The sequence below is a fragment of the Asterias rubens genome, chromosome 1 (genome assembly GCF_902459465.1).
Source record: "Asterias rubens chromosome 1, eAstRub1.3, whole genome shotgun sequence".
NCBI classification, from domain to species: Eukaryota; Metazoa; Echinodermata; class Asteroidea; order Forcipulatida; family Asteriidae; genus Asterias; species Asterias rubens.
In genome coordinates this window covers 16,068,804-16,173,366 of record NC_047062.1, presented here as the reverse complement: position 1 = coordinate 16,173,366, position 104,563 = coordinate 16,068,804, and the positions used below count along the sequence as shown (strand labels likewise).

The following is a 104,563-nucleotide window of genomic DNA, read 5'->3' as shown; positions in this document are numbered from 1 at the left end:
CACGTAAATAAAATTGAGCCTAAAACAGTTTCAAGCTGTGATATAAAACATGAACATTTTAGTTGCTCTTGAATGGAAAGCCCTTGTACTCTTTTCTGCAAACCAATGGTGTTGTATCCTTTGTGAACAGTCAGTTTTGTCATTGACAATGAATTCACACTGCCATCAATTTAAACTTTGCAATGTTATGTGGGGGTTTTTTCTTCAAATATTGATCTATGGTCTGGTCTGTCTAGTGTGCCGACTCAACTCGGTTTACTAGAACAATCGAATTGACATTACCCTTTAGAGACGGTCATTACATGGTGTTATCGCAAACTCTTCTATATCTTATTTCCACCATGCAAAGTTTCAAATCCTACTTACTGACATTACCCTTGTTTTTACCCTACACATGTTTGGTAAAAAAGCTCTGCACTCCACCCCAAAAAAGTCCTGCAAGGAAAATGAACCGGAGTAGTATGCCCGTGGCATTGTTTTGGTAGGACTCGGTGAGTTAAAAAGACCAGCTGAATAGCCTGGCCAATCGCCACAGATTAACTATTAGGGTCACCATTGCTGGAGAAAAGCACGATAAAAAATACAAGCAAGTACATGTAAAAAATCTAAATGCACAATGAAATATGACACATATTTCAGAAAGCGGAAAAATATACTTGTAACCTAAGACCACATTTCGGTTTGGGTTTACAGATGTATGATCCATTTAATAAATTTTAACTTCAAGACGGCTAACTTTCTAGTATACACAATTAATGTCAAACTCTGTTTCTCATTATTGGACTTCTTCACTACGTGCTTTTCCTGAATCAACAGTTGGAAGAAAGGGTACAAATTCATATTCTAGATTCACCCAAAAAAAAGATACTTGCAAAAAAGGTCTTTGTTATTAGATTTTGTAAAAGGACTTTTATTCACATCTATATTAATTGAGTATAATTTCAGAATCTATGTTTAAAAAATGGCATTTGTAACTGAGGAATAAAAAGCAATGGATTGTTTGTATGTGAGAGGTAGCTTTTTAAAAATTAGCATTTCATGTACTGAATAACATTTATATTAATATCAGATTTGATTATCTTGCAGTTTATAATCACAATATTTTGTGGTTTTGTTTCCTTCTCACATCAATTCAAGTTATGATTAACGATGATGTTGCTTTATGCAAAAATTGTAAAATGTTTCTGTATATATAATCAAAATTTAAATGTATATTGTTTTACATTTTAGCAAGTTTACCATAATGTCACAAAGGGGTGTTTACGTTTACTTTTTTTAACATAAAATGTTATCTCAAGATTTTGTTCAATTTAGTGGCAAGAAGTATGAAATAAAGTAAGCGCAGCTTTGTCTGGCCCAACGCACATTGTTTGTCCCGTTTTCCCTCAGTAGTTTACTCAAAAATGTATCCCTTTAAAAAAAAATTGAATGAATTTTTTCAAGATTCAGATAATATGCTTGTATTATGCGTTTATGTAACATCAGCTTTCCAAGTATCAAGTACAATAATGAAAGTGTTGAATTTTGAAACTTAGAGCACATAAACTTAATTGCGACTGACTCCCACACACATACTGGGATCGAGAGTGTGTGTACCATCCCTGTAAACTACACCGCGCTTAACAATGACTGTCTTGACTTCAAGACTAACACAACATTGGTTTAAAGGCAGTGGACACTATTGGCAATTGTCAGAGACTAGCCTTCACAGTTGGTGTATCTCAACATACGCATAAAATAACAAACCTGGGAAAATTTGAGCTCAATCGGTCATCGAACTTGCAAGATAATAGTGAAAGAAAAAACACCCTTGTCACACGAAGTTGTGTGCGTTTAGATGATTGATTTCGAGACCTCAAGTTCTAAATCTGAGGTCTCGAAATCAAATTCGTGGAAAATTACTTCTTTCTCGAAAACTATGTCACTTCAGAGGGAGCCGTTTCTCACAATGTTTTATACCATCAACCTCTCTCCATTACTCATCACCAAGATGTCCACATCTACGAATTTATGGCATATTCAGCAAGTTCTTTCAAAGAAAGTTTTTATACCATCTTTATGCGCAAATCTGTGAACATTTCTATTTTTCACAAGTCTGAGAAAACCTGTAAACGGGTTGCTATGGGAACCAGAAACACATGTCAACCCTTACTCATCCACGATAAGTGTTACAGCTATTTTTGTACAGAAGACCTACATCTTTATGTCGCATCCAATGGACAAAGCAATTTTCTAAAGTATCTTGCTCACGGACACAAGTGCCATGATGGGACTCGAACCCACGGTTGCTCTTTACCGCTCAGCCACAACTTGCCACGATAAGCAACGCTTCTTGTAATTAAGGCACACTTTAAACTAGAAAAAATACACTGAACGAACTGATACAAAAATAAATACTGAATTATTCTAGTTAGTATAAATTAACTTGTTTACTGTACATATTTCGTTTTATGCTATAATTATATATATCACAGAGTTCATAAACAGTACTGCACAACAAATACTGGATACAATGATTGTCAAAAATAAATGTCAGTGAATATTACAATAAAAACATCCTAAAGACTGAACCACTTTATGAACCACTTTATGTGGTGAATATACAAACTAGATCGAATATTACACCATATTCTTACATATTATATTTAAACTAGCTTTGGCAAATAACCTCTTAACTTATCGTACCCCATTATCAGACATGTGTGATCTTTTTTATGTCCTCAAAAAAAAGTGTCATCGATCCCACATGTACAACCCACAATACATGTTTATCACAAGAGGGCAGTATCACTCAAGAAATACTATTGACATGGGATGTAAAAAGACAACTAAAATCAGCAAGATATATTTTGTTTGGTGACAAAGACTTATTTATTTGTATCATACAGAAATTCAAAAAATCACTGAAGGGGTTATAATAACTGTGAGACGTCATCTCAGAGCCAGAATGATGGCTGTTTTTGATATGAAACCCGTTTTCTGAACTCCTCTGGTGTTAAGAAGTGAAGAGTGCATCGTGGTCGACCACCACCATCCCACCTTGGGGTACAGGGTTCTGTAGAATAGTTAAAGAAGAGGAGATTGTAAGGCCACCACAAAACTCATTCATTTGAAACTATTCTTGGCAAGTTTAACAATATTATACAGTTCAAAATCACATCAAAATAACACTATAGACTGGTTGTCCAAATTTGTCATATACTAAGCCTATCGTACCTAGGGCTACGCAAATGCATAAAAATCAAAATATCAAACATGCAGATAACTTTAATTGTGTGCAGACTATATAATTAAGTGACTATGAGCAGACTGAAGAGCTTTACAATAAAAACCGCATACAAATTGGTTAGTACAGTATGTGAGGGAGCTCCAACTTTCTAGTTCAAATGGATAAAACCTCACAAGTATGACTGTCACACATCTTGACATACTTAACTCCAAGTATACATTATGGACTCCCTTGTATATTTTGTCATGCAACTACTTAGTCCATTACATGGTATCCAATCACACAAAAATTACTTCATGAACCAGCCATTCAAATGGCCGACATATTGCTTTAAAAAACACACAAACATTACATTTACACTACAATTCTGACCCACACATGATATTTAGTCCAAGGAGAAAAAATATTATTGATTACAGTGGCTAAACCTACGTTTACACATGGAGAAGGTTTGATAGAATTTTCAGGCTATTAAATCACAACTTTTCTAATATTCCAAGGAGAAAAAAAAATCAGAAATCAGAATCAAGTAGAAAGAATAACACCATGCCAGCATGCAGTGACCATCAAATATTTGGCACAGCATGAAGTGATGAAGTACAGTGAGATGTCAAACTGCATAATTTGGACAAGCAGTTTCTACAATCACAGTCCTGTATTTATTACCCTTTTCTATCGCCTCGCCCCGGCTCCTGATGTCCAGCAAAGCAAGGCACAGGAAAAACATTCAGGCATTAATATTTCAATAGGAAGCAATGTAATAGGGTTAAAGGTTAACAAATGACTTTGTTTTTTAAAGGGTCACAGGGTGCTCACATTTGTTGGAAAAAAAAATATTTGCAGGCAAGCTTTTTAACTTGATGTATAAAGTCATATATGACTCGAATCTGACCGTTATCACAAAATTACAATTAAGTTGTTATTTTGAAGGAAAACAAAACAACCATATGATAATTATAAGATATTGCAACTTTATATTTTCATTTTATGGGAGCTGGGGTTGATTTCACAAAGAGCTAAGATTGATACTTTAAAGTTGTGAATCAATCTTAATTGCTGATCAAAGTGTTATGTCACAATACAAATGAAGACTCATCATGATGAATCTTAGTGCTTCCTGAAATCGACCAAAGGAAGTAAATATGAGCATATTTTGAAGAGAAAATTATTTAAAGGTACATGTTGTTACTACAACTGGTATCAGTTAATTAAAAGATTTTAGTTAAAAGAAGAGAATCTTACTTGATATCATTATCAAATAAAATTCAAACTTGATATCATAATTGAACAAATATGGAAAAGGAATATATGCCTAAATATATGTTAAGAGACAAGAGTCAAATCTGCAAAGAAAATCATAAAGATGGCAAAGGTTAGTGAGTCAATCATCTCCAAGGCCTATAATTCAATGCAAAAATCTAGGGGCCTGGTAATTATGTCATGTTCTTATTTAGCAACTCACATCTGCTAAGGAAGTTGGCAAATTTTCAAGGGGTGTTCTGATAATTTACCGAAGGAAAATAAAACATGCAGAGACATTGACACTTGGGAACTGAACTCCTTGGAAATGGTTCCATAAACATGGTTCATTACTTTGAGCTTTTGGACATTTCTGTTAATAAATTTACTCTAGTGAATGAGGTCATTTCTTCAGTCTCTGCTTTTGGTGTGGCGAGTCAATAAACTATATCATAATCAATTGTATATGGACAGGAAAGTGGACAAACCTGGGAAAGAAAAAAAATAAATTAATTTGACTAATGGCTTTTCAAGCAAATCTACAAGTCTGAAACATACTGACTTAGGCAGTGGACACTACTGGTAATTTCTCGTGTGACAAGGTCGTTTTCTTCTTTCACTATTATCTGGCAACTTTGATGACCGATTGAGCTCAAATTTTCACAGGTTTGTTATTTAATGCATATGGTGAGATACACCAACTGTGAAGGCTAGTCTTTGACAATTACCAATAGTGTCCACTGCCTTTAGTCATGGCTAAATTTTGTAGGTAAAATCCACAAGAAACAAAACATTTGGACAGATTTGGACGGATTTTATTTTACAAGACCAGACTAAAAATGAATTGCACAAGCACTCAGAGAAGATCTCTCTTATTATTCATTCGGTATACACTTTGAAACTCAACAGAATTTAAAGATATTATTTTATATAGCTAATATAATAAACAGGGTACAAGTTAAAACGACAATAGTTCTCTGATGTGAATACCTAATAGTGTGTAATGTAATACTTCTCCATGAAGTCTTACCTTTCAAGTCGTATATGCCCTCATATTCTCTGATCTTCATCTGGCTTGCGCTGGGGTACATTGCAGCTCTGTTTAATTCTCCCATCCTCCTACGGAGTTGAGCTTCCTCATGACCACTGAGTTGGCTCTCGTTGCTTCGTCTTCGTCGAGGCTCTGGCTCTCTGCAAGGAAAAGTCACTCAGAAGTTGTAACTTGTATAAGGTTTTGTATGGTTATTAACGGTTTAGTCAGAATAAAAAAATCAACCAAATGGCTGACACCATTCAAAATTACAAAATAGAAATTAACAATAAACGGGTAAAAGCATAAAATTACATACACATTGTATGAGTTAAGAAAAAGAAAATATCATTAATGGGAAAAAACATGCATCAAATACACACACACAAAATAAACCACATTTGCCAACTCGGCCCTACAGAGGGGCTCCGAAGTCAAATTCAGATCTTGTTGTTCTCTAAAACAAAATTCAATAGAGCCCTTATGAAAATGGACAAAAAGAGCAGGTCTCTAAACTCACAATAAATTGGTGGAAATGCAACTGTGTTTGATACCCTTAAAATGATTTTTGTTTTTGGTGGGTAGCCTGGTTAGTCAAGTAATTGAAAAGAGGAATGTAAAATGTATAGCACTTTAATGACTAAAGTAATAAATAAATATCTGCATTTAAGCTTTTGTAGCAACAACTACGTCCTCATCATCGTCTAATGCAATTTGAAGTTTTTTCTTTATTGCATCTAATTTCATTGCTGTTGCTACAAAAGCTTATGCAGAATTACTAGTTAGCCATAATAATAAATAATAATAACAACAAGCATTTATATAGCGCCAAAATCTGCCTAAAAAACAACACTCAAGACGCTTTATATAAATTAAAAGAAGTAAAACAGGCAGCCAATAAACAGACCGAAATGTATGAAACAATGTTAGGCATAAACAGGAATTTCATGAACCACTAAAAAACAACAACAAAAACCCATGAAAGAACATAAAACATTAAATGATTCCTAAGAAGGAGGAAGAAAAAAAAGAACCGTTAACATTCCAGTAAAACACTTCAAGAATGTAGACAATGACAACAACATTTAGTAAAAAGCATTTAAATTATAGTCATTAAAATGCTACAATTTACTTTCCTCTTTGCAGTTGCAATTATATAACTGATGATTGATGATTGCAGCAGTAGATAAAGCTACACACCACGGCTGCACAAAACCATGATCGACTGAACTATTTCTGACATCTAAACCTACCTTAGAGGGATGATAACTTTAGCATTATATGGTGACTTAACAGTTCGATGATCAGGGATGGAGTGGCTACGCCTCATTGGTTTGGGGTGTCTTCTACTCCTGTGACCAGCTGGAAGTAAACAAAAGCAGTCTCTGTTAAGGCAGTCTTTAAGTTAGTGTATAACATCTGTTGGTTGTAATTGAGAGCATTATTTTTCATTGTTTTGACTATGGCTGGTTTTTCTGTAAAGCAACTGTTTTATTATTTACACACACCGTTTTAAGGGTACTCTCTTAATGTAAAAGAGTGAAAAAGCACTCTTTGAAGAGCCATATGAAGGACAACTCTTTTTGGAGTGGTCTTCCCCTCTTTTAGATTGAAGTTTGCATCTTTTTGAGTGATTTTTCACTCTGTCCTGGAGTGAAACCACTCTAAAAGAGTGAAATAACCACCACTCTTTTTGAAGAGCCATTCGAGGGACAGCTCGAAATGTAAAGAGTGGTGTTTTTCACTCTTTTACATTTAGAGAGTAAAAACAAATTGTACTCTTTATCCCCGATGCAAAACTAACATCTGTTAAAGCAACATTCTCAAGAATACAACTCTACAACCATGAATTCTGTTGGCAAGTCATGGTGTATTGGAACCTGACAAGCCTGGAATTTCATCTTTTAACATGTTGAAAGGGCATGGCAACTTTCATTTGGAAAATCTTATGGGAACATGGGAACATCGACTGAGTGTATTGACTTATACCCTTACCCATCTTTGGGGAATTCATAAGCTTCATGCTCGATGACGCTTGTTGTATTCTTGTCTTCTGCAAATGGTCTTTGTTCTTTTTCTCCATCCATGCTTCATTATTTTGCTGGCTCGAATCAAACCTGGAGGGTACATTTCAAGTACAAATCAACATCGTTCCACATTTACCCGACACAGAGCTAAATACTTTGGCCAGTGATATTGGCCTTTCAATGTGGGTGCACCACCTGGCATTCAACACAGCACTTCATATGCCTGCAGATGGAGCAAGTTATCCAAAGAACAGAAACATATGTAAAAGTGAATGATATCTTAACATTATTTACACTCAAATACTCCCAATCAATTTGAGCGAACTCATCGACAACTCAAAACCACAGCGAATGATATACATATTTATAGTATAATTATTATCAAGTGATTGCAATTTGAACACTCTGGCCCGAAGGCCAAAATCGCTTCATTGTTTATAGTTAACGATATAAAATTGTCAAATATGACAAATAGACAATTACAAAAAAACAACAAACACAAAAGCCAAGTGGCTTTAGCAGTCTACAGCAAATTTAAAAGAATTCAACTTGAGACTAGAAAAATACAAACAAGGTGCAAGCAAGACGGTCATTGTTGTAAACCAACCAGGCCCGTCTTTGGCATTTATGAGTTCCGTTAGAGCAGGTATTGCGGAATGTTTGTATCGGTCTGTATTGCAAAAAGGAACGATTTAAAGGAAGCTTGTGAACGGTCTGAGAGTAGGAAGGTTAATGTACAATACATTGTTTAAAAAATAAATAGTCCATGTGGAATCCAATAAATTCTGACGCAAATTCTGCATATGTTGCTACATTATTAAATAATAATTAACCATTCTTATATAGCGCATAACACATAGAAATCAAACATGTCCCTAAGCGCTCTTGAGAAAAACACAACAGAATACAAAGACAAGATGTACTGGGTAACAAACAAAAACAATATTAAGGCCCTCTGCTAGTGTCATCACCCTCCTAGATCTCTCCGCTCCTCCCAAACTTCCTGACCACCACCACACCTAGGGCTAAGTCATATGGCTCCAAGGCTTTTTCAATCACCTCACCCAAATTGTGGAATGCCCTACCATCTTCACTTAGAACAGCTGCTACCCTCGACCATTTTAAATCAAACCTCAAAACCCATCTGTTTCAACTTGCCTCTCATTCCTTGTAATTTTAAGTTTTAGTAAATCGCATCAAGGTTTCTTCCAGTTATATTTCGCGGAATATAAGATTGTTCTAATATTATTATTATTACTGACCTGTTTCCATCAGGTATTGATTCATCACCACTAGCCTGATTCTCACCCTCTCTGTCTCCACTGTCTGATACCTTAAAGTGTGATGCACGGAACTCATCCAAGCTGGCTGCTGCTGATGCATTAGCTCTCTACACACACAGAGAAGAGAAGTCTGACCATATTATAAATACCTTCACTCATGAGTCTGAATTTCTTGCGACTGACTTAATTGTGAAACAAGTTGCCGTGTGCTATCAAGTAAGCAGAACCTACTACCACCTTCAAGCGCCAACTCAAACCTCAACCATTTCCCAGCCTGGGATCTGTTAGTTGTAATGTTTTGGTTTTTTTTCAATCCGGAGCAAATATGTTCAAGCAGGAAGAAGAATAATCCCTAATAGGAATACACAATCTGATTCTCAGATTCAAATTTTGGGGCATAAAAACTTATACATACTTTTTAAATAGCCACATTGCTTCAAAGTGAAATGTTTCTCAAAATTCTGCGATAGGGTTTCAATGGCTTTTATTGCCAATAATTTTAAGAGTGATAACAAAATTTATACCATCAGCATCACACAAGGGGCTTGGACGGAATTGCTTTTGCGAGTGTCAGGCGCACCACAGTTGGTTATCTAACAATGGTTCTTTCAAGTCATGCTGATTGATGTGAGAGTATTCGGCTTGGTAACAAACAAAGACCCTTAGTAGATAGAGTTGAGTTATACCTGAAATCTTTCTTCGATGTCATGCAGTCTCCTGACTACAGCAATATCTGTCTGGGTGCTTTCTCTCTTGCTCTCCTGAAAACCAAAAAACCAAAAAGTGTTTAACTTAATTTTTGTATTACTTCAATATGCAACAAAGAACATACAAAGACAACAAATCGCAGAATTAATATTCAATTAATGAGAAAAACCAAGACAAAAGACAAACGAAAAAATTGAGGAAAAACCCAAAGATACAAAGGACTAGACATTACCAACCTGATACAAAGCTCTTGCTGAATGCCCTCTCAGAAACATTGCTATTTCATTCTAACATAATATTTCATTTTAACTATACTTTTGAAGAAAGTGTAGATTATTTTTTTTACAATTCTACAGTTTGCTGAAGAATTGTTTATTTATCTCCCAGTATGAGAACTGCCACGAATCTGTAGAAAACCATTCAAAATATACAAAATATAAATTGTTAAAAATACAACAAAACAATCAAATATAAAAACAAAACAATATTTAAAAAAAAACCAATTTACAAAGATGATTAAAACGGTAGTGTTCCAAGAAGTTTTAAATCTATAAATAGCAATTGACAAGTAGAAGAAGCTAAGGTGTAATGGAAAATAATTTCAGGTTTAAAGAAATAAATTTAAAATTTAAAATTAAAAAAACTTGGAACCAAGAAAGTACATTATTAATCTTTGACCTGTAGGACAAAAAATAACCTTAAACAGTTAAACAAAATGTTCATTAAGAAGCCGCTGATTAAAGTTATCCATGTTGAAAACTATTTAGTTCTGAAACTGGCTTAAAAGTGAATTTCTCTTGAAATTACCACCAAATATTTCCATGGCCGAATTGGCAAAGCGCTCAGTAATTTTTTTTATTTTAACTGCTTTTGCTGGTCTTTCTACATTAATATGGAAGTGGCCGAGCGGTTAAGAGCACCGAATTCAAACTCTGGTGTTTCTGATCAGCAGAGTGTGGGTTCGAATCCCAAGCCGTGACACTTGTGTCCTTAAGCAAGACACTTCACCATTGCTTCGGATGGGACGTAAAGCCATTGGTCCCATGTGTTGTGTAATGCATGTAAAAGAACCCAGTGCACTTATCGAAAAGAGAAGGGGTTAACCCCTGTGTTCCTGGCTGTGGCTACTGTATCCCCTGTAGCACCTTGTAAACCCTAATAAGGTGCTTAAATAGTTGGGTCTCAGAATTCATCACTGCAATAACCTATCTTTCTGAAAGTTTGTATATATACTCAGCGCCTTGAGTACCTTGTTTGGTAGATATGTGCGCTATATAAGACTTTGATATTAATATGAAAAGGAGATGATTTCAGCTTACATTTTGTTCTACGTCTTTATAGAGCCTTTTGCAGCTTCTCTCCAGTTCTGTCTTGAGTTCCTCTAAACGGCCAACAAGTTCTTTCTTCTGGCTCCTGGCTTTTTGCCTTGCCTCTGACAGCTCTTGGGCTTGAGAGTTGATGACTACATCCAAGAATTCCACGTTATCTTAATTGGAAAAAGGAGGAGAAAGAAATCTTATGCAACTATGAACAATCTTTTAGGCTTTCAAAATCTGGGACCAATTTCTTAAAAAGAGTTGAGAATGTCCCCGACTCCCTGCCCATAACCTTTCATTTAACAAACAATTTGGGTTAGACCTTACACTCCACAAAGACACAAGGAATTCTGTAAAATAAGACAGAAGTTTTAAGGAATTTCATTGCAGCTAAATATCAGCACATTTTTAAACAGCTATTAAGCCAAGCATAACAGTATTATATGTGAGGTTCTTACAAGTTCATGCTTTTTTAGAGAACTTTTACAAGATATGTTTTAGTAGGCCTGCACTCCAAAACTCTAGTGATTGTTCCCCTGTTACTGAACTTGAAATATTCTAGAGGTTAAAGACAGTGTACACTATTGGTAATTGTCAAAGATCAGTCTTCTTACTTGGTGTATCTCAACATATGCATAAAATAACAAACCTGTGAAAATTTGAGTTCGATCGGTCTTCGGAGTGGCAAGATAACTATGAAAGAAAAAAACGCCCTTGTCACACGAAGTTGTGTGCGTTTAGATGGTTGATTTCAAGACCTCAAGTTCTAAACTTGAGGTCTTGAAATCAAATTCGTGGAAAATAACTCCTTTCTCCAAAACTAGGTCACTTCAGAGGGAGCTGTTTCTCACAATGTTTTATACCTTCATTCTCTCCCCATTACTCGTTACAAAGTAAGGTTTTATGCCAATAATTATTTTGAGTAATTACCAATAGTGTCCACTGCCTTTAAATTCTTGTGACAAAAGTGTCTACTAAAATAAACCACCAACCTTGTAAATATGTATTCCAGTTGGCTAGTTTTGTCTCCAATTCTTCAGCATTTGTTTTGTTAGGGCCGCTTTTACACTTGCTTTGAGGTTTCTTCCTAGCTACCCTGTCCTCATTCGTCTTCAAGTCCTGGTCTGACGAGCCCTCTTTACTTTTGGCCTCATCTTCCACCTCTTCTTTGACAGGAGGCTCTTGTGTTTCGTCTCGTTCCTGGTCTTGCTCCTTATCATCACCCAAGTTTTGTTCTTCATCCATCTTCTTGTGTTTCTCATCTTCGTTCAAATTATGAAGTGCAATCTCCTCTCCCGAAGCATCTCTTCCATCTTCTTCTTTATCTTTTTCTTCCTCCTCACTTTGCCAGAGCTCCTCAGGGATTTCGGAGCCATGTTTAGCTCCCAGGGAGAGTAGGTATGCGACACACTCCCTGCTGTTTGACTCCTCTGCACAGTCAAGGGGTGTACGTGGTTTCCCCTAAAAAGAAGAATGAGGTTACGATGGAGAATTGGTCATCTTTTTTTGTTTTAAATGGTGTTATTATTATTGTTTGTTTAGCACTCACTGGATATGTACATGTATTTTGGTGTTTACATTGTCTCTGCTTGTGCCTTGAACATCTGTAAAGATTGATTTGGCGCATTACAAATACCTACTATTATTATTATTATTATCTTACAGGTACAAATAGAATTTCAAGTTCATTACTCGGAAAAGACAATTGACACATACAAAGGAGAGGGGAAAGCATAACAAATATATATGTACAGTGCTTGTTATTAGTATTAATTTTAAAAATCCTTTTTTGTTTTCTACATTGAAACGAACAAATTCACAAAACATTAAAACAAAATTGGCAAACGGCAATTAAGTAATTGAACACAAGGTTGAAAGCATTACTGATGATTCAAGCTTATCTCTACCACTTCAGATAAACTCGACACACCTCAAACTAAAATACAGAATGGTCCCAAGAAGCCAACGTACCTGTTTAGTCACACAGACAGAGTTAATATTTGCCTCATGCTGATGAAGAAGTGTACAGAGCAAGACACTGTTATTGGTTGCAGCGTGATGCATTGATGTCAGTCCACTGCCATCCCTGGTATTCACTTTACAGCCATGCTTCAATAAGAAAGACACAGCTTCTGTGTTGGGCAAAATAGAAAGAAAAAAAATGATGAGAGGAACAAAATGAAACTCACATGCAATGGGAAACATTTTGTTATTCATTTAGTAAAATCAGTGAAAGGCAGAAAATGAACATGAAAGCAATTCAAAATTAAACCAAAAGAGAAGACGAAATAAATAATAATAAATTAAATATAAATGTTAATAAACTAATAGATAAACTAAAATACCAACCACCACATTAATCACATAGTCTTTAGGTTAATACATTTTTGAAATTAATCATTTTGAAAATCTATTTGCATAAAAAATCTCATGAAGAAAACCTTCAATCAGCAACTTTAAGATTATACTATACTGATGTCACTAAAGCACAGTTAATACTTCAAGCGAAAGCGATGACGAAGCACAATCTGTGATGCAAATAATACCTAACGAGATGTTTTCTTCTTGTGCCGCAAGGGAATTCACTTTGCTTTTGCAATTTGTGCAATAAAAAAACTTGAACCACACTTTACTCATCTGGAGTGACCATTTACGCTGTTAACAGTTCATATTAACATATGATTTACCTATATGTTGAGCTTTAGCAGCTTGAGTTAGTGGAGTATCTTTGCTGATAGTGCGAAGCTGAAGTGAGCCTCCATAATTATTTAGTAACTTCAGGATCGGTACTGAACCTCTAGATGCAGCACAGAATGCCGGACTGATGAGAAATTCAGAAAGTCAACTTATTTATTATTATTATTTTGTGATCGTGCAACTGCATAAAAGTCCTTGATTTCAACAGATCATAGACACCATAGAAGTTGAATATTAACTAGCAACGGTATACCTTTGGTTTTGGGAACCGTTTGATTGTTTTAATCCTATATAAATGTAGATATGCACAATAAAATTAACATTTCAAAACGTGGGTGCGCTTTTGAGATATTGCCCAAAATACAAAGTGGTTATGTCCACAAAGGAAGAATAATCCGTAACCTGAAAAAGCTGCTGTAGACTTTAAACAATAATGAGTTTTTTTTGCCATTATAGTTTTAAGAATAATTACCAAACACACTTTGCCTTTAAGCCCTTTTTTAGTATGATGAGAATTACAATTCATAATCAATATTCCACACAGGGAACATGACTGAACATATTTTTAAAAAAATGCGTATTTTATTTTATAGTTACCAATCCCATTCCATTGACATTTGCATGAAAGTACTTTTACAACTTGCTCTTAGCCCCTTGGAATAGCTGACAAGTTACAATGACAGTCTGAATGTTGAAAGACAAGGTCAGAACATTTGTAATATTTTTATTCATTCGACTATTCTCAAGTGAGAACTTCAGACAAAAACTGAAGACGAGCAGAGTATACTGTTTGAAACTTCAAGACCAAACCAGCTCTTGTCGGAGCCAACACTCCCTCAAAAGAGATTTACACATGGTTGTATAGTTGTACCGCAAGTTGACTTTTATTTACAGTTTATTCCTATTAACACCACACAGAGCTTAAAAGATCACTTTATAAAAACTTACCTCTTCCCATCTTGATCTTTCCAGCTTGGCGATGCTCCATATTTCAGCAGCGTGAGGGCGCACTCACCGTGATCCATGGTGATAGCGTAGAACAGTGGTGTGCAACCCCCTTTGTCTGCTGGGTTCGGTTCGCAGCGACAGTCCCTAAGTAATGCCTCTAAACAGGACGGGTGATTTCGACATACAGCACAGTGTAGAGCTGGTAGTAGAAGAAAGAAGAATATCAGCATATAACGTTTGTATGGCTTCTGACTGGCACCCCGATCAAAGATATTGACAAAATAGTGACACTGCCAACATAGGGCTATATATAGCTCAGTTGGAAGAGCGCCGGCACGTTATTTAATCCGGAGGCCGTTGGTTTGAATCCCACTCTAGTCAATTCTTCGTTCAACCCCCAAAATCATATAAAATAAGAACACACACTGCATTCAAGCCTTGAAGATTTGGGACACCCCACCAAAATAAGACACTTATCAGTAGTGAAAGTGAATACAGCCAAAACATTACTGTACCTTTAAAATCAGTGTGAAGTCTAAAAGGAACTGTACAGGGGCCAATTTCATAGAGCTGCTAAGCACGAAAATTTGCTTAGCATGAAATTTATTCCTTGATAAAAACAGGATTATCAACCAAATTTCCATTTGTTGCATATTGCTTGTATTGAGCTGTTGTTTGCTTACCCTGAAAATCATGTGGAAATTTGGTTGGTAATCCTGTTTTTTTTTCAAAGAAGAAATTTCATGCTAAGCAAATTTTTATGCTTAGCAGCTCTATGAAATTGGGCCCAGGATTGGTAAGGATACAAAAATATTACAGAGGATACAGAATTATTTCCCTCTGAAATGAAGTTCAAGAAAACTGTATCTGAAAATCTTTAAAAAACACAACAGCTAATTTCAGTTGTTACAACCAAAGTCCGGAGGTCTTTGGTTCAAATCCCGCTCTAACCACTGTTTCTTCGTTCAACCCCAAATTATTGAATACAAGAATGACAAATACCTGTTAAACCATTGTCATCAGAGAGGGTTATATCAGCTTTTAAGTCAACCAGCAGTCTACAAGCTTTGATATTACCAGCAGAAGCTGCCCACAATAGTGGCGTCTTGCCGCCTTTATCCACACAATTAACAGAGCTGCCACCTTTACGGAGTAGAGCCTGTAGGCATCTCAGCCCAGCAGTAGCCATGGCTGGATCTCCACACATCTGGGTGGCGTAGTGGATTGGGTAGGCTCCGTGGATGTCCGGGGTGGCTGGAGTGCAACCACTCTCAATCAGGAGAGAGATACAGTTGTAGAGACCACACACTGTGGAGAAAAGTCAACAAGAATGGATGTTAAGTTTGCATTGGGATAGAGAATAATATTTTGATTTTACCCATTTTTGTTTACACAATGCAAAGCTTCAAACATCACCTATACTGATGTGTGTTTTGCACTGTATACTCAGTACTTTCTCAAGTCATGAGACCAAACAAATCCATGGGAATATTATTCGGGTGGGATCCGAACCCACAACTTCAATCCTTATAGGATTCAAACTGCCACTAGCTACCGGGCAATCTCGGGGTCTAGTGGTAAGACAGCTGCTGTAGAACAACAGGGGTCATGACCTTTAATACCACCTAGAAAAGAACCTTTTTTCTTATGACTTGAGAAAGTAGTGAGTGTACATTGCCTAGCACACAACTGGTTGGATAAAACACAAATATTAGTTAAACAAGCATGATAAAAATTGGTGGCTTGCACTATGCCCTATACGCATGTACCAAAAATGCCCTAAAATGCTACCAACAACATTTGACCTTGACCCATTTAGCCAAAAAGGGTACAGCTAACAGCTAAGACCACACCTTGAATTGACTATTAAAACAACTCCTATTTCTACCTTCATGCTATCACAAAATCCTCAATCTGTCAAAGACATTTCCATTGTCAAGAATGTTAGAAAACAAGCAAATCTGCCATATCTCTGATTGTATGGTTATGTTTACTCAAAAAATAACACAGTTTCACAAACATCCATTTTCAAGCATACCTTACTTAACCCACCTGCGTACCTCTCTTTCAAACCCATCAAAAAATAGTTCAATAAAAGATCCTACTAAGGACTACTTGACCTCATAAAGAAACACTGTTTTAATACTAGGCTGTTAATGTTTACACAACACCTGTATTTATAAGGAAGAGATTAAAATATCCATTGATTTTTGAGGGACTACAGCATTGAATCCCCCCCCCCTAAATTATCAGAGTTGCCCAGTAGCTCAATGAAAGCAGAAAGTCAATATTCAATCACCGTAAACCTTAAAGCGTCCAGCCTATTAGGTACTAAGCTGTTTTTTAATTGACACCTTTATAAATGTAGCCTTCACGTAAAAAAATTTCCGGAAGCAATTTTCTCAGTTGAGAAAAAAAAAAGGTTGTCTATTGTTGACAGCCTTTTGTGCCAGTAGTGCCAAAACTCTGAGACGCATGACAATGCATTCTCTACACATATACAAAATAAAAAAATTAAAAAAATTAACTCAAGATTCAATTTGTTTTTATTGTTGTAATAAAGAAACATGAAATATGTGTTCCCTGTGTATAAATAAGGAGAATAAGTACAAGTAAAGGCATTCACAAAAATAGAGAACAAGAATTAAAAATTAAAAATTTAGACTGACCATTTCCAGAAAAAGTTCCAGGTGAAAGATAAATGGTTGGTTAAGAAAATTTTGTTAAGCAACTGTTTTGCTTTATCCTACAGTTCCCTCACCCCTCCCATCCATTCCGCCCTGACCTACTAAATCAGGTATAGAGTTTTCATCTTTAAGGGGAAAAGTTCATTTTATATTTTGCAAAAGGCAGTTCCACTAGTAAATGGGTCACCAAGGGAGGAACACCAGACAGCCTGAAGAAAAACCCTCATGTCATGGGAAAGAACCAAAATCACATATTGCCTTCGCCGGGTATCGAACCAGTCGTCGACTTCACCAAACTCTTCCTAACTTAGGACTAATCTTAATAAGACTTAGGACGAGTCCCAGCCCTGCACTGTGGCATGTAAACACTAAGATTAATCCCGAGTTACTTACTCGTCCTAACTTAGGATGGGTTCAATGCGTCCTACGCCTTTGGATACGGAACTTAACTCCTCCTAAGATTATTCCTAAGTTAGGAAGAGTTTGGTGAAATCGAAGGTCACATTGGTGAGAGGTGAACTTTACACAAAAGCCAACCATGCCTTTACTCCTACCGTCGATTTCACAAAACTCTTCCTAACTTAAGATTAATCTTATGACTTAGGACGAGTCCCAACCCTGCACTGTAGCATGTAGACCTTAAGATTAATCCTATCATCCTAACTCGAGATAAGACGAGTCCTAACTCTTTGTGAAATCGACGGCTGGCCTGCTAAGTATAGCCGGTATATCTACCTGTTGCCCAATGAATAGCTGAGTGTTGTTCATTATCCATCGCGTTGATATCTACATGCGGCAGTACCAGCTGGATCAATTCAATGTCGCCATCTATAGTTGCCAGATGTAAAGCGTTGCGTCCTTCGGAATCCGTCAGAGCAGCGAGTGATGGATCTGCTTCAATGAGCATCTTAACACAGTCGTTGTGGTGGTGCTCAATGGTGTGGTGCATTGCAGTCTTACCCGACTTGTCAGTTGCTTCAAGGGAAGCCTGTTGCCAATTGAAAAAAAAACAATTTAAAGGCACTGGACACTATTGGTAATTGTCAAAGACCAGTCGTCTCACTTGGTGTATCTCAACATATGCATAAAATAACAAACTGGTGGAAATTTGAGCTCAATCGGTCGTCGAAGTTGCGAGATATGAATGAAAGAAAAAACACACTTGTCACACGAAGTTGTGTGCTTTCAGATGCTTGATTTCGAGACCTCAAATTCTAAATCTGAGGTCTTGAAATCAAATTTGTGAAAATTACTTCTTTCTCGAAAACTACATTACTTCAGAGGGAGCCGTTTCTCACAATTTCTTGTATTATCAACAGCTCCCCATTGCTCGTCACCAAGTAGGGTTTTATGCAAATAATTATTTTGAGTAATTACCAATAGTGTCCACTGCCTTTAAAGGCACTGGACACTATTGGTAATTACTCAAAACAATTGTAATTGTAATAGTAAAAAACATTTTGAGAAATGGCTCCCTCTAAAGTAACATAGTTTTTGAGAAAGAGGTAATTTCTCACTCAAATGATAAAAAATTCAGCTGAAGTCTTTTATTATGCATCTGAAATCACACAAATTCGTGCAACCAGGGTGTGTTTTCCTTCATTATTCTCTTGCAACTTCGATGACCAATTGAGTCAAATTTGTACAGGTTTGTTATTGTATGTTGGGATACACCAAGTGAGAATACCGGTCTTTGACAATTACCAAACGTGTCGCAGTGCCTTTATTTATCATTGTTCAGTCAAATTATGATTGATGGTGGTTTACAGCCACACAAACAAAATCAGTGAGTTGACTGAACTGGCAGATCGTAATTGCAACATAATGAAACAAAATTACTGTACTGTATGCTCACAACTCTTGATGCGGGTATACCATCAAATAAAGAAACCACCAAAGCTGACTGGCCAGGCAATTTGATGCAACATAATTATGAAAAGAAATAAACAGCATTGCATGCTCACTATTTAACCCTAGAAATGTTAATATTTACTCTAATGTGTAATCTGCTCTTTGTATTTTTATATATCCTGCCTTTTGTATTTTATGTAAAATTTGTGATGTAATTGTCATGTTTTTACACTCAATTTTGTCAAAGGCGTTTCCATTACCAGGGATGTGAAAGGCTGTTGAGGAAAAAAAACTGAACTCTGTGAGCAAAGCGTGAAAGCATGCGAGCTTGAACACTTGCGAGCATGAAGCCCAATTGTTCACATTTATCTTTGGTTTTAAAAAAGCCCTACTCTGCAATCTGGGGAGTAATTGGTTATATCTCCATTTCTTTTAGAATTTTAATTTCTTTTTGTTAAAGGTGGAACACCGTTTTAAAACGGAGGAATCACATCCCTGCAGTGCAAAAAATGTTTGGTGATAATTGTCAAAAAAACTGAGTTTCACAAAAACGCATTGTCATGCACACCTTACTCAACATACCTCCTTTTTTCAAATTCATCAAAAAAATCAAATAAAAATCAAATGCTCTTTAGAGAATGCTTGACCTCACAAAGACACATTCCTGTTAGGAATGTAATTGTAATATTTTTACCTGTAAAATAAAACATACAAAAATGAAATCAATGCAACACTCACCCCAAGATCTATCAACATTTCAACGATTTGATAGCTTCCTTTCCTACCAGCAATCATCAACGGAGTGACACCATCATCGTCAGAAATGTCTAAGATCTCTGGATTAATCTTATCTCCTTCTTCAACAATCAAGCTGAGGATCTCTGGGTTGTGTGAAGCGCTTGCTGCTGCGATGACAGTGACCTTGCTGTGATCAGTCAGATGACTACAGGCTCCATTCCTGCCATCAAGACAATCAAATTTGTGTTTTTTAAATAAAAGGCATTTGACACGTTTGGTAATAATTGTCAAAGACCTGTATTCTCACTTGGTAAATCCCAACATAATATGTATAAAATAAAAACCTTGGGCTCAACTGGTCATCGAAGTGGCAAGAGAATAAAGAAAGATAAAAACACCCTTGCTGCACAAATTTGTGTGCTTTCAGATGCTTTTATTATTTGAGTGAAATTATCTCTTTCTCAAAAAATTATATGTTACTCTAGAGGGAGCCGTTTCTCACAATGTTTCGTAATATCAACAGCTCTCCATTGTTTGTTACTGAGTTTTTATGCTAACAATTGTTTTGAGTAATTACCAATAGTGTTCCAGCAGTGTTTGCATTTGGCATGACGCTTCACACTGGGCCCAATTTCATAAAGCAGTTTTAAAAGAATGCTTTGCTAAGCAAAACAAATGAGTGGGACACCAGTCGCAACAATGAAAACTTAAGGAATTTTTGCTAGTAACCTGTTTCTGCTTAACCAGGTTTTTCTGTGCTTAGCAAGCTTTTGCACTTAGCACTGTTTTCTTCTATAAATTATGTCAAATAGTCCTTGAGACAGAACAGGACCCAATCTTCTTACCATGGAACTCTATGTTTACACCCCATAGAGTTATGTGCTTTACACAGCAACAAACCCATAATTTATGGGTTTGTTGCTATGATAATAATTTAGTAAATTTATATTGTGCTCTCTCCAGGACCAGCCAATTCAAGTAGCACCATAAGCACAGAATTCCCATTACACATCCGAACCATGAAGAAAACTGTAAAATGTAAAACCTTGAAATGTAGGCTATATTGTTGTATACCATTCCACATCAACCCAGACCACTGTCATTCTTTTGTACTATTCTTCTTGTTTGGATTCTAATTTGTGAACCGACTGTAAAAAAAAGCCCCTGGGTGTAGTAGAAACAGTAATACAAAAAGGAAAACAATACATTAAGAGACTGGATACTCTGATAAAAATAGAGACAATGTTAGGCAGAACCAGGGCCCAATTTCAATAGAGCTGCCTAAGCAAAAATAAGTTGCTAAGCATAAACAAATTCTTCTTACCAGATTAAGATTACCAGCCAAACTACCAACTTACAAGTGAAATTTGTGACTGGTATCCTGCTCATTTCTTAGCAGAAATGTGTTATAATTTTTTTTCTGCTTTAACAGCTCTTTGAAATTGGGCCTAGGTGTAAACGCATGCACGTAAGTCAGAAATAAAATTTCTATTTTTAGAGGAGTTATATTGCCACTTGTGCCATTGATTCTTCCAGTTGACAAGGCGCCTTGAACTCGCTGTGGACGCCGAGTATACCAATTACACACATCTGTTTCCATAGTTTCATTACGGCATTTTTCAAAATGAGAATTGGGAACAATGAACATAATTAGTTTTCCTGAGAGCAAAAAAAAAATGTCTCCTGATGTTTAAAATATACAGAGAAAAGTATTTACACATTTTGGCACCTGCATACATTTTTTACAATTTAAATTAAAACATTCAGCGTGCACACTGTTTGTAAATTTCTGTCCAAAATTTCCATCTATGTATATTTGTTGTACATAAATTGTTCACCCTTTTTTGTTTATCCTAAAAATGACTTTCAAATAACACTTGTGGATAAAACTTAGTGACAAAAGACAATACGTTACAGGCTTACAATTTAACCGAATGGAAGACACTGTGTAGGCTTTCCATGGCATGTTTATAGTATTTCTTCTGTTTCACAAAATTTATGTAAGTTTATACAGTGTCTTTCATGATAAGTAATAATCTTTACCGGGGTATTTGCAAAATCATGAAAGTATTCCGTGATTTCCTTCAGATTACAGTTTATAGTGTGTAGCCACAACGATTCATTATTCTTCAATGTCTTTGTTTACCACTTAATTTTCACCCATTTTTAAACAAAAATAGTTTTAAAATGGAAACAAGTTCCAATGTTGTCATGACTTGTTTTTAATTTATTTAAGCCCACCGTTCAATTTTCCTTTTACAATTGGTTTTATTTTGTTTATCATGTAGGGCCTAAAGACAATCACAAACAAATATTTTCTTATTTTTAATTATAAATTTCATTTCAAAATAATGCTTGTTCAAAAAGATGTTATAACATAGAGGTAAAGAGATAAATTTTGCAACTAAAAAAAGAAACAGGGGAAAAATAGAAAATTTAAAACATCAACCATAGAAAGCAGGTTTCTTGATTATCATCTAAGAAAATGTTAATTTGCCCTCATTTTAGTACTTACCTTAAAAGAAGTTTCAGGATGTCAGTTCGTTGACCCCAAACAGCTATATGTGCGGCCGTCTGTCCCTCCCTGTTTGAGGAGTTTGGTCTTACACCACATTCTAGCAGAATTCTAACAGCTTCTGTGTGGCCGAGCTGCGTAGCGTACACGAGTAACGGGGTACCGTCTGCATCGCACTGCTCCAGCACCTAAAGTGGTTAATTAAAACACTGGATTGTCAGCACGAGGACCGAGTATATGGCATAATCAATAGTTTAAGCGCTTTAATTAAATTCACTGAAAATTAAGCGGATCAATTTTAATAGAGGCTGTTGTTAGTTATTCAAGGAGAACTACAATCGAATAAATAGAAAAGAACATTATTGTATGTTAGTCAGTATTATTTGCTGGAAAAATACAAACAATAGTTCATGGCCCCGATGTTTGGACCCTGCAGAGTTCCTTGAACGCCTTCACGAAAGACTCTGCTATAGGGTCGAAACGTCAGGCCATTAACAATTTTTTGAGTTTATACAAAAAGTCGCCTTGGCTGGTTTGCAGCAGCTTATTTCATTTCTGACAAGAAGTCATTTTGACAGGCCCAATAATTCTGGGGTTAAATACTGTACCATATCATAGCAGAAACTAACGTACCTGGAACAAACAATGTTTTTCTTTTTGATTCACGTATCAAATGGAAACATTTTGACAAATGACAGCTGAATGAAAGTGAATTGTTTAAAATGATGATCCCCTCACGAGCAATTGATAAAAACAGAGTTCAAGTCAGACAAGGAAGGAAACGAAGTTTGTCCGACTTGTCAACAGATTTTCTCCCCTTTTGCAAAATAAAATTTCCCAAGATAAAAATAATACACCTGTTTTTGGTATACATGGTAGCTTCCCCCCCCCCTAACCACCTGCTCTGCTCACTCAGTGTCTAAACCAACTGAAGTGTCCAGAGACTGACTATAGCCAAGTTTTAAAAAGTTAGACCTTTAAAATGTCTCCCTTTCTTCATCCAGACAAAATACCACCCAACTCAAGCGACCTCCAGATCAGCGACAATGTAATCTAACAAGTCAAATTTGTCTATAGTATGCACAGAGTTGTACACATTCAAACCATGTAATGACACTGTAGGTGTAGCCACAACGGTCACCAATCAATGCTACTCAACACTGTTGGTGCGTTAACCATGGTGAAAAGCAAATAATGCAATGTCTTTATCATTTACATTTTTAAGCAACCAAAATGGTTTTCTTGCTGGAATTTATTCATGACTCAAATAAGATTTGGTAAACCTTAATTTCCATCTTTGTTCACCTTTTTGTGGAGCAATAGCAAAATTGATCTGAATAGATGTACTATTTTATATGAAATATCTTTTATGAGGTTTAGTGTTATAGGTGTCGTCAAGGTGCACTACCAAGAGCAAGGTAACAGGCAAACGATGCAAAAATTGTCTTTCATTTAAACCCTTTTCTACAACCAATATGGTTTTCTTTGTTTTCTTTATGGAATATATTTCTGATTCAAATTCAGATTTTGTAAAACTTTATTAATTAATAAAGAGGATTTCAGTTGTTTCACCTATTACTGTGAAGCAATGTGTACACACACTAATTTAAGTGAATTTAATTGTTGTACTATTTCAAATCTTTTAATATGGAAAAATAAATGGTTGTATTAAAAGGACTATTCAATCATGATTAAATCCGATTTTGTTTTTACTTCATCAACTTCCACCACAAAGAAACTTGAATACACTATACTTACAGAGGTTTGAGATTTATAGCTCCATGTTTGAAGCAATACTATAAATATTTTGTTTTTAGGAAAAATTTCCGTATGGCGCCACCACTTTTTCATTCGATATGAAATAATATAGTATCTTATTTACCTCAATGAGATATCCCTTTTTGTAAAAATGAGTGAAAAAGTGGTGGCGCCATACGGAAAGTTATCCTGTTTTTTCTCTGAATACAAAATAAGTGAGTTTACTTTTTCTTTAATATACTTTTCACATCAAGTCAGCAATTCATTTTGTCAACCACCTCCATGGTGACACCAATTGCTGCACACTAATTGTTGCACACTTCATGCACTTATGTACACTTGTCACTGGACTGACATGGACTGACACAGTGACAAGTTATGATGAAAGATCCAAAATTAATACCTGTTTTTCCACTCGAGCACACAGCAACTTAAAACAAGTATCTGCATTCACACGAACGGCAAAGTCTAGCACATTCTGTCCCTTTTGATCCCCGAGACTTGGATCAGCTTTATGGTCGAGAATTGTTTCCACAAAATCCACCCTCTTGTAGAAAACAGCCCAGTGCAGAGCAGTCCTGCCCAGCTTATCCCTAGAGTCCGGATTAGCACCGTGCCTGAGCAACAAACGACCGCACTCGAGATGGTTTGTGGTACGGGTGTTCCACGCGTTGTTACCCACTCGACCAGCTCCCTGAATGCACTGGATCAACGGCGTGGCCCCGTCTTTCGGACTCTTGCTGTTTGTGTTGACAGTGTTTTGATGACCCTTCTTGTTGCCGTTCAGTAATTTCTCAAGATTTTCCGGATTTCCAAATCTGACAGTCTTGAATAAGTTTTCATCAGCGTTGCGCATCTTGAAGACTGAAGCAGAAGTATGACTGAGACAGTTTCTCAACAAGAAATAAAACGGGAGAGTTCAAGAAACTTGTTAAAGCATCTTCCTTCCGTGGGTAAACAGCACTAACATAACAAAACAGCAATCTAAGATTGTGTCCACTTGTTGTTCGTTCAATGATTGTACACCACACTACCATTGAAGTGCAAAATCTGTGCTTTGCTTCTCCTTGGACTATTCCATTATTTTGAGACAGGGGTGTAACCATCTTTAAACTTAATTCATTTGCCTGATGTTATAATAATAGCAAACATTTATGTTTTTTACACAATGCCTTTAAAACATTACTGTTAAACAGATGTTTCGTTTAATTCTTGTTTCTTTCCATGTCTATGGGGTCGTCTTTATTGCTCCATGGTCTTAGAGATGAAAGACGTCGTGTCCTCCTCCTCCATACATCATGCACCAACTTAACCACTTGCCGGCAGAGGGCGCAGTACTGTTATCTTTCTAAAAAAACTTCTAAACATCTGCTCACAAGATATTTTGTTTGTTCAATTCGTCAACCGCAACGAATGGTATATTCATCAGAGATGCAAGATTGAATAAAACGACGGCAAGGCGAGATTGAAAACCTAATCCGACTTTGATATGAGTCATTAACTTCATTAAACCTTCCTATTGCATACAATGTTATATTTAATTCCAGCACTGTTAGAAAGGTTATTTTTTAGATGTTGAAGAAAACTTTTACACAATTTGGGCTCTGTGCACTAATGGTAATTATTCAAAATGATTGTAAGCATTCAGAATTGGCAACGAGCAATATTGAGAGCTGATAGTATACAACATTGTGAGAAACGCCTCCCGCTCTGAAGTAACGTAGTTTTTGAGAAATAGGTAATTGTTGGCAACGAGCAATATTGAGAGCTGATAGTATACAACATTGTGAGAAACGCCTCCCGCTCTGAAGTAACGTAGTTTTTGAGAAATAGGTAATTGTTGGCAACGAGCAATAATGAGAGCTGATAGTATACAACATTGTGAGAAACGCCTCCCGCTCTGAAGTAACGTAGTTTTTGAGAAATAGGTAATTGCTCAATCAAATAATGAAATACTTCAGCTGAAGCCTTTTATTATTATGCATCTGAAAGCACACAAAGTAATGCAACAAGGGTGTTTTTTCGTTGTTTCATTATTCTCTTGCATGCAAATTGGACGACTAATACTGGGCAAGTTGTCCTAAAGCTACTTTTTATGCTCACAGCTCTATGAAATTCGACCTTGGTTGTGGATAACAAATAAAGAACCCCGGCTGAACCCATCTCAGTGTTTTCAATTAAGTTCATCATCGGCTTCAGCTTGAGTTATGAGTATGCCTTGTAATTGAATTGAATTGCTTGATAGCCTGGGACAGTATTTAACACATTGAACTAGACTGCCCAGTCATGCATCATGCACTGAGCAATGATTAACGCCACTGGATCAAAAAGCTCATTACCAAAATGTCTTCAAAAGTGTTTTCCCGCTTCATTGAATAGTTACTTTAACATCTTTATGAGGCACTGTGTAAAGTAATTCTGTTCACTAGGGATTTTATCATACCGATTAAATTGGTTGATCTGTTTGCTGTCACTTGATAGTAATGACTATTGAGTTATGATGAAACAAGTTGACTATGATTAGCACGTCTAGCTTAACTTTAAAGTATGACTGTCTCTGATCCGAATCTTTGAGAGGTTTCGATCGGAACATTTCGATCATCTTCATAACGCATCATGCTGAAATTTCTCGGAACCGACTGGCCCACGTGCACCTGTAATACGTTTTGTAAAAGATTATAATATAGATGATGTCTATACTGCATGTCCTGGGGACGTTGGGGGGGGGGGTGGGGGCGGGGGAGGTAACTTGAAAGCAACTGTTCTGTGTCGACAAATGAACCGAGGAAAATGTTCCGCTAAAGGCACTGGACACGTTTGATGATAATTCAAAGACCAGTAATCTCACTTGGCTTATTATACATAAACAAACAAATCTGTGAACATTTGGGCTCAATAAAAATTGGTCACTGCAATTTCAAGAGAACAGCGAAACACATTGTTGCATTATGTGTGCTTTCAGATGCATATTAAAAGGCTTTAGCTGAAGTATTTGATTATTTGACTGAGAAATTACCTTATTCTCAAAAACTACGTTAATACTTCAGTGGGACCTATTTCTCACAATGTTCAACAGGTCTACATTGGTCGTTACCAAGTAGGCTAAGTGTTTTGAGTAATTACCAGTAGTGTCAAATTTCTTAATATTTAATGTGGATGTAATGATCTGCGCCCTGACTGTCCAAGTCTGACCTATAGTCCTGACCTATTTTCATTGGGTCAAGTTATGCTGACCAAGTATTAATTGTTAACTTAGGCCCAAATCCCGAATGCAGCTCAAGTAGACACGGGTCTGACATCGGGGGTTTGATACCGCGGTGCTCACCAATGCTGTTTCACATAATGTTCCTAATTTATTTACATTTAAAATAAAATAAATACAAAAACAGTGTCTATCGCCATTTTAATAATTTCTTTTTCTGGTATTATTTGTTAAAAAAAGAACTCGGTTCAATAAACAACAAAATAGTCGTCGGCTGCGCGCAGTCGGCGGCAAAGATGGAGAGCCCCGTAGGGCCTACGTCATCATCATCTGACAATAATAATATTACATGCGCTGTCGCCATTGCACCCGTCTCCGTACTCACTACTGCTACACGGCGGCGGAAATGCGCTGAGTCCTTCCCGCGTAGATCAGTTGTGTGAGGCGGGAATTGCACGGACACGAGGCGACATCCAAACCGTCCACGGTCGAACTCGCGCAATAACTGCATTGATAATAAGCTGTGCGTGGTCTCTAGTCTCTAGTCTCTACAACGATAACCCGATGATCAGCTCGCGATTCACGGCATCATCAACATAGCCGTGTAGTTGGCTGCATGAGGTGAAGATACACAACATCGACATTGCATCTTTAATATAACATCAACTATAGGAGTAATAACATCAGCTGAGGATATAGTGTGCATTGCAGGCAAGTACAGTTACTTCACCTAATGTCAATTTTTATTTACGTTATGCATTGAATATAGACCTATAATATTATTACTGTCAACTGAAAAGGAAGATACCACTGGTGTTATGTTTTGAAGGTTGCACTACTATTATGCTATACCATGGAGGTAGAAATATATTTTACCTCCATCTTTTAAAATATGGTGACACTATACAATAGGAATACACTGCAATGTTTGGGTGTATAAACAAGTTTACCCCCGAAATAGCAATGTGTCCACCATGTCTACAAATGGCTTATGGTTCTGTATCTGCATGAAACTCTTTTGAAGCATGGAGGAAAAATCTTCGGTTGTGGTAATCACAATTACGCTGAGTGAGATAGCACTGGTTTATTTACACATCGGCTATAAGGCTCGTACATATATAATAACTGGATATATAATAACTTTGGGCCAGCAATGGAAATATTGTTTGGAAAATTAGTTGTGTATACTACATCCAAAATGATGTGTGTTTTGCGGGAAGGCAACACTTATCAATATCATCATGTAATTTTGGTAAAGCTAAGTTAAAGCCATTGGACACTTTCGGTAAACAGTTTTGTCCAAGGCCCACACTTCGTATATCACAACTTCTATGTAAAATAACAAACCTGTGGAAATTTAGGCTCAATCGATCATCGGAGTCGGGAGAAAATAACGGGAAACCCACCCTTGTTTCCGCACGTTTCGCCGTGTCATGACATGTGTTTAAAACAAATCCGTAATTCTCGATATCGAGAATTGATATTGTTTTAATGTTTTCTCAAAAAGTTAAGCATTTCATGGAAAAATATTTCAAGAGATGTCTTTCACCATTACCTTCTGTAAACCCTGTAAGTTATTTGTAAATCTGTGAACATTAGGTTTTTTTTCTGTACCGAAGGTGTTCAATGGCTTTAAACAAAATATTATAGCAACGTGTCACATAAAATGACAGATTCAAAAAACGATTCACACCTTTTTTTCTTAAATCTGAAGTGAAACAAAATCTTTGGTTTATTACAGGTTTGAATTACTGAATAGCAAACGATCCTTAATGATGCCTTCATCTTGTCAGATGTTAAAGATATTCTTGTTGAACCCTCTATTCTACAAATATTAAAATGCTTTATTCTTGGACGGCTACCATGTGAAACCAGTTTCTAGCCACAAGGTCATACATTCGTTCACTGTGTATAAAATATTGATAACTTGGAGCGTCATATTTCTCTTGGGCTTTTAAATTTATTTCTTTGTTGTTGCACTTAACATCCTGAACAATCAAAATTTTGAAATTGAATCTTCTTCATACAATAATTTACGTCCTCCATGATACAATCATCAACTCTTTCAGACACTGCCAAAATTAATTATATTTTATTCACAGCTAGAAATAGCAATAGTCCGTTGTAATCGATTGAACCTGACACGATGAACAGTGTTGTATTACGCTCTGGAGTTAACCAATTCACACACATGATAGCTATACACATGGGGTTGTTGGGTTGGGGTGACAGATAATTACATGAGCCATTGTCCTTATTTACTGTGATGTATCACAATAATTCACCCAGTCATACAACAAACAGAATTGAGTAAAATAACATCGGGTTATACCAATTATTTACACACACTTCTACAATGCAAGAATCACTTAATTTCCACGACAGATAATTGCATCGGCCATTGTCCTTATTTAGTATTCTGATGATGTGTCATAACACCTTATTTACACAGTCATATTATAACAAACAGAATCGAGAAAACAAAATCTGGTTAAATCAATTATTTACACACACTTTCTGCAGTGCAAACATTTTGTCCACAACAAAAAATTTCCACAACAAATAATTCTGCTTCATAAGTGAAGATTATCGCACTGCATCGGCCATTGTCTTTATTTACTAGGGCGCATCATAGCACCTTATTCACACAGTCATAATATAACAAACTGAGTTGAGAAAACAAAATCTGGTTATATCAATTATTTACACACACTTTCTGCAGTGCAAGAATTGTTTAATTTCCACCGTTGAGTAAACGCACTGCACACGGGCATGTGCTGCCTACGCATGGAGGTCGGACTGAAATTAAATAAACTCGAGCGACCGCGTCTCGCGGTAGAGTGAAATTCGTTGTCAGATGTATTTATAGCCTGTGCAGTCGCTACCTTAAAGGTCAAGATAGAATACAAAACCTATAACAAGATTGTGCTTGGGTTTAAAGACAGAGTTCTGGTAAAAATATTAGTCTAATTTGTTTTAATCTAAAAAAAATACCGATGATATAGCGTGGCCAGCACCTCCAGAGAAACATGTTTGTAAGGCTCACGAAATCCATAGAAAGAATGTACGTTTAGACTAATGTTAATTGAAAACTATTGTTTTGATCTCGTGACTGTTTACCATAGCGGGTTTAAGAATACATGCAATTCATAATTTATTTGAACCATAATAAGCATTATTTGTCAATGTCTGTCTTTGTAATTACATTTTGTAAAGATGTGATGCTTGTTGTTGTTGCTAACTGAGTGCTTGGCCGATTTTAAACTATAGTATTTGATATTTACTAAACATTAGGTCTTCAAGTTGTTTTATCTTTGTTGAATTTTTTGCTTGTTTGATGTGTAAACCCACCCCTTGAAAACCGCTCTTGTCTCTCAGAAGAACAGACACATTGTAATTTCAAAATGATGTACCACGACTGTGTAGGGCTAATGCAAATATTCATGCTCCTTTATTACAACTTATTCATAACCAGTATTTTTTTTCTTCTAAATTCAAGCTTTATGTGCCCTATTCATCAGCAGATTAACCATCCAAGTAAAAGACCGAGTAACATACGACCCCGCAATGACTACAGACACCAAATGCACCACATCTGCCGAGGAACAGCCTGCTGTTTCCCAAATAACATCAGAAGAAGATGGCGCCCAGCCCCCTCAGAAGGAGAGAGGCCCTAGTATGAGGGTTATCACATGTTTCCTCGTCATCCTTGCATTGCCCCACTTCATCCTCGGTGGTGTGAGTGCTGGGACAGGTATCATTCTCTTTGGACGGGCGGCATCAACGTGGCTTGCCTATACTGTGGCGCCTATCTGGAGCGGTGGTTGCGTAAGTTATTACTATACCAGACCCCGTTTATTTTTCAGTCCCATCGCCTAATCATCAGAAAATTCCCCCAAATAGGGACCTCTCGCACGAGAAAGGGACTTGGATCGAGTCTATTATTATACGTGTTAGCTTTTTAATAACATAGACGTACTTTTGTCTCAAACTCGGGTATTATGTTAATACTGAAAAGGTGTTCTTGTGGTGTGACGAGACCTTGGAACAGAATAAACCTGCAGCACAGCATCATCTGTGAACGTACAGTGTTCATGTACCATGTGAACTTACACTGCAATGATCATCATGTATATCAAAACAAAGCTCCCTGAAGCGTCATTGTAAGGGCGACAAAATGATATTATTCAATAGTGTTTTTAATGGAATTGCCCCGGGTCCAATTAATTGGAGAACAGCTGGGGCAACATCATATCATGAACATTGCTCAACCATGAGCATTAACTGGAAAACAAAATACTCGCAGTTGATGTAGACAAAACCGCAGTTTAGTGGCGTTGTTTAACGCCTTATTAAAGGTGCCAACCCTTTAGCCTATGGGGTCCAAAATAAGCGTATACGTTTAATTGTGTTCACTCATCTTGTGACCTTCCTAATGCCATGTGCCCAATGTTTGCCTCCTACATTCTTAGTGGTCTGATTGTTGATGATGCCTTTTAGAAAAAATTGTCATATCTTGGTTTTTGGACCTCTGTCAACATAATCTGTAAACCAATTATTATCAAGAAATATAAATTGTCATGTAGGCCTATACTTAACGTCAAATCCATCCGGTTATGGATACCAACTTCCCCTCTTTGACTGCAGCAATCACAAACGGGTAATCACAACATTTTAGTGATTCATATTTGCCTAAATACTTTTATTGATTTCTAAACAAAAGGAGACAACTTCAGAACAAATAATTTTGCGGGATGCCATTTACCGTTGTATTTTATAAACCTTCGGATACAATATTATACATATTTTTCAGGGTCATTACAAAGTTATGATCCTACACCTTAAATTATGATCCTACACCTTTACCACCGCATTGTATTGAGTTGTGTTCAATTATAAACTTCCAAACTTGTTTATTAGAAACTCATGATGTTTGTTGCTCATATCTTTGTGTATTAGATTGTTGTTTGTGGAGCATTTGGAATTGCATCAGCGAAACACAAGACAGCATATTCGGTATGTATTAACCGCTCAGTGTCACTGCTTTTTTTGCAATAGATTCCCCTTTTGCGATAAGAGTGAACAATTCTTAACATGTACCTCAGCTCACAGGCAAAGCATACCTTTTGATTTTGAAACAGTTAGTTTATACTCCTATGTACATATCATCTTATACTATAAAACTACATTAGACACGTTTTTTTTTTTTTTTTAGATATCGTCGAATTTTTTGAGCGAATACGTCCATCACCCACAGGAAGAATAATCCCGAATATGAATACATTACGGACAGTAACATCCGCTACTCAGATTCACATTTTGTCGCATAAAAACTGATATACTTTTGCATAACCAGATTATTTTGATATACATGTATATGTTTCTCAAAATACCATCTAAATTTGTTGGAGGCTTCTTACCAATAGTTGTTATTCCCGTATACATCCTCTTTAAGACAAATTATAAGTTCATGTAAAGTGCGTACTTGACGCAACTGCATAATGGGAAAGTAAATACGAACCGCCAGAAACAAGTGGAAGTTCTTGTCTAAGGCACATAATACCTTAGGCTTGGAAAAAAAATTGCATATGCAAATGTGTCCGGGCGGACACAATTAAGCTAACAATCAAGCTAACACCAACATCAAAAATACAAACAAAACTAAATTGGATTTGTACAGTACATTATTCTGCGTCAATTTTGAACAAGATTCCCGGTCGTACTGAGCCATTCGGTATAACCCCCACGCGATCAGGGTTTATTCTGACTCCGGAAATACGCAAAGTGCCAGCGTCAGACTATCTGCAGTTTCTTCTACGCAAGAAAAAAGTATTAAGGTTTCCCAAAAGAATTAGAGTCCCTACTTGTTATCTCTTCCAAAATAAATTTCGTTGTGGCTGAGCGGTCTTGGAATATAAGTTATAATGACCTATAGTGTGGTTTCGACACCCGCTCGTATAAAACGCTTGTGTCATTGAGTAAGACATTTAACCATAAATTGCTTCTCTTAATCTAGGTGATTATGGTAACCTATGAGGCTGATGTGTTATGTTTGATTAATTCTTTGGCACTATAACCAAGTAACTTCAGGTTTTATGGCCTAATCCCCACGGAGTTGAGAAAGTTTGGGATTGGTACTAAAGTATGCCTGGTGAAGAAAGGGTTGAGACATTATGGAACATTGCTATTTGCGCCATTAGGAACTCAGATCATCATTCGTCGTTTGTTGATTTTAGTTTCAGCATCCTAAGCCCGTTCTTTCCCAATTTGACCAATTCCTAACAGATTCTGTGCTTCACCGCCGCCTCAGTCGTGGGTGTAATCGTGTGTTGCATCTGTATTCAACTATTACGGCTCGGCCTCGTAGATCACACCACGGACGGGCAAACTTTCATCAAGGAGACCATGGATACTACAGTGATGGTTGCTTTGGCATCCGCGGTCGTCTCCTGTGCGTTCAGCACTGTCTCTTCAATTACCAGCAGCCTGATTGCATGGCATCTCAAGAAGGAGGAGAAGATTAGGGGACAACGAAGGGTTCTGAATAAAGAAGAGATGATTGCCGAGAGGCAGAAACAGCTAAGACAGGTTGGTCAATCTTTATAGGTCAGTGGTTGAATTGTTATTAGATTCCAAACGTGTTTAAATTCATCCACAAAAACTACCCTCTGACTTTCTTGCTATACGCGGCAGTGTGGCGCATCTATTTCGGGACCGAAATGGTGAGAGCAAGGGCCAATGCAGACATGAGACAACACTTTGTAGGGAACGTTTAAACTGTACTTTCTTGATGGAGAAAGACAACGAATTAGGTGTAGTTCACTAAAACTTGGTTTGATCAGTAAAGGAGGGAAGACAACTTTTGGCTTGGTTTTAGCCAAAAGGGATGGACAATTCGATCTCCTCCTCTTTCGGCCGTGTTTTTGCACCAGATTCTTAATTTGTTATCCAAGAAAAATTTGTTGATGAAGAAAACAGCACAATTTAAACATTTTGAAATTTTGAAAACTTCAATTTTTTTTTATAAATTAATTTACCCAAAAAGTATAGAATTTGATGAAGTGGTGATATTGTTGTACTTCCTGTGACCATAAACGATTCAAAATCACCGAGTCTCGTGATGACGACAAAAACGCACTTGGTGGGCACCAACCGGCCACTTCCAGAACCATTGAACTTCTTCTTAGAAGATAGTTGTACAATGGTCTACCCGGATTAATTAAAACTACGATGTATGGTTTTATTTAACCCCTATTCATGTTTGATTATTTTCAGCAAAAGGAGCAAGAGAAAAAAGTACTTGACCGGATGGAAAAGGAAAGAAATCGAGCTGGACGGTACCACCGAATATGAAACAAGTCCTCCGAAAAAGGGTGGTGACTAATTTTTATTAATGTTGCACATTTCCCGAATATAAAAAAAACATTTTATACTTACACAAAAAGATTTATACAAATTGCAATACAAATATAAATGGCTGAAATTACTTAGGAATTTTTCACTCGAACTGTATGGACTGTAATTAATCGTTTTATAATACCGTGTTTAGCAATGCAGATTTCGATGACCGCAGTTTGTAAAAAAAAATTATGGTGTAGTATTTCAATACTGTGTGTTGTTTTGTAGTATTGGCTGTTTTGCAAGAAAGAGAACTGACGCACTGTAATAGAATATACGAGCCTTTATTACAAATAGATACCTTACGTAGAAACAAACTATCAATACACGTTACAAATACGAATTTCTTCAGATGAAGATATTTTGTTATTATGATTAGGCTAATGTTTGACCTTTGTAAATCCATTGTTCTTGTGTGCGCAAGCTCAGAACAACGTAAACAATCATGTAAACATAACCTGGGCCCAATTTCATGGCTCTGCTTACCGTAAGCACAGAATCGGCGCTTACAGAAGCAGGGAATTATGTGCTTACGGCAAGCGTATTTCACGGGTTAGAGGCGAATTTTGGCTTCTGCGCGTGCGTACTTCACATTAATAGGTATTCTACGCTTACAAGGCCAGGCTAGCGCAGAAATTAGGCGCTTGCACGTAAGCGGGAAATCGTGATCGTATAAGTGCAGAATTCGGCGGTAAGCAGAGCCATGAAATTGGGCCCTGGTAAGTCTGTTGCCCCCCCCCCCTTAGCGTTTCAAATTCTTACATTGAAGATGACAGTGTGAAGACATTTTGTTTATACGATTTGATGACACTGGAAGGGCTTGTCCGAATTAGCGGCTACAGCCATGGCTATCGCTAGAGTTCCACGTCATCATGCGTTGAGGTATAGGACGTCCTTAGCAACACCCTTAGCAACAGCCGTAGCCGTAGCCGCCGATTCGGATACGGCCTTAGACTGCGTATAGACCTTTCTAATGCAACGTCACTGCTCAAGTGTTAGCCAACCGAGGTTGCAAAAATATGGAAAGCCATAAATGCAAAACAAAAACAGATAGCTGTTCTTATAACAATGTTACACACGAACAATACTCAAACAGTGTTGTAGAACCAATCATAGGAGGTATTTTCTTAAATTGAAAGTTTGCAGAAACTATTGAATTTGATAAAACAACATCTGTAAACACGAGTTAGCGTTTTTACAACCGGCCGTCTAGCCAACCAGCGTGGTTTGGTTCAATGAAAATATATATAGGTTAGTTAAAAGTTAGGTGAAGTTAATATTTACAACACTAAATATAACGCTGTGGGAAAGTCACTGCTGAAGTAGTTCCAGCTTCAATGTTTTTTACTTTTCTTGTAAATATATATAAATAAAAAAAAGGGTTTAAACTCATTCAACCAGGTGTATAGGTCACATTCCAGAGTAACATAAAAAAGAAGTAAAAAGCACGTATATAACAAATAAAATCTTGAAACCTTTTTGTTTAAAGATAGCCTATAAGTAAATACAATTTTATCTTATAATGTAGAGATGCGCTATATATACTTGTTGCAAAGTTGTTAACCCCAATTCTCAGTGTTTGATAGATACTGTTCACTATTGTCGTCATTGTCTTGGATAAAATGAGTCATCAATGTCATTGTCATTGCCAACTTTTGCCACAAAGACGCAAAATGGCAAGAGTAAAGGTGAATAGTAAACGAGGTAAATTCAATGCGACCCCAATGACATGTGCCTATGGGACAATACCATTGAGCAAAATCATAACAAAAAGTATCAAAGCGATTCAATAGCATCACTTTATGAATAATACAAGCTATGAATTTCAGCCTGGTGGACAAGTCGTTAAATGTTTGTCACAGTGATACAGTAAAGACTAGCACGCCCTAAACCCACCTGCACTTTTGTTGCTGTTGCAACTATAGGAGCCAGCAGTCTTGTGATGGGAGTCGTAGACGCGTTACGAGCCGCTTCAATGAAAGAAACGTAATACGAACTGTCCACCATCTGGCAGGGTCATTACAACCTTGCTTGACAAATGTTACTGTATATAAGGACATGATTTTTACCACAATATGTACAGAGCAAACCACACAGTTTTTTACAAAAAGTAGGCGATAGCCAAAATTATCGTTTATACAACAAAATATTTTAGTGAATATGTTCTTGTCCCTCGACATGGCCAGTTAAAAGAAGAAGATAAGAAATCAACACCATCACACTAGCTGTCATTAAAAACACAATAAACATGAATTTGTCGACTGCCTTGGCGACCAACTTCCACGTCATGGTGGTCTTCCGAAGCCTTATAAATGAAGAGAACCGAACGACTGCTTTTGGTATGGGTTCGTCTTCAGGTTTATGGAACAACCTGAGCACAAACACGGTTTCTATGATGGATGCAACGCCCAGTATCACCATACTGAAGAGATATGTGGCTGTAAGTTACAAACATATATAATGTTATGGTTAGTAAAGACAATGTCGGAGGGAGCAATCAGGCAACCATTTCCAGGCAATCTAAAAAAAAACTTTAAAAAACAATACTTTCACATTTTGACGCGCATTTTGGTAAACAAGGGTCGAAGCAAACTATGTAGCATGGTGGTTCCTTTTTCCACAATACGCTTCACAGCACATTTGTATCAGTCAAAAGTTGGACAGGGCTTTTAGTTTTTTAGGACGGGTAACAAAATATTTTTTGAAGCAATATTGCATTGATAAATTATTAAGACTTACTAATTACGGGTATTTCGTCACCCTGTGGTGGCATGTTGTCAGAAATGAGCTGCTGGAAGAGTATAAACGCCAACAGATTGGTGATGCCGAGAGCAACTTTCTCACCCGACTCGGGGGGAATGGCGAGGACCATCAATGTGATAACAGTCAGCAGTACAGACGGTATTAGCATGCTATAGATGTAGAACTCAGACTGTCTCTTCAATGTTAGAGTATAGATGACTTGAGTATAGGGGTGTTTGCAACAGATATACTTCTTTTCCACACGCTTAAAGTCCAGATCGACAAATCGCCAGACACCATTTTCATTGAATATTCTCTGGTTGGCATCATCGTCATCGACGAAGGTGAGATCCAGGGATGGCATGTCGTATGCCCAAGACATAAAGGTCAGCGTGCACTGTTGGACGTCGAACGGGAAAAGTCGGGTGTGTATTTTGCACGAGACTCGCAACATGGTTAGCGTGTACCAAATCACACTACCGTCTGCGGCAATGATCAGTACCACATCTTTGTTATAGTTCGAAAAGAAGAAATCAACACTGGAAATGTAACAAGATCAATAGGAAGTTAGTCTCAGATACCATAAAGTAAAAAGCAAGAATAGAATGCACCGCTGGGAAGAATGGCGTGCACCAACAGCAGAAACGTTTTGCCGATTGTTCTCAACGGACACAAGAAACAATGTTCGACAGCACATTCAAGAATTAAAGTTCGAATTTAGAATCAAGCATTTTATTGTCCGCATCATAAGTATATATTTAGTTTCCATGGCACATAAGAATAAATTAATAGCTAAAAACAATTATTACAACATTACACAGATTAAAGGACAGAACTATACACAATCAAATAAAACAACATACGGGCAATGAGAGCTATGAGCTAAGACGGCAGTTTCATTGACAAGACATGGACTGAACATTCCTGCTCGATGGTACCCCGACACACCGCCACTTCGCAAAAAACATACTTATAACACTGAACATTTTGGTTTTAGTCCGGGTTTTCATTTGAGCATAATAATGATATTATGAAATGTCACTTTTACGAATTGTTTTATTTTATTATAAACTACTGCGTCAGTTGGTGCCGATATCATAAGAATCGAAAAACAACAAAATGCGATTAGTAAAATGATGGTTGGGCGGTGTGCACATCCAACCATCTAATCTCAAGCAGCCTATATAGGGTATCTGACTTACTTCTCAACCAATACGATGTTTGGTTTCCATATTTGGGATGGAAGGGCGTGTATCACGTCTAGTCCACCGTAGTCGTCAGGATTCCAGACCATGTACTCGTCTTTCCACGACTAAATTTGAAAAGAGAGTAACGAATAGTGTTATGTTTTGTTTAATTAAAAAAAAATCGCTCAAATTGCACAGCAGTGAAGGACAGAAAGTTGCCACAACAATTTTAAGATTAACTAATTTGGCCTATCGTAAAACGTTACTTTTATTCCAATTCCAAGCTATTGTACATTTAAAACAAATTTATACGTTTTCTTTTTTACTAAAAGGGAAGGTAATTAGGCCCACGTTTGGTGTAGCCACTCTTAAAATTACTGACAGCAAAAGCATTTGATAAGATGGCTTCATACAACAGCGTTCGATAGTATAAAGCATTATGAGAAACTTTTCACTTGGATGTAATATGGTTCTGCAAAATGATAAAAGTCGGTAGGCTATGCCCCCTAATCTGAATATGAGAAGCGTTACAGCGTAACGTTTCTCAGAGTGTGCATTCGTATCTAGGGATTATTCTTCCTGCGTGGACATATCACTCAGAATTTTCGGCGATATTATCTCAAAAACGCAACCACATTTTGGTATAATTATTGCTTACCATTTTTTGCCACGTGTTGACAATCAACTGCTGTTTAGGCTCGTCCTGTTGAGGTAAATATGACAAACAAACACGGACAGTTGAATAACACTTCTAATTCTGCAAACAATAATCTATCAGGGGTGTGCTGTGCCGCCATCGCTGCGGCAATGGGACGCTGGCAGCGTAAGGTTTTGGACAGCGCATGTGACATAAAATAACCGTTTTCTTTTGAAATCTCCGACTATACAGCTTAACAAAATGATGCAGAGCATAATATGTGTTAAACTTTTTAAACTTAAAACAGAAACTTAATCTGGAAATTCTATCGACAAAATCTTGTTGATTTAACACGTTTTATAAACAGGCAACAAATTCATTGTCTGCGCCGTCATGCCGTCATGTAAGTAAAATAGGGTAAATCGTTGAGAAAGACACCTTCTCCACAAAAACAAAGTTTAAAAAAGCAAGGGTTTGTCCATATCTTTGTTTACAACACTACTGCCAGCGTCTTAAGGCGTGCTTGGCTCGGTCTGTATAGTACAGTCACCATCAAATGTTCAATCCAAACAAAACACTGACTGATGAGAATCCAGGGGTGGATTTCACAAAACTCTTCCTAACTTAAGACTAATCTTAGGACTAAGGACGAATCCCAACCCTGCACTGTAGCATGCAGACCTTAAGATTAATCCTAAGTTAGGAAGAGTTACTCGTCCTTATTCGAGATAAGACGAATCCTAACTCTTTGTGATAATATTTTAATAATAATTATATTTATTGACCAAACCAACAGCGGACGAGCCGCCAATTACAGGAAAGGATAAAAAACAATTAGAAATATTCATATAGCCTATATAAAACAATCCTATATCTACAAAGTTTGAATTTTGCATCTTTTTGAATGATTTTATACACTCTGTCCTGGAGTGAAACCCATCTTAAAGAGTGAAATAACCACCACTCTTTTTAAAGAGCTATTTGAGGGACAACTCGAAGAGTGGTGTTTTTCACTGGTTTACATTTAGAGAGTAACATAACAGTCTGTTGAGTTACACACAACAAAGTGAGACTCGTCAGACTTATTTGACTCGTGAGACATTTTATGTTTGACTCGTTTGAGTGCTAAAAACGGATAATTATTAGTATTATGGGCACTTATCAATAGTAGTCTTGGCAATGTTCCAAATCTCATCTAAAGGCAGTGGACACTAATGGTAATTGTCAAAGACTAGCCTTCACAGTTGGTTTATCTCAACATAAGCATAAAATAACAGCGCAATCGGTCATCGAACTTGCGGAAATAATGAAAGAAAAAACACCCCTGTCACACGAAGTTGTGTGCGTTTAGATGGTTGATTTCGAGACCTCAAGTTCTAAATCTGAGGTCTCGAAATCAAATTCGTAGAAAATTACTTCTTTCTCGAAAACTATGGCACTTCAGAGGGAGCCGGTTCTCACAATGTTTTATACCATCAACCTCTCCCTGTTACTCGTCATCACCAAGAAAGGTTTTATCCCAATAATTATTTTGAGTAATTACCAGTAGTGTCCACTGCCTTGAAATGTTCATGTACATAGATGAAACGGCTAACTCAAACATTTGGCTGAAACTTTTGTACGAGTTGTAATTATTTGCAGCTCATATGATTCTGGTGACATTGACCCAAAACGTATACGATCTCAGTAAACACATTTTGAGTAATTATGTTTTCACCTATCCCGCTTACGAATTTTGTGTTGGTGCCTGCCCCATCTATCGGAAATCCCGGTTCGTACTTCCTACGAATGATAATGCGATACGAATGTTTACGTCAAAGCCCTGTTTACACTGCTCATGTTTCGCAGGAGTTGAGCACATTTCAAACATATTTCGAATTATTCGCGTCAAAATTCGTATCGCGTTTGCATTTGCAGGAAGTATGAACCGGGCTTATTATTAATATTATTATTTTATTTGCCATAACAGTACAAATCAAAATACAAGAAAATATACCCCGGGATATGCGAGGGACAGCAAAAGCAAATACATAAGAATGACTGAATATTAACTCACAATATCGATGATTTGCGCTATAAGAATACGTAGTTCCACACGTATGGTGTCCGAAGCGTTGCGGACAGGTCTGACCGCTTTACTGTGAGTTCCATAATTACTGAGAAGGTGCTCTAAGACATCCCTCTCAGAACTTCCTGAGGCTGGACTCACTGTACAAGAGAAACCATTGAAGAAATCAAAATGCATCGGTGGTGGATTTCACAAAGAGTTAAAGACACTGGACACTATTGGTTGTCAAACACAAGTCTTCTCACTTGGTGTATCTCAACATGTTATGCATAAAAAATAACAAACGTGTGAAAATTTGAGCTCATCATTGGTCGTCAAAGTTGCGAGAAAATAATGAAAGAAAAAACACCCTTGTCACACGAAGATGTGTGCTTTCAGGTGCTTGATTTCGGGACCTCAAAATCTAGTTCTGAACTCTCGAAATCAAATTCGTGGAAAATAACTTCTTTCTCGAAAACTACGTTACTTCAGAGGGAGCCGTTTCTCACAATGGTTTATACTATCAACAGCTCCCCACTACCCACTACTCGTTAACAAGTAAGGTTTTATGCTAATAACAGTTTTGAGTATTTGCCAATAGTGTCCACTGCCTTTAAGACTAGCATCTCGAGTTAAGACGAGTAGCTACTATTCCTAAACTTATGACTAGCCTTTAGTTTGTATTTACTGCTGACGAGTCGGCCACTGGTCCTCAACTAGACTTGTGGACAAGTCGTTTATGTCTGTCGCGGTGATAGCGGAGGCTCTCTCGTAAATATCGCCCGGCTCTGTTTGGCATTTTTTAGCACTTCTGCAGTCACTGGCAGTACGGCATTCTTCTTATTGCTTTGGTTTAAATCATTGGATATCAAATCTGTGAGTTGTATCATTTTTTACTCTTGGGAACATATATTTACGATAAACTGTATCATCATTCTAATGCCTCTCATAGGTGTAATCTATTTCTAAAATACAATCTCATCGTAGAGCTCTTTGTATCAAATCATCTACCAACTAACAAATGCAGCGCCATCTTAAAAAAGAAAGAAAAAAAGACCGATTATAGCCAGCTCAAAGCAGGCTTAAGATTTAAGACTGGCTATAATTATAGACCGCGCTATTGCAATCGGTCTATATTTAAAGACTGTCTAAGCGCGTTTCAAGTATAGCCGGCTATAGCGCATAGACTGGTTTAAGACCGCTTGGTGCAATCCACCCCAGGTGTGATATACAAATAGGCCTACATACGGTAGTTGATTGTATAAAATCGAAATATTCAATGCAACACTAACTACAGATAAGTCCTGGTACTGACACCACATCACATGTACATTACGCCATAATATCAAAGCTCATAAAAAATATGATGTAGGCCTACATGATGTAGTGGTGACTTTCTCATTGTCCAAAGAGGTTATATACCAATAATTTGATAAAACATTGCCGAGCTAACCCATCACTTCGACGTAATCATCAACTTACCAATCAATCTTAGAGCAATTAGTACAGCAAATATATTCATCATAAGACACTTGTAATCAGCCGCCATCTTTCAAGTCGAACGTAAATTCCTCTGTATCATATACGGCCCAATGTACAACTTATTTAAACGATGATGTTTTATGTTGTGTTGACGCGTAGAATACTCGATCCTTGGAAAAATATTGCTGGTATTTTTGGGGGTTATTTTCCGAAAGCTTTCAATCTTTTGTGAAAGCACAGAGATGGTAAGACCCGCTTATTTCTTCCATTTTCTAGTTCAGTGAATACAGAGGTTACTAGGCACGTTGTACCGTGATGGTCAGTAAACTAACGAAGAAGTCAGGGGAGCCAAATCAGCGTTGTTTAAAACCACAAAATGTAATCCAATAAGTTATTTTAGTTATTAATACAGTGGCGTAAAGGGGGAGGGGGGGGGGCCATAGTAAAAGCTTACTTTGTTTGGGTCTTTTTTTAGGGGGGGGGGGTATATCGCTTAATAACGTCATTACAGTGGCAAAGATGATCATTGTTGTCTTTTATGATGTAGTTGGACGTCCGCAGTCTGGACATTGTGGCAGTGATGACGATCGAGGGCATGAGGGATGAGGTACAATTAGTGGCAGAAGATTCTGTGACGCGTAAAGCGAAATGAACAAACTTTTCTGAAAGCGCCCTCTTTTGAATCCTTCTCCTCCATCCCATGTTGATTTCCCAGATGGGGGACAGAATCTCAGGATGTCCTTACACATGAGTAGCAGTTAGAGGCTGACAAATTTGTACAAGCAGAGCTACAAAAAGGTGATTCATCCAGAAATGTATCTAATGTGAGAGGTACTCTTAGATGGACGTACAGCATGCCTGCGAAAGCCCAAATAGTGAACAAAGGCGGGGTTCTTAAAGACATTGGACACTATTGGTAATAATTGTCAATGACTATATAGCCATCACAGTTGGTGTATCTCAACATATGCATAAAATAACAAACCTGTGAAAGTTTGAGCTCAATTGGTCGTCAAAGTTGCGAGATCATAATGAAAGAAGAAAACACCCTTGCAACACGAAGTTGTGTGCTTTCAGATGCTTGATTTCGAGACCTCAAATTCTAAATCTGAGGTCTCGAAATCAAATTCATGGAAAATTACTTATTTCTCGAAAACTACGTCACTTCAGAGGCAGCCGTTTCTCACAATGTTTTATACTATCAACCTCTCCCCATTTACTCATTACCAAATAAGGTTTTATGAAGAACGCTTGACACGCCTACCTCACCAAAAGGCAAGAATAAGTGCGTGAATAAATTGGTATGATAAGGTAAAGGACTGAGGGAATTATATAATCGCTAACGGGTAATCAGGTTGGTTTGCATGCACCCAAATCTGCTGTATTTGACACGTTCCGTCGGATGCGTCATCAAATTAAAGACGGTTTCAAGTTTCATGCTGCAAGATTATTTAAATTTTGGAAACTTACACTAAAACTGCATCACTTCGGAGCAGACACCACTGCAAGTTTCCCACTGATCTCAAATATAACAGAGACTATTCCATCCGTATATAGAATGTTGGAAAATAATTGTGGTGGGATATTTAAAGGCAGTGGACACTATTGGTAATTACTCAAAATAATTATTAGCATAAAACCTTACTTGTTGACGAGTAATGGGGAGAGGTTGATGGTGACAAACGGCTCACTCTGAAGTGACATAGTTTTCGAGAAAGAAGTAATTTTCCACGAATTTTATTTGGACCTCAGATTTAGAATTTGAGGTCTCGAAATCAAGCACACAACTTCGACGACCCGATTGAGCTCAAATTTTCACAGGTTTGTTATTTTATGCATATATTATGTTGAGATACACTAAGTGAGAAGACTGGTCTTTGACAGTTACCAATAGTGTCCACTGTCGGGCATGCACTCCATCGGTCATTTTGTAGATAAGATTTGTTTTGTTTTATGTCTTTGTTTAGTATTGCTAGAAAGCTATTGATTGTATGCCTTGTAAGGCCTTATCCAGTTATGCTGGTCACGACAATATTACAATTATTTCTTATCAATGCGAAGGGTACAATAGTCTGTTCAAATTATGGTTTTGTAGTGTATTTGCCTCGGTGTTTGCATTCCTCCATGGTGTTTGCGGCTCATTTTTAAACATTTGTTTGCTCTCCAAACATTAAAAGCCATTCAATTGTAAAATTATCAAATAAAAGTGTCTAAGTTTCAGTTCTTGTTTGAATAAAAGAACATGATCCACCTTCAGAAATGAGCAAAATGATACATTTTGTCACCTCCCTGTACTGTATCTGTTCTATTTTCTGAATTTTAATCGGCTGGCTGCGGCTTGAAATCTAGACGTCTATTATCGTAGTGGTGTTCAAGAGCCATGACTGTAAAGAAAAGAACCCGACTACCACTGTACCAGCAATACACCACGCACGTCCACAAAAATCACACTCAACTCAATGTGTATGGTTGTGAGAACGTAAGAAATTGCCTTGCTAAATACATTTCGTGTGTACTCGTTAAGTTTCACAAGGTAGGATACATTTGCAAAAAGCTCCTTCTCAAATGTAGCTCGTGTGTTTTTCTATTCGTTGTTAATTATACTGAAATGGGATGACTGCCACTTGTGGGGTTAGAGTAGCTGCTTGACACTTCAATCATTTTGTAAAAATTTGTTGTTGTCTAGTTTCCGGACATTACTAACAATACATAACTACTTCCATAGAATGGATACATTCTTCAATTTAATGATTTAACTATTTTAAACTCTAGTTGGACAATCCTACACCCCATTTTAGGCTGCATCCTAGGCTGCTCTAGGCCGCTAGAATCTAAATCCGGACCTTGGCCACACCCACCCACGGGCTGGCAGCTGGGAACACTGCCTGTTCTGTACTTTATTACGCAGCAACCTTTGTAATTTGTTCATTAAAAATACCTCTACTCATAAACAAACCACACCGTTTTACACAAAGCATTCAAAGCAGATCTCTTCAAATCACTTTACACAGCAATTCTTGAAAAGGGGGGAACTGACATTTGTGTTGTAGATGCCTTTTTAGTGTAATACTAATAAAGCCCTAAGCTGTCAAAAAGGTACCACCATACAGTGCAGTCCTCATTGTCACCTAATACTAATAAGAGTAGACCATAATAGTTGTCAGTGTATGGACATGATGTACCTGTCAGTGATATAGAGTAAGGGGTGTACTACAAATTAATGTAGTAAACATTTTGTCTACTGGATGACTAAACCAGGCCTGGAATTCTGTAAGCAGAGGCCATAGAGACCGTCTTAATGGCTTCTGTTGCTCTGGTCTTGTGCTTGGGGCTGCATCAAAACTTTCCCACAGATTCAAAGCTTTTCCTATGGAAGTACCTTAACTGCAAAAAGAAAATTAGTAGACAAATCTTAAGTTAACACACTTTCAATTTCTCAACAGTCTCCATTTGTGTTGATGGTTAGCTCAGCACCTTTTGGCCAGCCATCATGTACATGTTCGTCAGTGTCCGTCTTTCTACCATCGTACTGTTCCTCCATATTCTGTTGTCATGGTTGCATGGCTACATCTGTGAAACTCACATACTCTTGCAGACAGTAACAGGGTCTGTCCCATCGGGGAATTTCACCTACTACAAACTCAGTCGCAATGGGAACATTCGCTTCAGTCTAAGGACCCTGGAAGGCGATGCTGATGTGTACGTGTCGTCAACCACGATGCATCCAACGTATGATGACTATGATATGAAGGCGGCAACATTCGGAGAAGAAATCATTGACATCTGCCAGTCAATAGAACGTCCCGTGGGGATAGGGGTTTATGGACATCCGCTTTATCCGAATGTTACTTTATACGAGTTTGACATTTTACTGGATCAGACGTTGGAGGAGGTTGATCCATGGAGAATGGAAAGTGAGCAAGATCCGTCGGTAGGGAAGCTTTATCCGATGGATGAAGAGCCGGAAAAAGAATCTTTATTGTGGAGTCTGTTTATTGGGATCTTAAAGGTTGCATTGGATATCATGATCTGATCCAAGCATCTCCCCCACTAACTCTTTCCCTTTTATAATGCATAGGCAAACCATGAATTGTTGTTGACATGAGACGACAAAAACACCATAAGAAAGTTGTTTGGTCCACTCACTGACTGCCAATGGATCCTATTCTTTGACGTAATCCTGTCACCATCAGAGGTAAAAATGATTAGGTGGAATCGCACAGTTTTGTAAACGCCCCTCACAAGATGCGCCAATAAGCAACCTCTTTTTGAATTCAACGCAAGGGCGGCCAACTCAAATGACATCAAGTGCATTAAGGTCGATTAGACAAAAAAAGTAGGCGAACAAGCTGTTAACACAAATATCAAATTATTGACTTCCATATAGAGATTAGAAGACAAAAACAAAGATGCAACTCTGTTGTGATGAGAATTGTTTTAGAATTGAAGCTGTGCATTAAGAAAGTCTAAATACTTGAAGATCGGACTAGGATCCATCTAAGATAAAGGGACACGTTGCCTTTTGGATTTGGCACATTGTTTTGAAATCAGTATGGTTGGAAAGATGTTTTACGTGTAATACTAGAATGTAATGATTCACTCACAATCCCTTGTGTGGTTTTCCTTTTACTTTATGATCGAACGTCTTCCGCTATTTTGTGGAGTTTAACATTTTGGGACAAAATGGGGGACCCTGTTAAGGTCGCAAAGTAAAAGAAAGCCTGACAATTTCGAGGGAAACTTGTGTAAATTAATGTATTCTACTTTTGAAAGATGATAAGATCTCCAACAGATTAATCATTATGACAAATGCTGTTTTAAGAGACAATCTAGAGACTGAAATCATGCGCCTGAATGAGCATTGAGTACTCAAATCTTAGCATTGTGTTTTTTCCCCACCAAGTTCATACAAACCTGGTGTGCATTAAGGAAAGATCATATATTTCTACATATAGTCTACTGGTTGGCAAATCTTTACAAATGACCTAGAATTCAAAATGTGAATCCAAGAATTTAGCCCTAAAGATTTTTTGGCTTCTGCATCACTTCCACCCAGTCATCAGCAGAGTATAACGAAACATTTGTTTGACTGCTTGTTATAAATAGATTTGTCTCCCACCAAATTGACAGTTAAATTCCTGTAAAAATTCGCATTTAATTAATCTTATAAAGTTGGGGAGGTAGTGCTTTCTGCTCTACCAGCCAGACTTCTGACGTATGATATCCAAGCCTACATCCGTATGAACTGTAAAGGGGGTAACCCTGTTTCAGTCCCAGGAAGAATTAATTCAATGAAACAACTTTATTTGATGGCACTATGGATACTATTTGTAATTGTCAAAGACCAGTCTTCTCACTTAGTGTATCTCAACATAATGCAGCATAAAGTAACAAACCTGTGACAAATTGAGCTCAATTGGTCATTGACGTTTCGAGATAATAATGAAATGGAAAAACACTCATGTCACACAAAGTTGTGTGCTTTCAGATGCTTGATTTTGGGACCTCAAAATCTAATATGAGGTTTCAAAATCAAATTCGTAGAAAATTCCTTTTTTTTGAAAACTTCGTTACTTCAGAGGGAGCCGTTTCTCACAATGTTTTATACTATCAAAGGCTCTCCATTACTCGTTACCAAGTAAGTTTTTATGCTAACAACTATTTTGAGGTATTACCAATAGTGTATGGTTGAGAGCCTGAAAGGAAGATTCTAAGTTGCTAACAGTGATTGAAATTGTACTGGGGGGGGGGGGGAAAGAGGAATGGATTTCTGAGACTGATGGGTGAAAACTTAAAACTTTTTTTTTCTCCGCCTAAAGAAACATTATCTGTAAATAGAATCAACGGTGCCTTAATCAGTGACCAAGGATTTTCTATTCATGAAAGTTTGATACTCGTTAAGAGATTTATAGAAGTATAACTTATAAAAGCCAAGTTTGACTTTGCTTCATGTATGTTTTCCCGGCTATAAGATTTAAAGGTTACATAATCTTAAGTAGGATTTTAAACTTTGCATGGTGGAAATATGATATGGAAAGGTTTGTGGTCACAGCATGTAATGACTATCTCTAATGACTATCTCTGAAAAGAACTGTTCGTTTGAACTCGTCTTCTTTCTCCAGAAGACGATCAGAGCATGCTGATCGAAACGTCAAGTTGAACCCAACGTTTCTTTTCAGAACCACCCCAACTCATTAGAGATAGTCATTACATGGTGTCACTGCAAACCTTTCCATATCCTTACTTAACCTTGTTTCAGATTTTACTAATAATCAATCCCTTTAGTTACTGCCAATCTCCAAATATGTTGCATTTTACGATTGGGTCACGATTTTGGTGAAAATGATCTGTTAAACAAACTGTGTAATTTTTATTTGAAAGCCTACTTAGTATAATGGTAGTAAGCATTTTGCTAAATAGTTTTGTCTGGCATAGGGGCCTACCCCCAATGAAATCAATAAAATTTGATGAAAAATATGTTGCAAAATTTGAATCAGCAAAAGTTGAGATGAAGTTGGTCTGTTTCTAGTACTTGAACCTCATCGTTCTTAGTGAAAATGTGTATTTGCTTTCGCAGTTTTCAACTAAATCTTTCACAGGTGACTTATTGTATCTTGATAGTTGTGCCTATAAATATGCATTGCATTGACAAAAATTACCAAACCTTTAAACTCAGACAAACAGCTTTGTGTTTGATCAATGGCACACACTTTCTACTGTAAAGTGTTAGTTCCTTTTTATATGAATTTGTTAATGCCTCTTCAGGCAGTGAAGTATGAAGTAGTTTGACTTGATATGTACATGAACAATCAATGAGCCCACAATCATATTTAAAAAAACACTTGAAAAAACCCAACGCTTGTTGGTTCATATAATAGTATTACATGGTAATAAATTAACCATGTGGGCATAATCCTGTGTAGGCACAATTTGCCTTGGTATGCTTATAGTCAAAAGAAACGACGGACAACAACGATCTATGTGTGAGTACCTTCCAACATGTATACAAATATAGAGTTATCACAGTAAACCCTACCCAATTCACTTGGCAGCTAGGTAACACATGTACCAGTGTTTAACACCAGAAGTGGGGCGCTTTTACTCTTGTGTGTAGGCGCTGCCCAACATACGTCTTTAGTCAGAGGCACTAAAATGAACACCGGGTGTGACATTCAGTAATGGCAAACAAAAACCCCACCAAAACACATACACAGAGCATCCCCAATGGATTTCCTCCGTTGCCACTTGCCATTGCTCCAGTAGAAATTTACAACTTTCTCATAGGGTGCCCTTTGCCAAAGAGAAAATGCCTTGGTGCCCTTGCCCTTTCAAAAAGCAAAGCATACAGGCCTGACAGATCACATAATATCAAAGTCTTATAAAGAGCACGTATCTACCAAACAAGGTACTCAAGGCGCCGAGTATATCCAAACTTTCAGAAAGATAGGTTTATACTGCAGTGATGAATTCTGAGACCCAATTACTTAGCATCTTATAAGGGTCTACAAGGTGCTGCGGCGCATACAGCAGCCACAGCCAGGAACAAGAAGAGCTCCAGTAGTTTGTTTTAGAATTAACGGGCGACATTTTAGGAAAATTAACATTGCCAAACAATGCTAAGTAAGACGTCCCCAAGTAACGACCATAGTAACAGCAAAGATAAGATTCAAACAATTTCTTTTGCATATTTTGCTTTTATTGGCCGCCATAGATTCAGAACTTATGTGTTCATGGCAAATAACTTATACATGTATGTAGATGTCATCTTGTGCAGATGAAATAGATGCACAATCAAATTTGGAGTGCCTTGCAAACATACTGTTCCAATTCTTTTACTGTTTTCTCTGGTCAAGTGTTTTATGCACTTAACTCTCTGGACTACATGTATAAAAAAAAGTATTTGGGAAGATTATTTTAGGCACTGGACACAATTGGTAATTACTCAAAATAATTACTAAAATACAAACTTACTTGGTAACAAGTAATGGGGAGCTGTTGAACAGCTCCAACTAAAGTACAGACTTTTTGAGAAAGAGGTTATTTCTCACTCAAATGTTAAGACTTCAGGCTTGAAGCCTTAGGCATCTGAAAGCTCAACATTTTGTGCAAAAAGGGTGTTTTCCTTTCATTATTCTCTTGCAACTTTGATGACCACTTGAGTCCAAATTTTCACAGGTTTGTTATTTTAAGCAAGTGTTGGGATACACCAAGTGAGAATACTGGTCTTTAACAATTATTACCAAAGGTGTCCAGTGCCTTTAACTGACCTCACCTGTGCATAGAGAGTCGGTGTGATTGTAGTTTAGTATGGGTATAAGAGCATTGGATGGGTTGTGAACACTATCAAACAGAATTGGACAGCTTTTTGTAAAAATGCTAAAGCACTGGTGTCAAAGAGGAGTATATTGGGCGCTAACATAGTGCCTTTGAATGGTGCTATTTACCAATGCTGTGTTTTTTGGCAAACTGGGTTTTGTTGTTGCTGTCAGATCAAGTGTTCGAATCAGTTGCTTTCACTTTCACCACTTGAGCATTATCCAACCAGAAGTTTGTTCAGGAAACACACGGGAATACATAGCAAGTTCAGGCCTGGAATTTCATCCGAGTAAGGGAAACTTTTTAAGGGGCACCAAGGCCAAGACACGGGGGCAAAGACGCCATAATTTCAGGCCTGAAATTCTAACATCTGATGGTGTAAGGTTAACTACCACACCTTTGGACTGTTTGAACAATGGGAGACTTTCTGGGACGATAGAGGGCAGCAGACTTACCGGGTAAATCCATTGTTCTCAGAATTATGCGCATGTTCAGAACTACGTAAACAATGGAAATTTACCCGGTATGTCTGCTGCCACCTAGCGTTGGAAAGTCTCCTATTCCTTCCTCCATGGTTTGAATAAGCCATTTGCAAGTTTGAAATTATGTCTGGTAATAAAGTGACTTGCTGAGTCACAATTTACCGCTTAAATTTGACTTCCTCAAGACTTCAGAAACAGTTGCTATGTTCCCTGATTCTTGATTAGCTTTTGTGTGATAACATACATGTAGAAAGGGCAAACACTCTTGACAATTTTAAATGAATGTCTATGTCACAATGGTACTAGGGTTTGCTCATTGATTTGGAGGTTGCTACACACAAGCTTGCCCTGAACTATTTAAACTGTCTCCAATAGATCTGCCTAAAATGTGCGTTATTTTAATTTGCTTGGTTACTACTTATCTGTATATTGCTTGTAATTTGTTGTAATTGTGTTTGGTTTCAGCATTTTAAACCACCCTGATTGTCTTTTTAGGCAAACGTTTTCATTATTATAACTAACATTTTGTGACACTAATAAGTTAATTCAGAAACAATTTCAACTCGCAAATGGCTTATTGGTTTGAGCCTTTGCATTCGGTACCTGCAGTTTGTTTTTAATGAAATTTATAGGATAATTAATATGGTAAATACATAAAATTTATCAGATAAAATTTATCATTAAAAGAATGCAAATGATAGTTATAGACAAAGAACAGTGCTATACTTCATTAACTAAAATATAACTTCCTTTTCCAAACATGCATTTAGATTTACGACTGCATTGGAAGACGATGTACATTATATGTTAATTGATACCAACTATTTTAAGCAGACATTGTTTTTTATATACACTGCTACAAATATTGAAGCCAAATTGGCAATGCTAACAATTGGGTATATAATAAATTAAAATATTGGTTTTGAGTAAATACAAGGAGTGTGACTCGAGAAACAAAGCCAAACACAAAGTATGGCTACAACGGGAAACATTTTTTGGATGAATAAAAACAAAATGTGTAAGATTTTTTGGCTGTTGATAATTTTATGTAAAATTTGGGTATTTCAAAGTTTTTGGAAACATAATATACCAATTTACTTCCCTAAAATGATGAATAAATAAAAAAAGGAAACCTTTTTTGGGGGGAGTACATGCTATCTAGTAAATAAACAAATAATGTCTTAAAAAAACTATATATATATTTCTTTGGAATAGGTGCTAATTTGTTCTTATACTGTTTACTAATTTAATGTATGCTTTTATTAATGTCAAATGAAATGCAAGAGAAGTTGGATGCAGACTCAATTTCCTTGAAGACGTCAGTAAATTTGAGCTAGAATGCCAATAATTGTGATCAGTCTCTGTTGAATTTATTTGGGCAGCATATACTGCAAATTTTACATGAAATACCAAACTTATGAAAATCTGGGCAGGGAGAAGATAATGTCCCCAAATAGTTAAAAACCTTGCACATTTTCCACCATGTAACCGTGTCCTTAATTTTTGTTGTAACAAACTGAAATCTTGTTGCATTTTTGTTAAGGTTTTCAGATACAGTTTTCTTGAACATGGTGACTTTAATTTCAGAGGGAAATATTTCACAGAAAAAAAGTGATCCTTGAGCTTTATAATCTCCGAGGTTTCAGACTAAAATTCGACAATGGTGTTTTTTCATCCTTACCAATCCTTTATGATACCTCTAAAGGTTCGGGCATAGATAATGTACTCTCAAAATGAATGGGCATGAAACTTGCTTGGTAAGAAGCACTCAGCAGCTGTTGGTAGCATGACAATTTTTGGGAAAGGATTCCCTTCATAATAATAATAATAATAATAATATCAAAGTCTTATATAACAAGGTACTCAAGGCGCTGAGTATATACAAACTTTCAGAGAGATGTAGGTTATTGCAGTGATGAATTCTGAGACCCAATTATTTAGCACACTTTAAGGGTTTACAATGTGCTTCGACGCATACAGCAGCCACAGCAAAAAAAAACAGGGCGAACCCCTTTTTTTTCGATAAGTGCACTGGGTTCATTTACATGCGCTACACAACACATGGGACCTACGGCTTTACATCCCATACGAAGCAATGGTTAAGTGTCTTGCTTAAGGACACAAGTGTCACGGCTGGGGATTCGAACCCACACTCTGCTGATCAGAAACGCCCGAGTTTGAATTCGGTGCTCTTAACCACTCGGCCACGACACTTCCACTTTCATAGTAATATGGTTTGGATAACTTTTGATCCAAAAACATTTCAGTCTGAGAAACGATTCATGCATGAATCGGTTCTCAGATTTCTGAGGGTCGACTGAGAAGTCTAATTTCCTTGGTGTCCGTTTGTGAATGCTGCGCCCAGAGATGTTGTTGGTAATCACCACCCCCTCACTAAACGTGGATGGATTCAACGTTCTTCATGAAAATACCATGTTTTGTTTGCTGTACAAACACTGTTTTCAGCTGAAACTTTCACAGGTGACTGACTTTTACTTCATGTTTCTTGATAATTTTGTCTATAAATCAGCATTTCATTGACAAAAACCAATCTAAGACCGAACCTTTAAGAGGAACATTGGCTTCAACATTTTTGCACAAACGGCAAATCAAACAAAAGCAGATGTGTCATGTAATAATAATATACAATTTTCAAGGTTAAACTTCTAGATGTTTAAAAGATTATACAACAGATTAAAATATATTCATTTTGTTGATATTTATTTGGAATTTTTAAGCTGTTGCAAGTTTAAAAGTCGATTGAGCTTGAGCTGAATTATTATACTCACCTCAAACTAAATCCAGTATTTGTTTATGGGGATCTCAAGTAAGCATGGAGAGACAAGTTCATGTGACTTCATGTGACTGCTTGAGTTTCTACGAAACACACAAATACAGTCAAGTAGGCCAAATGATTGCTTGTAAACCTCAAAATATAGACATTTTTAAACTGACCAAATAAACAAAACAAAGACCCCACCAATAATCAACAATTCCCATTACAGAAATGAATGAAGATGTTTCCAATGCTCCATAGCTTAAAATGCAGCATGTTAGTTCGTAGTCTGGGTACATTGGCTCACCATGCAGCTTTGGGGAGGGGGGGGGGGGGGGGGGTGATAACCACGCCCCAACCCTTCCAATGTGCATAAGCTGCTTCTTGAAAATGGATTTTGTACAATGGAAGGCACAACCGATAAAAACCACATCAAAACATACACAGAAAAAGATATTAAGATTTTAAGAAAGAGTTGCTGATCAGCCTCTGTTGTATCTTGCTCGTACGCAGCGTTTTTGGTCGTTATCAAATGAGAAGCCAGCGTAGCACTGGCATGTGTAGGTCCCCTCCACATTGAGGCACTTCCCTTGACCGCAGATGTTTTGTGGTAAACTATCACAGGCACCTGCGCCTGAAGTTTGTTGAGAAAACAAAGGAGTATTTATTAAAAATCAAGATATTTTTGTGTGAATTATTATCATTCGTTTTTTTTCTGTTTTTTTTGTTAAGTTACTTTTATGAGCCCACAGTTTATCAATCCAATAACATGGAAACATAAACTAAGTTTAACAAAGAGTTTCAGATTTTCAAATGGCTTCCTTGAGAATCGATTTCAGCTTATAATCTGGCTGTGCTCAGGGGTCATATGGGTCAGTGTGACTGGCTGCAGCTCAAACACGTGGATGTGTCGTGCATTATTCAGCTTCTCAGTTGGGAGTAAGGACGATTTAATAGCCACCCAATTTTGTTTTCCAATTGTTCTTACCTTGCCCAGATGTGCCCCTGCTTGGCTGTCCTCCACCTCCAGTTTGAGGTCTAGGATTAACACCTTGTGGCCTGGTGTTAGGGTTGGGGTTATAGTTGGGCTGTTGTCGGCCAGGGTATGTTGGTTGCTGCCCTCCTCCTTGGTAGTTCTGCCCACCACTAGGGTATGGTTGCTGCTGCCCTCCGTAGTACGGAGGCTGCCCGCTTGGAGTTTGTGACTGACCACCTGTGTAGGGAGGTTGTCTGCCAGTGTACGGGGGTTGACCGCCAGGGTTTGGCGTCTGCCCACCGTAGTAGGGATTTGGACGGACAGGATTTGGTGACTGGCCACCATAATAAGGTTGTTGACCGCCAGTGTTAAGAGGTTGACCGCCAGCATTCTGTGTCTGTCCCCCATAGTAGGGTCGTTGGCCACCGGGGTTTGGTGACTGACCACCGTAGTAGGGAGGTTGACCGGCAGGGTTTGGTGACTGACCACCATAGTACGGTGGCTGACCAGCAGGGTTCGGTTGTTGCCCGCCTGTGTAGGGAGGTTGCCTACCAGTGTAGGGTGGAGAACCTCCAGTGGACTGACCAGTCGGATACGGTTCTCTAAATGGACGAGGACCACCTTGGTCTGGACCAACATTTGGATTAAACCTGAAAAAAAAGAGGTTTGTTATCATTATTAAGAACATTTGTAAAACGGAAGATATAACTTCTAGCTAGCTTTCGTTTTAAATAATCACATTGTTTCTTGTTGATCTGCATTTGATCCTTTGAAACTCTATTTTTCAGAACTATTTCAAGGACACAATTATCATGACTGGGAATTGCACCCACACACATCATTCAGCCATCAGTAGACTGCTCAAACAAGACATGCCCTAAAAAACAACAACAAAACAACAACAAAACCAAGAAAAAAACACTGAATGCTAACTTACACCTCCACTACGCTGGTCGTCCCTTCAGAACCGTGTGCGTATATTCCATCCTCACCAGTTGGATGATAGAAGCCGTCTGGGTACTCACGGACAGCGGCCGGTCCTGAGCCAGTTTGACCCGATGGATCCTGACCAGTCTCACAGAGAACTCCTTGTTCATCTTCATTTGGAATACATTCATATAAATATTTATTATTGATTATTGATTGGTTAATTTCAGAAATAAGTTTCACAGCCTTCAGGAGGCTGAATTGAGTTTGATTTTTACATCATTAAAAAAAGTTTTAAAAATAAATATTAAATTACACAAAAAGTAGCAATTTAAAATCGATGCACATGAGAAGCAAAGCAGAGAGCAGGATTTCTTTATATTTGGTGAGAAATTTACAAGTTTCAGTTTTATCACTATCGTTTGTGCAAAAGACAAAGTATGTGAAGTGAAATGTTTAAGATTGACTCACATCCACCGTTGGGAGGGCAAGGGTCGCAACTTGTTCCCCAACCCACTCCTTCAGAGCAGCAACATTCCTTGTAAGTCAGAGCTGTATTAACGATCATTCCACACACTGACTCGTACCCGGGATTATCTGTTTTGTGCCAGCAAAGACTCTTTCTATTGTCTCTTTCTGTACCGACCACACCGATAACAGCTGGGGGAAATTAAACATACAAGATCGATTTAGAAGTTGTTTATTTATACAAAATAATAAAAACAACTAGTTTTTATATAGTTTTTATATTTACCACTGTATGAAAGTGCTTATTTAAATTTCTTTTAAAGTCAGCTTTTTGAGTTATGAGACCAATTTAGCAGTTCTTTGAACCTCATCCATGATATTGCCATCTTGATTTTATTTTAATCCAACTCATTGTAATCAAACCAAGGCAAGAAAAAGTAGTCTGGTACCTTGTACAATGTAAATTAGCTTTCATTACTGATTATTGGATACAGGGAACTTGACCAAGATGGCGGCATCATGATAGACATTTCAACAAATCGAGCTGTTTGGTATGTACGGCCAAATGTTAGCAAAACATTAAATCGTGTTATCAGATGTCTGACAAAATTCAACACTTTTTGCAAACTTTCAAATGAATAAAACTTTCAAATAAATAAAACATCTCTCATGATTAGTTGCTTTGGTTCTAACAAATTCAACACTATATTTTTGAATAGTTGTGTGGCATTGTTACAAACTGTGGCCATCTGTTTTTGTTTTTTATTATGACTTCCCAATAGTTTTCCAACCTCAGTTGGCCAAAAACTTGGGCTTTGACGCTGTGATAGAAAGGTCTAAAAAATAAACTCCATGAAGGATTAACTACTGCTACTTACATATACATCTCCGGCCGGTGCTATCCAGGGTCAGCGGCTCTCTGCATTCACAACGGAAGGAGCCCTTCTCATTAATGCAATTACCATACAGACAAACCTCTTCCTGAGATGCACATTCATTTATATCTAGGACCGATAGAAGACACAAAATAAAAAATTGAAGAATATATTGATGTTATTTCTGGTTCAATAAAAAAAAAAAAAAAGCCTTTGTAGCCTAGGGGATAGATTGCTATAAAGTTTAAAATTTTAAAATTTAAAACCAATAAATTGTAGGCCTACATTAAATTACATATTTAGCATTTACATTTGCAGCAAACAAATTATACAAAAAACCCCAGAAAAAAACCACCCACTTTTAAAAGAGAAATTTAGACTTGTTCAAAATACTGACAAAGACTAGGCCAAACAAACAGCATTGATTAGCATACTCAACTAAAATAGAAAGTTTTTAAAGATGACTATAATAATAAATAGAACTTATATTGTGCATAACATCTAAAGCATAATAAAAGTAATAACAATATACATTTATGATTTATACAGCGCTTAATACTACCAGTATGTTTTCAAGTGCTATGGTGCTGATGTCCTAAAAGACTGATTAGTAAACCCAGGTCAACAGCACCAAAATACAGAGATACAAACTTACAAAAATAATGCAATAACAAAAGCAGAACAAAAATATGAGAAAGGTACACAATTTAACAGAAAGCACTTAACAAGGAAGGAAATAATGATCGACGGAACAAATTTAAAAAGGACTAAAACAAGCACTTTAAAACGTTAAACGAGAAGCACTCTGTTAACAAAATCTGGACTACAAAAGCTAACACAGAATTTTACAACAACAGAAACATGGAAGCCTGTAAAAGGAAACATGTGTCATTAAACAAAAAAAGTTCTTTTGTGTACATAGACGTAAAAGCAAAATGCAGAATATACAACAGATAAAACTTTTATACAGGAAGGAACCAAGCCAAAGACCAGGCCAAATCAACAATACAGATTAGCATATTCAATTAACACAGTGAGTTTTTAAAGATGGAAATAAATTCAGAAATGAAGGATGAAAAGGAAATATGTATCATTTAATGTTTATAAATTCACTGCAGGCTTTGAAATGTTTTGTGAATGAAGAAACGATTGAATAAGTGATAGACTTTATGACAAAAAAATATCAAAGTTGTTAAAATTTAACCACACAGTTCTTTACTTTCATGAAAACAATAAGTGTCAAAATGTGTCATGTAAAGGCCCTTTTTGAAACCGTCTTGGGCTAAGACCTCGGCCTTGACTCCATCAGTAAGTTTAAAAACATACACTTGTGGTGCAGGACTTCAAACTGACAAATGATCCTGAAAAGTTTTTGTTTTGCTTTTTCTGTCCCAAGTTTTCTTTCGTCTTACTGTGCTACACCTCTGCCGAAATAACACCATTTTCGAAAATAAGGCAACCTCCCAATCCTTGACAACATTTGCCCTTTTTGAAACCAAGTCAATTTTTGTTTTGAAAAGTAACATGTGACTCACCAACACATCGGTTCTCGTCCTCAATCAGTCGATACCCGTCGGTGCATTGGCATCTGAATCCTGCATCGGTATCAATGCATATTCCATCGGTGCATGGGCTGGGTGTTTGGTTACATTCATTGATACTCTCCGTGTTACCGCCGGTGAAAGCGCGTCTAGGGGGCTCTGGTAATGAGTTGGGGTCACCTGAATGGACAGAGGAATATTTGTTACAGTTGTGTTACTGTTCTTTTATGTTGTCTTTTTTAAAATTTATTCTGATGTGTGATCAGACACAGTGGGCCTGGGGGCATGTTTGGGGTTTCCCTTTTGCCTCGCATTGTATTTTGATGTTTGTGCAATTCAGAATTCTTCGATGCACTTGGCCTCATGCTAAGGGTGTTGTTTTTGGTACCAAGTCCCATCAAATTCAAGTAAAAACCATATGATGGATTTTTGATACAGAAATGAAAAAAGACATTGCATTAAGAATAAAACAAATAAGATTAAAATACATCTTTAAACAGATGTTAGATTTGCATTGGGGATAAAGAATATTACTTGTTTCTACCATAAGCCGGTTTGAAATGCACTGTTTACTCAGTATTTTCCCCACAGTCATGAGAAAAACAAATCCACAGGCACTCGGGTGGGATTGAACCTCAGACCTTTGCACTGCTAGAGCAGATGTTTACCACTGGACCACCGAGCTAGGACCACGCTCGGTGGCTAGAGGCAGTATGAATCCTATGTGGTAGCAGTGGGTACCAGACTGATTTAATGGATTATAATTTTGGTTTCACCCTAACACCGATGTGTGTTAACACTGTATACTCATACTCCTGAGTTCTGTGAAGAAAAATCCACAGGCATATTACTCGGTCGGGATTCGAACCCATGACCTTTGCAATTCTAGAAAATATTCCTTTCAAATTCTACCTGTTGGCACACAGAACATGGTGTTGTAGTCAAAGGCTGAGCGTGCAGGGCAGATGCACAGGAACCCGCCATCCTCATTCACGCATAACCCATTATTACATATGTCCTCGTTCACTGAACATTCATCTATATCTGTGGGCAGAGAGACAAAAACAGCTGAATGATTAATTTTGGAAGACAACAGTTTGGGGATCATTAATGAAACAATTTATAAAACAAAAAGAATAGTTTGTTTGGTGATGGATCGGGAAACCGTTCCTCTTAAAAGACACTGGACACTATTGGTAATTGTCAAAGACCAGTATTCTCACTTGGTTTATCTCAACATATGCATAAAATAACAAACCTGTGAAAATTTTAACTCAATTGGTCATCGAAGTTGCAAGAGAATAATAAAAGAAACAACACCCTTGTTGCACAAATTTGTGTGCTTTCAGATGGCTAATAAAAGGCTTTAGGTCTAGAGATTTTAATATTTGATTACCTCTTTCCCCAAACATCCCTCAAAACAAACCCAAAATCAACCAAACAAACGGACAACAAACTAAATCAGAAACCTGACCTAAATAGGAAGAAATTTATCGAAGTTGGGGAAAGGGGGCTTGAATAAGATAACAACTCTGCTTGGTGGGAGATGATTAACTGTAACTAACCAATACATGATCTAGATGATGCATCGTGTTCATAGCCTTCAATACAAGAACAGCTGTAGTCTCCATACTTATTGATGCAGTTAGCCTGGCCACAGATTCTAGGGAACTCTGCACATTCATTGATATCTACAGTAAAAAAAACCCAACATTTTAGATTAGAATGGTTATAGAAGAGAAATAGAGTAGCAGTTTTATTAGCAACCTGAATATAAAACCGGTTGGATTAAATACACTTGATACAAAGTACAAATTTCTTTAAAATTTCTTAAAAACTACAATGCAAAAGATTTAGCTGAACACATTTGAAAACATTGAGACAAAAAGATATGTACAAAACAATGGAAATGCGACTGGTATAAAAGTCTAAAAGGACAATGGGCATGAAATATTTAACTAGCAATTGAAATAAAGAGAGAATGGCACAATGAGATCTCAAAAAAATACATGCAGCAACAAGAAAAATACATACAAAACAGCAGAGTCTAACAACAAAACTTGAGCCAATGATTAAAAACCAATCACAAACTTTATACACAATCAGAATACAAAGATACACTTAAATACTCCAATAAGAAATATTTGTTATCAATCGAAGTGGGGGAGGGTGTTAAAAAAGGCTAAATGATTGAAGTTAGGAAGTCTACCTTTTTACCAGGGGCCAATTTCACCGAGCTGCTTAAGCAGAAAATAGTGCTTATAAATCAATTTGATACTAAGTGGTAATGATACCAGTCACAAATTGTACATATTAATGACATGGTATTTTAGCTGGCGTCCTTTTTCTAGAAAACATAACTCTGTTGTCTTTAGCAAATCTTTGAGCTATGAAATTGGGCCCAGGTAGCTAGGCAGATAAAAATATTGTGTGACATTAAAAAATATATACATATTTATATAATTTCTTGAGCAAGAACATAAAAATGCCAAATAGAAAAGACATGAACCAGCAAGATCCTGACGGACTGCCTAGTGCCTGAAAGAAACAAAGGGGGCTCCCTCTATAGCTGGAACAGACACAAATATAAAGATATAATGTTACTATAAGTATCACTGGTGGTTTTTACATCAAGTACGTTCTCTCATGGGGTGGGGGGGGGGGGGTGGGGGTTCCAACTCTACTTTGAACGCCTTAAATGGCTCTGGAGGCATTGAGTTTGAGATGATTTTTTTACCTTGACAGTGATTACTCTGCCAGCTAAATCTTTCTCCGTCCGGGCATTCGCAGTCATGATCCTCACCGTTAGGTACACAGGTACCGTTACCACAAATACCTGGCACACTGGTGCAACTATTTCCATTCTCAGCTTTAATAAGAAAAGAAAAAAAAAAAAAAAATATCAACTGGATGATAAATAATTGTTTGTCATGATTTAAGTGAGAATTGGTATTAATACCACAATTACCAGGAATGCATTTTGGCAGTCGTAACCAAAAACTGTCTTGGTCGATGGCCAGTGATTAACTAGTGAGTGGTTTTAGGCAAGTGGTTTTAGTGTCGGGCCAGTAAACTAATGGTTAAACAAGTCCGGCAGTATTGTGTTTTTCAATTGGAGAACATTGCACCTCACTATGTGTATTATATTAATATATTTCAATAGTATGAAAAAACTTCTGTTGGGTAATAAAGTATAGAGTTGCTTAAAGGGAAGGTACACGTTTGGTAATTGTCAAAGACCAGTATTCTCACTTGGTGTATCCTAACATAAGCATAAAATAACAAGCCTGTGAAAATTTGAAGTCAATTGGTCATCGAAGTTGTGAGAAAATGATTAGAGAAAAAACACCCTTGTTGGACGAATTTGTGTACTTTTTGTGAATTTGTGTAAAAGACTTTTAGATAGAAGTCTTTTATTATTTCAGTGAGAAAATACCTCTTTCTCAAAATTTATGCTACTTCAGAGGGAGCTGTTTCTCACAATGTTTTATACTATCAACAGCTCTCCAATGCTCGTTACAAAGTCAGTTTTTAAGTTAATATTTGTTTTGAGTAATTACCAAACGTGTACCTTCCTTTTAAGCACTAAGTATTGCTGAACCATTTTCTGCTTAGCAAAAATGAGCAGGATACCAGTCATGGATTGTACATGTGACATGTTATTTTGGCTGGTAGTTGGATTGTTGTTTGCATAATTTTGTCATGCTTATCTAGTTTTTGTGCTTAAGCAGCTCTATGAATGTATCTGATTGTCTTCACCATGTGCACAGACACTGAGACCACAGATCTCTAATAGGCTTGTGCAGCCGGTATCAGAGTTATAGAATAAAACAATGTATGTATAAAACTATGGGTAATGGTCAATGGATACATGTAATTTAAGATAACATGAATGATGTTGATGACGTGATGTAATGACCTCTTTCATCTGAGGTGTCTGACGCTTAAGACTGTGAGGGCCCGTTCCAACATAGTCCTTTCAAGAAAAAAACACGAAAGTCGAGGAAGGTTTAAGACAAATCCTGAAATCAGGAGGAATCTTGACAAATCACTGTCTGTTTAGAAGTAAAATAGCAGGAGTTTTTTCCCTTTGGTACATATCCGGGTTTTGCTCAATAGCAAGTTTCATTTCATGCTTAGCACACTTGCCTAACACCTTTATACAATCGGATAACGGAAACAGTGCATGTTATTATAGTGCAACATAATGCAACAGAAAAAGGCATGTTAGCCAATACCATAGTATTAGTTTGAAATCAAAATATTAATTATGAATAATCAATGGAGACAAGTATTGTGGAGGATAAGAAAATCAGTTAGCATGATCTTATGGTACTACCGACCATTTTTTGTGTTTATATACCGAAATAAAAAAATCAATCAATCAGTCAATATAAAAACCACAGAGAGCTCCAAACAACACCACAAACTCATTATAAGTAGCCCTTGCCCTAGTGAGTAGTCTCATAGTGTCAGAGTACGTCAACCCTGCTTGCATTGTGATTTCCACCAACTGCTAAGCATTAATAAAAACCAAAGCGATCAGAACAAGCTAGGCCGATGCATCGCGATGAAAGTCACGTCTGGATGAATGACGATGATGAAGATGCATATGGAAATGATTGATGATGACAGCCGGTTTCACCAAACTTTACACAACTGTGTGTAAGTCAACTTTCGCAAGATTTGTTTGTTAGTGGTGCACAACTTGGAGGGGGGGGGGGGCATTCAAAATAGTCAATGTTGAATTGCGATTAGTTTTTCTTCTTCGGAATTGTGGGTTGGTAGGTCAGAAGAAATAACTGAAAATCTAAAAAATAAAAATGAAGAAAAAACACCAAGCTGGCCATGGTCGTCAGATTAAACTACAAAGCTGTTTGCTTTTTTAAGCCAGGGAAAATCCATTGAAAAGTACTTGCATGGAGACCTTCCATCTAAAATATCTGGTTGATTTGAGGCATTACTTTGTTCATCAGTGTATAAATAACATTATGGAGCCATTGAATATTTAAAAATAAAAATTTGGGGTTGGTGGGTGGGTAAAAAAAAGAAAGAAAAAAAAAAAGAAATAATGAATTAATTTTAATGCCGACTATTCTGAATGGGGCATTCAGAAAACGTTGCACAAGAGAACTCACAAATTTGCATAAAGTTTTGTGAAAACGGCTCGGAGATGATTGTTACTAACACAACCCACCAAGGCACAATGAGAGCAGGTCATCAAACATATAGCCAAGGGGACAGGTACACAGATGGAATCCATCAAAGTTTTGGCAGGTTCCGTTGCCGCAAGTCTGGAAATCAACCTGGCATTCGTCATAGTCTGTGATGACGACCAGAACATTGTTATTGAGTACTAATAATATCAGAGTTGGTCAATGACAGTAAAAAACAGTGGGGTAAAGGGGTAAAGTTTCAACTTTCTCAATAAATGTATTTTTTTTTCCCCGCTTGAATAAAACACTTCACAATTTAATACTTTAAAGTATGAGATATCTCACAAAATAAATCTCAGGTTACCAAAATCTTGTTCTGTTCTGATTCGAGGTTGAACGAAGACAAATTGACTAGGGCGGGATTTGAACCAACAACCTCCAGAGTAACGTGCCGCCACTCTACATTTTGAGAGAATCAAGTTAAACAGTCAAACTGTTTTCTCTTACGAGTGTGGGGTAAAAATCTTTTAATGAGTTAGTGCCAGTACCAGCTTTATCACAAGGCAGCTTTTTGAGGGATTGTTTTGAGATTTGAGTCTTCTGAGTTAGGAGGGATGCAGTGCTCTTTAAACAAAATAAAAATAAATATTTCTTTTGAGCCATTCAAATAATTAAATTATGTTACTTTCTAACACAAGTGGTTAAGAGTAAAATAAGTTTTTATTGTATCGAATGTTTAAATAATCAAGTAAACTCCACCTCTTTCAGTGATAACCGCTTTGGTTTTTGGTGAAAACAGGAAAAATAATTTCAATCACTGGTTAAATAGCAACTACACACTCACTCTTTGCCAAGCAAACCACATAGATTAAAAAAAAAAAAAACTCATGAAACTTTGTATCTGCTTCGTAAAAGCACTGCAAATTTGAAGGTTTGAACTTGCTTTATTTCACAGAGCGATTTTTAATATTGTTATATTCGTTAATAAAACAAAAAATCATAGCTTCTTGTGTTCTATTTTGGTTTATCTTATTTCATTGTCTTTTCTCCTGTTGTTGTGTTTGTATTTTTGGCATGTTCTTGATGTAGATTTATCCGAATAAATTAAATCAATCAATCAATCATAAAACAGTTGTAGACTGTCACCTATTTGATATTTGCCACTACCCTCAAATGATTACCAAATACCAGAGTGCAGTTAAAGTGCCAGGGTGTCATTTAAGATTTCCACAAAAGAAAAACTACATTATATTAAAATCGAGCAAGGTTAGTTTAAACAAAAAGAGAAACTATATTTCGATGAAAACTTACCTTCGCATAAAAGAGACTCTTGATTAAAGGCGTATCCAGCTGGACATTCACACAGGTGGGAGCCCTCAAGCTCTAAACATCTTGCATTCCCACACGGTCTATCATCACATTCTTTGATATCTGTGAGTAATTGTTAACAATACACACAGTTTAAAGCCATTGGACCCTTTCGGTAAACACTATTGTCCAAGGCCCACACTTCGTGTATCACAACTTCTATATCAAATAACAAACCTGTGAAAGTTTAGGCTCAATTGGTCATCGGAGTCTGGAGAAAATAACGGGAAAACCCACCCGTGTATCCGCGCGTTTCGCCGTGTCATGACATGTGTTTAAAATAAATCCGTAATTCTCGCTAACGAGAATTTATATTGTTTTACTGTTTTCTCAAAAAGTAAAGCATTTCATGGAATAATATTTCAAGGGAAGTCTTTCACCACTACCTTCTGTAAACTCTGTAAGTAATTTGTAAATCTGTGAACTTTTTTTTCTTTTCTTTCTGTACCAAAAGGGTCCAATGGCTTTAATTTAAGTATATGAGACATTTTATCTACTCAGAACTACTATGTCATTAGTGCAATTTGTATGGGTTAGATAAACTTCATTTTACACGACCAGTGCTAACGGTATTACCGATAACCTTCAAAGCATGACGCGGCGATCCAATCGTAGTCATACCCACCAACTCGGACATGACAATATAATATTGCCTGGTTCTGCTAAGCAAACTTTTGACATGCGAAGTAAATCTGTTTAGCGTGTTTTCAAGAACAGCTCTATTAAAGTAAACAAGTATTAAGGCCAGTATTAAGAATTTGTTATACTGTACGATGCAACATGCTCAAATGATTTTAAATGGGTCTCTACCCATCTGGCAAAACCATTAAGATGCAATATCATTCCGATCACATATAAATTATCTCAGCTTTTATGTGCAAATAATATATAGCTTATTAAACGACTTATAGCTAGTTGCCATAAATGCATTCCGTTTAGCTGCTGGCTGGACGTCAACAATTAAAAACAAAGAACAAACAGACAAATAATGCACACATTTAATAATTAATAGCTGCAAAATAAATAAGAAAATAAATAAGAAAATTAAAGCAAATTACCACGGCCACATTCAATAGAGCTGCTTTTATAAGCACAAAAAATAGCTAAGCACACATAAATTATGCTTACGATTCATTACCAATCAAAATACTCTGTCACATTTATGGCTGGTATCATGCTCATTTTCGCTTAGCAGCAAATTGTTTAAAGCAATATGTTCTGCTTTAAGCAGCTCTATGAAATTTGGCCGAGTATTAAGTTCATCACATTATGGCCCGTTTAAAATTTTAAGTTCTCCCTGCTCAACCGAAATACAATTTCATCCATTAAGGAGGATAATTGTGTACTTGCAGTGGATTCAACTCATATAAACTCAGTCTTTATGATGAAATATATAACAATAGACTTACAAATATGAAAATAGACTATGAACTTCCTGTACAAAACTGATGCAATTGAAATGTTTCAATTGAGTTCCGCACAACAAATCAAGCTCGGCATGAGGGGCAATTGTACCAAATGAATTTAAGTAACTCAGGAAGAAGCAATGAACATCTTTGGTGTTACCGATCAAATTCAGGAGAACAAACATGTATACAGACATGGCCTGGGAGGAGAAATACACTGTAGAAAATGTCAGTTGCAATAACAGAAATGCCAAGGCACTGGCTTTGCAAAGGAAAGAACAAGTTGAATTGATTGAAACAACACAATGTCAGTAGACATAGACGATCGCAAATAAAAGAATACATTAGCTGTGTTTTTTGTAGTCTAGTTTCATGCTTAATAAACCGGGCAAAGAGGAAGACAGTTTATCTACCTCAATGTCTACAGTAAAGGCTGGTTCATATTCAGTGAATGCAAATAATTTTTCATTTCAAGTTGAGCTATGCACATGCACCAGTTCAACAAAGCTAACCGCTGATTTCACAATGAGTAGAATAAGTAATGTCATCTTTTTACTGAATCACAGTTTCTTGGTTTGCACAACTCATAATCATCGATGTGAAACCAATGTTTGTATGAGAGATTGGCTGTTGCTAGCTTGGCGAGTTCCCTTGCATCAGGAAGATCATCTTAAAGGCAGTGGACACTATTGGTAATTGTCAAAGACTAGCCTTCACAGTTGGTGTATCTCAACATATGCATAAAATAACAAACCTGTGAAAATTTGAGCTCAATCGGTCATCGAACTTGCGAGATAATAATGAAAGAAAAAACACCCTTGTGACACGAAGTTGTGTGCGTTTAGATGGTTGATTTAAAGACCTCAAGTTCTAAATCTGAGGTCTCGAAATCAAATTTGTGGAAAATTACTTCTTTCTCGAAAACTATGGCACTTCAGAGGGAGCCGTTTCTCACAATGATTTATACCATCAACCTCTACCCATTACTCGTCACCATGAAAGGCTTTATGCTAATACTTATTTTGAGTAATTACCAATAGTGTCCACTGCCTTTAACAAACAAAATCTGGTTTTGCTGCGTCTCAATTCGCTTTGCATTCCCATATCATATGAACCAGGCTTTACAGGCTACATCTGAATTAATAGGCTGCTTCGGGCTATGGCTGTTACTGTTATAGCTGTAGCGGCATTATTAAAGTACAGGCAAATGCGAAGCGGCTAGCCGTTAGCTGTAGCCAAAGCCGTGGAGTCAGTCAAAAAAGCCTCATTATCAGGCACTGACGCTACACACAAGCCTTGCATGCTGTAAAGGCTAGGGAGCTAAAGGCTTGAGAGGCTGCCGTCATTCACCAGGCTTGAAGACTCACCGAGACAGGCACGCAAAATCCTGTCAAGTCTAAATCCCGCCGCACATTTACAATCAAACTTGCCAACATAGTTAAGGCAGGTAGCGTTACCGCACACCCCCGCGTAGTGTACACATTCGTCCAAGTCTGAAAGAAGTTACAGTGCTTTTAGAAGGTGAGGGTACAGATTATAAAGAGAGAAACAGGAAAATAAGGGTATACATGTACCTAAAATCCTTGCCATGTTTGTTAGCAGTTAACAGTTGGAAATATTGAAAGAAAGAGTTCACAATGCAGACATGATTAATCAACAGAATGCGTAGTTTTTTCCTGCTTTCAAAACAAAACTGATAGTGCTGGTTTTCATATTTTGTTTGGCATCAGAGTTTTTTGCAGAAGATTTTTAACAACATATTCCATTACCTTGAAAAGTTAGACAGTTACATGTTTTTAAAGCACTTTCAAGACTTGAATGCAGTGATTAGTGAAAAAAAAATAGATAAAGAATCAAGATTTGATTTTGTTAGAAATTGTCAAAGACTCAAGATTTGATTAAGTCAAAGCATCAAGTTTGACATTCTAGAAATGAATAAATCATGAGGGGAAAAATTACTTCGAAAGAAGAGGAGAATTTTAAGGAGTGCAGAAATAAAGGTACATTATTGTAGGGAAGATTTATGCTATATTCTTACCAACGCAGATTTGTGCCTCGTCATCAAATATGAAACCTCGTGGACAGCTGCATGAGAAGCTACCTTTGGTGTTCACACAACCAACCCCTCCACATGGGTTGGATTCACACTCGTCAATATCTAAAGAGGAAAGAGAAAAGTTTACACTTCTAAACAAACATCTAATCAACCACAGAAATTCCACTGAAATATGTGCCGAATTTTAAATCAATTTTACCCTTATACCAGGGACTGAAAACCCACCCACATGGTGCCCCCGATGGGATTTGAACCGGGGTCCCGAGGTGGAAGGCGCGGCAAGATACCACTACACCAACCTAACCACCCACAGCGATTAAACAGAAGTTTATAGGCATTATTTAAAGGCATTCAATTGTTAACAGTGTATCTAACGGCACTTCAAACTATTGGTAATTACTCAAAATAAATTTGGTCACAAAACTTACTTGTAACAAGCAATGGAGAGCTGTTGATAGTACAAAACATTGTGGGAAACTGCTCCCTCGAAAGTTATGTAGTTTTTGAAAAAAAAGGTAATTTCTCACTCAAATAATAAAATAATTCAGGCCTAATGCCTTTTATTTTGCATCTGAAAGCACACAAATTTGTGCAACAAGGGTGTTTTTTCTTTCATTATTCTCTTGCAACTTCGATGACCAATTGGGTACAAATTTTCACAGATTTGTCATTTTATGCATTGGTATGACAAATAGTGTCCAGTGTCTTTAAACATAAGTTTCATCACTTCAGTTGATTAATAACTGTACACAATATGCTCACCGAGACAGCGCCTGTATGAGTGGCTATACTCGTAACCATCCTGGCATTCGCAGGTATAACTCCCTTCAGTGTTGAAGCATCGACCACCAGAGCAGGGGTGCTGTTCACACTCATTAACATCTATGTAACAGGACAGAAACAAAATAAGTAAAATCAGCTCATCACTTTTCTGCACTCTAGTTTTGTTTTTACCCCTACAACAAAGTGTATACTCGGTACTTCTGTGAAAATCCGGCAAATCACTGGGTTTGGATTCGTACCCACAACCTTTGCATTGCTATAGAGCAGATGTCTTTTTACTTGACCATCGCGCTAGCGGTGGCTAGAGTCAGTTTGAATCCTACGTGTTAGAAGTGGGTACCACAACGATTTAATAGATGTTAGTTTTGCATCGGGACAAAGAATGTATTTCAACACTGAAAATAAAAATTCTACAATATTTCTGTACATATAATTATCTGCAGACATTTTCTGAATCAATGAAGTATATTGGCTATGGGGATACTTGCTGTTAACTTGAAGTTAAAATAGCACTCCAAGGTGACCTACCTATACATGTAGTCTGGCGCTCATCCAGAGTAAACCCTGTGTAACATTCACAGGTGTATCCCGGTACATGATTGACACAACGACCTGAGCCGCAAATATCTGGATCAGACCTGCAGTCATTTATGTCTAGATGAAGAAATAACAGCGAGAGATCGTCAAGAAATAAATAATCATTGACAAACTTGACAAATACAGACTATATAATAGTAATTTCAGGTTGAAAAGGCAAAATTTACTAGAGCAATTTGAACCTGTGACTCCCTGGTTAGCATGCCAGCCATCAATTTCAACAAACTCTTCCTAACTTAGGATTAATCTTAGGAGTTAGGACGAGTTTCCGTATCCATTGACATTAGGGCGCATTGAGCCTACCCTAAGTTAGGATGGGTTACGCGTCTTAACTCGAGATAGGATTAATCCTAGCTTTTTATGAAATCGCCTGCTGCGCTCTATCAACTAAGCTATCTAGCCATTTGTTGGCAGCCTCCCTATTTTGTCAATATGTATGTTTGGGGGTGCCAGTCAGAATCCCTTCAACATGTACCTAATAAGACTAGCACCTCCGAACAAAGATATAGCCAAAATAGGTCTTGATAGCTCAGTTGATAGAGCGCCAGCACGTTAATCCAGAGGTCCCAGGTTCAAGTCCCACTCTAGTCAAAATTCCTTTGTTCAACACAAATTTATTTAATTGTCATACTCACCGAGACAGGTGTAGTACTCTGGTCTATATTCAAAACCTTCTGGACACACACACTGGAAGCTATCGGCAGTCTCTTCGCATGTACCATTACCACAATGACTGTTCCGACACAAATCTTGCCCTGTATAACGGCACGGTTGGTTCATATATCACGGATGTAGAAAATAATAACAGTGACTTCTTATAGAGTACTTTTCTCATGAAAATTATGGTCAGTACATAATAATAAAATAATAATAACTAGTTCTTGTATAGCGCATTTCACAATAACCGTCTCAATGCGCCTTACATTAGTACCAGTCATTGAGTCAATAACACTCCTTTAATCTTTCTCAGCTCCCTAGGGAGTATACAGCCCGGTGCTGCTGTGGGGGTCCAGTGGCTCTTTCAAACACACTATCAACCTCTACCCTTGCAGGTACCTATTTATACACTATCAACCTCTACCCTTGCAGGTACCTATATATACACTATCAACCTCTACCCTTGCAGGTACCTATTTATACACTATCAACCTCTACCCTTGCAGGTACCTATTTATACACTATCAACCTCTACCCTTGCAGGTACCTATTTATACACTATCAACCTCTACCCTAGCAGGTACCTATATATACACTATCAACCTCTACCCTTACAGGTACCTATTTATACACTATCAACCTCTACCCTTGCAGGTACCTATATATACACTATCAACCTCTACCCTTGCAGGTACCTATTTATACACTATCAACCTCTACCCTTGCAGGTACCTATTTATACACTATCAACCTCTACCCTAGCAGGTACCTATATATACACTATCAACCTCTACCCTTGCAGGTACCTATTTATACACTATCAACCTCTACCCTTGCAGGTACCTATTTATACACTATCAACCTCTACCCTTGCAGGTACCTATTTATACACTATCAACCTCTACCCTTGCAGGTACCTATTTATACCTCTGGGTGAAGAGAAGCAATTATAGTAAAGCATCTTGCTCAAGGACACAAGTGTCACATCCGGCTTTTCCATACACAATATCAAGGCTTTTCCATACACAATATCAAGGCTTTTCCATACACAATATCAAGGCTTTTCCATACACAATATCAAGGCTTTTCCATACACAATATCAACCTCGACCCTCGCAGGTACCCATTTACACCACTGAGTGAAGAGAAGCAATTATAGTAAAGCATCTTGCTCAAGGACACAAGTGTCACATCCGGCTTTTCCATACACAATATCAAGGCTTTTCCATACACAATATCAACCTCGACCCTCGCAGGTACCCATTTACACCACTGAGTGAAGAGAAGCAATTATAGTAAAGCATCTTGCTCAAGGACACAAGTGTCACATCCGGCTTTTCCATACACAATATCAAGGCTTTTCCATACACAATATCAACCTCGACCCTCGCAGGTACCCATTTACACCACTGAGTGAAGAGAAGAAACTATAGTAAAGCATCTTGCTCAAGGACACAAGTGTCACATCCGGCTTTTCCATACACAATATCAAGGCTTTTCCATACACAATATCAACCTCGACCCTCGCAGGTACCCATTTACACCACTGAGTGAAGAGAAGCAATTATAGTAAAGCATCTTGCTCAAGGACACAAGTGTCACATCCGGCTTTTCCATACACAATATCAAGGCTTTTCCATACACAATATCAACCTCGACCCTCGCAGGTACCCATTTACACCACTGAGTGAAGAGAAGCAATTATAGTAAAGCATCTTGCTCAAGGACACAAGTGTCACATCCGGCTTTTCCATACACAATATCAAGGCTTTTCCATACACAATATCAACCTCGACCCTCGCAGGTACCTATTTATACCTCTGGGTGAAGAGAAGCAATTATAGTAAAGCATCTTGCTCAAGGACACAAGTGTCACATCCGGCTTTTCCATACACAATATCAAGGCTTTTCCATACACAATATCAACCTCGACCCTCGCAGGTACCTATTTATACACTATCAACCTCTACCCTTACAGGTACCTATTTATACCTCTGAGTGAAGAGAAGAAACTATAGTAAAGCATCTTGCTCAAGGACACAAGTGTCATGACCGTGTTTCGAACCCACACTCTAAGCCACTCGGCCATGACACCCTAAGATGCAATCCTAAAATGCAACATTAGATTTTCCATAATGCTACATTGGCAAGCTGTAATCTAGTCATTTTCAAAAATTCAATGGAAGCCTCGTTTACCCTGACAGGTGCGTGTTGACCGAATGAATTCCTGTCCCTGTGGGCAGGTACATTGGAATCCTCCAAAGCGATCCATCACACACGTCCCCTCACCACAGATGGTCGGATAGCGGGTACAGGTGGTGATTTCTGGAGAAGAAGAAAAAAGGATTATCTTTACAAGTGAAGGTTTATGTTAGACAAATTAAATCAGTTGTAAAGTTCATTTACCTGTACATGAATGAAATACTTTTGAATAATAATGGCTCAGCAACAGTGGAAATTAAGACCAAAACGAAACGGTCTTTTAAGACAATTTTATAATTGCCACAGAGCAAGACTTAAAATTATACTGCTATGTAGCAATAATCTTTACATAGGGTGCCCTTTACCCAGGAGAGAATGCCTTGGTGCCCTTGTCTTTTCAAAAATGAAGCATACAGAAAGCCCGGTTCATACTTCCTGCGAATGCGAATGTGAGGCGAATTTGATGCGAATTTGACGTCATGCACAACTCTATTTTCGCTGCGATGTTCGCAGGAGAGTTACCCACAACTCAACCCCTGCGAATTATTCATTGCAAATTTGTGACGTCAACATTCGTAGCGCATTCGCATTCGCTGGAAGTATGAACCGGGCTTTACTCCCTCCAGCCAGCAAACGGGCAAACCGGCACCCCCTCATCAGCGGTTACTACGTCCATATTTACAGTAGACTTACCTACACAGACTCTCAGAGTAAGATCAAACTGGTATCCATTGGGACAGAGACAGTTAATGGTGTCGCCGACTATCACGCATGTTCCGTTATTGCATGTACTGCCATGGATTCTGCATAAGTCAAGTACTAAGGGCAAAATATACAAAAGACTTTGATCAACAGAAATATTGAAAAGTAGGATACGTCATCCCACTTAGACAGAAAATATATTATTAGGTACTTCAGGAAGCAGCGCACATGTAGATAAGAGCAAACTTTTTAATAGTATACACATATTGACTGGCAATGAGGTAACTAGTTTACGTCTATTCCCACGAGGGACCTTGAGTGACCAGAAGAGCGACCTATTTCCCGAGGCCGAAGGCCGAGGGAAATGGCCCCTCTTCAGGTCACTCACAGGCCCGAGGGGGGAATAGACGTACACTAGTTACCGAATTATGCTAGTCAATATGTGTTTTATAACACAGCTCGGTTTTAAAATGTCAAATAAGAACAGAAAAAGGAATTTTGTAGTTTGTTCACGGTTCAAGTCAACAGAGGGCGCTGTTACCGCGGGCACTATTTGCAAAGACTTGTGCCCGCTCTGGTACTATTTCAGCAAAACATGCGCGCGCGATCACTAGCGTATATTAGTTCATCCCACGTGACCGTGTTTCAGCCAATCAGAATACAGAACGAGCAAGAGGTGTGTTATAAGACTCTATTAATTTTTGTTTACTTGACAAATACTGTTGACTTTTTTACATACTAAAATAAACTTTTTTTTATTTGAAAACACAATGTAATAACCCACAAGGGAAACTGACTGGGTAAATTGTAAATAATTTGGGGTTTCAATATTGAAGACAGCAAGATTTGAACCAATGAACTCTGGATTATTGTGCCAGCACTCTACCAACTCAGCGATCTAGCCCTATGGCTTTAGCTCAGTTGGTAGAGGGGCCAGTACATTAATCTGGAGGTCACCGGTTCAAATCCCACGGTCATTTTTTCTTTGTTTAACTCAAAATTATACTTACAAATAATAATAATACCATTTAAAAACAACAAAAATGGGAAAGAAATCAGAAACCACGGCCAGGCCCGCGGCATAAGGCAAAGAAAGTCCAGCAAAAGCTGGTCTCTCTATGAAGAGAACGTGCAGACCAAGCCAGGCGAGAATTACTGATATTAAAACTGACTACTGACAAAGATGTTCATCAAACTGTTTCCTACCCGCACAGAATCCTAGAGTTCCGTCCCATTCATAGCCGTCAGGGCACATACACTCATATCCAGCAGCGTCACTGAAGCACGTCCCATTGCTACATATATCTGGGTACGCTAGACACTTGTCAGTCACTGGTCAAGAAATAACAAGCAATATTGTTATGCCTCAATAACAAACAGCGAAGTTTGATTGGTCGAGAACCAATCATGTGGCGCGCAACAAAAACGCATGTTACATGGCTCGACGGGCCAGGTAACATGAAAAGTGATGTACACCGGTGTACATCACCTTGATCGTTCCCAGCGTTGGTCAATTAAACAAAGGTATAACAAAACAATTGTTGCACGCTGTGACTGGGGTCCATGGGTTTCGTACACCCTCGGTGGCAAATGGCACCCTCGGCTTCGCCTTGGGTGCCATTTCCCCCTCGGGTGCCATTTCCCCCTCGTGTGTCCAAAACGCCATGGACCCCGTCACAGCGTGCAACAATTGTATAATGTCAACTTTTTGTAGATCAAATTTTGGGACATGACATGAATCCCTACTGACTGTGAATGAAGATGTATGTAATATAATTTACATTGTACCTGTAGAAGTTTCAGCTTCATTAGTTGACAAGTTTTTATGAAAAAAAGTGAAATCACAGAGCAATGTTTTCAGGAGAGTCGCATAAATTCGCTGTACATGCAAAAATAATTTTTGTCTCACTGAGGAATTTTGTTTTACTCATTTCTCAGAAACCAAAGCACCTCAGCAAGTACCGGTAATATATTTAAAGGGAAGCTTTCTATCATCATTATCTTTACCATAAACCTTTAAGTACCAAATCCTTTTAAATAATTGCACTTAATTTGTTTATTATTCTCCTTTTTTCACCAATATGGAAATAGATGTTGACTTGATTGAATTGAATTTATTAAAAGACAAAAATTGATTTATATTTACTTATGCATCCTCCAGAGGTGTAATCATATTCATAACCATTCTGGTAGCAAACACAATGATAGCCATCCGATGTCATGACACAGGATCCATTACCGCAGATGTCATTGTACGCTAAGCAGTCATTCGTTACTGCAATAAATCAATCAAATAATAGTAACAATCATGACAATTTAAACTTACAAAACATTAAAATACAGGTATTAGAGGCAGTACCTGTACACTAACGAATCAAATAAGTAAAAACTGTTAAAGGAACACGTTGCCTTGGATCAGTCGAGTTGGTCTTTGAAAAGTGTTTGTAACCGTTTGTTATGAAATGCATATGGTTAGAAAGGTGTTTAAAAAGTAGAATATAATTATCCACACAAGTATCATTCGAAATTGCGTGGTGTTCCTTTTACCTCTTCGTCAAACACGGTCGGCCATTTATGGACTCCCATAAATGGCCGACCGTGTTAGTTCGCAAAGTAAACGGAAAACCGTGCAATTTCGAGGCAAATGTGTGTGGATCATTGTATTCTACTTTTTAAACATCTTTCTTACCACATGCATTTTATAACAAACGGTTACAAACGCTTTTCAAAGACCAACTCGTCCGATCCAAGGCAACGTGTTCCTTTAACAATTACGATAAAAGCTAACTCAAAGAACCCCTCATTGCTAATTTTTTTTTTAAAGATTTGAATAGGTTTGTCTGAAGGCTAACCTTGAATCTACATGTACCAACATTGTTGGCTTCCCCAAGAAGCTTAAGAAGTTGATTCCAAAGTTGAGGGCAAATTACAGAGAACATCCTATCACCTGCAGAAACCAGCTTGGCATGTCACATGTCATTCACTGAGTTATAACAAGTTATCAATGGCAGACTTTGGATTGCTAGCTGGATGCATACTTCCAGGATGCTGGCGGCAGACTACCAGGTAATTTCCACTACATACATAGTTCTGACCATGCGCAAATTACCAAGAATATTGGATTTACAAAAGTACCTGGTTGGTCTGCTGCCGCCTAGAGCTAAAAAAATCATATACAGCAAGTGATGTCTTGAAAATCTCCATAATAACAATCAGTCTTCAGGGGTGTTGTACCACTCGGGGCAAACGTTTGTGCGATTGCTACAAAGCGTAAACCGAGCCGACAGTTCAGAATGGCGCGTGATGTTTTCAAAACCTCTATAACTACATAACTTTACAAGGTGTCATATCAGTACATTGTTTTATATCATCAACAGCTCTCCAGTATTCTTTACCAAGTAACTTTTTATAGTCATTGATACACATTCATAAATACCTAAGACAGTTTATCCATTCTGATTTGTCGAGAGGGCATCACGAGGGATTGTTTGAACGGATGATATAACACCAGTAAAAAGTGTTGAAACATGGGCGTGACACGCGAGCTTGCACCTGTGCTTATAAGACAGTTTCTTCATTTCTATTGGTCGAGAGCAACGGCTGGAACAGTTGTGCCACATCACACGATACGCGCGGTGCGCACAGCAATCTCTTTATAAGTTGTTTACCCGAGGGCCTTACCATTTCATAGCTGGAGGGGTGTGTTTTGAAAAGAAATCATTGAACAGTTATAATTTTTGCATTTATTTTACTTTTTGACCAAAAAGTGTTGATATTCTTTGACCGAAAAGGTATTTATGAATGGGAATCAAAGTGTGTTGAATTGGTTTTCAACTAGTGGTTTAAACCCGCCGAGGCCTGTTTCTTGATAATTTACCTTGGCCTCGGCGGGTTTAAACCACTAGTTGAAAACCTCTTCACCACACACTGATTCCCTTATCAAACAAATTTGCCAACACCAGGATAAATAGGAAAAAAAGAAGAACTGTGCAGTTTAAGATGTGTTTGTACTTACAAATACAATAACCATGTTCAGTATCGAAGTTATAACCAGTTGGGCATTGGCATTCATAAGAGCGGTCTCCGTTCACACAGGTTGCATTTCCGCATATATCGGGATATGCTACACACTCATTGGAAACTGCATGATTCACAAAAAAACAAAGACTATTGATGACCCTGATCCTTAACTGTAATAAGTAGGGTTTGAAACTTTGCATGGTTTTAACTCGACGTTTCGATCGGTATGCTCTGATCGTCTTCTGGAGAAAGCAGTAATAATGAGTATTTATTAAGTTGAAACATAAAAAAGTGTCACATATTCTGTTACCTTTTTGGATTTTTTTCACATATTGGCAAAAAGAAACAAAAAACATTTGAATATACTGGTGCTATGAATTGGAAGAATCAAAATGAGAGATTGTTCTATCAGGACAAATCTGTTTCATGCAAAAAGAAACAAAAAACATTTGAATATACTGGTGCTATGAATTGGAAGAATCAAAATGAGAGATTGTTCTATCAGGACAAATCTGTTTCATGTTTAGTTTAAAAAAAAAAAAAAAAATTTAACATATTTTCTAATGAAATATCGCCCGCATCATAAGTCTGGATGGCCACATCAACTGCTACACTTGACTGATTTGGGCTATTGACCCGAATCAACTGCAATCCAGGGACATGTTGCCACCTACTCCTTGGACTGTTACCCCACTTCACAGTCCATTAGGGAGGTATGCATGGGTATCATCCACCAGGAGACTGGCTGGTAGAGCAGAACTTTATACTCTGTCATGAGTTTCGGAGCAGTGAACATTGTGCACAGTGTTTCCAACATCAAGCAGAATAGTATACAAATATAACATGGTTTATTTCGGGTGACTAGTCGATATTAGCTCCCCGAGGTATTGGAAGTTGACAAACTAGTTCCCAAGGCGAGGTATTGGAAGTTGACAAACTAGTTCCCGAGGCTTCGCCTCGGGAACCCTCGGGAACTAGTTTGTCAACTTCCAATACCTCGGGGAGCTAATATCGACTAGTCACCCGAAATAAACCATGTTATATTTGTTTTACTATATTTCATACATATTCAGTTACCGGAACACGAGTTTTGAGCAAGAGAAAATGATTTCTGTGAAACAAAATGCACATGATAAGTTTGTGTATACAAAACGGTGCGTGTATACAAAACGGTGCCACGATCAATAGCGCCTGGGGATAAAGTCGCGCAATGGTAGTGCGCAAGACAAGTAGAACAGCTCCCGGGGAACTATTACTTGTCATGCGCATTAACCACTTGCGTGAATACTCACGTGCGCACTTGGTAGTTAGCAAAAAACTGATATGAATGGACCAATGAGAACTCGACTCTCTGTCATGAATATGTATGAGGTATAGTAGTAACAACTATCTTTATAAAGCAGCAATTGCCAAAGAATACAAAGCGCTGAAGCAAAAAAGACAATACAAAGACGCTGTCGACCAGCTAAGACTAGGGGAAAAAACGTGGGTCTTGAGAGCCAGTTTGAAGGCTGAGACACTGTTGGAGTTCTTGGTTTGGATGGGTATCTATTCCTTAGCTCAGGTTTAGAGAATGCTTAAAGGCTTATATTTACCTACGCAAGCACGGTACTGATTCTTGAATTCATATCCTTCCTGACACTGACATCGGTAGGAGCGATCTCTGGCCACGCAGGTCCCATTGCCGCAAATATCTGGATATCTTCTACACTCGTCAAGAGCTTCAAGGTAAACAACAACAAAAACAACAGCAAATCGTCAACAATAAACAGCTTCTATGATAGACATGTATTTGCTTTGACTTACAAAATGCTGCAAAGATTATGTGGTTTTTTTGTTCATTTGTTATACTCAAATTTTTTATTTCTTGTTTTAATCAAATTCGTCGCTTGATATCCATGTAGCTTATTAAATAAAATCAAAGTCTTATATAGCGCACATATCTACCAACAACTTAAGGTACTCAAGGCGCTTAGTTTAGTATATACATTTTTAGTGGACTAACCTAGACAGGTGTAGTATTCTGCTCTATATTCAAATCCTTCTGGACACACACACTGGAAGCTGTCTAAGGTCTCCACACAGGTTCCATTACCGCAATGACTGTTTCGACACCAGTTCTTATCTGAGGAATTAAGAAGACAAAAAAAAAAACTTCATTACTTCAGAGGGAGCCGTTTCTCACACTGTTTGATACTATCAACAGCTCTCCATTACTTGTTACCAAGTAAGTTTTTATGCTAACAATTATTTTTAGTAATTGCCAATAGTGCCTTTAAATCATTGCAGTAACAAGTTGCTAACAGTTGCGATTGCCTCTAGCTACCAGGCAGTCTAGTTGGAAGCTCTGCTCTAGAATTGCAAAGGTCGTGGGTTCGAATCCCACCCGAGTAATATGCCTGTGATTTTTTTTCACAGAATTCAGGAAAGTACTGAGTATACAGTGGAACACACATTGGTAAAAGGGTGAAAAACAAAATTAATATCAACATTCTCAATTCTTCATCCATGAATTAGGAATTTACAAAAATGTTTGAGTTTCATTTATATGCCTGCAAGTCTATTTATGTATAACGGGACACCCAATTTAACTGTTAAACATTACCATGACAGGTGCGACTGTTGCGCCTGAACTCCTGTCCCTGTGGGCAGGTACATTGGAATCCTCCAAAGCGATCAATCACGCAAGTCCCCTCACCACAGATGGTCGGATAGCGGGTACAGGTATTGAGTTCTGGGGAGACAAAAAATGTTAACACATCTTACAATCAGAGGTTTACATCATGGGGGGGGGGACGACGCAATATTTCAACTTTTTTGTTCATATTCAAATCAGTGACAATGGCAGCTAAAATTAGCAATTAAAATGGGTTAAAGTACCATAAAAAATGGTTATAAAACAAAAATTGTGTGACAAAAATCAGTTTATTTCAGCAATTAAGATTGTTTACCTTCACAGCGTCTGCTTTCTCTATCGTACTGGTACCCATTAGGGCAACGGCAGGTATACAGAGTCTCCAGATCCTCACATGGCAAACTCCCACAGATTCCTGGGTTGACGTCGCACTCATTGATACCTGATGGAAAACACATCAAGCTTTTCTTTATAACGTAAACATGACCACTCTAAACTTTGACCTGCTTGAGGCGCAAATGAAGGAAGTCAACAAGGGAAGGGGAAAGGCTCACCAATCCTCCACCCCAGTAAAGATTTGAAAGGAGTTAATCCACGTAGAGTGATCACCACCAAATGGGAGACTCTTGGGGCGGTAGGTGGCTGAAGACTCACCAGGTAAATACATAGTTCTCTATTTACACAAAACGCATAGTTGTGCATTAAAAAGAAAATGGTTCAGTTTTAGTCAAATGGGAACTATCTATCAAGGCAAACTAAATACAGATTTTTCTTTTTTGTAGAAGTTGTAATGACTTACCCTCGCAGCGACTGTTCTCTCTATTGTAGCGGGTACCCTCGGGGCACTCACAGGTATACATCACCTCAAGATCAACACATTGTTTTCCTTGGCAGATATCAGGGTCCTCTTCACATTCATTGATGCCTTGAGGAGGTCAGACAAGAAAACCCAAGAAGTCAATTTAACTTCTTTTTTTTTTACAATCGACAACTTAAGCCGACTGCACTCATCATACTACCTCTTTAAATATCAAACAATAAATCACAAGGGAAAAATGACTGGGTAAATTTTAAATGATTTAAGTTGAACAAAGACAACATGACTGGAGCGGGATAACTTGTGATCCCTGACTACACAGCGGTTTACGGTTGTACGGCTTCTGACTAGCACCCCCAGACAAAGACCGTAACAAAATAGGGAGACCGCCAACAAATGGCTAGATGTTTGTGTAGCTCAGTAGGTAGAGTGCCTCCATGTTAATCCAGAAGTCATTGGTTCAAATCCCTGCTCTAGTCAATTTGTCTTTGTTCAACACCTGAAACAATGTTTTGAGCTAGACACACACCTTCACATTTTCTGTCGTCGAGGTTGTACCGGAGACCATCAGGACATTGGCAGGTATGAGAGACCTCTAGATCAACGCAGGGGTATCTACCACAGACACCTGGGCTTGTCTCACACTCATTAATGCCTTCAGAGAAGGGAATTCAAATGATGGCTTTAGTACACACTCCCATCCGTCTGCTTTTAACACCTGAGCCCAATTTATTAGAGCTGCTTAACGTTAAGCAAATTTGTGTGCTTTATTTGCCAAGGTGTAAGCGTATTTTAACGGGTAAGCTAAAAAACTAGCTTACAAGCCATATTGCCCGTTCAACATTAATTTGCATTATTCCGTCATTCAATTTGATAAAGTTAGCATTCGAAGCTTTGCTATGAAATGGAAATTGCACAGTAAGCACAACATCGGCAGTTAAGCAGCTCTATGAACTTAGGCCCTGGTCTGCCACAGTAGAGAGGGTTAGCGATACATTTTCTCTTAAAGTTTTTACACAGGTCTGTTTAAAACAGATGCAGACAGTGTTCATGTTTTGTGTGTTCAACCCATAGAGCTATATATATTGACTAGAGCGCTAACTTGCTCTGCGTTTTGAATCCACCCTGGACGCAGACATGTTTGATGTGTTGAGTGAAACACATTGCCACTTTTTTTTTCACATTTGGCATGTGCGCTTACGTACGCGACTGCCCATTCGCGAACGTCCGCGCTACGAAAACCGTAAGTTCAACTTGATTGACGTACTAAAAAAAAAGTATACGCGCCTTTTAAACAGGACGCACATGACGCTCACAGTTTGTTCGCTCATCAGGAGATTGTGCTTTCACATTTGCTGCATTTTCTGTTTTGATGACACCATAGTAAAGAACAAACACACTATCATGCAAATAGCCGTACGATTGGCGTACAACAGGGTGTTAGTGCTCTAGTCGATATATATAGCTCTATGGTTCAACCACATACCCAAAATAAAAAACAACAAGCCAAGGTGTGAAAGATACAACTTCATAAAAAAACGTATTAAAGGGGAGCACTCTTTACTAAAGAATGGCACGGGGAGCAAAGACAATGAACATACCTTCACATTCCTTGTTGTCCATGTTGTATTGTTGGCCTTCTGGACATTCACATGTGTACATCATATTTAGATCAGAGCAGGATAACTCACCACAGATCTGTGGAAATACTTTGCACTCATTGATACCTGCAAGGATAGAGAAACGACATTCAAATTAAACCCCGAATGAGTTTTCACATGATTTGATTTGATTTATATGCAAGTTTTTTTCAGGGGCCGTTGCCACCTCAGTACTCCTGGGCTGAAACAGGGTTACCCCCTTCACAGTCCCTTACGGATGTAGGCTCGGGTATCATCCATCAGAAGCCTGGCTGGTAGAGCAGAAAGCACTACCTCCACAACTTTAGGAAGCAATCATGGTTATGTGTCTTGCTTAAGGACACAAGTGTCACGACCGGGACTCGAACCCATACTCTGCTGATCAAACACCAGAGCTTGAATCTGGTGCTCTTAACCGCTAGGCCATGACTTACCACCAATATGATAAATAAATTTAATTGAATAGAATAGACCCTTCCAATGAAATATGTAAATTGCACGTAGGGAACATCACTGGTAATGGGTGCGTGACGCAGACGCGATTGCGCGTCTATTTAGTGCACAACTCTATGGAGTTTGCCAACCAACAGGGTCTTTATGCATGGGTGAATGTAATTAGCATATTTCATGGGAAGGGTCCATTGCTCACCTGTGTCTCTCTGTGCTGCTAAAACAGGATGCAATCCCTCTATGCCCTCAATCTCTGCATGCCCTCGCCCCATTGGACAAACCTGGTTGTATTCAACTGAAGAATACATATAAAAATACAAACTCCGAAGATTTAATCACAAAGTTCAACTATTACTGGAACATTTATTGTGTTAGTTACATAATATCCTTATTTCAACTTTTTAACCAAACTTGTTTTCTACTAGTTAAAGGGACTCGTTGCCTTGGATAAGAAGCGTTTCTTATGAAATGAATGTGGCTGGAAAGATGCTGTAAAAGTAGAATATAATGATCCAATCAAGTGTGCCTCAAAGTTTGTGGTTTTCCTTTTGCTTTGTAAACTAACACAGTCGCCATTTTGTAGTGTCAAATATTTTGCCCAATTGGCAATGACCAAGGGCACTAATGTAAAGTGCACTAATACATTATTGTTTCATGCACTAACTAAAAACTAGTCATTAGGATTAATACGGTTATCATTATTAGTACAATATGGTATTCGATTGTGAAACAGTGGGCTTATCAATCTACCTAATATCAAATCAATATCAAAACTTTTATGAAATTATTGGCACTAGCTCACTTTGAGTGACTTACATGAGTCTTCCGGCGGGCAAATCCAGAGCTGGCAGTCATCTCCCCAGCCAGCACCCACGCTGCAGCAGCATTCCTGCCTGGTAGCATTAGAGGATAAAGTATTGCTGCAGAAATTGGGGTCGTCAACAGAAGCGTAGCAGTCCTTCCTCTCTGGACCTTGCTCTTCTTCATCGGGCGTCGCGGGAGAAGCTGGCGTTGTTTCTTGGAAAGAAAAATTGAAGAATAATAATAATGAATCAATACAAATAAAATGAGAAAATAATCCCTCACATTAACAAAGAAACAACTGGTATGCTTAATCTCAATAAGAGATTCGTAACTCAGTAATTTTTCCCTAAAATGTGTTTTTACTGCTGACAGTGCAAAAAAAAAAATAGCAAACATTTGAAAATTATATTGATCATGGACAGTAATGTAAGCTAGACCAATTTTAGTGGTGGGCTCTAAATCCAATCTAGTCCACCAAGGGCGAGCAGTTCAACAAAATTATTCATGTTTAGAAATGGGGCCATAATTGCTGAAGTACCATCTGGGGGAAATCTGTGCTGGGCCGCACAGTGTATTTTGCTGCGAGTGCTGTGCCAAATTTGTTAGTTCTAGGCAGGCCGCAAACCTGGTACCGCCCACTGTGGCTACAACACTGAGCGTGGTAGAAGAAGTTATTTTGTATATTTACCAACAGTAAAGGTGTCCATGTAGATGCAGCCGGGCATGTCTTCAACATACATGGCACCATTGGGGCACTCACAGGTGTAGCTACCAAAGGTATTGGCGCAAGTAATTCCATTTCCACCACAAACTTCAGGTGACTCGCTACATTCATCAACATCTGCGGGGAAAAAAGATTGGAAGCTTAATTGCACTGTGGATTCAGAGGGTGTCACGGCCGAGTGGTTAATAAGAGCATCAAATTCAAGTTCTGGGAGATTTTGTGCAGCAATCAGGAAAATATTTAGAATTACATTCAACATAAAGGGAACAAGTTTCCATAATCAGGAAGATTTTCAAATTTGTTGATCAGAACATGGAAGGATTGGTTTATTTTCAGGGAACTTTCCGCAGAATCGGGGAGAGTTGGCAGATTCTGATGCACATTATGTAGGTATTTTGGACTTTTAACCCTTATTAAAGACACTGGAACTGTTTGGTAGTGTCAAAGACCAGTAAATTCTCACTTGGTGTATCTTAACATTATGCATAAAATAACAAACCTGTGAAAAGTTTAGCTCAATTGGTCATCGAATTTGCAAGGGAAAGAAAAAACACTCTTGTTGCATTACTTTTTTTTGAATTTGAGTGAGAAGTTACCTATTTCTCAAAAAGGAAGTTACTTCAGAGGGAGCCAACAATTATTTTGAGTAATTACCAATAGTGTTCAGTGCCTTTAATGATGATGTTTGTGACTTGTGCAAGGGCCAAAAAAAGGCAAAAACCCCAAACAGCCTATAGTAGGAAGAAGATCATGCCTGCTGATAATACTGACCAATGCATGTGTTATCCTCCGTTGTAGACATGTGTGTTCCTGTCGGGCATACACAGCGATAGGATCCTGGTTGGTTGACACACTGGCCATTCACACAACTATCTTCATCATTACATTCATTGATATCTGAAGAAAGAATAAAAGATTGTAAGCAAAACATGCCAGACAGTTCTCAGCCTGAAGTGTGAAACCTTTGTCCTTTACAAAGCACTATGTAATGGTTTACAAAGTGCTGTGGCGCAGTATGCTGCTATCAAACCAGAAACACCGGGGCGGACCCCGTGCAATGGGTTCTTTTACCTCTATTACACAACACACATGACCTATGACGTTATGTCTCATCTGGAACGACAAAGCAATACCGGTCAAGTGTCTTGCTTAAGGGCACAAGTGTCACGACCGAGACTTGAACCCACACTCTGTTTATGACAGGAGGTGTAGACGAAGGCATGACTAGGCAAGTCAAAACATACAGCAAAGAAAGGCTGTTAAATCCCTCCATAGCATTTAGTAAGTTTCCCCGGCCTGCAAAGTGGGCACCCTATTTCAGTGTTGAGCAATTACCTCTACAGTGATGTGCCCTGCTGTCATAGTGATACCCCTTGATGCATGATGACGGCATACAGTAGTAACTGCCATACGTATTCAGACACGCATTCACTCCGCATGGACTCTGTAAGCACTCATTGATATCTGTGGGTAGAAGAAAACACACAAAATAACAGTTTACAACACTCCCTAAAGCCTATGAAATTGGGCACACACAGTTCTACACTCAATCACAAGCTGGCCTGAGGTCACCAGTGCGTCCCTTTCTAGCTATTGCTTGAATATTCTGAGCTACACATACAGGGTGCCAGGGCCTAATTTCTCTGAGCTGCTAAAGCACAAAAAATGGCTTTAGCATAAACGCATTTTGCTTACCAGGAAGATGGTAACCAGCCAAAAAACCATGTCTGGGGTACCGATTGTTTCCTGATTAAAATTTGCTCATCAAAAGTGTTTACTGGTAAATTAATATTGTCGCTTTTTAAAAAGAACCTTTTGTGAATCCTGGTCAAGGTAAATATCACTGCACTGTATTATGGCCATGTCTGAATTGGCTGATATGGCTATGGCTGTTCCTAAGGCTGTTGCTACGGGCATCCTATGCTTCAACCCAATGTTCACATGACAATCAAGCCAAAGCCGCTAAATCAGACACAGCTTACAGTTCAATGAAAGTGCAACAAGATCAAATGAGGACATTTATAGTTTACTCTGACAAGGACGTATGTTACATTTTATTTTGTTTCAGATCATTGCCATCGTCCATTCCAACAACCCAATGTCAATGTCAGCTTTGAAACATGAACAGGTCAATCTAAAACAACCAAACTGATGTTAGTAATTAAACTGCACGAACACACACAACACTCGTGTATCATGCAGTAGAGCAAAAAACTTTGTTTCCCCATTAGCTTCTTGAATCAATACAAACTGCCAGGCATAAGAAGGATTTTGTGTGTGCCTTTTGCATTTATTACGACCAGCTGGTTTATGGTTTATCATCTTCACCTCGACATATGTTGCCGTTTTGTTGCAGGCCTCCGCTGTTTGTACATCTGCAGAAGTAGCTACCCATCGAGTTGATGCAGCGTCCACCGTGGCATATATCCTGATTTTCTCGACACTCGTCAATATCTGGAAATGAATTCCATGTTTATTTAGTTTATTTTTTATTTCTACTTTTGTTTGGCTTTACGCGTGACCCAATTCAGGATGCACGATACAAGAAAAGAAAGAAAAAAATAAGTCTTGTAAAAACAAAAAAGGTATGATAATAATAAGAAACAGATGTGTTCACAATGACATCTTCAAACAATGCCAGATGTGGTACCATATGTTATTATCTAGTCATACACACTAATAGACATCTGTGGATAACTCTGAAACCTGATACCCTGTTTTCAGACTTGCTTTAAACCCTTAAAAAAAGAATTACACCAACTGGTATTGGTTTAACTGACCAATTGGAACAACGGTCTGCTGACCAAATGGCTTGTCAAAACACCAGGGGGACCAGTCAAAATTCTCTCAAAGTGGTCCGGCTGGCTAGATCAGTTCTTTAGAATCATCCCTAATTATGTAAAATACGGACGAGTGGGAAGCTTGTGAATTAGTGAAAGGACAAGCTAACCCGGGCCTAATTTCATGGCTCTGCTTACCGTAAGCAAAGTACCATATTGGTATATGACCCATGGGAAATATTATTCGTAACAATCTGAGAAACGTATCATCATGTATGCATCGACAGTAGCGTTTCCCAGTTTCACATTTTGGGGGTATTAAAGCTTTTTCCATAACCGCATTACTTTGAAGTGAAATGATTCTCAAAGTACTTTATACTATCCAAAGCTGCTGTACTTCTATCCATGTAAGGTTTTTTTCCCATTCATTTTAAAGGCAGTGGACACTATTGGTAATTACTCAAAATAATTATCAGCATAAAACCTCACTTGGTAACGATTAATTGGGAGAGGTTGATAGTATAAAACATTGTGAGAAACGGCTCCCTCTGAAGTGACGTAGTTTTCGAGAAAGAAGTAATTTTCCACGAATTTGATTTCGAGACCTCAGATTTAGAATTTGAGGTCTCGAAATCAAGCATCTGAAAGCACACAACTTCGTGTGTCATAGGGTGTTTTTTTTCTTTTATAGTTATCTCCAACTCCGATGACCAATTGAGCTGAAAATTACACAGATTTGTTATTTTGTGTATTTGTTGAGATACACCAAGTGAGAAGACTGGTCTTTGACAATTACCAATAGTGTTCAGTGTCTTTAAAAAGTGATTACCAAACGTATACATTCCCTTTCAACTGATGCCACAATAGAAATCAGCATATCAGAGAGGCATAATAGGCCTATTGGGTAAAATGTAAGAAATTAACAGTTAACCCCGAGGAAAAAGAAAAGAACCCTACCTTCGCAAGCTTGTCCATCATTGATAGATCTAAATCCCCTTCTGCAGTTACACTTGTATCCATCCTGTGTGTTAACACAGTCCCCATATGTACACAATAGACTATTTTCTTCACATGCATTAGGGTCAATGGCTGTTGGGAAAAAGAACATGAAATTGGGGAAACAAAAAAAAACGGAAGAAGAAAATATGAATACAGAGGGTGAAATGAAGAAAGTGGCTTATGAGGCCCCCAAGCTAACCATCTATAAAATGGCAGTCATGGTGTGGTTGCAAAGCCCCCCCCTCCCTAAGTTACCCCACCCACCCCAACAAAGTGAAATATCAATTCAAGAAAAGGTAAAGAAAACTTGATTAAAACATCAACAATAAACAACAAATCACGGTAATTATCAACATCCACTTGGTTTGCCCAGTTAAGGTTTTCTAGGAAAAATCTTCATACTGTCATTAATAGGTATACTTCATTATCGAATAACCAGCCAGGAAACAAATCAGGCGATAGGCAATACTCCCCAAACCTCATTTAACCTACATGTAACCTCATTTAACAATCATCTGCAAGTGCAATGATAAGATAAACTTAATTCCAAATACTAGGTTTGTAGAACTCTTTGTTTTCCTCTATATGCCTAGAAGTACAATATCTAATTTTAATCAAAGTTTGCCGTGAACAAGATTGGTGTTTCAAAATAAGAAAGTTTGGAAATATTATTTTAACAAGTTGAAAAATTGTTGTATAAAATAATCTCTGACAGCACTCTATAAAATAAAAATATTTAGGATAAAAAGAAAGAAATGTTATCAAGCATGTGAAAGCTAAATTGTAAGAGGTATGTATGTATTATGCTAAGTGAAGAATAATATTTAGGGATAGCTGTAAAATGTTTTATCAAAGTAAATCAAACTATAGGCCAGGTTAATAAAAACTACTGATGAATGAAAAAAATAAAAAATTATATACTTTTTTTAACATGCACAAAACTACTTACTTATTTTGGCAAGCAAAAAATTAATAAAATCAATAAACTAAATAAATGAGTATTCAGATTTAAGTTTAAATAAAATATCAAAAAAATATGATAAATAAAAACTTGTGTTTGTGTATATAAAATGTGATACATTTGTGGACAGTATTTAAGTCTGTAATTTGTTATGTTGAATGTTTAAGTTGATTTGGGGTTAAGCAACACTTCACAGACCATCAGTAAAAACATCAGACATGTCAGATCTGTACAATTTTTGTTGTCAATACAACTTCTTAAATCCACGATAAATTGTGTTCCCTTTATAAACTAAATGAACATTCCTAGTTAAATATGTGACAATGCTGCACTTTATTTCTCATTGTTATACTCTACACTTGTATTTTTGTAATGTAACTGTCTGGTGTTGCTACGATGATTGTTATCTGCTGGTAATAATAGTAATAATGGAAATTTGTATTGCCCCATGTCTGTCAGAAAGACACTTCTGTGGCATAGAAAAGGATTCCGCTAATTATGGCACTTAAAAGCCAAGAGTGAAAAAGTGATATTTCAACTTAGTTTGGAAGCTTGGTGGAGAGAGAGAGTGTCTACTAATCATGAGGAAGAGTGATCATAAATTACTTTTTAACCAAGGCCAATTCTCTTGTGAAGAAAAAAATTTTCATCAGGAGACCTAAACAAATAACTACATTTTCAGGAAAACATAATGAAGACCAGACGGGAAAACCTCCAATGAATTCAATGAAATGTACAACTTTCAAGGGTAACTTCTTATGAAGACTTCTGTATCCGGCAACTACCAGACTACTTTATCACTATCGCTGATTAGATTTTTGTTATGAATGTGAGACTTTATGCCCCTTTTAAAAATAGTTTTCTTGAGAAATTGGTAGTTAAAACGCTAAATTTTTACCATTAAATAAAAAGGCAAGTTTACATGCACATTATTTCATCACGCGGACGGAACACTGCACACTCGTGCAGAAAAAGGGCACTAAAATTGAGTGTAGCGAGCACAGTTGTCAGGACCCACACAAAGGCCACAGACCAGTACAGACCCTATGATAGTATGAATGGCTTACTTTTAATTTTTCATGATTTTGACAGTTTGTTAAACGGTAATATAAAGATAGTTCCCAAGCCAGAGCGCATGTATGTATGTGACTCTTCATAACATTATAAGGGTATAAGACATCTATTTTTGTCCAAAAATTGTTGTCAACCCTTGTATCTCAGTCTCACTGACCTGAACTGAACGGGGACAAGCAAATGATATAATTATATTTGATATATATAAATATAAAGGAGATAAAACGGCAGCCGGGTAAGGATCTGTAGACCCTCGTGTTCATGAATAAGAAGTATTGCCTCGTATCGTCTAATCATAGAATATGTTACTCTCAAAATTTGGTTTAGGCCTACTCCCACACAACCGACACTGCGCACGACTGTCAGAAATACACGCACATGGGCTGGGTTTAAAAACCCTTCTCGCGTTTTGTTCTCAGTTTCAGTTTCTCAGTTAGTTGAAAAGTAAAACAAGGCTTACCCTACATGCCCTAAATCAAGCCTCATAAATGTACTTCGCATCACATCTTTGTAAATAGTATGAAGTAGTAGCGTTGATTGCAACGCAGCCATACTCGCACAACTTTTCACAGATTTTTTTGTAGAGGCCGCCATTTTGTACCTTATCAAAACCTAACTCATGGGGGCGCTCCGTTTAGCACGACTGGCTCTGCACCATAGAAATAGAACACCCCAAAAGAACACACGGCTGCTTCTCAAATTCGGCGGGTTTAGTATGTTGTAGTACTAAACCCAATAGACCGATACACAACTAGATACCAAAGTAACCAAAACAAATATACACTTAGTAATTATGCTTAATCAAAAAGGAAATTCAGCTTTAGTTTAAAGTTTAAGTGTTGGTCATTAGCTGATAATTAAAAAGTTAACTTTAGGCCTAACATGGTTTCAAAACGACACGAAAGAAGTTCCGCTCAGGTGGTGCCGGGGTGACAATAATAACTTAATATAAAACAACCTTCAGTTCGGAAGTTTGCTGTCACTAGTGGTCATTGTAACACTTCATGCAGGTGCTGGGACCGGGAATACAATTATCGTCGAAAGCCATTCAGCATCTTTTGAAAGAACTTGCAAATTAGGGTATGTCTTTATTTAGGATCCTCTTTAGGAACACGTTGCCTTGGATCGGTCGAGTTGGTCTTTGAAAAGCGTTTATAACCGTTGGTTATAAAATGCATATCATTAGAAAGATATTTTTAAAAGTAGAATATAATGATCCACACAAGTATCACTCAAAATTGCGTGGTTTTCCTTTTACCTCGTCGACAAACACGGTCGGCCATTTATGGGAGTCAAATTTGACTCCCATAAATGGCCGACCGTGTTAGTTCGCCAAGTAAAAGGAAAACCTTGCAATTTCGAAGCAAATGTGTGTGGATCATTGTATTCTACTTTTAAAACATCTTTCCAACCATATGCATTTTATAACCAACGTTTACAAACGCTTTTCAAAGACCAACTCGACTTATCCAAAGCAACGTGTTCCTTTAACAACCTCTCATCATGTTTTAAAGGCAGTGGACACTATTGGTAATTACCCAAAATAGTTGTTTGCATAAAACCTATCTTGGTAACGAGTAATGGGGATAGGTTGATGGTATAAAGCATTGTGAGAAACGGCTCCCTCTGAAGTAATGTAGTTTTTGAGAAAGAAGTAATTTTCCACCATTTGATTTCAAGACCTCAGTTTTAGAATTTGAGGTCTTGAAATCAAGCATCTGAAAGCACACAACTTCGTGTGACAAGGGTGCTTTTTCTTTCATTATCTCGCAACTTTGACGACCGATTGAGCTGAAATTTACACAGATTTGTTATTTATGCATATTTTGAGATACACCAACTGTGAAGGCTAGTCTTTGCCAATTACCAATAGTGTCCTGTGTCTTTAACAAGGTATAATACGGGGATTGATATGAATTGGTTCATATAATGATAAGACCCTAAACTTCACACCTGCGAATTTACGTCAGCAAATATTTCTAAAGTCGAAGGGTAAAACATTTTAAAAGATCCCCACCCAATGATCCCCCCCCTCCAACAAATATTCACACCAACTTCGGTTTCCACAAAAACTACCGCAAGTGTTCGCTAAAACGGGACTACCCAGCAGGTTCGGGTAGCGGGATATCGGAGGGGATCATAGTGTGTTGAGGTTGGAGGATGGAAGTGACTACTCTTCACAAAACCCAAAATAAACTGTCATTACCTCAAGGAAATCAAATTCTATCAACCAGGATATTATTCGCTTCAATGCCGAACGTGCTCCGTCTTGTTTAGTTGGTAGCGGATTCCTTCCACTTTACGGTCGTCTCAAATTGTTCCGTTTCAAATTTAAAGATTGGAAGTCCTCCCAGAGCCGCTGTGAGCACAGTTTATATGTCATTGTGTAGAGGATACATACTTTTTATTATTAGCTTATGTTATAGGCTTAGGCCTATGCGAAAAACAACAAGAACGGGTTGTTTGGGCGGAACACCTGATCGAAAATAACATTAAAAGTTAACTAACTTTTGAAAAATAGCATCAAACGACCGGATCCTTGGTATTAAAACAACAACATTTATTTCCTAATCCTTATCCATTATTTATTTTGATAGCCGCAATCGAAATAAGCAGGAAACTGATTCAGACTGTGTTATTTCCCAAACCGTCGGAAAAAGAAACTGGGTTTTTGTTCAAGTAAAGACGACATAAATGAATTGTCATGGAATAAGAGCAATTCACACTTACTATGAAATATTTCTCATACCCTATTAGACGGTCACCTTCTAGACCACAAACCGTGCATACACACAGCCACAATCCTGATAAAACAGGGCGGTTTTAAAGAAGATCATGCACGCCCAATCATACTTTCTACACAGGCCTTGCCTACAACATGCACCTGTACACATTACGACAATGCCCTAACATCGTGTCGACTCGTCTCACGTCATGTGCAGCTCGTCCGCCGTCGTTGGTTAACTCGACCTCTGACTAGAACAATGCAAGACTTTATGACAAAACACGAGGAAAGAGTGTACAGCGATCTACCAACGGAATACTATACTATCTATTTTGATTGACTTGTAAAAACGCACACACCACACTATTGGGCAGGTAGTAGGGGTTGAAAGTTTCTTTTATGATGCACGACGAGTAGGCCTACCGACTCTGAAGATACGGTATTCCATAATCTAGGCCTATTGGTAATAACATTATGATGTCCTACACAAAATTGTAAACAATTAGGCCATAATTATAGGCCATATTATTATGCCTATGCTGACGTGCGAAACTCAATTGAGAATAAAAAATATGGGATTACCCTATAGAAGTTAGCTAGTGACTATAGGCCTACACAAAGGTGTAATATTGTGAGTGAAAGTGTTGGTGTTCTAAGTGTTGTCCGGTATGTTATTAGTGTAACTTGTATTTTCATATTTTTTATAGAACAGAATAGCCTATGTTTCTATAGTAGTGCTGTGCAGACAATGCAACGGTGGTGCAAGTAAAACGGTGCAGTCAGAATGCACGAAGAGGGCGGGAAAGTACACATTAAACACATCACTTCAATTGCAGCCGCTGTCTTCCCTTTATTTTGTTTAGCACACTGGAAGACAATTTGTGCAACAAGAGGAGGTAGGTAGGTAGTTACAGGTGAACAAACGTGCTTGATGGGGTGTATGTGTGTGTGCATATCTCTTCACTGCGCATGCGTGCTGTGCTACACGGCAAAGATGGTGAAGGCAGTCAGAAGGGTTGGTGAAGAGTGGAGGGAAAAGTGGAAATTTATTACCGTTACTAGATAGGCTCTTCCCAGGAACATAATGGTATCCCGTACCTTGTGGGCACATAGCACGATATTCAGCTGCAGAGAGTGGGTAAAGGAGAGAACAATAGGTTATATATCAGGTTAGCATGTTGGGATAGACAGCAATAAGGGCAGAGTATAGTCGGCACATGACGTCATTGACCACCATCTTTGATGAAACTTGCACGCGTGTGAAAGGTCATTCATATGGCTGAGAGCTTTGCACAGCGCGTACACGCGCACTTTTCCATTGTTTATCATCATCATCTCGTATGCTGCTGACCGACAGCGTAGCCGCAGCGATTCTAATCACTTTTTTATTTATTATTTTATTAATTTATCCACTTTTCGTTATAATAATCGCGCGTCAATGTTTTACCCGCACGACCGACCCAATCTTGAGATCGACGAGCCTTATCAGATGGCTTCGGCGGTGGCTACGGCCGGAACAGCCGGGACACAAAATGGTCTTATGATTCTCAAACGTTGTCATTGCTCGCAGCCAACGGCAATAGGCCCCCTAACCGTTTTTGCTTTATTTTTTTATACAGCAAAAGTCACTTAGTGTCGTAACCAGCGGGGCCGGAGCTCGGGACGGATATCGCATAATATCTCAAAATGTACGCATACGTATTCGATGCCGTGCTTTTTGTGCGATGCCTGAGGGTTTTTCTCGAATTATTTTTTGTGCGCATTCGTAAGATGTCGCATACGTATGGGCACGTACTATTTGCGATGGCCCGTTTCATGATCATCGAAACAGGATGGTCACGTAAACACATAATCAAAATCACAGAGCAAGGGTAGAACATGCTTTATAAACCGTCTCGGAATGCTGGAACGGAAGTGTTTTTTTTCATGATGCTCCAAAATGCCTAGTCATCCAGACAATGTATGAGGTGTTGCAGTGCACAAAATGAAAGGTTACGCGCCACACCACAAATATCCCTCCGTAATTTGACTCAGGTGTGGAACTATGTAGAGCACATCGGCTGGAAATCAATGTGAATTAGACTGTGTAGCTAAGTATCACATACTTTAATTTATTTCACCAAGCTCTGCCCAAAATATCAAACAACAGCTGTCCATGTTCGAATCTCAGTTGATATGGCGGTTTAAAGGATTGGTATGCTTTGTGTTATGTAGCTAAAGCCCTGTTCACACGAGTAAATTGTAGCATGGGTGTACAGTTTTACAAGGTGTACCTCGTATGACAGGTCACAGTCTCGCCCAGGGTCCCTTGTTAAAATCTTGTCAAATACACAAAGAAATGGCAACTCAATTGGAGTCATACCCGAGGATTTTGCCGCTTAATAAAACATTTGAAAAAACAAGAAAAAAAGCTTTGCCGAAGTATGTAATAAGCGAAGCTCTAATCACTCTTACCAGATCCTTTGGCCGGGCAAAGCTCACACGCCGTTGAGCCCCATGCCAAGCCGATTCCGCAGCAGCACTCCATTCGTGTAGTCGGCCGACCAGAGGCGCTCGACGCCAGGCATCGACCGTCGTATATCCGTCTGAAACATCTCCGTTTGGCCTCCACTTTGTTATGAAAAAGAGACAATTCCAGATAAGTGATTAATTCACAGACCCTCACATTTTATGCTTTGTTGTTCCGAACGCAACCCTTTAAAGGCACTGGACCCGTTTGATGTATCCCAACATAATTTTTTTTTATTCAAACAATAAAACATCTGTGGAAATTTGGGCTCATCAGTGAGTCACTGAGGTTGCAAGAGAATAATCAAAGAAAAACACCTTTTTAGTTGCATTACTTTTTGTGCTTTCAGATGCATCATAAAAGGCTTCAGCAGAAGTATTTTATTATTTGAGTGAGAAACTAACCTTTTTTCTAAAAACTATGTTACTTCAGAGGAAGTCATTTCCCACAATGTTTTTACTATCAATAGCTCTCCATTGCTCGTTACGAAGTAAGTTGTTATGCTATCAATTATTACCAAACGTGTCCAGTGCTTTAAAAGTGTAATGTCGTCAATATTGTGTGATTCCGTGACGTGACATGATTAAACATTTAAAATTTAATGTGGTTAAATATACCAAAAAGGTCATAACTCGAAAAAAAATTACAAAATATGTTCAAGGAAGTGCAACGTAGCCCAATTGTCTCCAGGTCAGACTCAATCAAACTTTGAATAACAACTATTTGAAGTCTACAAATTTGAAGGCAAAACAGTTTGCTTGACATAATTGATACCTTCCTATGCTATTGTCGAGCGGAGCAGCCACAATTAAATTTCCTCGGCTCTAATTGGTAAAATTGTTTTGTATGCCACAACATGCAGTTATTCAGGAACCAAGGATACATGACTCCTGCACTTATAGTCATTGTGTGATCCGGATGAATCCGGGTCTACTTACTCGTGCACATAGTTCCGGTCGGATCCAATGAATATCCGGGCCTGCAGTGACAGCGGTAACTACCACGTGTGTTAACGCAGTTGCCATTCATACAAATGTTGTCGAAAGCCGTACACTCATTTACATCTGGAAATAAACATTAATTTGTATAAATAAATTTGGTATATTGTTTAAACGAAAAGTTCATACCTGAGTTCATAGGTTTGCTTGAAATTAAATGCTGCTTTGGGGAGGTCGGATCTGGGCCCAAATTTTATTATGAAGCTGTTATGCAGATAATACTGCTTAGTAAATGTTTTTGCCAGGCAAAAAGTGAGTGGGCACCAGATGCAACAATGTTAACTTTTTGGAATTTCAGCTGGTAACAAGTTTCTATAAAGCAAGATCTTTCTGTGCTTCGAAAGGTTTTATTCTTACAGGCTTTATGTTATTGGGCCATGGTGTTATAATAATAATTAATACAACCAGTTCACGGAAGCAGACTACAGCCACAACTTGAGAGTTGAGAAGAAAACAAACCTGATTTTATCCTAAGACACACTGCTCCTAAGAATTTTAAGAAGGACCCATACCGGTACTTACCCATGCACCTTGTTTCCGAACCTGGAACCTTCTTAAAACCGCTATTGCAATGATTTTCACGTCCTGTAAACAAACAAAAAACAATATCATTATAAGCAAATAATGGGAGACTTTGTAACGCTAGGTGGCAGCAGATTGCACATTGTTTCCGATACTGTAACCTTCTTAAAACCTTTATTGCAATGATTCTCACGTCCTGAAAAAAAACAAAAAAAAAACATATCATTACGAGCAAATAATGGGAGACATTGTAACGCTAGGTGGCAGCAGACTCCGTGTAAATTTTCATTTCTTACGTAGTTCTGGAGGGAATTGGCAAATCGGTTTGTTTTGATCCAGAAGTCCATGTGATACAAGTATCACACTCCTCCAGTACTTCGTCAAAAACTATTGCCCTTTTCGAAACAACGGCTTCAGCTCCAGATTCGGCTAAGGCTAGCTTGGCCACGCGGTTGTTTTGAAAATTGCGCGTGCTTTGCGTATACGTGCGCAGAATCCAAAGCCGATGCCGTTGTTTCGAAAAGGGTATATACTGTCACTGACTCTTTGTGCTCGCAAGATCCCTCGTTTTTACAACTCAAAGTTCTCCTGATTCCTTATACGTGATTTTGGTTTCCTCTTGGTAGACAGGTTTCACTTATCGGTTCCTTACAGCTGCAAACTATTCCCCATAATGCTGCGTGTGCCAAGGTGCAATTAGTCGTCTGGGGTCTAGACATAAATCGTTTCCCGTATACAATTCCAGCTCTCTTCTTCGTCTCAGAGGAATACACAGTGTACTTTCACGTTTATGATTCTAGGTTTCATTTTTCAAGGAGTTCTAAAAAGTAAAATGTTGACTGGATTTTCTTTCTTCATCGTATCACACAAAGTTGGAGGATTTATTTACGTCATGACCTTTTCGACTGGACCAAGATTACCGTAAGGGTTTTAGAATTCATTTTCATTAGTGAACCCTTTGGGAATGAGGAACGTGATGTCAATAGGCCTGTGAGGTTAACGAGTTCTGTGGACAGTAACAGAGGTGTTATCTCAAAGATTCTGTCTTAGAATTGTTGACAATCACATTTTGGATAAGTGTCCAATGGCCGACACGACATTTGAAATCACCAGCCTGATTAGTTTGGGCATTTTGACAGCTCCTGCCTTTCAGTCCAAAATCGGCATCCCACCCACTTGTTGGGAAGTTATGTCCGAGGTGGGGATGCGGTTTTAATTGTCAGGCACGGGGGACCAATTTGAGGTGATGTCCATATTACTAGTCCTTTTGGAAAGCATTGGTAATCAGCACCTTGCCGGGAAACAAGCGATAGCGACTGCCAAACACCTGAGTAATACTAACACACAGGAATTATGTTGGTTCTGGGGTTTCATTCCCTGCCTTTCACCTCTGTAGACCCCGGTTCGAATCTTACCTCAGACCCGAGCCTTGCGTGTTGATATGGGTTTTCAGTCCCCACCTGATTGCGTGGGTTTTCCCCCTATGATTTGTGGTTTTCCTCTCAAATCTAAAACTGAGCATTTCTTCTCACTTCCTATTCCTGTTAATGTTATTGGCGCGAATTGTGCAGTTGAATGTGAAATCAATACGTAGCTGTAAAACAAAGGAAAACTGACAAGGAAAACTGACCGGGTAAATTTGAAATAAATTGGGGAATAATATACAATCAGTGACGCTCACAAATTTGACACAATGACAATGTTGGCACTATCACCACAGTGACCATAGTTTCACCACAGTGACACCTACCGGTGCTTGTATCTATTTTGTTGGGACAGTGTATTTATCTTTAGGGACAACAATGACACTCACCGAGTTGTTGGGGACACATGTGACAGCTAGTGCCCCAAGCCTGACCGACAGTGGCACAGCAATCGTCGTGGAGAGTGGTAGCGTCGGACATCGGGGCGAGGCATTGGTTTGTGGTGACTCGTCTAAAGCAAGGCCCTCTAATGTGGTACCGTGCCAAGGGGCTGTTTCCCGCCAGAGTGGAACCTGTACATTAAAAAGAGAGACATTAGAATAGATACAGCTCATAGACGCAATTATGAGTTGATCGAGGTAACCGGAGCAATAAATTCATGAATAAAATGTGTTTCGCAATAACATCCGGGAATCATTCCTTCCTCCATGGTCACATCAAGAAAGTCAAAATTACGACGAGCTACATTGGCGTCGATTTGATATCTAGGTTCCAGATCAAAGTTGAAAGCAAATCCCACTTCGCAATGTTGAGTGAATCTGAGCGCCAATGTGTCTGAGACTTCTTTTTACATTAATTGGCAAAATATCCCACAAAAGACTGAAAAGAGGACTGCTGCAAAATTGATGAAGCTGCCGCCTGTAACGGTTCACTGATTTCTGGTTCTGCGGAAAGAGCAACGCATTCAAACCTACTCGGTTTAACCATGGATAAATCGCTAAACCTTTACTGGAAGAATAAAGAACGCGCGCTCCTCGATGGTTTAATTGCATCAGTTAAAATGGGCAAGAACCCCCACCAATGCAAAGAAACAAACAAACCAACGAACCCAAAATCCTAACACCCAAACAAACAAACACCACACAAACCCAACAAACAAACAAAAACGAGCTTTAAAAATTAAACCTATGGTAGCCATGTCACACGTACATTGAAGTTTCAACGGGCCATTATTTCAAATTAAGATTGACTTAAACATAAGAAAATTAAAAAACACTACAATTAAAAGAAAAATACAAAACCCAGAAAATTTGGATCGTATAATAAAGACGTCAACCCACACTTCAAATGTTATTCCTGTTACAGCAAATTTTCCCCGATTAAAATCTCACTCCACATTCCCAACTTCTCGTTTCCCGCGGGGATTTAAAGCACGCCACCAAGAGTCCCCTAAGCCCTTGTTGAATAAACCCAGTGTGTGAACACAATAACAAGATCGCTATCTGGGGAGAACAGTCAGCAGAAACTCAGTGGATTTGACTAATTAGATCCTTAGGCAGTGGCACTGGTTCAGTCGATATCACATTTGGCACGCGATTCAAACTCAACGACTCCAATAAACCTTGCTTTGTCTACCTTGTTTTTGATCACAGAGTAAATAAGAAACATAGTGTAACACGTTTTGACAGTGTATTCTTTTCATACAAAATTGTGCCTTTTTACACCAAGAAGTCAGCAAATCTTTCAAGCTCAAAGAAACTCTGGCATCTTTCCAGGATGCCCTCTAAATCAAGACTGGTATTTTTTAGGCAAGCAAAACTGAAAACGGGGACAATATTAATGTAATCCACAAGAGACCAGCGATGAGCCGTTAAGCCGCGGATCCTGGTGGTGTGTTGACATTTTTAGTTGGCCCCTATTCAAGTTTAAGTTCCTTTTCGTATTGAAAGAGACAGAAGAGCTTCTGAGAAAAAATGACAGAGGTGTCAAGTATCACCCACAGGCCCCACTAATTCCTAAAAAACAAGCACAATCATACAAAAGTTGTCATCTTTATTATCTCGACACAATCTGACCCATAATGGGTGTTCAATAATAAACGCTGAGGCTGCATAACGGAGCCTTTTCGAAACAAAGATTTCGACTTTTTTTTAGGCCCTGGCTTTAACTTTTAAATTCTATTGGAAATGCAAGCTTTCGGCCAAGGCAAACTTCCGAAACCGAAGCAAAAGCCGAAGCCAGCCATCCGAGTTGTCTCAACGTCGAGTTGTCCGAACCGTCGCGTTGTCCGAACCGTCGAGTTTTCCGAACCGTCGAGTTGTCTGAACACCATCCACAGACGCTTGAACGCTGTTGAGAAAACAGCAAGATGTCGGCAATGGTGAGTAAAGGCCGTTATGACACTAAGCCAGTGTTCGAACCGATGCTTCGACTGTGCATGCATGCCTATTTGAAAATATAGCCGAAATTAAGCCCGTTCTTCAACGCCGCCATATATACCATAGCGGATGCAGCCTAATAATTAATCGAGAGAAGAGGAAGCTTTAGGCATCCCATGAATCCTTCATAAGAATGTCCCCACCATTATCAATTGCTCATTTATTTATTATTAATAGTTGGTACAGATCTTGATAGATATACAAATGCAGCCGAGGTCACTTAAGGTACGCTGCCACTTTAAGAGATACACCCTGTACACAAAGTGACTGTACGAGCATAGTCAAGTGATGAGACACTATTGTTTTGACAGGATACTGTTATTGGACAGTCTTGCGCCCTTTTTAGGTTCACTCACCTCGAGGTCATTTTTTATTTTAATTTGAGGGATACACGGGAAGAGTGAACGTAGCTTCACGAGTCCACTAACAAGGGTCCAACACTTTGAAGATTCCTCCAGGGATGAACTATTCCTTTTATAACGGGTATGAGTCATTGCTTTAGACATCAGTTCTGTCGAATAATGGTCTGCTTTGTATTAAAGTTAAGGCGGCGTCCGAATTGACGATTTCGGGCTGGCCACGGGCAGAACTTCTGCACTGCTATAAAGGCCGTTGAAAACATTTCTCTATGGTAAAGTTTAAGACCGTTTCAGAATTAGCGGATACGGCTGTGGCTGCAGCTTGGTCTCCGCGTCATCTTGCGCCATCCCACTAAATGCAAGTTGTTCTCGTAATGAAACCAATGTATCCCAACCACTATACGCGATTCTATGCAGGCAGGAGGCCTGTCGAAACCAGACACTCAAGACGATTGGGGGGGGGGGGGGCAGTTAAAATGTAACGGAAGGGAAAACCTAGAAGAAACGACTCTTTAGCAGAGGTCGCCGAAGTCGGATTTGAACCCGTATCATAGGTATCTACATGGCAAATTAATATGGCCAGAATAATGGATAAAAAAGAGGACGATAGATTTTACGAACTTTCTGTACAATTTGGGTCGTATGAGGGGGGGGGGGGGGGGTGACACAGGCACCAAAACACAGATTCTCCCGCCAAACCAGAGTTCGCAGAGGTCAGAGGACAAGTTTAGCCCCTGTACTGCTGAACAATAACAAGAAATATTTTCCGCTCAGCCGTTTATGAGCCCATGTCCAAAATACTTGATGCACGCTGTGAAAATACTGGATCATATGGCATTTTGGCAATGGCTCCCTTTCGGATATTAAGCAAATTACAGATTTTTGAAAAACAAGTTGTTGGCTGAAAAAGCTCAACGAAGGAGGCTCCTGGTCTCGATATACATCATCAGTCGTTTTTCCGAACTATCTCACTCTTCTTAAATGTTTGAAATGCCACTTCGAGAAAAAAATAGTGGCTGCTAGAAGAGTGCTTGTGGTTAGACTCTTTCACACAGGCAAAAATGAGTCTATAAACTCTACTTGTAAAAAAAGCATTGGCCTATATTAAACCTTCCCTTTAAAGTGAGAAGAATTCAAACTGTTAGACAATTTGCCAGAGGGCTCAAACTATAACCTTGTGGTAAGAAGGCATGTCAAACGGATTGACACTTAGCAGAGAGCTCTCTGTGACACTACATCCCCCGGTCGCAGCTTGTTTTTGCAGAGGCGCGGGCTGACGCACGGCCAGTGTTCTCTGCCCACGCGAAGCCCCTAAGCACGGGGCGGTTCGGCTTGTCGATGCCCTGGGCATGCCTTGGGACATACTAAAGCGGTGTTACTGTGTAATATAGGCGAAGATCATTCAACAATAAGTGTTACTATTTTAAAAAATTTTGGTTCATTGCTTTATAGGTCAAATAGTCAAGAGCGTAGGTGTAACTTGATAAACAGTTCGAAAACGAAAAAAAAAGTTAGACAAATTGACATCAGATCTTCTGGAACGTAGTAAAACACTCCATGAAAAGCCAAATTTCTTTGGTGGTAAATTTGGCATCCTCTATATTAAGAACTAAGGAAATAGTAAATGGGCCAAGGCCTACCAAGGTTTAACATAACAAGATTTAGAATGTAGTACCTCCTGTTTTCGGACACCCACTAAGGGGACCCTGGGACCCACTTTTAAAAGTGTTCGCCTCTGCTCGTTAAATTTTAAATGTTTGGTTTGGGGCAAGTTACTCTCCTTGTTTTGTTGTTGAGACTGAGCATAAAAAAAGCTCCCGCAAGGGGATAAGCTGGCAACAGCCAATCTCTCTCATACCCATAGCCACCCTGTTATAATTCTACCTCCATGCTCATCAAACATTGATTTTACAGAGTCCATGATTTATGAAGTGCACAAATCATTGTGATTCAGTAACAAGACGGCAGCACTCAATGTAGCCATTGCGAAATCAGCGGTTACCTTATGTGGATTCGAACCCACCCTCCTTGTTTAAAACCATCATAGGATGGGTGCCAATCTTGTATTTTATTTGAAAGAGGAACAAAGGGTTAGAAGGTGTCATTTTGTTCTTACCAGATGATGACGTTCTACCATTGTAGTTAACAACAGACGATGAAGATCTCATTGATGACGTCACGACTCGTCCATTAGAGAAAAGACCGCCGCTCGTACCACTTGATGATGATGATGATGACGACGATGGGGGTCTGTACCTGCCACCGCCAGCCGCGCTCACCTGAGCCGACTGGCAGTACGTCCCGTGGAAGCCCGTTCTGCACTGGCAGACGTCGGGCCGCGCCTGGATGCAAATGCCGCCATTTTGGCAGCGCCGTCTGCAATCAGCTGTACAGAGAACATAGAAATAAAACTGTTTTATTTGGCTCTAACGGTGTAGCCGGGACGCTTCACTGGGGGTCGGAGAACATTATGGGGACACAGGAACCATGCTTTCCTTTTAATTTTATGGCACTAAACCGTCTGGATTATTTTTTACCTCGGGCACCAAGGAGATGGGACCTTGGGGAAGGGATGGGGTGGGATGGGTACGTGTCCATCTAGCCAACCCCGTGGCCACGCCGCTGTCTGGCACACAATTTACATTTGAACGGTGTTTTCACAATGTACCGTCGTA

General features: G+C 38.2%; 5 protein-coding genes across 8 annotated transcripts; 2 read left to right on the top strand and 3 right to left on the bottom strand.

Annotated features, from left to right (window-relative positions):
• Positions 1-1,928: 1,928 nt before the first annotated feature.
• Positions 1,929-25,025, bottom strand: LOC117307042 (serine/threonine-protein phosphatase 6 regulatory ankyrin repeat subunit B-like). Of its 2 annotated transcripts, XM_033791796.1 has the most exons (17): positions 24,430-25,025; positions 22,269-22,456; positions 19,754-19,973; positions 17,900-18,152; positions 15,480-15,785; positions 14,478-14,676; positions 13,520-13,653; positions 12,804-12,964; positions 11,825-12,293; positions 10,836-11,002; positions 9,495-9,569; positions 8,788-8,915; positions 7,494-7,615; positions 6,752-6,860; positions 5,499-5,659; positions 3,896-3,921; positions 2,973-3,055 (listed from the first exon to the last, which is right to left on the bottom strand). In XM_033791796.1, the coding sequence occupies exons 1-16, from the start codon at positions 24,880-24,882 to the stop codon at positions 3,902-3,904; spliced, it is 3,165 nt and encodes a 1,054-aa protein (XP_033647687.1). In that variant the 5' UTR covers positions 24,883-25,025; the 3' UTR covers positions 2,973-3,055; positions 3,896-3,901. The 2 variants fall into 2 exon arrangements, with proteins under 2 accessions (XP_033647610.1, XP_033647687.1); XM_033791719.1 differs by lacking the exon at positions 3,896-3,921 and having other exon boundaries at positions 1,929-3,055.
• Positions 25,026-27,616: 2,591 nt separating this feature from the next.
• Positions 27,617-35,157, top strand: LOC117294563 (transmembrane protein 196-like). Of its 2 annotated transcripts, none has more exons than XM_033777022.1 (5): positions 27,617-27,939; positions 30,753-31,056; positions 32,188-32,244; positions 33,514-33,816; positions 34,504-35,157. In XM_033777022.1, the coding sequence occupies exons 2-5, from the start codon at positions 30,796-30,798 to the stop codon at positions 34,579-34,581; spliced, it is 699 nt and encodes a 232-aa protein (XP_033632913.1). In that variant the 5' UTR covers positions 27,617-27,939; positions 30,753-30,795; the 3' UTR covers positions 34,582-35,157. The 2 variants fall into 2 exon arrangements, with proteins under 2 accessions (XP_033632913.1, XP_033632921.1); XM_033777030.1 differs by having other exon boundaries at positions 30,750-31,056.
• A 147-nt stretch (positions 35,158-35,304) lies between these two features.
• On the bottom strand, positions 35,305-42,777 carry LOC117301442 (neuronal acetylcholine receptor subunit alpha-10-like). The gene is made up of 6 exons (XM_033785476.1): positions 42,722-42,777; positions 41,249-41,400; positions 39,214-39,258; positions 38,571-38,680; positions 37,366-37,907; positions 35,305-37,064 (listed from the first exon to the last, which is right to left on the bottom strand). The coding sequence occupies exons 1-6, from the start codon at positions 42,762-42,764 to the stop codon at positions 36,778-36,780; spliced, it is 1,179 nt and encodes a 392-aa protein (XP_033641367.1). The 5' UTR covers positions 42,765-42,777; the 3' UTR covers positions 35,305-36,777.
• Positions 42,778-45,166: 2,389 nt separating this feature from the next.
• On the top strand, positions 45,167-48,119 carry LOC117300823 (UPF0669 protein v1g209471-like). Its single transcript, XM_033784698.1, has 2 exons — positions 45,167-45,254; positions 46,165-48,119. Exon 2 carries the CDS (start codon positions 46,212-46,214, stop codon positions 46,752-46,754), a length of 543 nt encoding a protein of 180 aa, XP_033640589.1. The 5' UTR covers positions 45,167-45,254; positions 46,165-46,211; the 3' UTR covers positions 46,755-48,119.
• A 6,500-nt stretch (positions 48,120-54,619) lies between these two features.
• LOC117290807 (fibrillin-1-like) lies at positions 54,620-104,129 on the bottom strand. 2 transcript variants are annotated; one of them, XM_033772372.1, is made up of 40 exons: positions 104,005-104,129; positions 99,481-99,663; positions 97,668-97,730; positions 97,086-97,211; positions 96,093-96,248; positions 94,692-94,763; positions 88,837-88,968; positions 87,428-87,553; positions 86,435-86,563; positions 85,871-85,996; positions 85,064-85,216; positions 84,388-84,588; positions 83,771-83,866; positions 83,083-83,208; positions 82,011-82,136; positions 81,464-81,589; positions 80,981-81,106; positions 80,635-80,763; positions 80,035-80,154; positions 79,625-79,750; positions 78,025-78,150; positions 76,156-76,284; positions 75,216-75,341; positions 74,001-74,126; positions 73,302-73,430; positions 71,084-71,203; positions 70,380-70,505; positions 69,831-69,950; positions 69,051-69,170; positions 68,380-68,505; positions 65,550-65,669; positions 61,820-61,951; positions 60,648-60,773; positions 59,995-60,126; positions 59,077-59,262; positions 57,545-57,670; positions 56,670-56,858; positions 56,209-56,368; positions 55,284-55,921; positions 54,620-54,929 (listed from the first exon to the last, which is right to left on the bottom strand). In XM_033772372.1, exons 1-40 carry the CDS (start codon positions 104,054-104,056, stop codon positions 54,778-54,780), a joined length of 5,703 nt encoding a protein of 1,900 aa, XP_033628263.1. In that variant the 5' UTR covers positions 104,057-104,129; the 3' UTR covers positions 54,620-54,777. The 2 variants fall into 2 exon arrangements, with proteins under 2 accessions (XP_033628263.1, XP_033628270.1); XM_033772379.1 differs by lacking the exon at positions 68,380-68,505 and adding an exon at positions 64,280-64,405.
• Between the last annotated feature and the right edge of the window lie 434 nt (positions 104,130-104,563).

Bases quoted from the DNA above. Each gene is read 5' to 3' on its own strand.
- LOC117307042 (XM_033791719.1), bottom strand. From the start codon at position 24,882: ATGCGCAACGCTGATGAAAACTTATTCAAGACTGTCAGATTTGGAAAT. The intron at 13,654-14,477 runs GTAAGTTTTTAT...ATTTCTCATCAG, and splicing joins AAAGATCAAGATGGGAAGAG to TCCGGCATTCTGTGCTGCAT. The intron at 9,570-10,835 runs GTAAGCTGAAAT...TTTGGTTTTCAG, and splicing joins ATAAAGACGTAGAACAAAAT to GAGAGCAAGAGAGAAAGCAC.
- LOC117294563 (XM_033777022.1), top strand. From the start codon at position 30,796: ATGACTACAGACACCAAATGCACCACATCTGCCGAGGAACAGCCTGCT. The intron at 31,057-32,187 runs GTAAGTTATTAC...TTTGTGTATTAG, and splicing joins CTATCTGGAGCGGTGGTTGC to ATTGTTGTTTGTGGAGCATT. The intron at 32,245-33,513 runs GTATGTATTAAC...AATTCCTAACAG, and splicing joins AACACAAGACAGCATATTCG to ATTCTGTGCTTCACCGCCGC.
- LOC117301442 (XM_033785476.1), bottom strand. From the start codon at position 42,764: ATGATGAATATATTTGCTGTACTAATTGCTCTAAGATTGATTG. The intron at 41,401-42,721 runs GTAAGTTGATGA...TCTCTTGTACAG, and splicing joins AATTGCTCTAAGATTGATTG to TGAGTCCAGCCTCAGGAAGT. The intron at 38,681-39,213 runs GTAAGCAATAAT...TTTCAAATTTAG, and splicing joins TCAACACGTGGCAAAAAATG to TCGTGGAAAGACGAGTACAT.
- LOC117300823 (XM_033784698.1), top strand. From the start codon at position 46,212: ATGTACATGTTCGTCAGTGTCCGTCTTTCTACCATCGTACTGTTCCTC.
- LOC117290807 (XM_033772372.1), bottom strand. From the start codon at position 104,056: ATGAGATCTTCATCGTCTGTTGTTAACTACAATGGTAGAACGTCATCA. The intron at 68,506-69,050 runs GTAAGAATATAG...AACTTCTTTCAG, and splicing joins CGAGGCACAAATCTGCGTTG to ACTTGGACGAATGTGTACAC. The intron at 56,369-56,669 runs GTGAGTCAATCT...TTCCAAATGAAG, and splicing joins TTGCCCTCCCAACGGTGGAT to ATGAACAAGGAGTTCTCTGT.